Genomic DNA, 112,500 nt, shown 5'->3' on the forward strand with positions numbered 1-112,500 from the left:
CATTAAAAACAAATCGTTGAAGTTCTGAAGTCGGAGCCGGGAAAACTTCCCAACTTCTTAAATTTGACGTTTTCTGAGGTTGGAAGTTGACTGAAGACATTCTCGACTCTCAACATCTGAAGCTTCGTCTGATTTTGTGAACACGAGCTCGTTGGAATCATCGTGTCCTGTAGGACGCTGGTGACCTCCTGACCTCTCAGCTTCGGCCTGACGATCCTCTGCCCGTCCTCTCTCACGCCCAATACAAACACAGACAGGTCCTCATTGGTTCACCTGACCCCCTCAGAATCAGCTGATTTTTTTAGATTAATAACTTTATTATATTTAATAAATCCAAAGTTTTACCTTCATACTATGAATATTTTACAGGACCTTGATTTAGTGCTTTTAAATTATGTTTCCAGCTTTTTTGGCTGCTCTGCTGAACTTCATAATGACGGCAGAAAAACACGTTTAAAGTTACTTATTTTCAAAAGTAATTAGTTACTTAGTTACTCTTTAAAAGCATGATACACAACCTGAGTAATAAAGACAAAGACCTTCCAGCCCAGTTCTATTTTTTCTGCATCATATAAACTGAATCAAATGAAAACGTCTCCTGTTAAAACTTTTATTTAGTTTTAATCTTTTAACTTTATGCACGTTGCATCAAGCAAAAATAAACTATGTGCAAGAAGAAATGTGTTTAACGTTTAAACCTATTGTCTGCATATTCCAGCATATAAAATAAAATAAAATCATGTTTTGTGTTTGCACTCTTTCAAATAGATGCGAGTAAAACAGCAGAAAATAAATAAAATCAAAGACTCAGCAGCTCTTAGATCTGTTGTCACCTGTTTAGGTGGAGTGGGGCGGGTGGAGGTTTGCCCACAGCGGTCGTGTCAGTGGGGGGATCCGGGGGTTTCTCTGTGAATGTCACGTTCCCGTGGCAGCGTGCTCGCTGCTCGCTCAGATTTGAAGTTTAATTTTTTGCTGTTCAATTTTTCGCTGCGATCATTTTGTGACGTGGAGCTCATGGACCTGTGAGGTCCTGAACAGTTTTCAAACCCTGGAAGCATCAGAGGGTCTGAGCACGCCGCTGTGGCGTGTCCTCACTTCATCTTGTTTCTGCTGTCACATCCAACGAGGCCGACGCCACAAAGCGTGCTCAGCCACACGCTTGCATTTTAATGGATGACACACTTTAGCGACTTTGCTGCAACTGGTCATTATTTTGTCCCCTGCAATTACATTACCCTCTCGGCCCTCGGTTCGCCGCCCTCGCATCCTCATCAGCCCAGAAAATATTCAAATGAGTGAGAGACGCTGCAGGCCGGCGAATGAGAATGAAGCGAGGAGACAGCTTCGAGGCCGGCGGAGTCGCAACGTGTTAGGAGGCCAACAGACTCCTGACCCCGTTACTGAGGGACCCGCCTGGTCTCCAAAAACCGCTAATAGGCCCAAGTTTTGCTTTTTTCCAGCTCGGCGCACATTGATCACTGTGTTTGTTCAAATCCAACGATGGGGAGAAGATTGGGCACGGAGGGAAGCTCGCCGTTTTCCCAGGAGTTTACTAAAGAGGTGCGTGTTCAAAACTTTGTCCCAGAATGTGCCAAACGCGACCAAATGTTTACCGACACACCTCGTCCCCTCTCGGGCTCCTCCTGCGGTAAACGCAGTGATGCTCGTCTCTCACAGAAACGCATCGCTGAGCCTCACACAAACTGACAAATGCATTTCCTTCCCCATGAAACATTCACACGTTTTACTCCGAGCTTCATGTTACCTCTGTGATCAGGATCCCTGCAGGGCTCGGCTCAAATCTGAGGAATTTCAAATACATGAGACACAGCTCTCCACCAAATGAAACTTTATCATAAATTTCAGCAGCAGAAGTAAAACACTGAGGATAGATGACATGCTCGAGTCCATCTTTGAGACATAAAACTCACTGAAGAGGCAGCTGATCACCTCCGTATGTCCTCAGCACAACACCTTTCACCTTTCAGAAGAACAAAGGTGCAGGGTTCAAAGCTGCACTTAAACTGGCCTAGTTTGGTTCACGTTTTCAGCTCTGCTACAGACTCAACAATCCGACTTTAGTTCGAATGCAAAGACTGTACATAAAAGATGGGGATCCAGCTTCCACGCTATCATCATGAGGTCACTCACTGGTTTCCTGGCTTCAGATTTTGAAGCCACGGCTTTTGTTTTTTAGCCTCAAACGTTTGCCCACGTGGTGTGGAAGCTATCTGCTAATGCTAGCTAGCATGGGATGCAAAGTGTTAGCCTGTATGGATACATCACACAGATAACGGCAAGTCTACTGACCCATCCATCCACCCTAACCACCTCTCTGTCCCTTTCTACCACTAGCTTAAGCAGGCAGATGACAATGAAAGCTATATGTTAACAAGCTACTGTAGTTAGCTTGTTAATGCGTACAAGCTAACTACAGTAGCTTGTTAATGCGTACAAGCTAACTACAGTAGCTTGTTAATGCGTACAAGCTAACTACAGTAGCTTGTTAATGCGTACAAGCTAACTACAGTAGCTTGTACGCATTAACAAGCTACTGTAGTTAGCTTGTTAATGCGTACACGCTAACTACAGCGAACAGCAAAGAAAAGCTGCTGTCTGCTCAGCTCGACAGATTCAGGCCTTGATGGTAAACCTTAGGCTGTACATAAAAGGCTGAAGTCTCAACAGTAGTGCTCTGAACAATGCCAGAAGGGACTACATTCAGCACCCAAGGGTAGAGTGCTGCGCTATAAGCTAATGCTAGCAAGCTCCATGAAGAAGATGCACTAATAAACTGTAATGGTGCGTCACACAGGCACAGATGTGGTTAAGATACTGATTTGAAACTGGACATAAACATCAGTTTCCTGTCCATCAACCTGACCCCCCCCCCCCCCCTTCAGTCATTGTTACAGCTATCATTAGAGGGTGTGTCTTAAAAATATAAGCTGTAAATAAATGATGGCTGTAGCTACTGTGACATCACTGATTTAAGTATTGTGGTCATCACCGTCCTGGTTTTTGCAAGACAGGTAAAGCACTAAGTTATCAGGTAATGCTAGTGATGTCAGTCAAAGAGGCCACGCCCCTATTAGCGCAAATGTTAAGCTTTAATACAATTTAAGCTTTCTCCACCTGTACAGGTGTTACAAAGGTGGTAATTATCCATAGAGACGAAGCAGTTTGTGTCAGGCTGTAAACATGTTTATTTCTATGGGGACTGACTCACTGCTGGTGCCTCTGCTGGACGTTAGAGGAACTGCAGCTTTTCCTCCCTTATTGGCTTCATCTTTCAGGATTTGATGTTTGGTTTTGCCGAGCTGCGCTTTCTGTTGTTCTAATGAGGGAGCCTCGTTTTTTGGATGACGTGTCAAATTGTTGGAGCTAACAAGTCGTACAGCGCCGCTCGTATTTCCCCCAACACCCACTCGCAGAAGCTGGAACCCGTTTAAGTGCCTCTGAAGAATTTCATTTCCTCTCCAAAGGAGGATAATCCCTCCTCTGGTTTTGTTCTGCGGCTTTCGGAGGAGATTTTGACCGAACAATCAAAGAAGTACTTGGAAAGCTTAGCGGGAGCTTCTGCTCCCTCAGCGCTGGATGTGCTCAACAGCCCTTAAGCCTGTAACGAGGTCCTGCAGCGTTTTTATTAGTGTTGACTTCACATGCTTGTTACTAAACAAATGGTATTGAGCTTTTGTAATCTGTGACCAAAACCCCCCAAATGAACAGGATCAGTGCAGCGCCGCTACTTTCTGGGTCAAATCTGACACCGCCGAGGTCGACGCTGCCCGCCCCACGGTCAGCTCAGGTCACACCGGCCGACTGTGTACGCGCAAACTAACGAGGAAAGTAGAAGTACATTTACTCGAGTACTGCTTTCTGACATTCCACTACTCTTTCAGGAGGGCGGAGTCATGATCTCACCTTAAAAAACCAAACAAGCTGAAAAAAAATAGATCTGGACAAATGTCTTGGCCCTAAATGAGCGACCACGATGATATTTATTGGCAGGGTTGGAGGGTTTATGCACAAGCAAACACCTGCTGATGTAAAGTTAATGTACAGTGAAGATCTCTTTACTTCGAGCACACCTGTTTGGTCTCCTTCACAGTCTCAGTGTCCCTTACAGCAGTGGTCCCCAACCCCCGGGCCTCGTGAGTCGTTTGGTACCGGGCCGCGAGAGTTGAGGCTCAGGTGTGAAATGTATAGTTTTCAGGGTTTTTATCATTTTCAGTGTTATTTTGTTATCGTTTTTATCGTTTACTCGGTTTTCCTGGGTCTTTTCACGTGTGTTATGAATAAATCTTATTTTTTTCGGTACCGGTACTAGTTTTATTTTGTTGTATTTATCCGCGACACCTTAAAGGCCGGTCCGTGAAAATCTTGTCGGGCATAAACCGGTCCGTGGCGCAAAAAAGGTTGGAGACCGCTGCTCTAGTAGTAATAATAGTTCCTGTAACAGCTCCAAAGGCTGCCGTTGGATTTGAGCTGATAGACCTTAACTTCCTGGTTTGAGACCAGATGTGGGGTTGTACATTTCCGGTAGCTTTACTTTGCGGTCAATCGCTACTGCGAAGATATCCTCCGAAATTATGTCCAAAACTCGAAAACGGAAAGATGGCGTTAAGTTACAAAGAGCAGGAGGTGGGAACACTCACCACTGTTGTGTCATAAAAAATCTAACGATCAATTTTGACGTTTAAAGAGTTTCGATCGATCAGTTGTTTACATCACTCAACACAAGCAGAACTGCAGCAGACACATCGTCCACATTCAGAAGCATCTCTGTGTAGTAACAAAGTAACAAGTATAGTTTCTATACATTAGTATTTACGAAGGGTATGTTGTTACTTACCTTCAAAGTTACAGCGGTCCCTCGCTATAACGCGGTTCACCTTTCACCTCGCTGTTTCACAGATTTTTAGTGCAAGTTTGCAGGCTTATTTTTCTCGTGTGATTTCTGAGGATAAAAAACTGACTGGAACACGACGATGATGAGGAGGAGGAGGAGGAGGAGGAGGAGAGCAGCGTATGTAGGGCAGCCTGCTGGAGGTGGAGCGCGGCTGCAGGGAGGTGACTGAGGCTCTGCTGGTCTTTTAGGAATATGTCGGGTTAAGAAGGATTACAGCGCAGAAGGATATCTGCATGAAAAGCAGGGATGTGGTGCACGTGCTCAGTGCCGTCATGGCAGCAGCAGCCGCGGGGGCGAGAATGATGTCAGAGGTCCTATGAGGTCACAAACCCTGACCTCAGCTGCGCCAACTGGAGCAGAAAAACTGGAGGGGAAGGGCGGGGCCTGTGACCTCACTGACGTCTGGTCGCCTGAATCGACTTTCAGAGATGATCGCATCGTTTATACGGGTGACAGATTAAAGGAAAAGCCAACATCGAGCTTTTCATTCTGCAGCTTTTCTTCTCCTCATGGTTTTATGCTTTGATGATGAGGATGAAGATTGAAAATCCACCATCAGTGTTCGGTTGGGCTGAGATACGAGGACTCTGAGTTAGCACGAAGTGGGAATCTCCAGATTTTTAACGTTTTGTCAAACGCAGAGTGTCGGAATAACAAATATTGCGATTTTGTTTCTCACGTCACCTTTGATCCTTTTGAGATGGTGAAGCAAACAAACTCTCACTACAGTCAGTCTGCAACTGACTGCTGCAGAGTTGCCAATCACATGCATTGTGTTTTGTCCCTGGATCGATACGTCATCGGGAAACTATGCTGTGTTGATTTTTCCCCATTATCATCATTTTCATCCTCGGCACAACATTCAGTGACGTCTTGCGTCCTGTGGGAGACAGCGCTGTCATCCTGCACGCGCTCTGTAGGAGATATATAAGCTCAGTGTGATAAATTATATATTAGCCTCACATGGGTCCTTCTGGCTGCTGTACAGTCGAGCTTTAACAATACTTCCTAATTCCCAGGCCTCACATGCTCCTGTTAATGTGCAGGATCATTCTGGTGGCAGAAAAACAGGAAACGAGTAAAAGAAAATCAGGACTGAAATGCAAAATGAATGCATTAGTTCAAAACAGCTGCCAATCTTTACAAAATACCTCTGAACGCAGACGTTTAGACTAAATTCAGTCGTTTCATATCCAGCAGCTTCCAGAAATCTGAGGTCTGCCTGCACATCGTACCACTGTGGTCACAGCACCGTGGAGCTGTTATGTAAGTTTATTGATGCTGGATTCTCTTTAATGAACCACTAGGGGGCAGCACCTGTGTTAGTACTCGACAGGAAGTCGAAGCTGGTTTCTGGTGAGTTTACAGTGGCTGTATCCCAATTCAGGGTCTGCAGCCTTAAAGGCCGCATTTTAAGGCCGATTACGTCACCGCGACGCGACGAAGGCTGTCCCACTTCGAAGGCTGCTCGAAATGCGGCCCTCAAATGCGTCCTTCATTTCCCTGAATTTTAAGGACGTGGCGGTGTAGACTTCGTGGCCCAACATATCCCAGAATGCATAGCGCGGCGGTGGGTGTGGATAATTTTGCCGAAAAAAACAGCGGATGAGGGGCGCCCGAAGAGTAAACTTTAAGTAAGTACTGAATATTATGTCACTTATTTATGTGCAAATGTTTAATAACGAAGAACATTAAAACATTCCTGTTGGCCACATGTCAGCAAAGTCATGTGACATTAGTGACGTTTGTACTAACTTGGTTTTAAAGCCTTTACTTTAAAATAGACGCTGTTCAATAGCTGAGCTTAATCAGAGAATGATCAAAGCTCATGTAGAAACAAACAAATGAACAAAAGATTTTCTCCTTCATTTCTGTCAAACAAAGCTGTATGAAACGTTTCCAGCTGTTAGTATCATGGTTGCTAGGCAACCTGGGCAGCGCGACGGAGGCTAGACCGTCCCATTTCACAAGCCTCGCACTTCCGGCCTTAGCGGTCTTTGAGTACGCGGCCCTTGAGGATCGTTGAGGCTGCGTACTTGAAGGCTGCAGACCCTGGATTGGGATACAGCCAGTGACTCCTTTTTGGTTCGTACTGGGTAAAACATCAAGTCTAAAAAGGCGGACGTGTAATGTGTCAGACAGGAGGGTTTTCCTGCACATGCTCACTGGATGTCGCTGGATTCACACCACAGTCGTCACATCTGGTGAACTCAGACAAAGGAAGCTCATTTCCACCACTTGTGTCTTTGACCTTGTTTTTCTTGGTCACTCCCTGCAGCTCAGGGTCGAGAGCGACGGAGAACCACTCCTGATCAGTCGTAACCAGACTGCATTTTGTTCACATCTGTCTCAGCCTGATCCAGTTGTTGAAAAACGATTAGTTTTAATCACGTGGGAAAAGGTTTTCCTCCCATCCTCGCCTTTCACAATAAAAGCCCCACACAGTGAGTGTACAATCGATTTTGTCCACGTTTTCTTGTTAAAGTTGGTCAAAAATCAGAGCGTGAATCACCTGATCTCTACCTGCGGCTGTGCGTCACAGTAATTCTTCCTGCTGTCATTTTTTGATTCCTCGAAGCCTCGTTTGAAACGTCCACAGGAAGCAGTTGTGTGATCAGAATGAAATCACTGTGTTAATCTCCGCGTGTTGTGTAACGCTGGCAGTGAACACTGTGTTCAGACAGGAGGGATCACTGCATCTGTTTACAGCGACCTGCAGATTAGATGCGACCTCACACTTCAAATAGAGACTAATCCGACGCAACACACACACACAGCGCCGAGCGCCGCGGGAACATTAAAGTCAACGACCTAATCCCCCGAGGTCGAACAGAAACACTTAGAGCCACAATCACTGTCTGTTTAACATCCAGCAACACACACACACTACAGCTGCTTCCCTCTCTTAAAGCAACCAAAATCTTTTTTATCAACACACACACACACACACACACACACACACACACACACACACACACACAGACTTGTTTTTCTTGTAGCTGATTTGTCAACTTGTTTAAATCCTGGATTTTTTTTCTGAGAGCTCCAACCACAGATCAGTGAGATCAAAGTGATAATAGGATCTTAATATTCAGACCTCCTTCTTCACTTTCTACACTTTCTGTTTTAAATGTTCAAAAATTAAAACGGGCGTCCTTCTGCTCCACCTGCAGAATGTTTGCAGCCTGATACGGTGCTCTCTTTTATAACAACCCAGAGGGGTTTTATTTTTAACTCACCTGTGTAGGCTCAAATTTTGCATTATTAGGGGCGTGGCCTCTTTGACTGACAACTGAATGATGTCACAGATGACTGTATAGGTGCTAGCTGTCCACGAGGCTTCGCCTCAGCTAACTGGAGCCCCTGATTTTGACCTCTGTGCTCAGTCTGTTCTTAATAATATTGTTTTAAACAGCACTACATCATCAGTAGGGATGGGTATCGTTTAGGTTTTATCCGATACCGGTGCCAAACCGGTACTTTTGAAACGGTGCCGGTGCTTAAAGAATGGAGAACACAAACATGTCCAAAAACCTCTCATGTTCAGCTGTTTTTTTTTGTAAAAAGATAACAATGTTAGCCTTTTCTGCAGCTATGGGGCATATATGGTATCACTCTTGGCTGGAAGCAGCTTAAACAATGGAAAAAACATGTGTAATTTACGTTGAGTAGGCTAACCACGTTATTACATTAATGCATGTAAGGTGAACTAGCAAACACCATCATAGCTACATGCGGCTGTCTTCTTGTTTGATGGCAGATACTCCCTTCACCCTGGACAAAAAGACTAAAATGACCAAAGAAAAAGTGGAAAACAGTTAAACATGAGAGGTTTTTGGACAAAGTTTATTAAGCTACTCACGCAGAGAAGAACGGCTGCTGCTGCATCATCATCATCATCATTTCTGCTACACTGGCAGGGCTAGGGGCCAGGACTCTCCTCTTCGGGTTTTTGGAGGATGTTGCTAACTCCAGGTCCGATAACAGGCACCACACCCGCAGTAGATGTGCTCGGTGTGAGGTCTCGCAGCAAGCTATCAAATACGGCGCATTTCTCGGCTTTTAAAAAAACGCTATGCGTCGCCAGGTGTTTCATCGGATTTGAGGTGTTACCTCCTTTGACAGTATCACAGTATCAGCTTAAAGCACTTGTTGCAGCTGCTGAGTTTGCATCTTTTGCTGTGAAGTACAGCCAGACTTTGACGCTTCGCCTTGGGCGTTTTTAATCTGTAGCTCTGCTCTAAAAGAACGTACGTACCTGGACCCGCCTACTATCCTCGGAAACGTAAAATGATTGGCTAGAATCTAAAGTGTATCACAGCTCAGGGAAAAAAAGCACAGAAATGTGCGCTGCTTTTCGGTCTGGTTACTACCGTTTATGTCAGAACCGGTGCGATACCGGTACCCATCCCTAATCATCAGCATATAATGATGTCATATGCTCATTTTTAGCCCTCAAGCATCATAGCAGATTGTTGTCCCTCCGGCTAAACGACCGCCTGGGAACGAACTAATCATGTGATTCAGGTGTGCTGACCCAGGGTGAGGTCTAAAACCTGCAGGACATCGGCCCTCGAGGCCTGGAGTTCCCCACCCCTGGTTTAAAGCCAGCAGCGTTCCTGTGCTATGCACTGCAAGCTTAAACCTGCATTACTTTTAATGGCCACTGGGGGCGATAACTGTGGCTGCAAAAAGACTTCCAGTCTGAGATTATGGGCTCAGGCACATATCGGACACAAGCACTCGCAGCATCTTCAGAGTGCGGTTCGCAGGCAGCATCAGTGCAGACGCGGTATTGGAGGACTTTACGACATCCTTCCACCTGAGGCTAGCTTACCTCAGAACAGGTAACGCCTCCAAGCGAGGATGCAAATGTGTGGGGCTCAGACAGGAGATGGGCCAGTTAGAAAGGAGGGCAAGCTGACAAAAACAGGAAGTGTAGCTGACAGCAGAATTCCCAGGAATACACCGAGATCAGCTCCATTACGTTCCAGCTGTGATGTAATCGTTCCCACTGAAGACAAAGATTTCAATTCCAAAGACTCTGCGGATAAAACGTTCCTCTGAAATGCTCCTGCTGTGATCTGAACCCATGATGGCAGGAAATGTGTGGAGATGCACAAACACACAATTCCTGCAGAAACTTTCCTCAAAATACAAACAATGCCTACAATGACCAGTCAAAGCTGTCGGTCACCGTAGGTTAGAGCGACGTCTTCAGCTCACAGCTCCATGTCAGTATATCTTCATAGACTGAGTTACCGTGAGAACAAACTGCTTTCCTCTCATTGTACAGTCTGATAAATGTGAGCTGAGAGCAGATTCAATCGTGTAAAACTGCAGACAGTTAAAGAGAACACAGGCTGAGGTGAGGTGCAGTGCTCCTGCTGCAGCAGCAGGGCGGCGCCGTTGAGCTGAGTTTGAATGCTGCTCGTTTTGACGTTGATGCTGTTTGACGTCCCGCCGCCTCCTCGCTCACCCACAGTCAAACACTGAGTGCTTCACTCCCATTAACAATGGATAGGGAGTGTGTGTGTGTGTGTTTGGCTTTCTGAATGCTGACTCCAGTACTTGATCCTACAGTTACTGTGACACCGCTGCTTCCATCTTTTCTTTATTACTACCAGCAGTATTTCAGTACCACTGCTGGTAGTAATAGTACTGCATGCTGGTTATCCCTGTCCTGCACAGTGGGGGGTATTCCACTGATGAAAAATAACTCAGCAGCCACTTCATTAGGTACACTTTGTTATTTTACCTTCAGACTTGTTTGAATTCTTCATTTCACAGATTCAACAAGCAGCTGCAAATAATTCCTCAGAGATTTAGCTCCATGTCGACATGACATCATCACCATGTATCCATGATGTGAATCCACCACATCCTGTTTCTGGTTAAAGTCTATCGGCCCATCCATCAGCCCCACCTCGTCCATATTCCTTAAAAATAATTGCAGTTGTCACTAGACAATAGTAATCCATAGGCTGTAATATATTAATGATGGACGTAGCCACCGAGACACCACCCAGTGGTGACGTCACTGGTTTGATCTGAGACCCCACTGTGGTCATCGCCATCCTAGTTTTAAAGAGCCAAACCCCTTTAGGACAGGTGAACCACTAAATTATCAGGTAATACTATGGTAGCTAAGAGGCCTTAATAATACAGATGTTGAGCCTTGATACAGTTTAAGTTATAAAAACTCGTGCAGGTGTTTTGAAAGGAAATTATCTATAGAGACCAATCAGTTTGTGTATCAGCCTGTAAACGTGTTTATTTCTGCTGTAAAGCTTTAACATGGGAGTCTATGGGGACTGACTCACTGCTGCCGCCCTGCTGGGCATCAGAGGAACTGCAGGTTTCTTTCTTTAGAATCTATATTTGGAAGTTGCTTTAAACCTTTGTGGGCTTAAATATGCCTGAAATATTTAACATTCATAGAGAGGGAAAAAGGCTTTGATTATATTTATATTCTTGTTTTGTTCATAATAATTTATCTAAACACATATTTTATTTAAATCTTTTTTATCACACACACACACACACACACACAGACTTGTTTTTCTTGTAGCTGATTTGTCAACTTGTTTAAATCCTGGATTTTTTTTCTGAGAGCTCCAACCACAGATCAGTGAGATCAAAGTGATAATAGGATCTTAATATTCAGACCTCCTTCTTCACTTTCTGAACTTTGTGTTTTAAATGTTCAATAATTTAAACAGGCGTCCTTCTGCTCCACCTGCAGAATGTTTGCAGCCTGATACGGTGCTCTCTATCGTTACTTCCCCATTTATAAGACCCAGAGGGGTTTTATTTTTAACTCACCTGTGTAGGCTCAAATTTTGCATTATTAGGGGCGTGGCCTCTTTGACTGACAACTGAATGATGTCACAGATGACTGTATAGGTGCTAGCTGTCCACGAGGCTTTGCCTCAGCTAACTGGAGCCCCTGAATTTGACCTCTGTGCTCAGTCTGTTCTTAATAATATTGTTTTAAACAGCACTACATCATCAGCATATAATGATGTCATATGCTCATTTTTAGCCCTCAAGCATCATAGCAGATTGTTGTCCCTCCGGCTAAACGACCTCAACATGTCTTGAAGTTCTCCAGAGGCCTGTTAATGAACTAACCATGTGATTCAGGTGTGCTGACCCAGGGTGAGGTCTAAAACCTGCAGGACACCGGCCCTCGAGGCCTGGAGTTGCCCAACCCTGGTTTAAAGCCAGCAGCGTTCCTGTGCTATGCACTGCAAGTACACCTTAAATATGTCCTTTCTTTAATTCATAATTAAAATTAAATAGTAGTAATATTAGTAATTCAAATCATATTATTTAATAGGATTAAATAAATGTAAACTGAAAAACAAACTATTCCTTAATTTTAAATATAAATGAAGAATGGAAATGGCACCAAAAAAACCTTTTTCTTAAAGGTGACGAAGAACTATAACTAGTCTTTCACTTACCTAAAATCAACCTGTTAGCATCACATAGTGTCCTGCTTTGTCTCACCTGCAGACAAATGTAATTTACTGAGTTTTACAACAGTGAACACAAACCTCTGGAGCCTGAGACGCTTTCATTAAAGAGTTATCGGCCTTTGGTTTGGCATTAATCATCAGAAGTGCAGATACATAACTCCGTGTTGGCAGATTAATCAATCACAGTCAGACGTTTTCAGCGGCGATGCGGCGGCAGATAAAATGTCAGCGTTTGAGCCCGGGGCAGTAGAAACAGGAGCAGCTGAGTGTGTGGATGCAGTTTGCTGCACTGAGCAAATCTCTCCAAATTTCAAGTCGATACCAGCTTGAGTTTCCACCGTGTTTCAGCTGCAAATGTCAGCGTGTGTGTGTGTCTGTCTGTGTTTGTGTGTGTGTGTGTGTGTGTGTGTGCTTGTGTGTGGTTAACAGTAGGTAACGTATTGACTGTGGATGAATGGATGGATGGACAGCTGGGTTGGTTGGTTGGTTTAGCAGGAACAATCGGAGGGCAGCAGGGTTAGCTGTGTTTCCATACAACAGATAACTGCCAGAGGGTTGAGGGGGGTGTGTGTCTGTGTGTGTGTGTGTGTGAATAAGGGGATAGAGGGAGGGAGGGAGAGAGAGAGAAGGGGTAAACAAGGCCCAGAGATCAGAAATCTGAACATGTGACCTCAATATCTCTGGTTTGAAGGTCGGACTGCATGTTGCAGAAAATTGGAGGCAGGATAATAACACGTACGACGTGTTTGTTTTCTAAATATACTTTTAGTTTCAGGTGAGGAAACAGCTGATATCTGTGGAGCACATGTGCGCTCCGGCGAGCCTCCGAGAACCAGGGTGGAGGGCGTCCATGCTGCGGTCACACAGGGCAGAGTGGAGTCAGACTCCCAGGATCGTTTTACCTAAACTAAATAATCAGGCCCCATCTTATCTTAATGACCTTGTAGTACCATATCACCCTATTAGAGCACTTCGCTCTCGCTCTGCAGGCCTACTTGTTGTTCCTAGAGTATTTAAAAGTAGAATGGGAGGGAGAGCCTTCAGTTTTCAGGCCCCTCTTCTGTGGAACCAGCTTCCAGTTTGGATTCAGGAGACAGACACTATCTCTACTTTTAAGATTAGGCTTCAAACTTTCCTTTTTGCTAAAGCATATAGTTAGGGCTGGACCAGGTGACCCTGAATCCTCCCTTAGTTATGCTGCAATAGATGTAGGCTGCCGGGGGATTCCCATGATGCATTGAGTTTTTCCTTTCTCACTCACTATGTATTAACAGACCTCTCTGTATTGAATCATATCTGTTATTAACCTCTGTCTCTCTTCCACAGCATGTCTTTATCCTGTCTTCCTTCTCTCACTCCAACCAATCACAGCAGATGGCCCCGCCCCTCCCTGAGCCTGGTTCTGCTGGAGGTTTCTTCCTGTTAAAAGGGAGTTTTTCCTTCCCACTGTCGCCAAAGTGCTGCTCATAGGGGGTCATATGATTGTTGGGTTTTTCTCTGTATCTATGAAGCGCCTTGAGGCGACTTTTGTTGTGATTTGGCGCTATATAAATAAAATTGAATTGAATTAAACTGCTGGTTCCAGATGATCAGCTCATCACAGAGCTGGAGGCAACATGAGCTTTGATAATGATGCTTTTCTGGATTTTGTTCCTTTATTCAAAGACTCTCTGACTCTGTCTGGAGGTGATAAACAAATAATTAAATCTGACAGATGCAATAATATTAACTGTGATAACTTTTTTTAAAGTAAATACTCCACAGACCAACCTTCTTCCTTCCACCTGCTCCTCTCATGCTGATGAAGAGGAGGGAGCGGAGGAACCTTTTAAAAACTGAAGGTCACTTCTAACAAAGCAGCGCTTTGACCAGAGAAACAAATCTCACCCTGACTGTGTGCGAAGGTTCAGCTGCTGCGTGTTCCCGGGAGAAAAACGTGCACGTGCCACAACTTCAGGAACACGGTAACTCTGCTCAGCATGTGACGTTCACAGGAGATATGTAAAAGTCAAACTCTGGATCTGTACATCCGACAACAGCTTGATACGATAATTATAACCAAGATTATTGGAATAATAATAAAATACACTTGAAACAAGCATTTTATGAAAAGAAATATCCTTATAAATATAATTAATAAAAATAAAGTTTTAGAAGTCGTTCATCTAACGAGGCTTTGGATTATCTGTGAGAGTCTGTTTACAAAAATCAGTGTTTTTATATTTAACACCTGTGCTGTAGATCTGACACTGAAATCAATAAACAAGCAAACCTGCAGCGGAAACTCAGCCAAACAAACTCAAAAGTCAAAACAAAATAAACATCAACACTAATGATGACAGACGTTGAACTTTATTTATGGGCAGATTAATGAGTTTCCTCAGAGGTGACAGGATTTTGTGTACATGCAGTTTTTGTTTACTGACCACATTCAAAATTGAACTCATCCTTCAAAATAAGAGCACAAAGGTGTTTCGGTGCGGCTGCAGAGGCTTTTGTAGGACGGCTGTGACGCTGTCTGCATGTGTTAGCAAATAAAGTATTTTATGATTTTTATTTGTGTTGATTTTGACAGTTTGAGTCTGTGTGACATCTGCAAACATTATTACTACATTCTGTCCGTACTTTGAATCGTCGGCCCTCACAGCGCGAGTCCTTCCTCTTCATGTATCTGCAGTCGCGTCTCAACTCTTTACTTATTTTTAAGGATTATTTGATCAGAAGTTTATTGTTCTGTGATTTAAGCTCCACCAGCCTGTAGATCTGTGATTGGTCCAAGAGAGGGAGCCAAGAGAGAGAGAGAGGAGTTTACCCCTCCTTTACCTTCAGAGAGCACCCCCCCACACACACACTCTACTGACTGCTCTGTGTGTGTGTGTGTGTGTGTGTGCGTGTGTGCGTTTGATGCTCATGCGGACCGACAGCCGAGTCTTCGGGTCACTCTCTGGGACGTCTCGGGACCCCGATCAGTCCTGGCTGAACGCCAGACTGTCTGTGGGGGGGGGCTCTGTCTCAACAACACACACACACACACACACACACACACACTATACTACATGTCTCCTATTTGCATGAAGGTGCTGTGTATCGTGCACATTAACTTTGCACCCTCTTGTGCAGTAATAATTGCAGACTGCACTGCATTATGGGAAACATGCATGACGTCACTCTAAATGTTTAAATCTGTAGTTTGTATGTCCGTTTTGTAGTTTTACTGTCTTTGGAGCAGATGTGTTTCACACAAAGTCACATCTGGACAATATCAGGTAATATTTTAAAAATCTGTTTCTAAATCAGTGGATTTGATCCTGCGAGTGACCTTTAACCTCATCCTGTGGTCATCAGGTACAGGTAGACTGCTTCACGTTAACGTTGGACAGAAGGTGTAACCTCAACTTCTTGTTCACTTCCTGTGATGGAACCAAGCGTCTGTGTTTGGATCGTGTCAGCGATGAGGAGACGGAGCAGATCTGCTGCTTTGCTGTAGCAACGCCATCCAAGCCACGGCTGCAGACTCTCCTGGGACTGGCGCATGCCTGCTGCTACCATCACATGATCGACATGATCGACAGCCACGCTGCCAAACTGGTCGCGAGAAAAATTCGTTTTGATTTAAAGGCTTTGTTGGATGCACAGGTCGCTGATGGTCGCTGATGGTCGCTGATGGTGAGAGGTCTTGGTGACATATGCTTAACTTCCTGTTTGGGTTTTTTATTCTAGTGTTTGAAGCTTTGAAAGATTTCGTTATTATTCTAACGCTGACTCTGATTTCTTGTCATATCGTTGAGATCCTGTTTTGACTCTGTGGTTTTCTGATTGGCTGTCGTGCGATCCTGTGTTTTGGTTCATGTCTCCATTATTTCTCTGTTTCACTTTGTGGTTTCTACTGTTGTTGTTTTTATTTACTGGACTTGGTGCCTCCTTGAGCGTTCATGTCAGTGTTTGTGATGGTCTGCTCCTCCCTGATTGGTTCACCTGCTGGTCATTACTTCCTCACTTGTCCCACTGCAAATTTTGGGAGCATGTTTCATCTCTGAGATATCTCAATATAGTGAAATACAACTTTTCTTCAGTGTAGAATGACACATAATGTTGTTTAAACCTCGTGTTTCTCTCGTCTTTGTTGCGTTTCCATATCTCAGCTTCGATTATCAAAGCTGTTCTTTGGACTCTGGTTGTCTCAGTTGATTATTGACAGCCAGAAATCCATAAATGAAGATTTTATATCTGGTGCTGTGGATTTATTGTGTTTGGCTTGGTAGTATTACAACAGAAATGTTTCCAGTAACGTTTTTATCTAAATATTTATATAGAATATGTATATTCTGTATTTTTTTAAAGTATATAAAATAATATTTGAAATATGGAAAATTTGACTCACTAAATAGTAAAACAATGATAATATTAATAACAATTGGGAAATACTCACAACTACTTTCAGTTACCTGATAAAACGTCAGAGCATTTTTCGATCATCAGCCCGCTGAGGCTGAAATTAAAAATACTGAAGTCTGATATGTAGCTTCATAATCATCTCTTCAAGCACTCAGCCTATTGATTCATGAATAGTTGACCCCTTTAAGTAACTCCCATTTTTATGACCTTCCGGGGGGTAAAACATGATTCTTGAAACTACCGGCTAAACGTTTTCCGTAACAGGAAGTGAAGGTTAGCGAACATTAACCCTTTAAAGCCGGTCAGAGCAGCACGCTCTGTTTTGCGTAACTATTTTTAAATCCCGGTAGCTCTGCAACCACGTAAGTTAGCGCAATAATTTTTTTTTGCATATGAAACCGGAGGAGTTGTACTTACATCTTATGCCATCAGCTTGTCCTCGGTCACAGTTTCCTTCCACATATAGCTTTGCAAAAACTGCATAAAAAGCACTTGCAGCAGCAAAAACATAATATTCCAGAAACACGCTTTGCCGATCCGATCAGCTGTTCATAACACTTCCTACGTTGGAATAGACGTCAGCGCGAACTATCGCATGTCCGCCATGACCTGCCCGAAACCGGAAGTGACGTCATTTTCGCAGAAATGTAGTTTTTTACCATCAGGGCCTCATGAGCCTATACTGGTGTTTTTAAAAGTTATGTTTGACTTTATGACTTTCTGTGTGGTTTCTGGGATGCTTAGGACTCATATTGCACTGCTGGAAATAGTTTATTTTGATGCATATGCTGCTTTTTTGCAAATTTGCATTATAATATTTATTTTCGTTTTTCCTGCAGTGTATAAAAATTGGTGTATTTCAAAAATAAAACTATGAAGACACTCAAAATAAATTTCCTGTGGTGGGAAACTATTTTGTGCAACTTTTTTGTATTTACAGTTTTGAGGGATAAGCCTCTTAAATTTCTCTAACTAGAAATATATGTTAAAAAAACAAAAACGATTTTCAATTTTTTTGTAGTTTATTGCACTTTTTTGCAATTTATGTAATTACTATGCACTTAATACATACATATTATTAAAATCTGGGCTATAATGGTTGTATTGATGTATAGCAACTTGAAATGCTCCCAAAAATGGCTCCACAGCATGTAAAAATATAATATAAGCTCTGGCGGACTTGGTTCTATGGTAGGTCTTAAAGGGTTAATGGAAAACGCTGCAAAAGCACACAAAACACAACGGAAATAGGAAAAAGAACAAGGGAAGTGTTTCTGGGGAGACAATAACCCGACGGACCAGTTGCAGGAACTCAAAACATGGTGGGTGTGTTTTATCATGATTCATAAAATAATGATGACGGATTTTTATGCTAATAGTTAGGCTAACACACTTACCGCCCATCTTTTCTTTCCTCACAAAATCGACAGATCCTCCACTTGTCTCTCGTGTCTCTCAGCGCAGTTCTGCATATTTTGGTTCCTGCAACTGGTCCGTCCGGTTATTGTCTCCCCAGAAACACTTCCCTTGTGTTTTTTCCGTTGTGTTTTGTGTGCTTTTGCAGCGTTTTTCTTATTGCTGGTGTTTCCTTTAGTTGCAATCCGTTTGGCCTCTCAGGGCACACTATCTCGTATCAGTTCAGTGACATAAATGCTAAAATGCAGATTTGATTTGAGTAAAACAACATTTTCTAATCAGCCTTTTTGCATTACCTCATTTCTTATTTTACCTTGCACATTATTTCTTTCTCTCAACAGGTGAAAAAAAAAATCCTCCCCTGAAGTGTTAATGGATAAATGTGACACTGCAATCAACACATCGGTGCAGGATTTTTACGCCCTCGAGCACGAAATAAACAGCAAAGTAAAACAACACGCCAGTATTCACCTCATCAAGTGAGAACCACATGCACCTGCTTTGCTTTGCTAGCTAATATATTGAAAGTAAAAACTAATAAATAGCTAATTTTATTTGATGTGAGTGCATTTCAATACATTTAAAAAACACATTTTTCACTGTCAGTCTTTGAATATTTCCGTATATTTGTCACATGTACTGTATGTGCGCTGTGTAGCAGCACAGTGTAAAATGACAGCACAACGCAGATGTGATGCTGTAAGTCAGTCGAGTGTATTTAATCGTGCTTCTCTGCGTGCATGAAATTAAATGTCATGTTTTCACGTCTTGCAGGTTTTCTGTTGACTGTGGACGATACTCAGACTCTCTCAGGCGCTGTGTGCCTCATTTATGTCTGTTTAAGCTCTAATTCACACGCACTGAGGTCACACGCTCGGTTTGGAGCATAAAAGAGCAGCGGGACGACGGACACAAGGTTAGATACACAGACAGACAGTCATTAAGACATTCCTCTGCACGCCGAAGCGCTCACTCATCCCTCGGCCTCTTTCTTCTTTTGTATTTCAGCCACACACTCCTGAAGGCTGCTGGGAGAGGCGCGGGAGGGCGTCTCTGTCTGGACCTGCGGCGCTATGGGTCTTCAGTCCAGCACTGCACAACAGCAGCAGCAGATTTGGAGGGCGTTTGGCGCGGTTCATCGGCTCTGAACGAGCGGCACCGCGGTGGCTCTGATTGGCTGCCTGGACATCCACTGAGCGCGCCTTCAGGTGACGGAGAGGTTTAAGGTAAGACTCGTGTTTTCATACTGAGACAGCAGCTGTTGACTCTCAGCTCAGTCTGGCTGGTGGCTTCGGTGCTGTTATGCTGAAACTTCTGAATTCTGATTGGTTGGAAGGTGTGGCTTTAAATAACTGGATACCTGTAATGGAGGCGATATTCTGCCAATATCAATCAGCGTGCTAGTAACAAACTGCAAGCAGAGACAGCCAGTCCTCAGCTAAGGAGAAGCTCGAGAGCTCAGGTTATTTCTGTAAACATGGACTCTATAAACACTTCCCTGATCATGCTTAATGAATATAAGATGAGTTTGTTTTGTAAATTATAATCCCAAACACCACTTTATTGACACTAAGAGCAAAAAAGCAGCGTGTTTTTCAGGTAAGCTACTTTTGATTGATGAAGTTAACATCTAAAAGTCCAGCTGAAGGCTTTTTAACCCTTTAAAGCCGGTCAGAGCAGCACGCTCTGTTTTGCGTAACTATTTTTAAATCCCGGTAGCTCTGCAACCACGTGAGCTAGCACAATCATTTTTTTTGCATATGAAACCGGAGGAGTTGTACTTACATCTTATGCCATCAGCTTGTCCTCAGTCACAGTTTCCTTCCACATATAACTTTGCAAAAACTGCATAAAAAGCACTTGCAGCAACAAAAACATAATATTCCAGAAACACACTTTGTCGATCCGATCAGCTGTTTGTAACACGTCCTACGTTAGAATAGACGTCAGCGCGAACTTCTGCATGTCCGCCATGACCTGCCCGAAACCAAAAGTGACGTCATTTTCGCGGAAATGTAGTTTTTTGTTTGTTTTTTTTTTTACCATCAGGGCCTCATGAGCCTATACTGGTGTTTTTAAAAGTTATGTTTGACTTTATGACTTTCTGTGTCGTTTCTGGGATGCTTAGGACTCATATTGCACTGCTGGAAACAGTTTATTTTGATGCATATGCTGCTTTTTTGCAAATTTGCATTATAATATTTATTTTCGTTTTTCCTGCAGTGTATAAAAATTGGTGTATTTCAAAAATAAAACTATGAAGACACTCAAAATAAATTTCCTGAGGTAGGAAACTATTTTGTGCAACTTTTTTGTATTTACAGTTTTGAGGGATAAGCCTCTTAAATTTCTCTAACTAGAAATATATGTTAAAAAAACAAAAACGATTTTCAATTTTTTTGTAGTTTATTGCACTTTTTTGCAATTTATGTAATTACTATGCACTTAATGCAGACATATTATTAAAATCTGGGCTATAATGGTTGTATTGATGTATAGCAACTTGAAATGCTCCCAAAAATGGCTCCACAGCATGTAAAAATATAATATAAGCTCTGGTGGACTTGGTTCTATGGTAGGTCTTAAAGGGTTAAGGAGGACTTTGTTTAACCAACATTTCTGTCTGTTTCACAATTTGTAATATGGCTCCAAACACCAGCTCATAATTATCACCACTGAAACGTAGGGTTTAGTCACACCAGAGTGAACACCAGAGCACAGTAACCTCCCCGTGATGACCAACAGTCAGTGGTTGCATTCAGTGTTTTTGCTGTCAGAGACTGATTGGTAGAATTTTCCTGACAGGAAGCAACCGGTCTGCAAACAGTCCAACAATCACCGTCCAAATAATTACAGTCTGATTTATAAATGCAGGTTGTAAACAATCTAAGCTGGTCTGCATCGATTAACTCGGATCATCTATGACGTGTCTTTGCAGTAGGGGACTTGACTAAGCTCGATGCCAACTGGTTGTATTCTGGTTAAAGTCCTATGGTTAGTGGTTGGTCTTCGTCACTAAAGCATCCCTGTTTCTCCCTCGTGTGACTGCAGGATTAGCCGGGGCTTACATCTTGTTTTTCTTTCCACCAGTTTTAATAAATTAAACATTAGCGTTCAATGCTCGTTTCAGTGGTGCTCAAGCGGGTTCTGGCAGCACTTCCAGCTACTGCTAACTGGACTGTGATTAAATCTGTTGTATCAATCATTTGTGGTATTTTAAATAGCTGATATATTGGCTCACAAATGGAGTCATATTCTTTACCTGAGCCGACCGTTAGCATCAGGTCACATGATGACGGCCTGTGCTAAGAGAGCAGGAAGCTAGCAGCTGGTTATTTAATGCAGCGGTCTCCAACCCCCGGGCCACGGACCAGCACTGGTGCCCGAGTCGTTTGGTACCGGGCCGCGAGAATTGAAGCTCGGGTGTGAAATTTATGGTTTTCAGGGTTTTTATCGTTATTTTTTTTATTGTTTTTATCGTTAACTCGGTTTCCCTGGTTTTTTTCTTGTGTGTTATTAATAAATATTTTTTGGTACCGGTACTGGTTTTATTTGTAGCATTTATCCACGACACCTTAAAGGTCAGTCCGTGAAAATATTGTCGGACATAAACTGGTCTGTGGCGCAAAAGAGGTTGGGGACGGCAGATTTAATGTATTGTGCAATATGTCGTTGGTGAGTCCTGAGTGAGCGGCCACCAGCTTTCCCGGCTCATCGGCCTGTTTGTTGGCTTTGCCTGTGAATCTAAGCTCACGTCCACGTGTTTGATGAAACTGCCGCCATTACAGCCCCTACAGAGCTGCTGGGTTTGTTGGTTTGCTGGCAAAGTGTTTAAGGGGTTTATTTACTTGTATTACACAGGTCAGCCACCAGATGAGTGTAATTTGTTTTTGAACACCACAATTATATCAAAAACCATGCATAACTAACGTTTCACAGAATAATGCATACAGCTCTTATCATATGATAAATAACTCATACTGCCAACCATACAGCCCCCCCCCCCCCCCCCCAAAATGAAACACCTTTCAACTGCAACAATTTTACAACCCCCGTATTATTTTTTTAAATCTAATTGTTTTATGTTAATTTTGTGCAGTCACATCTTTTAAGGCCAACAATGCGAGGCTGCGATTTTAAAAACGTCGAGTTAAACGAAGGTCAGCAGGATGGCATCGCAAACTCTTTTCATGGTGTCGTAGATTTAAATGTGAGGGACAAGGAAGTGAAAGTAACTTAGAGCAACCCCAATTATGAATGATTAAAAAAATTAAAAAGTGACATAAAGCAAAGAAACCAAACCTGCAGAAACAAATCAGGGTTATCCGAACAGTGGGAGCTCTGAGGTGGCCAACAACAGGCTCAAAACTCAATTATATCACAAAAACTCAGTAACACAAACCTGGCACCGTGTCATCTTGTTTTTCTAGCCCTCGAGTTCATTAGTTCATATTCCCCCCTGCAGCCGCTCGGTCCCATTGGGATGGTCTTCACTGTGAGAGCCACAAATCCAGACCTGGCCCGCCCAAGACTCCAATCCGGCCTTTTAAAAACACCTTTTTTCCATTTTAGGAGTAGTACCAGAGTTAGCATGTAGTCAGGGTTTTTAGTCTTCTTTATTTTGTTCATTTTGTTTATATTGTTTAATTTTCTTTGTCTGTTGAATGTATGAGATTTATCTGGTTTTTACTGGAAAGCACTTTGGTCAATGGTGTTATTTTTGCTCTATAAGTAAAGTTGGATTTTTAGAGTGAACTTTTTACACTAATGCAAAATTATGTTTAAGTCATTTAGTCAAATGAAACTGAATTGAATCCATTTAATTAGATTTTTGTGTTTGCATCCTGCAGTGTGAGGAACTGTCCCACTATTGCATGTTAAAGCATATCTCAGCATTACAAGTATGATCAATTTCACACCACAATGGACTTTTCTCAGGTTATAAACGTGTTATAAACGTATAAACAGTGTTGAAGTTGAAGACTGTTGCTGGGGTTTGATCGCTTAAGCGAGCCAGAGCTTTGGGCTTACTCCAACACAAAACTGTGGTCTTAAAATGTGTTGCATCAAATTAATAAATAACTTGAAAGTATAATGATTTTTTTTAGATGTGGCATTAGATTTTTTTAAACAACACAGGAAAAAGAGGAGCCTGGACCTCGAACTAACGTGGACGGCATCACGAGGGTTTCAGTCCTGCTCTTCTGGCTTTTTCCATGAACGCAGCTTTTCAAACTTACGTGACTTGACGCTGTTGTCATTGGTTAGTAATTCTATATATATTTGCAGCAGTTTATGACATACGGCTCATACAAACACAACCGAGAGCTTAAACTGGAAGTAGAAACGGAGAGCTAGTTTTCTGTGATACTCACAACACATTTCACCTGAATAACTGCGAATTAGCTGTAATATTTATCTTTTGATCACCAATAAAGTCAATGTTACTGGATATTTAAATATGAACAAATATTCTAAAAATCTAAGATCAAATAAAAGCACATTAATACATTTAGAAGCACCAAACATTTAAGAGTCGTAGTTCCTAAATTTTAAGTCTTTTTGTCAATTTTCCACCAATAATTCATTAAGTTGACCTTAAAGAGCTAAATGGATGTAAGGTACATTTTTTTATGGATCGTAGACACGACCCCACTCCACACCCCACTGAGTTTTATCATCATAAAGTCAAAACTTGAAAATGAGCTGTGGTGTTTACAGAGGGACACGAATGCACACGAACGCTCCCAAAAACAGAACCTACTGATGATAACGATTTCAACAAAGGATTTAAAGAACATGCAGAACAAATTTTACCAAGAATGGTAATTTTACTCTTTCACAGTGTAAGCATGCACGTCTTTAAAAGGAGCAAAAAATAATAGAACTTGTATTTTATTTAAGTAGGAGCAATAACTGATGTATTTTTCATTAAAGAGAAAAAATAGCAGCGACTTGAAATGAAAATTTGATTTCTATAACACATTTTCTTACACTTAAACAAAAGAGAAACAAAGACATGACCACACGAGCTGTTAATATAGACAAACTTAATGAATTATTGATTAACAGAACATTAAAGCATACACTACTGAACACGGATATGCACCCACAGGAATTAAAGATAGGATAGGAAAGCCTGAATAATGCATTGGGATGTGGAAACAGTTGTGATGGATCTGAGGTCTACTCTAAGCCAGACTGGATCTAATCCTGGATCTGAGACCCCCCCCCCCTGACTCGTTCACCCTGCCCACAGTTTGGCAGGTGAAAATGTGACTCGTGTGCAGGATACCGGTCTGGTATTCAGCATGTGACAGACAAATATACTGTATTTTACCCCAGCTCTATGTAATCTCTATGTAAAAATGGTAAATGCCCTGCATTTGTATAGTGCTTTTCTAGTCCCTAAGGACCCCAAAGCGCTTTACACTACATTCAGTCATTGTGAATAATATAAACATGCATTACTACACTCATTTATTCCCTTAAATCCATGAAGCTGCTTGGCTCAGTAAACTCTGCATAACTGAATAATATAGCAAAGATAACTTCCCGCTGGCTTCACTTATCTATAATATTTCATTCTTTATCGGTGCTCCATCACTGCTCCAGATCGCCACTGAGGCACATGATCCGTGGTTGAGCGTGTCCGAAGGAGGCCGACTGCTGCTGTGGTGTTGAAGTTAAAGAAGCGTTGACTTGGAAATACTGGACACCATCAGAATTAGGGATGGGTATTGATAAGATTTTCGCAATTCCGATTCCATTTTCGATTCTTTTTTTTTAAAAGGAGAACACTAAGGTCGATTAGCTTAGAGCTTTGTTTTATATCTTCTCTTTGAACAAGATAGAAATTTAGGAGTAACATGGCCTTACAAACCCAACAGTGAGATCTTAAGAGATCCACAGCCTACGGCTCTTCAATGGGGGGTCACAGGAAAAAAAATGTAAATGTAAAATAATAAAATAAATATTCTTCTGTAGCAATAACAAAGTATAACATAAATTATTCTGTAGCAATTACACAAGAATATCCAGTAATGTCCCTGCCTACAATTAAACACATTCACTTACTGAAAATCCTCTGCTGTGGCAAATAGATGCAAGCCTTTGACCACAAACTGAGTCACTGCTCGCTGACATTCGTCTATCCTGGCCTGAAAGGAGACGCTAACGGTAGACTGCAGCGAGAACTGCCAGCATCTGAGCCAGACTCTGTCTCATCATGGTCACCTAAACGCACAGTAATGGCAGGTTTGTAATAAGGCAGATCGCGCTAACATAATCTGCACTGTTAGTTGATTATTTACCTGCCGTATTAACGGGAGAGGACGTGCAAACGTTACCGCTGCTGCTGGGCTGAGATTCACGAGTCCGGAGCGGAATTAAAAACACGACATTCATTTAAGGTCATCGTGTGTTTTGTGAGTAAATGCTTTTGTATATTTGTAGAGTTTCCTCCCTTAAATGAAATATCTGCTTTGCAAGTATTGCAAGTTGCCCTGTTGTCATCCGTTCTTGTAAAGCATAACCAAACTTTTGAGCGTTCGAGCCGCTTAGGCGCCGTGTTTCCTGCCAGGTAAATGACGCTCTGCGGGGCGACTGGAATCGATAAGGGAATCGTTTACAAAAATGGGAAACAATTCCAAGGAATTGAAACAGTAATTTATCTGAACATACTCTTTGTTATCTGCAGCCTATTTGTAGACGCTAAATCTAGAAATCTATTCAGAGACAAGAGCCAGAAGCATGTGGATGATAAAACAAACGAATAACCACGTATCCCGTCAAACTTAAAGAACACAAATTCTTCCAAATATTCAATTTAATTCACTTAAATGTATATAGAGCCAAAACACAACAGCAGTCACATCAAAGTGGTTTATAATGTAAACTAAAGAGCCTACAGTGTCCTTATGGGAACCAACGTATTAATTAATGTCCTCTTTAATGCACGTTTGTTTTTGAGCTGCCCCGTCGTCGAGGACACATCCTGGTCTTTCTGGATATCTGGTGTGTTTGAGTGACCTCTTTTAGCTCCAAAAATAAGGAAATCACAAAAAAAATTCCCTCCATTCTCAGGAGGAGATGTCTGAAGTTAGGCAAACTACTTTTAAGTATCTTCACTGTGTTTTAAGTTTGTTACATTCATATTTTCTGATACTGATCGTCGTTTTCCGGTTACTGAAACACATCTGGATCCCTTTCCAGAGTGTTGCTGACACTGGGATGCAAACATGGATCGGATATGTGGACCAGTATAACTCAGAGTTCTTCTGCAGTCTCCTGTTTGGTTTAGCGTGTGGATAGTTGATGGCATCATCAGCATACATCTGTGAAGTTGTAGCAGGTTGTTCGCTGTAATTCAGGTTGCTAACATACAGAGTAAATAGCACAGGACCAAATATGTCAGCATACTGGTCCATATGTGAACGAGCTGCTGTGGGAAACGTTCAGTTGGGGTCCATGAGGGGGCAGTAGAGTCCCTCCTCGACCACCCCATGGTCTGAGGTTGTTTGTGCCGGTGTGTTTGGGGAGTCTAAAACGTGGAGGTGGAAGGGAAATGAAAGCAGAAGAGCCATGTGCTGGTTGTTATTGTTGTAAGAGGTGTTGGATAAGGAGATCTGACCTTAAATCTGGATCATAAAATGGAAATAACAGGAAGTTTCATGGGATTAAAACCGAGCTGAGGTCGTTCAGCAACAGACAAAACACATGTGAGTGCAGGTTTGCTTTTCAGACTTCACCGTAATGAGATTACAGGAGCTCTGCAGTCTCTAAATATTGTTGCATGTTATTATTTCAGTCCGATTCTGGAGGTGAAAGATTAACAGCAGTTATTGTATTTTTAAAATCAGCGATCCCTTTACTCCCAAACACACAATCGCTCGTGTAGGTTTAAATCTCGTTTTCAGGGGCCGACCTCTGCTGCGTTCAGTGACCCCAAGGAGGAATTGGATGTTGTTTACATCCTTGATTACATCTGTAAGGTCAGGATTAATCTACACGTTTGTTTTTTAGGAGCGGGGATGAAAAATAAAACGTCTCCTTCCTTTATTCAAACACACCAAACTCTGTACGAACAGTTCAGTTATGACTCAAACAAACAGCAGCATTACAAACACACTGCTGCCAGTTTATTAGGCACACTATTCTGGGATACATTACACCTTTATTAGTTTTATGATCAGTGTTCCTGATAGTGTCATAGAAAGGGGTTGTATGACCTTTTGTGACACCAACACACTATGCTAATATTTTAAACTTGATGTACAAGACATAAAAATAATCAACTTTGTGGTCGTGGTAAGAAATAGTTTGAAAGTTGAGAGAAAGTTTAAGAAAGAAGAAGACAGAAACTGTCAAAAATACCTCAGAGTCGGGTTGCAAAGAAATCCAACATTTGGTTAACATTGTTTTTGGTGAAATTTAGCAGTGAAAAGGAGAATGTAGAAAATTATATGAGGTTATTGTTCTTGTATCGAGCTGTTTCTGTTATTTTGTCCGTCCCGTTAATTCCTAAATAATAGAAATGTGGACAAAGAATCCTGAAACTCGCCTTTATTGTCTGTGCATTTATTATCGTATAATTACTTTTTAATTTTACTTCACCCGTAATACCAATAACAGCTGAACTTTATTTTAACAACTTAGTTGAAAAAGTGCAAACGATTGATATAAAAACGTTTTACTCCATACGTGACTGACAGTTTTAAACAGGGTTTTTTCTGCAGCATAATTACGACGTACATACAATGTACAAATACTTTGCTGAAAATACTTTTACACTTTTATACATTAACAAAGTTCCAGACTTGTAATCAACTATTTTTACTTTTGAACGGTTCCTTACTGTAGAGTTCAGAACAATTCAAAGCAAAATGTTTGTACGTTATCAAAATGAATTATTGTAAATGTAAACAAATTAAAATAATTTAAATACTTACAAATATTTTAAACTAAAATTTGATCGCATATATTTATGCTATATTATATGTTACTTTCACCGACCTGTTTTAATCTTAAATGTTGTGAAGTGGCCAAAAACATTAGAATCATTCATGTTAACGTAAGTTTGTGTGTGTGTGTGCGTTTTGTTGCACTACCACATGTTAAAATTACAGAAAGGTTTAACCCTCTGTCCTATTACGTGACAGATTTTGTACAATAATCTCAGATTTTAAGGTAAATTCTTCTTCACGTTCTTCTACATTTGAGTTTACTGTGCTGAGGAAAAATCCTCCCGTACACGTGAACAGCCTCTGCGTCACAGTCAATGGTAGCAATCAGTAATTGATTGTGTTTCCAGTCTTACTGAGCAGCACAGTTTTAAAGTACACTCACAGTGAGTGCATACAGTGTACATGTTGTGTATCAGTACTCGAAAGAACGTCTTAGTGCAGCAGGCGAGTGAGAAAGAACCAAATGTAAAGTACCGTACACGGTACATCCAGACTCAGGCCAGTTCATAAAGTTTGGGGGCCATACTGGTGCCTTTTGGCATCCGTCAGCATTGTCACGAAGACGGTTGTTACATGTAAGAAAGTGTTTGTGGGGATTTATCTATTTATTTTTAGCAGGTTTCAGATTTGCATTTTTTTTACTGCTTGTAATGTAAAATCTCAGGAATATAAACTTTAGACATAAATACACGTAAAAATGTTTTTTCATTTAAATTGTTTGAAACTATTAATTTTTTATGTTTTATTGTAGAAGTACTTTGAATATTTATACAGTATAAAAAATTATAGGTTTTATTTATTCACAAAATGCCTCTTATTAAACTATAATTAGAGATGTCAGCTGTAAGATCAGAATATTCAATTCAGTTTTTTAAATTTTGAAATATATTTTGAAGGTAGACCCTACAGTAATACAATAATATCATGCATGGAAGTGGACAGTAATTATTAAAAGCACAGTGTGTGTTCGTACTGGGCAGCTCCCAGTGTGGATGTGCAGCAGAGTGGAAACCAGCTCTGAGCTCTCTGCAAACACAAAGAACACGAAGTCTGAAATACAACCAGACGCAGCTTCTGTGCTCCAGGTTCCAGCAACGCTTGTTCTCTGCATCCAGAGGGCAGCGTGGGGCAAGTTCACTCACACTGAGGAGACGAGGACGGGGCAGGCTTTGGCCCGTTTTAGGTACAAATACTTAGATTAATTAATAAATCATTAAATAAGAAATAAATGAGATGAGGAAGAACATAATGTTTTGAAAAAAATCAGCATTTGTTAACCTTGAATATTTTGTGATGGAAGTGTGGTGGGTTTAAAAAAAGGTGATAGAGCTGCGTTTGTTGATCCGTCTGTCCAAAATTACCCTTTACAATAAAATAAATTACTTCTTTTAGTATTTTTTAAAATTTAATATCAGAGCATAAACTTTTATGTTTGTGAACAAAGGAATTTCCAATATTTGGGGATAGATTAGCGTTTCCTACCTGAATGATGAGACAATAGATCACGCAAATAAGAAACGGTTACCTCAAACTTGTAACTATACAAAACGGAGAACAGCACTGAAGGACAGGACCGTGTTCGTGCACGTGTTGTTAGTGTCAGGAAAATGTTTGTACGGAGGGCCGACGCGAAGTTCGTGTAAAGCATTCAGAGCATTGTGAGACTTGAAGTAAGCCTGTGAAACCAGAATGATCTCTGGATCCAGTTTCATCTGAGATATTTTCACGGGAAAACTTAATTATTCCAGTTTTTCTCATTTTCTAAAACCAAAGCAGATTAGGACCTGGCTCACAGATAAACCGTGCAGGTCACAGACTGTGACGGTGTTTGTAGTCTGTCATATCCTGTTTCCACTTTTCCACTCAACCAGCACTTTGTTAGCTCTCACTTCTGCTCCGTATTACCTCGGAGTTTCAAGATGGATGTATCCAGAGTTCAGATAAACTTCCCGTTCACACTCACAAGTCTTAACTTTCTGAACTAGAGCCTCGGAAAGTTTCCCACAATGTAGATCAGGAGAGACGGGATAGTTTCCCATAAGGGACACACCTCACTGTACACCTCAGCAAATATATCGTAATAATATAAATATATTAAAGTGTGGGTGTTCAGATATAAAATGTGACAAATGGATTTCTGACATTTGCGTCTGTAATTACCTTTGTGTCATTTTATATCTATAAATTAATTTTATTTGCATTTCTGCTTTTAATTCAGCGTTACACAAATCGTTATTTTCTAATATAAACCAGCTTAAAATTGTTACTGTTAAATATTAGAATTGTTTATATATAATTAATTTATATTAGAGTTCAAAATCTTTGAAGTTTGTGTAATTCTGCCCACATTAACATTATTTTAAAGTTTCTGTATTTGTAGTTTTGGTCATCTGTAGCCTAACAGATGTTATATTTACCTTTGTTTACGATTGATTAAAGCAGTGGATAGATTTAAAATCTGAAATCTTTTTTGTCGACCAGCAAGCGTTTGAGAACCACGTAGACGTCGAGCAGAGCTCCTGACGTAATCTGGATTTCAGCGTGACTGAAACCTGAACATTAAAAGTTACTATTTTATTCATTTCATATCAGAAACAACTAAATAAATAAAGTTGCTGTAATCAGAAGCAAAACACTTCACGGTGGTACAACTGTCACCCGACAGAGGGTCGCAGTGCCTCTCCCAGCTCATACTGGGCGAGGGGCGGGGCACATCCTAGGCTACGTGTGATGATGTCACTGGGCCCGCCCACACCCTGTGATTGGCAGGTGCTCTACAGGAAGTGTGGATGGCTGAACATTACTTTAATGTTGACATAACCTGACACGAGTTTATACAACAACACGGGGTCAAAAACACGATGAGACGTCGCGCTAAACGTGAAGCTCCCAACAGGAAGTTCCTCTTTTTAACGGCGGCTCGTCTGTCGTCTGTGTGGACGCGACACTGTGAACACAACACTGTGAACACGACACTGTGAACACAACACTGTGAACACGACACTGTGAACACAACACTGTGGACACGACCGCACAAATCCTGCTTATTAACACTTATTACCAAAACATCGATTAGCCGCACCACGTTTTGACTAAATCTAGGAAACAATTATAATCCCGCTCCCGGAGTAGCAACAGTCAGTTAATTTCACTATTGCACTTATTTTCCGTCATTTACACTTAAACATAGTAAACATAAAGGAGCACTGATTTATTCACCAATGTCTGATCAACGTTCGGCCACATCTATGCATCATAAACCTGCTGCGGGTTATTTTCCCTTTAATCCTGCACAAACCAAGTGAAGCATTACTGCAGTAATACATGAAAGGCTGTAATAATGCATGTAAGAATCAAAGTGATTGAAAAATCTCATTTTTTCCACACAAAAGTAAGGAAGCATCCAGAAAGAGTTTGATAATGAAACCTCAATAAAACAACGATCGTCTGCTTCTATTACAGGTAACAAATATATGCTGAGTAAAATACATCATATCATTTCTTTATCCAACTTTTTTATCAATATTAAAACACTTTGAGCTGCATAAAAACTCCAAAAGTGCTGATTTTATTTAAATGAGGTGTAACTGTATATTTTTAATAATTTTTGATATTTTTGATTTTTGATATTACCAGAGTTTTTTTTACTCTATAATTATTTCTTAAAAACTCGTCTGGATTGTTTTTAAAACTCACGTCACTGGAAATATTTTACATATTTTGTGTTTTTTCTTTTTTACCTCCAGAGATGAAACGCTTCATTAAAACACAAATAAACATATATATACATATTAAATAATACATTTATTTAATATCCTGTTCTATTCATTTTTTTTTAGCTGTCTTTACCTGCTAAAATAAAATCCACCGCTCTGACATTAAAGTTAATTAACTCAGTAACGGAATAAAAATTCCTAATTTTCAAATTTCTTACACTTTCAGTATTTCTTTTACATCTTTGAAGTCTTCATACACAAACACTCTGATGTCCTGACTTGGTTGGGAAGCAAAGCTGTAGCGGTTTAAAAGCTGCACTGTTGTCGGTAAATTCAAAGTGCGACATTTAAAACGATGGATTCAACCTGGAGCTCTTTTACATTCATGCTGTTCTTTAATTAATGTTGTTGATTGATGTTATTTCAAGACGTTTTGGACACAGACGATCACCAGGACACTGCTCTGCGGTCGAGTAAATTACGTGTAATTGTAGGAAAACGTTGAATAAAGTGAGAACAAGAACGTAATCTCGACTCAAACGGGACGATTTTATCTCCACTTTCAGGATTTTTCAGTGACGTGAAGCTGCGACGGCGACGCTTTCTGTAGCTGTTTATATTTTATTGCATCAAGAAAGCCCAAACAGCCGTGATGTTAATTCCCTTTGAGAGGATCACACAGAGGTACTCCACTGTCAGAGACTAAAACGAAGACTGAGTGGAAACGACTTCTTTTAACAAGACGACGACGACCCTGAACGCACCTCACAAACGCTGGCTCGGCTCGGGCTCGACGGCAGAAGCACCGGAGGAGGAAAAATGTTCTTTTTGCAGCAAAAACCAGGAGAGCGTCGCCTCCTTCCTGCAGCGCTACAGCGCCACCAAAGCACCCACGGCCAGCGCCGCCATTTTGTGTCCGCAAACCGTTTTCGGTTGCAGTTGATCTGTTTGGAAAACTTTTGCAGACTAGAAGGCAGCTCCTTGTTTTCACCGCCGCCTTCGCTTCCCCTCGTGTGCGAGCGGGCGACGCCTGCACACGAAATGAACTTTTACTGAGAACAGTCGAGCGCTCAGCCTGCCCCGTGTCAGCTGGCCCGACCGCTCCTCCAAACATGGCTGATTTCGTTTTCTTTTCTTCCAGCAGAGCTGAAGGTTTTTGTTTCAAAAACAAACCCCGGAGTGTGAGTGTGTGTGAACCCCACACCCTCGCGCCATTAACCCCTGACAGCCTCGCTTTCCCCCCAACACACCCAGTGACCTCTGTGTTGATGCATCGGCCATCTTGTTCCATTACAATGTAGTGTAAATGTGCGTGCAGTGTGGCGGTGCGTGCAGACGCTTCTTTCATTGTCTGGTTCATTACCAGTCCGTTGGTGGTCGGCACTTCACTGATCATTAACGGCTGTGCAGCTGGACCCTGGCAGCGAGCCATAAGTCTGTGTGTGTCTGTGTGTGTGTGTGTGTGTGTGAGCATTAGGGCGTATTATGTGTTTAAAATGTTGAGTTCACACATTTGACTGTTTGTCACTGCACAAATGGTAACAGCGAGCTCTTAAAGTTCAAGACAAGTTTGATCAACGTGGCTGAAACGTGACGCAGCAGCAGCAACGCCTCGTCCCTCTACGGAGACGTCAGCTTCAGGCTTCATGTGCACATCAGTCAGCATCTGGTTTGAGACGCCTACACTTGGAAGCGCTGCAGCAGTCCGGCCAGGCTGATCGGCGAGGCCTCGGCGTGGCTGATGGGAGTCTGCAGCGCCGTGCGTGCTGTGGCTCTGTGCTTGATGTCAAAGGTGACAGTGATCGGTGTGAACGAACGGGCTCGTCGCGTTAACGGGTCGTTTTAACCCAAACCACAAATCTCCCCCATCGTTCACCGAGTCGTTTTTACAACATCAACATGACCATCGAGCGGAAGGCGGAGCAAAAGAGAAAAAATGTGCAAACTCAGCAGAAGTCTGGAAACAAAGTGCCTACGACTCCTCCGACCTCCACGATGTCTCCCCACAGCAGAGAGGAGGGCCTCCATCACTGTGACGGAGGTGCAGAAGCATCAAAAGCACAGCTGGCACATCAGGAAGCTTCACAACACCCAGAATAACTCAGGCGCAAAGATCTTCTCTGTTTGACGTTGCCTGATTTTATTATTCGTTTTTCTACCGTGCATACTTAGTCACCGGGGTCTGTCGTGAACGTGACGTAGCCACCGTGACTTCACCGTGCTGACAAATCATGAGCGAAGAATAGAAACCCTCCTTTCTGATGCTTATAACGGACCGTCATCAGCATGGAGCCACGCTGCTGCTTGCTCAGCTTCATCACCAGCACGCTTCTCTTCATCATCCCCTCGCCCTCCAGTGTTGTGTTAAAAAACTCTGTGCACGCTCTCCTCCACAGCTGCCTTTAACACGACTGCTGCAAAATTGAAATGCAACTGTATCCATAGTAAATAAGTGTTGATATCTGAGCGTCTCCTACACCGGACGAGGTTCTCGTGCTTTTAACTCTTTAAATCAGAGACCTTAAACACTCGTTGGGCCTTTCCGGCTCTGTTCAGTCACTCGTCTTCAAGCTCACGGCCTCGCCGAACGCTGATCGTCTCGTTGGTCACATTCTCTCAGCTGAAGTTTGGTCTGTTGGCGTCTGATACTTGTCTTTCCTCCACCTGTCCCGTGTCTGTCAGCTGGCCCGACCTCTCCTCCAAACATGGCTGAGATTTCGTTTTCTTTTCTTCCAGCAGGGCTGAAGGTTTTTGTTTTAGTCTGTAGTCGTCTGTAGTTAACTTCCTCCTAACTTGGCAGTTGTTGTAAATTTCAGTTTACATGTGTGTCGCTTTATTCTAACACCCGGGAGAACTAAGTGTTTCAAACTGGTTCCCAGTTAGTTTTGAGGACATGAAAAAAGAAGCTGGCCCCGTAAACAGTTAATCAGTTGGATTTAACGAGCGGAGGACTGTCAACGCCGCGACCGTGAGCGCCGCGCTCACTTTAGCTGTATTATGTGTATTTGTGTTTATTTTTAGCCGTGTGGTTCACTGTTTCTGCCCCCGGGACTCATCTGCTGTCCCGGCCTGCAGTTTGGATCAGACGTGCTGTGTGTCATCACGTCTGTGTGTGTTTGTGGAGTCTGAGACGCTGTAGTGAAAAAATGTGACTTCATACGTTTGTCTGCTTGACTGCATGCATGTGTGTGTGTGTGTGTGTGTCTGCATGTTGCACATAAATGAGCAATTTTGTGTGTTTTCTTGAGGGCTGGGTAGAGAACATCTGCAAGTTTCTGTGTGTTTTACAGCACACACACACACTTGTGTGTCCGTTATTGCAGCACGCTCATATCTCCTGTTTAATTGATTAGGAAATCGCTTAATTTCCTAATCAATTAATTAATCGCTTAATTTCATGTCTGATGAACTGAGCAAAGTGGCTAAACAACAAGGTATGCTACATGACCTAATGGATGAAATAAAACAACTAAAAAACCTCATAAAGGACAAGGACAAGAAAATAGACGACTTGGAACGGCGAATCGAGGACCTTGAACAATACACAAGAATGGATGATTTAGTCATAAGTGGACTGGAGACGCAACACCGAACCTACGCCGGAGTAACAGCTGGGGGAGGTAAAGATGGTGAAGATGCCCCGGTAGAGGAGCTGCAAACGCTTGAACAGCAAGTGATAAAATTCCTTCAAACGAAGAATGTAAGTATTCAGAGCCATCATATTGCAGCATGCCACACGCTCCCCAGGAAAGACAGTAAAACAAAGCCATCAATTATTCTTCGGTTTGTGAGTCGCAGAACAAAGATTGAGTTACTGAAACAGGGTAAGAAGCTTAAAGGGACTGGTGTGTATTTAAATGAACATTTAACGAAAAAGACTGCTGAAATTGCAAGACAGGCCCAGCCTGAGAAAACAAAATAAGATACAAGCGACATGGACGAGGAACTGCAAAGTAATGATAAGACTAAATGGCAATCCTGAAGAAGCGAAAGTTGTGATGATAAGAGAACTCAAAGACTTAGAGCAATATAAATAATCAGGAATCTGCTCTGGAATCTATTGGAAAAGTGACGATTGGATAATGAACAATGGGTATGGAAAGTGTTTCTGGCCTTACGGCTCAAAAAACAACAACAAAAACACATAAATGACAAGTTTGGACACAGATTATAGGTTTCCATTCAGAGATATTGAAGAGGAAGAATTTGATTATGAAAAGGACTGTCAAGGTGGTTATTTTGCCACATGCTGAGAAAACGAACTTCAAAACGTTTAACTATGCAGAGCACAACATGCATGACCCTGAAAGTAACATTGACCCAGATACCCACTTCTACAATAACACCAATAATACTTGTGAGTACTATACGGATGACCAATTCAATATGAATATTAAAATGGCAAATGCATTGTCGGTCATACATTTCAATAGTAGAAGCCTGTATAAAAATTTTTCTAAAATTACAGAATGTTTAAGTAAGTTAAAAAAGTTTAATATAATTGCAATATCAGAAACATGGCTCGATAATGAGAAAGTTAGTGAAATGGGACTGGAAGGATACGAATTATTTACAATGAACAGGGTGAATAAAAAAGGAGGCGGTGTTGCCTTATATGTAGATAAAGTTTTGAAATGTAGTCTGATTGAATGTATGTCAAGCACCATAGATAACGTATTGGAATGTGTCACTATTGAAATCCATGTTGAAAAAGCTAACAATATAATTATAAGTTGCATCTATAGGACACCAGGTTCATGCCTTGAGACATTCAATGAAAAACTTGCTGCTATGTTTAGCAACCTAAATGATAAAAAAGTGCAAATAATTTGTGGTGATTTTAATATAGATTTGCTAAACCCAAATGGACATCAGAAAACAACAGATTTCATCAGTACAATGTAGAGTAACTCCCTTTTCCCTGTAATTATAAAACCAAGTAGAATAACAATTGATACAGCTACATTGATAGATAATATATTCACAAATAAAATTGACCATGAAATAGTAGGTGGACTTCTTATAACTGATATAAGCGATCATCTTCCTGTTTTTGCAATTTTTCAAAATTATTTTGGGATTAAAACTAAACAAAAGAATCAAATATTTGATATGATACGACTTAGAACAACAAGAGCCATTGCTGCCCTCCAGGTGGACTTAAAGGAACACAATTGGAATGAGGTTTTTGCAAATGAAGATTCAAATAGTGCATATGATGCATTCTTATCAACTGTAATTTCACTATATGAAAAACATTGTCCTTTAATGAAAATCACTAGAAAGCATCACAGATCAAATAAGCCATGGATCACAAAGGGGATAGAAGATGCATGTAAAAAGAAAAATAATCTATATAAGAGATTCATAAAACAGAGGACAAAAGATGCTGAAATAAAGTACAAGTTATATAAAAATAGATTAGTAAATATTATAAGAACAAGTAAGAAAGAATATTACCACAAATTATTGGAGCAAAGTAGAAGTAACACACAAGAAACATGGAGGATATTAAATAGTATAATCAAAAAGGGCTCAAAAAATAAGAATTATCCAGATTATTTTAAAAAAGATAAAGATATTGTGCTTGATAAAACTAAAGACATTGCAAATTAATTTAATGATTTCTTTGTAAATGTTGGCTTTAATTTAGCAAAAGAAATTCCAGAGTCAAGAAATAATAACGACCTAAATAAACATATTACTCAGAATGTGTCCTCCATGTTTATTGGTGTTGTAACTCATAGAGAAATAATTAACATTGTGAAGACATTTAAAAATAAAAAGTCCACTGACTGTTTTGGTATTGACATGATATTAGTTAAAAGTATTATAGAATATATAGTGCAACCTTTCGCATACATTTGTAATCTGTCCTTTCAAACTGGTGTATTTCCCTCACAAATGAAAATAGCAAAAGTTATTCCAATCCATAAAAACGGAGAGAGAAGTCAGTTTACCAATTATAGGCCAATATCACTGCTCCCACAGTTCTCAAAAATTTTAGAAAAGTTATTTGTTAATAGACTTGATAAATATATTGAGAAGCATAATCTCCTAAGTGATAACCAATATGGCTTTAGAGTGAAAAGGTCCACTTCGATGGCAGTGATGGAACTTGTAGAAGGGATTTCTAATGCTATAGATAATAAGGAATATACTGTTGGTGTTTTTATAGACTTAAAAAAGGCGTTTGATACGATTGATCATTCTATATTAATGAATAAACTAGAGAGATATGGCATAAGAGGGTTAGCATACAAGTGGATGAAAAGTTACCTGGATGACAGATATCAATATGTCGAATTCAATAATGTAAAATCTAAGCAGTTGAAGGTAACTTGTGGTGTTCCTCAGGGCTCTGTGCTGGGCCCTAAATCATTTATATTATACATAAATGACATATGTAGCATTTCCAAACTGTTAAAATGTGTATTGTTTGCTGATGATACCACTCTGTATTGCTCAGGTAAAAACCTAGAACAGCTTCTGACTACAGCGGAAAAGGAGTTAAATATATTAAAAAACTGGTTTGATGTAAATAAGTTATCATTAAATATAAAGAAAACAAAATTGATTATTTTTGGCACTAGACAAATGAAAAATGTATCTAAAATCAGGGTTAATGGAATTGAAATTGAAAGAGTGTACGAAAATAAATTTCTTGGAGTGATAATTGATGATAAGCTGAGTTGGAAGTCTCATATAAACCATGTGAAAACAAAAATGTCAAAAACCATTGCTATTCTCTATAAAACAAAGCATGTCCTGAACAAAAAATCATTATACACACTCTATTGTACTCTGTTGCTTCCATATATGACTTACTGTCTGGAGATATGGGGTAATGCATATAAAACGAACACTCTTCCTATTTTCAAGTTGCAAAAAAGAGCTATAAGAATTATAAACCAATCAAACTATATAGAACCAACTAACATTTTGTTTATTAATCTGAATACCCTGAAATTTTATGATTTAGTTGAATATAAAATGGCACAGATAATGTATAAAGCACAAAATAACTTGCTTTGCCCCAGTACTCAGAAGCTGTTCAAAGTCAGAGAGAGTCAATATGACTTAAGGGGAACAGATTTCTTTAAAAAAAACAAGATAAGGACAAATATAAAGCAGAGATGTGTTTCTGTTAGAGGAGTTAACCTGTGGAATAGTTATGACAGTGATTTAAAAAGGTGTAGTTCATTTTCCTTGTTTAAAAATATGTTTAAAAATAGAGTATTAGAAAAATATATATATCAAGAATGAAAAGAGCAGAAAAAAAAAACAAAAAACAAAAAAACCTCTTGATTCTTTTGCTTTGATGTAGTTACTTACTAAGGTGGTGGTGTTTTTTCTTGTTTGTTTGTTTGTTTGTTTTGTTTTTGCTTTGTTTGCCTTCTCTCACCATGGGATGAATCACCATACATCCCACGATACGATATTATTGCAATTTTTAAAAATATTTTGCGATATTCAGATTCTGAGTCTCACACTCAGTCTTTCTCTCATTTCAGTTTGATTGTTGACAAACTGAACGGTTTGTATTACAGTCTAGTCCAACTTAACTGAATCAACCATCTGGTACAATTATAGCTATTCTGAACTATGCAGTTTATGAAAACTATGCAGCCCCTTCAGCAACTGAAGAATTTGAAAGTAAATTAAAACAAAATATAATTTTACATTAAATAAAAAAGTTTTAAACTTAATTAAAATAAAACATGTCTTAAATTAAAATAAGTAAACTGTCATGTTTATTGCTGCCAAAAACAAGTTAAACACATTTGGACAGTGAAGGAATGTCAGGATTCTTGCTCAGAAAAAGGATCAACATGCTCTGAAGTCAGAGCACAAAAACCTTTTTGTAACAAAATATCGATTTCTGCTGTCCCTGTATCCATACATTATTAGCAAACAAAATATCACCATACTACACAGTATCGAATTTTTCCCCCACCCCTAGTGTGCAGCAGGTCAAAACGATGAAAATTAGGGGTGGGTTTTTATAATCGATTAAAATCGATTCTGGCTTGGATAACGTGAAATCGATTCATTAAAATCCTGAATCGATTTTTTTAATATCAATTAATTTTTGCCTGAAATGCCAGAATCTCTGGTGAAATCTCACAAAATTTCAACAACCACCAAACAGCTAAGACAGTAACTGAGAGCAGGAACACGGATTCTGCACAGAGACGTAAACACACAGCTCGGACCCGCCGACGGATCAGGATCAGTGAGATGTCGTCTTTCTCAGCGGACTGCACGGACACGGTCGGGGCTGAAAGCCGACAGCTCGCTGATTCTGATCCGTCGGCGGGTCCAAGCTTTGTGTTCACGCCCTTTTTGTGCCGATTCTAAAGCTGTTCGTTTGATCTCTCTCCAAACAATATTGACCGAACCAGCAGCAAAAGAAGATCCAAACTACGCTTCAAATAAACATCGTCATGAATTTCCTCTGACTTTTACTGTTTTGCTTCCACCATGATAAAATTACACTTCATGCACAGCTCTCTCTCTCTCTCTCTGTACTTCAAGAACAGTTTCCCGTCTAAAAATCTGTTTTCTGCATTATTTGCTTGCTTGTTACGCACAAATCTACCGTTGTTTACAGGCTGTCGGCCGATGTTTTATTTTCCTTCTACTTACTTCCGAAAAGAAAACCTCATTTCTGCCGTTCAATACTGAACAAATTTAAACTTTATAAAAATTTTGCAAAATGCAGAATGCTCAGCTGTGTCTCTAATAAAACCGCTGTAACTTCAGAGGTCACGTTCATATGTTTATTAATGGTTTTCTTTCGTTTTTGATCTACTGCAGAATATTTTTATAAAATCCAAGGCCAGGAAAATCACCTTAATGTGTTTTATCTTCAGCTACTTTGACACAAATGCATCTGCTGTGATGCTCACACCTTTGATAAAGTCTGGAAAGTGTCAGCTTCCTTTTTATAGATACAAAAATATGTAAATGTACTGATCTGAATTATAATATTTCTGACTGTCTGAGGCAAAATGTCCCAGATTTAAATCGAATTGAATTGAATCGTGGATCGAATTGATTCTAGAAATCAGTGACGATACCCAGCCCTAATGAATATCTTATTTACGTGCTGTTGTTTATGTCTAATATTCCTCGGATGCTGAGCCCCGATAGGGGGCAACTTAGGCGTGGTGGGTCGCCGGGCTTACAGTATGCTGGCGGGAAACCCTCTGAGCTTAAAGATCACGTCAGGCCATCTGTCCCAAAGTTTAAGTTGTACTGTAAACGCAGAGGCCTCGTCTAAGCCACGGCTCACTATCGTGGAAAACAGACGGCAAACGTGAGCTGCAGACGGCCGTGCTGGCTGCTGAGCCGCGGCTGAAGCTGCTTTAAACGAACACATTTTATTAGTTTAGCATCAGGTCAGAGTCAGCGTCAGGGTTCACATAATGAATCATTCAGGTGTACGCTGAACGTGTGCCAGTCAATTACACTTAATGTGACCAGATTGGACATTTAAATTGTGCTTAAAGAACTAAACACACAGAAAACTGAAGTAATCACATCAGTCAACGTTTTGGTTTTGAGTTTTTTGAGTGATTGGGAAATTATCCCGACGGATTTAAACTTCAGTAAAAACTTTTCTTGTTATTTTGTGCTGTCATGTTTTTTATTATAAAATGTGAATAAATTTAAGTTTAGGTTATGAACCTGAACCTTAAGTTCAGTAATCGAGCTCTACATTTAACTTTTCACTCAGTAGGTGGATCGCTCGCCCCGTAATCGGAAGGTCAGGGGTTCAAATCCACTGAACAGCTACCCTGAGCAAGGCACCGTCCCTAAGCATTGCTCCCTGCCTCACTGAGTGAGTGGGTTACATGCAGAGAGTAATTTCCCTACAGGGGATCAATGAAGTGAAAAAAGTATTTCAACATTATTGATGACATATTAATTCTGTGAGTGCAGAATAAAAATAAACAACCAAAAATATTATTGCTGTAAAAGCAGCAACAATAAAAGCTCTGAGATACTCAGTGGCGTGTCTAGAAAATTTTTGTTGGGGGGGCAGGTAGGGGCACAGATTTGGAGAAGGGTGGCAGATAATGTTAAAAAAAATCTACCAATCGTTAACCATAAATCAATAACCGCATAAACCTAATAACCGAATGTGCTTTTAACTGTTATTAGAATGAGATTTTAACCACTAATGTGCAAAGTTTTTAGATACTGCGTTGATAAAGTACAAGAGATACAATCAGTCAGTGTTTATTCAGCAGTCAAGGACATCAATATTTGCATAGTATTTTTACTGACATGTAGTCCACATATGTTTTGGGCAAAAACATTTTTGAATATTAAAATATGAACATTTTTAACACACAACTGGTAAATTAGCCAATGCAAAACTTTATCTGCCTGTTAATTAAAAAAAGAAGATAATCTTCTCACAAACTGGTGTTTGATTTTGAAACAGGAAACAAATGAAAAGACTAACATTTGAATAAAACCTGAAAGCAAGTAAATACTTTCTATGCTGCCTTATGGTAAACTTTGGTAATATTGATAAAGAACAACACTGGCTGATGATGAAATACAGTCAGCTGGCACGGTGACACTGCCAGTATGAACCTGCAGGGCTGGACTGGGACAAAAAAATCGGGCATTTTCACTACAGACCGGCCCCCCAGGTATTAAAGCCATAAACCCTTTGAATGAAAACAAACGCTGCTGTGACAGTGATGTACAGTCTTGTTGGTATATGTATGATTTCTATACATTTTACGTATAATTCACAAGATTCAGATAATTATTTAATAAAAGCTAGATTTTTAAAACAACAATAAGAAAGAAAAGTATTTCTTTGTGCCCCCCTTTCCCTGTTAATGCCCTACCTGGCCCCCTGGCAACACTTTGCTAGACCCGCCCCTGCACAGTTACCAGCTGTCAGCTGCTCAGAAAAGGATCCTGGTGTTATCTGTCTCTCAGAAACAGTTCATAACTTCAACTCATCCATGTCACCTAAAAGGTAAACCTGTTTCTCCATCAGCTGTTCAGCTCTGATGATTCAGTAAGGACATCTCCTGGTTTCATCTTCATGTTTCCCTCTCACCACATATCCAAACCATCATGACCAGCAGCTTTACAGCTGTGGCTCCAGCAAACATCAGCTGATACTAGAAATTAACATTAAATAAATTCTAACAACAGCTGATCAAGCTTAAACGTGCTGCTGTTGTTTAGCTCGACATCTGCTGGTTTCCTGTTTCTGGTGCAAAAAGTGGGCGATAAACAAACAAGAGAGCCGATCAGCTGATCATTGATCAGTTTCATGATTGAAGTAGCAACAGGAGAGGGAGGAGGGGGGGTGAGAGAAGAAGAACAGCTGTGCAGCAAACACACAGAATAAATCAGCTTTGTGTCTTTTTCATTGTAGCTAAACTCCAGGACAAACTGTTCCTTTTCAGCTCAACAAGGAATGCGTAATATTTTGTCTGAATACGGGACGATTTCGTTTTTTACAGGACGGCAACTCTACTAACTAACCTTATAAATAAAATAAAGTTTAACATCAGTAACATCATAGCACCACCCAGCTGTATAGAAACTCCGTCATGCTAGCTAGTACACAGTACGAGTTATTGTAACTGACTGTAAAAAGTCAGCACAACGAAAATAAACTCCACCTAAACTTGGTTTATATCTGACCCAGATAGACTGCAGGTCATAACTTCTTACCTGAAGTTCAGTTCACCTGATACTCGGACCGGCGGCCGCCTCAGGTCTCTGCTCCTCCTGCCTCCCCTTTCCCTCATCCACCTGCTGGCTCTGTGGGAGCTCCACCATAGCCACCACCAGAGTTATTTTTACACATCCGCCAGCATCTGGTGCATCCACCACCTCTCATTGTTCGTGCCGTTACAATAAATAAATAAATAAGTCATCAGCCCAGTCCAGCGATCTTAACCTGCAACCAAATCTGCAGCTCCATGCAGCAACTTTACGACTTGGATCTTATAACTCTTATGCTAGCTCCCCCAGCAGCCTAATGTCAACGGTTGCAATAATTCTTTAAGTGTTATTTTTTCCTTGGTATTCTAATTTAAAGTTTACTAAACTCATCAAACTTAATATTACTTACCGGGACATTTATTCTCTCCTCATTTTCTTTCGCCGAAATATTGTTTTCTGCGGTGCCTCTTTCTCCTTCCTTTGCTAACGCGATGCTCAGAAGCGGATGCTGCATTCACTTACACTCGGATATCTGAGCTTCACTGTGAAAACATAATCGTACATTTGCTATTTGATTGAATTTTATTGTTTTAGCTTCGGGGTGGCCAGTCTGGTTGGGGGGGGCACGGACACGCCACTGGAGATACTAATGGCAAAAAATAATAGAGAAATTAAAATCTTGTCATAAAATGTTCAAAACTGAAATGTTGATTTGTTTAATAAATATTAAATCTTCAAACTGAATAAACAAACATAAAAAAGTAAAAAGATTCCAGATTTTTTTTTTCTCAGAATCCAAACAATAAAAGAAATAAAGGAAACAAATACAGTTTCTATTCTCACAGAAACATAATAAAATCACGCCTCTCTGATCTGGGCACTCACAGACTTTCAGGGTCACGTTTATTCTTCTGCATTTTAATCTCCTCCATATTATTTTAATATCTCAGTGTATTTCTGTGCATTTGCTTTGATAAATGACTCAAACTAACCGTGTTTCCTCTCATCTCTGTGCAGGGGAAAAAAAGACTTTGTTCCTGTTTAAACCTCAGACCTTATTTCCCCTGAAATCAATACAAACATTTAATTTTAGCTGCCCATTGGTGGGGGTGGGGGGTCAGGGTAAAAATCATTTGCGGGGATGTGATATGATTAGCGCTGACGTAATGAAGTGGGTGTCTGAGGTTGGGTGAATAATCAGACTAGCTGCTCTGGTTTCTGGAGGATTTATTGCAGGTTGTCTGTGATCATGTGACAGCGATCCGCTCCTCCTTATGAATATAAGCAGCTGTGATTGGACGATGCTGTCCGTGTGTTTGTGTGAAACAGCAGGTGTGACTGTTGTGGTCTCTGTGAGCATCAGTGTGTGTCCATGCTCTCTCTGTATGTGTGCTATAATCGTACGTGTGCCGTCCCATTGATTGAGCACTTCCTGTTCTCTGATTGTCATTGTTTCCAGATGCCTGATTATCAGTGAATGCCCCCCCGCCCACCGACCCCACCAGGCCAAACACAGCAGCTGTACAGTGATACATGTGTAGCATGGATGGCTTCCTGTGTGACTATATCAGCGTCGTTGCTTCGGCTTCACATTTGCAGCATCCATTCATGCACAGCTCTCTGAGCTCTGCACTCTGGACCATCGCTGCAGCTTCATTCTGTCCTCTTTCAGCTGTTCTGCTGTAGATTTGCTGCAGTGATTGGATCTTTGTCCTGTGGGACACATGTGACTCTACTTCGGTATACTGAGGAGTTCACGGTCCACTCCTCCACGTGCTCACAGCTGGTCTGAGGAGTTGGTTTTGTGCATTAAGGACAAACGTTTGTTCCAGCAGTCTTGTTCTTTGTTTAGATGCAGCTTTGCAAACCTAAGCTGTGCTGCTAGCCTTTCCAAACCTGCCATGACCTTTAACCTTCAACCTGCTAACTGAGGCCTGTAGAGTCTGCGGTGGAGCTCTTGGGTTTTTGCTCGGTGTGGCCTGGGGTCACTCCACTACTGGGAGGACTGGGAGCCGTCTCGATGATTCGACTGAATGTTTGTCACCGTTTGATGACGGGCTGCAGAACACTCTCCACACTGATGTCCTTTTGACATTGTGTGAACACAACTGCAACACCTCTGCTTTCACAGAGGTGCTCAGCTGTGGACATCTGGACATTGTGTGGGGTTTTTCAGTGATGGTGTAGATGACAGACTCAACAAGAACTCAAACCAGCAACCTGCGTGTTACCAGTCAGGCCGCCAAACCTCTGGTCTTTATCACATGGCCTCACAGAACCAGCACTCCCACAAAGACAAATCTGTCTATCATGATGCCAGTTTGGACCAGATACTCTTCCTCTAATCCTGCTTCATCATCCAGGACAAATATTTTCCAAATATCTGCTGTACTTTTTAATCTTTCCCAGAGTTTAGAGTTCAAAGAGCAGATCTGAAGATCCCTGGATTCTCCTCACATCCTGTCAAAGCACACAGAGGTTTGGAGGCTGATTTTCAGCATTTTTATCACTTTCTGCTGCGGCAACATAACGTCCTCGTTCTCCAGCCTGCTGTTGCTCTAACAAACGTTAGCAGTGAACGAAAAGAACAGAAATATCACCTTTCACAGTACATGGTAATAATCCGATGACTTCTCAAAGCATCTTCGTGTTTCCGTTGCCATCGAGGTTTTCCCTGGCGGCGATGACATGTGTAAGCACATGTAGAAATGTCGGCCATATTGATCGTGAGCAGCCTTTAATCTGCGGCAGCGCTTTCCTCCATTACAGCTGATTAGTCGCCGCTTTTGCTTCCTGCTGCGTTTTGAAACCTGAGACGGCGGTTGTGGAAACAGGAGTGTAATTACAGCCGGGAAAGACACGACAGGCCGGAGAGATGGCTGCGTGCTGTTTGAAAATGTTTGAATATGTTTATTGAACGCAGCCTGTAAAATCCTGACCAGTAAACCACAGTAAATCCCTGCAGGGCAGATGGTGGAGTAATTGCTCTCTACTGCACCCTGCCTGGTGGAGCGCCGGCTGGAAAACAAGGTCTCAGTCCGGCCTGGGAGAAACATCTCAAAGAGCGAATCAACAGCACTGATACAATCAAACACATTTCACGTCCTCACAGTTTCCTCTTTTGATCATTGGGACTGAATTTGTGTTTTCATCACAGAAATACAGAAACATGTTTTCCAGGTTCATGAAAACTGTTGAAGCTTCGCTGCATGAAGTTAACTGAGAGGCAAAAGTGAAAAGAAGAAATGAAACTTTTAAGAACGACAGCGAAACAAAAAACAAACAGTTGAGTGACGCCGTCGACCGAGGAAGAGCGCGGGGGGACTAAAGTAAACGTGCTGTCACTAAATGGTAACAGAAATGTACTCGCCGGCAGAGATGGGCAGTAATCCGATTACTTTTTTCAAGTAACGAGTAAAGTAAGGGATTACTATTGCAAAAACGGTAATTAGATTACCGTTACTTTCCCGTAGGAACGCTGCGTTACTGCGTTACTAAAACGTGATTTTTTGCGAGAATGTCTCATGACAGTGACGTAAGCGAGTGCGACGTTCGTGACAACAGCTGTGTGCAGATCAACAATGGATCATATATCGAGTGCAGAGAGAGTATGAGCGTGCAGCGTTTAAAGCGTGGAAGTACTGACCTTACTTTGAGTTTGATTCCATAAAAAGTGACAAAAACATTAGTGTCCGTTGTGCGTGGGAAGAAAACTTCTTTTTACAGCGAAAAAACCCCTAAACTTCCAAACAAGCAGCGAGTAGCTACGACGTAATGGGAAACTCACAGAGAAACTCGCGGATTCTTCCACTGACCGCTGCACACCTGCACCAGGGTAACCCTCCGCCTACCCCACTCCTGCTTTACAGGTGAAAATAGAGCAACAGGACCGCTAGTCTTTGACTTTATTTATTTTCTGCTGTGTTTTACTTGCATCTATTTGAAAGACTGAGTGTAAACACACAAAATATTTTATTTTATGTGCTGGAATGTGAAAAAAATAGGTTTAAATGTTAAACTAATTTCTTCCAGTCAGAGAATGTTGCAGATAATTAAATTTTTGCTTGATGCATAAAGTTAAAAGATTAAAACTAATAAAACAAGTTTTAAAAAGAGACTTTTCCATTTGATTACATTTTGTATGATGATTATGCAGAAAAAGTAGAATTGGGCTGAAAGATCTATCACTTTATCACCTATTCAGGTTGTAAATCGTGTTTTTAAAAAGTAACTAAGTAACTAAGTAATTAATTACTTTTGAAAATAAGTAATCAGTAAAGTAACGGGATTTCTTTTTTGGGGAAGTAATCAGTAATTAGTTACTGATTACTTTTTTCAAGTAACTTGACCAACACTGCTCGCCGGTTAACCTGAAATCATCGATAACGATCACAGTGACTGTTCGCCAACTCCTCACTCTGTTACTGGCCGTGGGACCAGGATCATCTACGTATCTGTATATATGTTATCTGTACTAATATCTATAGACTTGGTTTCCTTGGTTTGTTCTCTGGTAGGTTTTGTCCGTCACCTTGCAGGCTTTGGATTGTGAATTTTCTCAGCAACCTGAATAAAAGCTTTGTTTTGAGTTTATTTCTGTTACCTGCACATCGTGACATGAAAAGTAGATCTGAGTATATTTGTCTTAATATGTGTTATTGGGAGTCAGAATAAAGGGTAATAATCAGCTTACGGTAAAAACCTTCAGCTCTGTCAGTGAGAACGTAACGTGTAAATATCCTAAGACTTTTTGCTCTTTTTTGGAGTTTAAACATCTTGTTATAAATGTTCATGATCTTTTCTGAAAACAGAAAAATCACAAAAGCCCTGTTTCTCCTTTGTGTTCCTAATGTTCTGGCCCATAATGTAATTAAAGTCATAGCTGAGGAAATGTAGAAATATTTATAAACATTAGAGCTAGCTTATCGTGAGGCTCACTCAGCACGTCACCATCCTCTGGACGTCAAATCTTTTTTTTTTATATAAATGTTATTTTCAGTCACAGCAGCATGTTAATAACAAAACATTGAACATACAGTAGTTTGCTGTTCAGTATTTACAATACCCCAAAAGATAACAGAAATAGAGAAATAAAACAAACAAACAAACCAAAGAAACCCCTACAAAACAACAAAAACCAAACAAACAACAACAAACAAATATAAAAATAAAATGTATAAGGGACATTCAGTGTACAGTTAACTATGATAGTGATATAGAGATATGGCATGCGGTCATGATAAGGTGGTCATTTTAAATGTTTCCATGTACATCAGGAATGGCTGCCATGCCTTAAGAAATTTGGTGGTTGAACCTGCCAGTGTATATCTCATCTTTTCTAAATGTAAAAACCTTATGAGCTCTGCAAGCCACTGTTCATGTGTGGGAGGAGCTTCCTGCTTCCATCTTAAAAGTATAAGGCATGGACGTCAAATCTGATGCAGAATTTAATCTGTCTGAGAAACATCCGTCTTCACGGGCTCTAAAACAAAGGAGGAGAAATCTGAGACAATCAAATGATCTGCTGATGAACTCGTGGTAATTACCTCTCCAGCTGCTCTGTTTACCTTACAGTCGTATGATGTGACCACGAGAAATCCCAAACAGACCTGCGAGTCTAAAGAGAAAGACTTAAATTGACTCAGATGACACGAAGCCGTCCATTAGTGTCTAAATCTGAAATCTAAGGAAAACATCTGCGCCATCAGCGTGATGCAGACTTCACATCAGGCCTGTCTGATTCTGCCTGGACAGTTTGTTCCTCAGTTTTTCCTGGAAGTGGAGCGTCGTGCGCCTGTTGTCAGCCAGCGTTTGGAAACAAAGCGTGCAGAGAGTCATCTTTTCTTAACAGACCATCAACGCACAGCCAGAGGTGAAGTCACTTTTATGGAAATGAGGAAGATGAGAGGAAGCGGGTGGAGCCCAGACTGGCTGAAGTGGCTCACAGTCCTGTGCATGAGTTCAGGCATCAAACCAAACCAGCTTCAGCAGCCTGTTTGCCACGAGCGAATCCACCACGATGGTCTGAAGGTGGGCTGATGGTGAACCAAGAAGGTGTTGCTTTTGTGTGATTTTAAAAAAAGAAACAGAAACTGTGATTGTTTAGTTTTGATGCTCCTCCCTCCAGCCCCAGCTACCCCCAAACACCTGACCTGAAGACCTAAAACGTTTTTCAGTTAATCTAATTTAATTTATTCCCTAAAAGTTTTGGCCCTGTTTGAATTTAACTGTCACCAGTTTGAAGTCACTGTGTCTAAAATCTAATATAATACTAATATTAATATTATCATATTAATATTAGTATTATATTTTTATACTAATATACAGTGTTGGTCAAGTTACTTGAAAAAAGTAATCAGTAACTAATTACTGATTACTTCCCCCAAAAAGAAATCCCGTTACTTTACTGATTACTTATTTTCAAAGGTAATTAATTAATTAGTTACTTAGTTACTTTTTAAAAACACGATTTACAACCTGAATAGGTGATAAAGTGATAGATCTTTCAGCCCAATTCTACTTTTTCTGCATAATCATCATACAAAATGTAATCAAATGGAAAAGTCTCTTTTTAAAACTTGTTTTATTAGTTTTAATCTTTTAACTTTATGCATCAAGCAAACATTTAATTATCTGCAACATTCTCTGACTGGAAGAAATTAGTTTAACATTTAAACCTATTTTCTGCACATTCCAGCACATAAAATAAAATATTTTGTGTGTTTACACTCAGTCTTTCAAATAGATGCAAGTAAAACACAGCAGAAAATAAATAAAGTCAAAGACTAGCGGTCCTGTTGCTCTATTTTCACCTGTAAAGCAGGAGTGGGGTAGGCGGAGGGTTACCCTGGTGCAGGTGTGCAGCGGTCAGTGGAAGAATCCGCGAGTTTCTCTGTGAGTTTCCCATTACGTCGTAGCTACTCGGTGCTTGTTTGGAAGTTTAGGGTTTTTTTTCGCTGTAAAAAGAAGTTTTCTTCCCACGCACAACGGACACTAATGTTTTTGTCACTTTTTATGGAATCAAACTCAAAGTAAGGTCAGTACTTCCACACTTTAAACGCTGCACGCTCATACTCTCTCTGCACTCGATATATGATCCATTGTTGATCTGCACACAGCTGTTGTCACGAACGTCGCACTCGCTTACGTCACTGTCATGAGACATTCTCGCAAAACATCACGGTTTTAGTAACGCAGTAACGCAGCGTTCCTACGGGAAAGTAACGGTAATCTAATTACCGTTTTTGCAATAGTAATCCCTTACTTTACTCGTTACTTGAAAAAAGTAATCGGATTACAGTAACGCGTTACTGCCCATCTCTGCTAATATATGATTAATATTTTATTATTATGACTCCCTATTTCTGTGTATCACTAGTCCAGCCATAGACTGTATATTAAAGACTGACATCCATGATGTCATCCATGAGGGCGGAGTCCTTCAGTGATGGAGTCGAGTGATCCAGTATCTCCAGTATCTGATCTGCCTGAACTGTCACTAAGTAGTAAAGTAAACTCTGAGTGATGGACTGTAAAAATAAGACTGTATATAACAGATGGAAGTAGCCCACTGGTTTGTGGAGTTCTGTTTGAAAACCATGATTTTGTGTGCACAGAGCCCATACATCACTTATACTTAACTATGCTGTTAGTTCATCAGTAACTGTTTGGATGTTTCGACCTGTGCGGTGACAACAGCATGACTCTAAATGAGCCCCTCCTCTAACCCAAGAAGCGTCACACAGGTCCAGTTCAGGAGCGCCTTGCAAATTAAACAGGCGAGTTTAAAACAACAAACCTTCGTGCTTGTGCAGGCTGTAAATGTGTATGTTTGCTGTAAATGTGTATGTTTGCTGTAAATGTGTATGTTTGCTGTAAATGTGTATGTTTGCTGTAAATGTGTATGTTTGCTGTAAATGTGTGTTTGCTGTAAATGTGTATGTTTGCTGTAAATGTGTATGTTTGCTGTAAATGTGTATGTTTGCTGTAAATGTGTATGTTTGCTGTAAAGTTGTGCATTTTACCAAAGAGTCTGTGGGAGCTGAGTCACTGCTGGAGCCAGTCTCACGTGGACATCAGAGGACCTGCAGGTTTTTGGCCAAACTGCACATTCAGTATCTCTAAACTAGTTCTGGATTCAAATGAGCGTCTTACTGTTTGGCTTTATTCAGACTTATATTTGCTACCACGACTTTATCGAGCGATAAGAGTTGCTTGTTGTGTCTCTTCCTGAGAGAGTCCGGCAGCCGAGTCTGCTGAGACTGGAAACTTTGTGCAGGTGATGTTTGCAGAGATGATGTTCGGGTCTTTTACCAAATCGTCCTGATAGAAGCACACATGTTCAAGCCAGAGGCCTTCTTTGTACTTCAGTGGGCCCCAGCCCTGCAGTATGATCTCTGCATGAGTGAGTGTCAAACTAAATTTTATTTGATCTGCATTTAATGAAAAAGCTAAGCTTATTAGCATCATATCTGCAGTTTGACCTCCTGACAACTGATGCTGGAGGAGTAAATCTTAATTCGGGCTGATTTTCTGCCTTTAACAGCTCGCGTTGGTGAGACGGCTCAGTGAGCCCGGTGACAGGAAGGAGAAAGACCAGCAAAGAGGTTTGACCAGGCGTGACCGCCGCCCCGCCCGGGACAAATTCCTGACAGTTATCATGACGGCTGGACGAGGACAGCGAGGCCTTCATCTCAGAGGTCAGATTTACTACTGAAACCACTGAGCTGAACCCTCAGCACTAAGTGGAACAAAGGAAAACAATGAACGCTGTGATCTAACTCAGAACATTTTACTCCATCTTTCAAGTTGAAGTCTGAATCCGGGCTTTGGGTTGTTCCCATCTCTCCGGGTTGGTTCTTGACATTTTAAGAAATGATTTTGTGACTTTTAGTAAATCTTCTGAGGCTTCAGATGAGCCAAAGGACAAACCCAGGAATGTCAGCATCAGCGTGTCCTCTCCTCTGTCTTTCATGCCTTCACAGGGGTCCCTAATCCAGGAGGAGTTGAACCTCTCCTCCATTCAGGCAGCATAGAGACGAACAGACCCAATTACACAAAGGAAGACATGGACAGAGAAAGAACACAGAGAGGAACCTGATGGACATGAGAAAAGAGACAAAAGGTCAAACTTAATGCAGTGCTCAGAAAACGACCAAAAAAAGGCGGGTAGATGAAGTTGACAGAAAGACGGGAAAAGGAGGAATGAAAGGAGAGGTGGCAGAGGTCAGGCTGAACGCCTCGCACTGGAGAGTAACGAAACGAAAGAGCAAAGTGGGAAAAGTAGGAGACGACTGGGGGGAACAGCATTGGCCAGAAGCCAGAGAGACCATTAGCAAAGTTGGTCCGGTCAGTGTAGCGTAGCGCCGACGTGCATTTAAAAACTCTGCTTCCAGCTCACATTTCACACGCTCTGCAATCCTGCTTTCAACCTCTGCTGCGGCGATGTTGGCGCACCTCGTTTTCAGGTCATAGAAGAAGAAAAACCTGAACTGGGAGGTGAAATAATCCATGTGGGTAGCACCGGAAAAGTCAGACCTGCAATGCTTCGATTCACTTACACAATATTATATTATTAAAGAGCCGATGTGTTGGTTAACTGCTGTCACACAGGCTTTGCCTGAGTCACGAGCATAGAAAGTCTCTTTTTATGGTGGTGCGCTGACTTCAGAGGGGACACGAGTGTTTGTGATCTGTGGGCTTTATCACAAAAACCACAAAATCAAAAAACAGAATCAATCATGCTGCCAGGAGTTCAGACCCTGAATGTCTTTACTCTTACAGGACAACAGAGCTTTTCCCGGTTTCTGTCTGATAGTATCAAAACAACTCTTTGACTGGTCAAATCACAGGACAGTTTTCCGCTCAGGCCCAGAGAAGCAGCAGCATTTCGCTGTCACATTGAGATGTGTGGGAGCACCTTACAGACCCAACCGCACAAACAATCAAACGATCGTTAACGCTAATCAGGAGGAAAAAGTCCAAGGAGCGAGACATGGAGTTAAATCTGAGAACTGTAGGAATACTAGGAAACTGGGAAATCAGAGTGAGGGAACACAGCTTAGAGAGACAACACGGCAAAGGACAAAGGAGGACTGAGACAATATATACAAAAGCTATACGGAGACAACTTTTCCAAACAGTGGGAAGTTAAACAAGATCAAAATACAACAGGAAGTAAAACTGAGCAAGGAAACAGGAGAAACGTGACACAGGAGACACCAAAGGACACAAAACACAACAGGAAACTAATAGAAAGTAACTGTAACTAACACGAAGTAATACAAAGTGTCAAAACAGAATCACAAACCCACCCAGGGACCGTGACACTGTGTGGAGCTCGATGTGTGGAACGGTCCAGCTGATTATCGATAAATCAAAATAAGCCGCTATAAAAACAGCACATCGGAGCAGACGCCGACACTGTAGGGATAACAGGATGAAGTTTGGGTGACATCATCATGTCATTAGAGAATGTCGTGTGAAATCTTCGATATGTAAAATTCATCATTAATGTAGCAAAAGTTCATCAAAGTGCTTCAATTAAAATAACAAAGTAACTATAAATAAATACATTTATTGATTGTTGCATATCTAAAGTTCTTCCTTCATTAAAATATTAAAACATGTGCTTTGTTTAAAATGTCAAACAATATTTAAAGTGAGTTATTGATTCTTCAGCCTTTAACTTTATCAATAAAATGTTTATGGGTTTGTAATTACCAGAGATGACACTGTAATCCGATTACTTTTTTCAAGTAACGAGTAAATTAAGGGATTACTATTGCAAAAACAGTAATTAGATTACCGTTACTTTCCCGTAGGAACGCTGCGTTACTGCGTTACTAAAACCGTGATTTTTTAGCGAGAATGTCTCATGACAGTGACGTAAGCGAGTGCGACGTTCGTGACAACAGCTGTGTGCAGATCAACAATGGATCATATATCGAGTGCAGAGAGAGTATGAGCGTGCAGCGTTTAAAGCGTGGAAGTACTGACCTTACTTTGAGTTTGATTCCATAAAAAGTGACAAAAACATTAGTGTCCGTTGTGCGTGGGAAGAAAACTTCTTTTTACAGCGAAAAAAACCCCTAAACTTCCGAGCAAGCACCGAGTAGCTACGACGTAATGGGAAACTCACAGAGAAACTCGCGGATTCTTCCACTGACCGCTGCACACCTGCACCAGGGTAACCCTCCGCCTACCCCACTCCTGCTTTACAGGTGAAAATAGAGCAACAGGACCGCTAGTCTTTGACTTTATTTATTTTCTGCTGTGTTTTACTTGCATCTATTTGAAAGACTGAGTGTAAACACACAAAATATTTTATTTTATGTGCTGGAATGTGCAGAAAATAGGTTTAAATGTTAAACTAATTTCTTCCAGTCAGAGAATGTTGCAGATAATTAAATTTTTGCTTGATGCATAAAGTTAAAAGATTAAAACTAATAAAACAAGTTTTAAAAAGAGACTTTTCCATTTGATTACATTTTGTATGATGATTATGTAGAAAAAGTAGAATTGGGCTGAAAGATCTATCACTTTATCACCTATTCAGGTTGTAAATCGTGTTTTTAAAAAGTAACTAAGTAACTAAGTAATTAATTACTTTTGAAAATAAGTAATCAGTAAAGTAACGGGATTACTTTTTGGGGAAGTAATCAGTAACTAGTTACTGATTACTTTTTTCAAGTAACTTGACCAACACTGCTCGCCGGTTAACCTGAAATCATCGATAACGATCACAGTGACTGTTCCCCAACTCCTCCTGGAGGTGCTGATCAGTCTGGATGAAGCTCACTCTGTTACTTTTTGGGGAAAGTAATCAGTAATTAGTTACTGATTACTTTTTTCAAGTAACTTGACCAACACTGGTAATTAAAATAAAAACAGATACAAACAAATAACAACACAACAGAGTTTAGCTGCTCACAAAGCAGCAGGACGAAGGTTTTGGTGACGTGTTTGTTTGTATATCCGCTGCTTTATAAATCATTTATTATGCTTCGATTTACGGCGCAGACGCTCAAACGTCTGTGACCTGCTGCTTACAAACACTACAACTGTTAGTACTGCTGCTGTGCTGGGTGAGACGCTCCTCTGAGGTCATCGATACTGATTTAATTGGTCATTTTTAAAAACATCTTGTGTTTCAAGTTTCCTGGAAATGTTCCGACTAAAAGAACAACAGTAACCATCTGAGGTGGCAGAACGGGCCCCGCCCACCGCGCTGAAACGTTTGCTCCATGCTCATGTGGTGCTGATGGAGGGAGGAACGGGGCAAAGGAGGTCACGTCACTCCCTCCCCGGCTCCTACAACAACAGGCCGCCGAGTGGCAGTTGGGATGCCCGCTGACGCCTGCGGACGAGGACCGATGACCTGTTTGTTTAACCTCTTCACCCCACCCCCGAGGAGAGGTCGAGGTAGCCTGCCAGCAGGACCCCCTTTTCTCCTCCTCCTCCTCTTCTCCTTGTTCTTCTCGTCCATGTCCCCTCCCGCTCTCATACAGACCCACAAAGACCTCCTCACGCTTCCCACGCCGTGTCGTTACCTCAATTACATCACATGTCATCAAGCACACCAGGGATTTGGCCTGCTCGGGTTTTCCCTTATGCCAAGTATAAGGTTGGCTGTGGAGGAAATGCCTGTGAGATCCTAATCACCACTTTCTTCTCTGCCAAGGTTTAAACTGGAGGTTTGTGTGGTGAAAGCGTTTCAGCAGAGTCGATGGTGCAGTTTCCTTTGTGTTGTCTAAACGGCGCTGTCACAGTCACTGACATGTAAACTCTGCTGCCTGCGTCACGCTGCAGAGTCGACGATGTCTGAAGTCAGTGCTCGGTCGTCATTCTTTTCTCCCTGTTTTCAGAAACATGAAGCAGATTCCTTTGCTGTACTTTGGATTTTGAAGAAGGCAGCTGCTCATTTCCACATCCAGAGCAGCTTTGCATGAGTCACAGTTTAAAATGAGCCATATTTATCTGATACTTTGGAGAATCCCCTCAGTGTCACGCACGATTGTTTGACCCAGAGTTTTTGGACTTTCCATTTTTGTTTATTTAGATATTTTGATTCTTGGTTTGATCATTGCTAATATTCATCATGTAGTCTCCTTTTATCGTGTATTAGACTTTAGTCCGTTCTTAGTTCCTGGTTGAGTTTAGTTCTTCCCTCGGTGTTTCATCCTCATGTCAATCCTCCCAGTGTTGCCAACTCCTCAGTAAGGAAAATCACTATTGGCTGTCCTGCAAGTCGCTAGAAGTCGCTAAATGATGTCATCGCCTAATTTGCATAATTGGTTATGCTAATGTAATTGTAACCTACGTTGTTGGAGAGAGAAATAACATCGTGGAAGACACATAAAGCGAGTAAAAAACTTCCTAAATGCATTTAGAGTTTATTTAGAACTACAAATTAAAGCGATTATTGTTTTTGGCTTTTTTGTTTTATTTTGTTTTTGTTTTTTGTTCCAACCCTGCTCCTTTACCCGGGCTTGGACCCGCAAAAGTGACCCGAAATGGTGGAGTTACTTTGTGTGTGTGTTTATAAGTAGTTTTAAACCTTGTGATCCACAAAACAGCATAACAGTAAAAGAAGAACTGACTGCGTTACAGTCAGTGCAGGAGCAGCAGCTTCGCTCATGCGCGATTCATTTGCAGTTTGGACGCACAGGTGTGAACATCTTCTGCCCTGATAGCAGCTGGGGGAGGACTATCCTCCGCCCGTGAGCGCTTTGGCACGGGTGAGGTGCCCACGGCAGCACCACTGCTTGTTGAGAGTAAGAGCGATACGCGCTTTCACGTCAAAAAGTCGTCATAAATAAGTCTCCAAGAACACCAGAAAAAGTCGCCAGATTTGTCGCTGGTCGCTTTTCAGAAAAAAAATTGCTAAGGGGCTCTGAAAACTCACTAAATATAGGGACAAAGTCGCTAAGTTGGCAACACTGAATCCTCCTGTATCCGGTCGTTAAGTCTGACGTCACTAGTCGTGTCTGGGCCTAAACTCCGCTGCAGGTCCATATATCAAACAATCACTATGGCATTACTGAGAGTTGAAAAACTGTCTAAAGTCTTTCATCTTTAATAAAATGATCAGCGTTCTGCTCTACCAGGTGTAACAACTGAGTTTAACATCCAGTCATAACGGAAGTTATGACATTTAACGGAGTTAGAAGTTAGCAGGAAGTTAGCTCGCTAGCTTCTATCTAAATACAATATAGCATGTCCTGACTGCGGGGTTTTGGAAACAAATTCAAACGTACAGCTCTGTTATCACTTCCAACATCAATGAAGACAGAAAACTAAACAGCAGTGACGTTTGTAGGGTTACTGAAGTTTGGCTAGCTGGTATATAATGATGTGCTATGTGACCGCTAGCGACACAGCTATGTTAGCATAATATAAACAAGCTAACTGTTTTTCCACTCGATAAAAGTTAACCTGAGTGTTCTCGGTGGTCAGGAACAAATGTAATCGCATGGCAGGATGCTGTAAAAGGACCAAACTTCAGCCAGGAGAACAACTGAGATAATCCATCCACAATACGAGGTTAGTCATTCATATACTGCTGCATGGGCTGGGCTGCAGTTACATCCTAAGGGTTTAAAAACTGAGAATAAATAGAAGAAAATACAAAACATTAAACATGTTAACAACACAAAAGCATATTAAACGCAGACTACTTTAGGAAGTAGGATTCGTCACGTCATCACTTAACAACCAGATTAAGTTCATTTGTGTGTCTGTGACTTCTCACTTCCTGCTTTATTTTGATAGTTACTTTTACTAGTTACTTTTAGTTTCCTTCCCGTTGTCTTCAGCTGCCTCCACTTCCCTGATTACCCTCAGCCTCATTAAACTCCTGCCTTTTTAAAATCCCACCTGTTTTCTGTGTCTACATTTTGGATCCACATCATGAGCTAATGCTAGGTATGTTAGCTAACAAGCTGCATCTATAAACTGTGTAAGAGCGTTAAAGCAACAGAATTAGTGCCGAGTAACATTCAAATAAAATCCTCATATTTCACTCAGGAAACTGGGCTCAGAGTCTTGGATGTTCTGTTAGTGCAGTGACGTCACTGCAGCCATATTATTGGTCAGATGATGTCATTAAAATGCTCCAGAAGGCCCCGACATGTTTATTTCTGCTAATATGGGGCTTTGTGGGGCTGACTCACTGCTGGAGCCTCCAGTGGACGTCAGAGGAACTGCATGTTTTGTCACCAGTAGTGGTTTAACATAATTACCAGATAAACTTCAGAGTATGAAGGTATTTGAATAGTTTGTTATATCAGGACATTATTAGTGTGACGTTCACTCAGATATCAGACTTAATCAATCGCTGCGTTTCCCTGCGCTGCTGGGGTTTATGCTAAGCTAGGCTAAACAAATGTTTCCAATCCTGTTTCCACTGGAGGATTTAGTTGGTGGGGAAAAAAAATTATTTGTGACCAAATCTGCCCCAGAGCTCATCTTAAGAAAAAAAAGATTCTAGGTGTTTACACGGGCCGACTTCCTGTTTCTGCCGCACGCCACCAGCACAAAACATCACGCCATCCTCCATAAACGAACAAAAATACGACTCATCCCCTCGAGTCATGCAGTGTTAATGCAGCTGTTGGCTGTGGACTCTGTGGCCAAACACAGCTCTTAATGTTGGTACACAGGATTAAGTTGGGCAGTAAAGCCTCCTGTTATCAGGCAGCTTCCCTCAAGAGGCTCTAACCTGGCTGACCTCTGAGCCTGTGTGCTGGAGTGCGGCCAGTCTGCAGGTTAATGAGTAAACAGAAAATACGACGTTCCCTCAGAGCTGTGCTAATGCGGCGAGCTTCTGAGCGATAGGTCCGGTTACACCGACTCACCGTAAACAAAAGGATATTTTTACTGTTGGTGTTTCCAGGCGTGCGACCCCTGAAGGCCCGCTGACGCTCGTGCACACGTAAAAGTCTGAGAGTTTTTTATAAGAAGTTTGATCTGAGCTTCATCTGTGTGGGTTTTATAATCAGACACACTTTACTGAGCACACAGAGCCTGGGTGCTAGCATACATGGGCGATCGTGGCTCAAGAGTTGGGCGTTCGTCTTGTAATCGGAAGGTTGCTGGTTCGAGCCCCGGCTCGGACAGAAGTAACAGAACATCTATTAGTCCCATTTTTACCTTAGTTTAAAAGCAACTTGCAGGTTGGTGACACTGAGGCTGTGATCCAGTGTTTTCTGTGTGTTTATTCCTTGATTATTGTTATTCATAGTTTTAGTTGTCGTGATGGTTTTCTGTTCATGTTATATTTGTTGTTTTTAGCTCCTAGTTTTCAGTCCCTGTGTTTCATATGCAGTCAGTCATGTCTCAGCGTCTGTGTCTCTGTGCATGCGTCATGTTTTACTTTGACAGTCTCGCGTCCTGCTGTGTTCAGTTTTGCTTCCTTTTGTCTCAATATGTCTGATTACTCCCAGCTGTGTTTCCTGTTCCTCTCGTTATCCTGCGGCGTATTTAAGTCCTCAGTCTTCCCCTGTTTGTTGCTGCTTCCTCCACGTTGCTGTGTGTAGGTCCATGTTCTCCAGTCCGGTCAAGTCCAGTCACTACTGACCCGATTTTTTAGTTCTCGTTCATGTTTCATTTGTTTCTTTAGTATTCATGTATTTAGAGCTGCCGCCTTTAGTCAATCTATCTATCCATCCATCCAACCAACCAACCAACCAACCAACAATTAAATCGACCAACCAGCAATTTCATATTTTTCTTGGAAAAACTCGTGTTTTTAGAGTTTTCAGTAACTGCTTTTCCTCGTTTACCTTACCTGCGTGTCTGTTTTCCCTCTTTATCGTGCATCCACCATATTTTCAGTTTTCCCTCTGTAGTCCATGTCTTTGCACAGATATTCTTCGAGCTTTGAGTTTCAGGCCTGGACGTGCTCTCGCTCGTGTCAGCAAACAGGACGGCGTCCTTCACGCAAACGATCACAGGAAGTCACCTGTGTGACTGACGCTGTAACTACGCTTCTACAGTTATTGTTTGGAAATGAGCGCCATCGAGGGAGCACGGCCTCAATCCTAAACCAGCCAATCAGCACACTTTAGCACAATGCTGATGTTTTAATTTGCTTCCTTTTAAGGGAAACTGGAGGACAAGTGCTGTTTCATTTAAAATCAGACGTCACGAAAACAAAGTGAGCTTCCTCCAGTTCACTGAGGAACAGCTTCCCGGCACTCCGAGCTGATCTCACGGACAGCTTCGGTATCGGGAAGTCGGACGGCTCAGCTCTGTCGACAGTAACCGCTGTGAAAGCCCAGCTGAGGTGCTGTTCATGACCCAAAGACAGCTGTTCAAGCAACAAATCCCAGACACATAAAAACAGCGCGACTCTGGAGTTATTTCCTTCTTATCATCGTGCAAATCTCAAAATGCTACAGGAAGTGTCCGATTTGGGTTTTTGCTGCTAAAGGACTTTTCCATCATCTTCATCCATCTCTGATTTACAAAGGAGAAAACCTGAACTCTTATTGTGAAATTCAGGATGTGTTCCATCATGACTAAAATGTGCCTTAAACAGGTGGATGGGAGCACATGTAATGTCACACCTGCTTCCCTTTTTGGACCGATGCCGCAGGTATTTGTGTATTTCCACTCTTCCCTCATCCATTAAGCCTGAAATATCTACTGTGAGGCTTAATAAAGACCTTTATCCCTCAGCAGTGCCTAACATTAGTGACCTGTAAGCCTTTGTCTTGGCACAGGTCAGGAGCAAATGTATAGCAAGTTACTGGCACTCAGTAAAGATGGTGGTTGGGGTGGGGTGGAGGGGATTTGCTGTTTCCATGACAGCAAACGGCTTAGGGTTAGCTTTGATCCTTCAAAGACTTTTAATCATCGCTTACACCTGGAAACGTTCGACATGATTGTTTTATGCATCTTATTGTTGGTGGGTTTGTAAACAGCCAGCAGCCTTTGCTGTATTCTGAGTCCTCCTCTCTCTGATTAAGGACCACATTTCCCATCAGCCCTGTTGCTTAGTGTTCCTCCACCATCTGCCCCGTGATGCTGTGTGCCAGCTGCATCCTGTTTCCTCCATCTGCACCACACAACTGAAGGGAACCACTGCAGTCAAACCATGCACATCTGAGGTATTTACAAATCTACTTTTATCTTTTTCATCTTCGTTTTCATCACCACGTTTTTCGAAGATGAAGACTTTCATGGCTAAGAGACAGGAACCTGAAGTAGATGTAAGCTGATGCTCAACTGTGAATATTGTTGGACAACACATTTATCACCAGATCAGTTATGAAACCGCCCACAGTCACATTTCCCAATCTGTGGTGCTACTAACAAAAATCATAAAGTCCAACTTTGCCTGGTACAAAGCTGGAAGTCCCTGACCCTGCAGTTCCTCTGATGTCCAGCAGAGGCAGCAGTGAGTCCATCCGCCTAGAAATGGCTCTGGGTTGTTATTCAGGGAGTTATTTTGGAGAATTAACTTCATTTTGATTTGATCTCAGTGTTTTTATAAAACATGCATGTACAGAAGGAGCAGTCGAGCTGGATAAAAATCTCTCAAACATTCACAGAATTTGCCCATAATAAACTTTTAACTCGTACTTCACATAATTCCTCCACAGAGGGACAAATGACATTTGTGACACTGAGTCAGCAGATTAGAGATCCGACATGAGGTCTATACAAACTAAGCTAAACGTTGACCTCTCGTTTGACCTTTGATGCTGTTGCAGTTTCAGGGCGTTTCAGTCAGGAGGTAGCCCCGCCCTAAATCAGCCCCAGTTTTACTGTCCGCGTTGACTCTAACGTGATCATATTTTACAAAGTGAACTTCACGTTGTGTTTCGTACGACCTGAAACTAGAGAGCGAGACGATAAACTCGTCAGGAAACTGTTTTAATAAGATGAGAAGTAGGCTCGTTTTCTCCTCCGCTTCTATGCACTCGGATATCCTCTGGAGTCGCCCCCTGCTGGGCATTAAAAGAACGCAGTCTTCAGACCTGGAAGCTCGGCCTGTTTGTTAGTTTAAGGGATAACTCCTTCATCCGTGGGGGCAAATCCTCGCTGCAGGGTCAACATCTGGTGGGAAGAATGAAGCCAGAAGAGTGGGAGCTGTCAGAGCCGCAGATTAAAGCTGGAATATCGGAGTGACATCTATCATATGGATGTCCACACACTTTTAGGGAAGATTACGTTGGCGTGAAGCTGGATGGGACCGATCAGTCCTCTGGTGTGGGCTGATTACAGTCACAGATTGGTGTCATGGCTGCAGGCAGCAAACGGCCTCATGTTTGCACACACTGCTTCCACTGAGCCGAGTCCTGCTGGATAACAGGTCGCTGTATTTGGGTTTTTTCCTCCCCTCTTTAAACTCGTCTCAAACTGTAAAGTGCAGCCCGGGGCGTCCTCTCAGATTACGCTGAGCTGAGGAGAAGAAATGGGATGTGAGCAAACGGCCGCCGGTCAGCTCGTTTTTTTCTGCCTAATTATCCTCTAATTCCCAGCAACGTCTTCGCAGTTCGGGCACGCGGCGGATGTTGTTTTCATCCACAGTGTCACTAAAATGAGCCTCGGCGACACGATGCCCGACACCACTGGGAGCCAAGAGCCACACGCCTCCTACAAAATAAAAGTCCCATCATGTGTCCGTGCTGCTTCAGAGCGTTTTGGTGAACTGACTTTTACTTTCAGTCTGTCAGCTTTCCCAGAGCGAATGTTACAATTAAAACACGTCTGGACTGCTTTTAATAAAATCCCATCTATGTTGTGTAATTTAATTATGTTTTCATTTATTTATTTTTGTGCATTTTGCTCCTTTACTGTCATTGTTACTTCTTCTTACAAACAAAATAGATTTTTTGCATTTTTAAAGATCAAAAATCGAGAAACTTTGTCTGTCTGAACAAATACACCAATAAATGTAAAGCAACAGTAATAAACATGTGGTAGAGTGTTTGATTTTATTTATTTCATGTTAAAATTACTTTTAAAAGAAGATTATTAGCATACCACAGCATGCTTTTGTTTCTTTTAAGTGAATAATATAAATGCTGCTTCCATCACTTGTTTATGTTTATCACACTTTCTGATGGTTGATCTAAAGTTTAATAAACTTTCAGAAATGTTTTTTAGCAGCAAAGTTCAGATTCATCATTGTCCATGTTCTGTTTTAGCATCATAACTACAGCCTGATTACAGCTACACACACACACACACCTAATAATGGTTGTCATTGTAATCTGATTACTGATCAGTGTGGTCAGTTTGGGTGCTTGTGGGTGTGATCATAGCTAAGCTCACCTCGCCTGCTTAAAGCTTCATAAACTCTCTGAAAACTGTTTTCATAAAGTTCACATCAAACTTTATTAGTTCTGATTTATTTTGCTGGTTAACAGAAAAAACACATTAAAGTTTAACTGTGTTTATTACAGACAAAGTCTCGTGGAAGCTACAATATCTTAATGTATTATTCCATCAGCTAATAAATAATTGCATCTGCATAATTGTCCTTCTGACAGTTTATGGTGGATTTTTATTATTATTATTTTAAAGTGAAAATCATGAATATTTGGCTGATTTCAGCGCTGCTCACTGCAGGAAAACCATCAAAGTTTCCGCTTTGGTGACCTGACGGTGACGCTTTTCTGCTTCTTTTTTATTTTACGGAACAAATCAAATCAAAATCTTTTTTTTTTTTTAGATTAAAAACACGTTTTTTTCCGATAATAACTAAATAATACTAAATAATTAAAAAATATATATCTATCTGTGCCGTTTGCGGACTTTTTACCGTCACTGTTTTTGCGTTTCTGTCTCCTCTGACGGATAAAGTTCCGGTTTACTTTTTTAAAAAGTCTCAGACTTGAACTTTTATTTGTCTTCCAGACGTTTAACAAACAGCCTGATCTCCGTGTCGCGGCTGCAGCTTCCAAACTGAGACTTCAGCCTCGGCAGCTGCTTCTCACACTCTTAAAGGAAACAGATTCATTTATTTCCTTGTTGGTACGAGGAGAGAAAAAAAAGTTGAAACACGTTTAATTTTAATTCCGAAGACAAAGAAGCCGCTCGAGACTCAAACGGAAAAAATAAAAGCTCAGAAAATTCTGCATTAGAGGGGAAAACGGTAATAATCTGCAAAAAAAAACCAGGAAATAAAGGAAAAGAAAGTGAAGAGTCAAAGACTCAAAAAAGATTCTCAAACCGAGAACAACGCAAAACACTCAAACGCTCTGCGCGTTTTCCGCAGACCTGTGCGGCTTTTATTCTTAATGTTACTGCTTATTTGTTTCTTTTTTTTAAATAAAAGACCAAACTGCAGATTCGTGCTGTTCACAGAAAAGCTCTCCTGTCATCACGCTGAGACGCCGCTGCTGACGCAGGAACGCCCGTTTACAAAGCATCATTATTACATTATTATATGTTGTGTCAGGATAACATTAAAACTAAAAACAAAACAAAAAAGCTCTATAAGCTAAATTAAAATCTGACCAGTCTGTAACTTGCATTAATATTCATATTGTAAAAGAAAAGGACTTCCTGTTTCACCAAAATAAACACAAGAAATCTTATTTTTGTTTTTAAGATAACTTTAAAGATTTTTCATTTTATTATTTCATGTTTTTTTTACATAAATGACTAAAAATATGTGAATATAAAGTCCAATAATTGTTTTCACTTTAATTTAATTAAAAGTCAATTATATTTCTAAGCACATTTTAGAATTATTTTAAAAAATCAGCCAAAAACCACAAAAAATCAGAACCAAACTCGCAGAATGATACATTAAACTAAATTAAATAAAAATAAATCTGCACCACTTTTATAGGTTTTAGTTGCTAATTTAAAAATGATGATAATTTTATATGAATTTAAAGCGAATGCAGGCTGGATGGAGGCTTTCCATTCATTTCACGAGCTCATTAATAATCAATGATACGTTAGTGTTATGTTATGAATGCACAGTGACCCAGTTAGACCACTGGTTTAAAACCAGTATTTAGTAAATGTATGGAAGTGGTTTTTAATGCAGCTGTGCTTGTTTAAGGTTTGCAAACCCAGAAGTGCCGATAAATGTGTTTATGTGTAAAACACAGTGTTAGACACAGGATGTGTGTTCAGTCGTGGCTGATGAATATTTCAGGTAAAAAACTGCGTTAACGTTTGTTGTGCGTCCTCGGATGTAAAATCAGGAGTGTGTGTGTGTGTGTGTTTCCATGTATGGAAGCCTGCACGTGCCAACATCCCAGCACACAGTTTAAAGTGAATCTGAGGATATAAAATGAAATTTTTCACGAGCTTCTCCTCAAACATTCACAGGAAGTCGTGTTTACTGCCGCAGCACCTGTGACCTTTGACCTCTCAGACGGCGCCGCCCCTCAGCGGCAGCGGGAAGCCTCCTTACGGAGCAAAACATCTCGCCGTTGCCCCAACATTATTAACCACAAGCCGAGCTGAGCTGATCAGCTGCGGCGGCGGCGGATGGCGCCCAGCTGCTCGAGCCGCTTCGACCTCTGAGGTGATTAGTGGTCACGCAACGGGCCTGAACGCAAATACTCAGAAGAAGAACAAAAAGGGGACGAAGAAGAGGAGGAAGACGAGTGAAGGAAGGCACGGTGGCTACCGGAGGATCTCATTGGTCTACACGCTGGTTTCCGGGGGCGGAGGCAGAGGAGGGTGCAGAGGAATGTCAAGCTGGCCACGCCCTCTTCCAGCACAGAGGCCTTAGTTGACCCTGGCTTACCCACCTGCCTCACCTCCTCCTCCTCGTCTCCTCCGTTCACTCCTCGTGTTCTCGCCTCCTTCTTTCCTACAGCTCTGCTTCGCTGTCCCATCACTTCCTGTTCCTTTCCCTTTTCTCCTCAAATCAACAACAGCAGCAAATAATAACTTTATTTATACAAGTTTTCTTTGACAGACATGGAAATACTGAACTGAATGTTCATAAAAGCCACAAAGTTACAAAAACAGAACAAATAACACGTGAAAAACAACAGAAATGATAAAAACATGATTATAAAGGACAAGAAAGGCCGATGAAGACGAAGCAGGATGAAGGAGTGAGGAAGCCCTCGGCTCAGGGTCACGTGATCTGTAGCTCGAGTCAGCCATGTTTGTTTGTGCAGAGATAAAAATGTAGGAAGTGAATCATGTCACCAGTGAAAACACGTCCAAAGATGATCCGTCAGGTAAACACGCCGCTGATCTCAAACACACCAGTGAAACGCTTGGTTGTGGGAATAAATACGGTTAAAATAAAGACGTCACGTTTGAGCTGTGTGGACGAGTGAGTGGGAGGTGCTCGGGGTGGATGGTGGCCCTGCAAAGCCCCACAGGTCGAGGTTCAGGTCTGGACACCTGCCGCTCCGTCAGGGTGTTTAGGTGGAGGAAGGCGGTGCTTTTACTTCAATCACTTAAACGAATAAAACCTCAAAGCTTCCTCTGGCGTTTCCGCTGTGAAGCTTCCTCGTTGTGGCCTTTTTTATTTCCTCGTACTCGTTTCTTCCTCACAGGAACTTTTTATGGTTCTTGTGACCATTGGACGTCGGCACCGTCTGTCGCCTCGCTGTCATTTGGATGACAATCGCAGCTGTCTCTGATTTTTTACTACTGTTTTTGATGCTTTCCTGCACTCATTCAATTCAATTCAATTCAATTCAATGTTATTTATATAGCGCCAAATCACAACAAAAGTCGCCTCAAGGCGCTTCATAGATACAGAGAAAAACCCAACAATCATATGACCCCCTATGAGCAGCACTTTGGCGACAGTGGGAAGGAAAAACTCCCTTTTAACAGGAAGAAACCTCCAGCAGAACCAGGCTCAGGGAGGGGCGGGGCCATCTGCTGTGACCGGTTGGGGTGAGAGAAGGAAGACAGGATAAAGACATGCTGTGGAAGAGAGACAGAGATTAATAACAGATATGATTCAATACAGAGAGGTCTGTTAATACATAGTGAGTGAGAAAGGTGACTGGAAAGGAAAAACTCAATGCATCATGGGAATCCCCCGGCAGCCTACATCTATTGCAGCATAACTAAGGGAGGATTCAGGGTCACCTGGTCCAGCCCTAACTATATGCTTTAGCAAAAAGGAAAGTTTGAAGCCTAATCTTGAAAGTAGAGATAGTGTCTGTCTCCTGAATCCAAACTGGAAGCTGGTTCCACAGAAGAGGGGCTCAATCATGTGTTCAAAACAGCTGACGGACTTGCAGGTGGACCAATCACAGTGCACCCACATTCCCTAAGAACACATTTCTATAAAGGCATCCGTTCACTGAGCAGAGGTTTGTACTCACTGGTATTCCCGCCTCAGGTGGAGCATCTGTCCTCTGATATATTTACCACGGCTTCATTAATCCTTTAGTCTTTATCAGAACCTTTATTTTGAAAGAACACAATGAAGTCATACACAGTCCCGTTCGGTGCAAAGGAACTATCGATCTTATTAAAGTACAAATACACACAATGTTTACAGTGTTAGCCGTTACGAGCCCGAGGAGGCCGAAGGGCACTGAGGGCGAGCTCGTGATTCCCCCCCCCCCCCCCCCCCCCACATTAGTCTCGGTTTCACCGTTCCTTCGTTAGCGTGCTCTTATCCTCCACATGCTCCATGAACCTTCTACTCCCCCCACGAGTCTTTACAGTCTTCATCTCATTTGCTGTTTCCTCCCTCCTGCTGTTATCGTGTCTCTTCATCCTCCCCCACCATCCTCCACCTCCTCTCTTTGCACACTCCATCAGCCGCGTCCTGCTTTCGTCCCCTCTGCTCCGTCTCTACACCGTGTTCATCCACCTTCTCATGTCGGTTTCTGTGTGTGAAAGTGAAACAAAACCTTTTTATTATTACAGAATAGGCCGATGTTTATGGCCATGATTCAATTATTCAACATTTAATCGTTATAATAAAACCTCAGAGGAAAAGGAAGAGCTCAGGTGATGGAGGCAGATGACCTGCGAGTGAAAAATCCACGATTTCGATCACATTTGTGAATAAACGGCAGAAATGTTCAATTTGAGAAGCTAGAAGCAGAGAATCTAACGTCCCTTCACGGCTTTACGCTCAGCCAAAGACCCAAATCTGTTGGTCAAACGTCCCGCAGCCTCCTCTGCGGGGAGCTTCTCCTTCATCACCCTCAGAAAGTTCCCAATAATCTGGAACAAACGGGATGAAATCGTTTGTTTGGACGTTCAGCGCTGGTAGGGTCCTGGTGTTCCAGCGTGATCTCACTGTAGCTGACAGCACGAGGGAGCGCTCCTGATGTGACGACAGGAAACTGTTCATATTGTGACTCAGTGAAACCGTCGCATGTCCTCTGTGGGAGCCGCTCGGCTGTGGAAACGTCCGTGGACGTCGCAGCGCGTGGGCCTGTCTGTCCCGGCAGTCTGATTGGTTACATGATGAAGAAAGGTGAATTATTACTAAAGGATGAGGAGACACAAACGCGTCATGATGCACACGAGTGCTAAACCTGTCCGACAGCAGGAAATACAAATCAGCTGTTTTAGTGATCCAGGAGTTTCTCCTGCTTCAGTTCCTGGTTTTACCGTCTTGTTCATGTTTCGTGTTTTTCGTGTTTCCTCAGCATCCTGCAGCTGCGTCCTCCACACGACCTCTGACCTCCATGTAACACGTCAGGTTCTCCTGATGCTTTCAGCAGCAGCTGATTCCACTTTGCTTCCACATGGAGATGAAAGAGTCAAAGAAAGAAGGAGAAGAGCTTTGAAAGGAAAAGATGGAAACCTGTTTGAAGCTGATGGTTCAGAAACACTTTGGCGACCGAGCGAGCCGAGGTGACGTGAGGTGAGACGTTAACAGTGGCGAGGCGGTGCAGAGGGATGAGAGGATCGATCAGTGTAGCGAACATTTACTGTGGGTCTGCTGCTGTCATGGATTTACTGAGAGGGAGACAAATACACAATATCAGCCTTTAAAACTCAACATGTTTAATCCGATTTCACAGATTTGCAGACGGGAAACAAAAACGCCCCCCCCCCCCCCCGGCGCTCGCTGGTACCTGAAACCTCGGACAGTTTCAGACCCAAACGTGAAGAAAGCCTCTCCGATCCGCGGCGTGTTTCTGAGGAAGCGTTACCTGCGCCTGTCTCTCGGCCTGTCCGTCTAACTCTCGGGCAGGTTGTCCGTCTGACCGCCTGCCTGTTTAAATCTCGCCGTCCGATCGCTGCACACACCTGTCCGTCTCTCTGTCTCTTTGACTGACCGGCCGTCTGCCCGGCTTGACGCTTTCTTCTCGTTTCTGTCTCTTCGCTCTTCCCTCCCTGCCTGTCCGAGCCCCGCCGGCCCGTCCGTCTGTCCGTCGGCGGACAGTTAAAATCCGGCCTCGCCTTCCCTCCTGAACTCTTCGGCTTTTGGGGCGTAAAAATCAGAGAAAGTCGTCTGAACTTTTGCTCTCGACTCGTCTGAAACTGTCCAGTGTTCTCGCAGTTTTCCCTCGTTCTGAGCGGAGCTGTGAAGATTTCTATTTGTCTGTTTGAGGTGTTTTCTGAGTGAAACTCTGACCTTTGACCTGCTGCTCGTAAAGCTGGAGCCCTGCAGGTTTTTGTGCTTCCCTTTCAGAGGAGGGTGTCGGGGAAGGAAACGGAGATTAAACCCGGACAAACGAAGGTGGTTTTAAAGAAACAACAGAGTTAATCGGCGAGGATGAATCCTTTCCTCCCGCTTTTAGCTACTCTGTGAGGTACCAGCTATAATCCGAGCTGGTTGAGGCGACATCATCACTTTTCACCTCCTCTCTGATTTCGACTCCCCACCACCTTCCTCTGTTGGACGGAGGAAGTGGGTTAAAAATGGCTGACGTCTCAGGAGAGGGTCAGCTGGAGGGAAGGCGGCTGACTTTAACTGTACGTCTGGAAAACCTGCAGACGTTTGCGTGAATGCAGACGGTCACAAGACGGGAAGGAAGGAACGATGGGCGAGGAACATGCAGCAAACACGGTCGAGATGAAGCACGCATAGGTAATAGAGCGTGAAGCCACGAGGTGAGGATGAAGAGCGGGTCAGGATCACCCCCTTCCTCCCCCTCCTGTGTTTTCTTGTTTCATAGTAGGAAAGGAAAGCTAGGGGGAGGGAAGGGAGGCCGGGCTGCAGAAAGCGAGTGGCGGTTCGGAGGGAGGGAGCAGGGGGCGGAGTCAGAGGGGAAACTGACACTTGGGTGGACCACTCAGGCGGCGGCGCTCCACGAAAAAAGAGAAAAACTGTCTGAAATCCTGCAGAAGATTGAGATAATTCTAATTAGAAGTGACTCTGCGTGCCAGTGATCCATGCAGACGATTAGTGTTGTCACGAAACGCCGCGGACGCTACTGGGCATGCTCGGTAAGTCGGGCAGCCCCCACATCGACTGGCTGTTTGGCGAAGGGAACAGAAGGTCACGGCGCAGCAGCGAGCGCTCCCTCAGCACGCTCAGGGTTGCCTAGATTCTGCACGCGATCTTCACCGGGGGGCGGGGTGAGAGCGGCGCCGCGGCTGCCCGGGTCAGAGCTTCTTTTTTTTCCCTGCGTTGTTTGTTTGAAAATACTGCAGAACAGTTTTGCTGCGTGCGAGTCGATGCCCTTAAAAAAAGCCACTGAGAGTTCAAGGCCATCGGTCGCTGCCAAAACCCGACGACCGCTGCGCGAGCGAATCAACTCCAACGAATGAAAGCGCGAAAGAAAACACGGCTGGCAGAAAAAACCAAGCTGACGCGTCAAAGCCGCTCAAACGCGCGGTTAACCTTTTAGCTTTAGGAAACTTTTCATCGTGACACGAAGATTAGAAGTGACGCAGAATGAGCAACTTTAAGTGTCAAAACAACCAAACGCGATCTCGAAAGAACCAAAGCGAAGCCTAAAAGCTCCCAGATTAGGAGTTTAATGACCGAATTTAAGGTTCACGGGAGCCTAATCGTGCCATTAGAGCAGCCTGAGGTGTTAAATTTAGAGATTCGTAGACTCCAGGATGTTTGCTACAATCGCAGCTCGTTAAAGCAATTTATGGCCTTTTGTTAATCCTTTAAAAGAAATCAGTCAGCTTATTTTCTCTTTACTGTTCCAACGTCTGATCATAACAAACTATCTTAACTACGAAAATGTGCAGATGATTAAAACCAGAAGAAACATCATGTTACAACATGTTTGATGAGCAAAAACCTGCTTCTTCTTTTGCAACAGTAACAGAAATGAGTATAAATGAGACAATATGTGAATACTGAGTATCAAAAAACGACTGAGTGGGTATTTTTTCATCATGTTGTGAGCAAGTGAGTCATTTGTCAAAACACAGGAGCAGGAAGTTATTTAAAGCTGCGTCTTAATGGGGTTAAAGTGTGTTGGTGCTGTTTTACATTCGTATGTGTGCGATGGAGGGGGGCTGGCTGCTCTACACTCCTGTTGTGTGCTGTAAAGTCTAAAATCAGCTCTGAACGTTTCTCTGCAGAAGACCGAGAACAGTCACACAGGACGTCTTTGTCTTCAAAATCACATTTAATGGCAAAATTGTATTCGATGTATAAAAAAATGAGATTCCTTAGTATTATTTCCATTTATGCAAAGACTCACAGGCTTCTCTCCAGTTTAGTTCCCGTTTCCTTTCTGGTTAAAAAAAGTTAAACTTCAAAATTTTTTAAACGTAATTAAAAAACAAAACAAAACAGAAAATTGTATTTTTATTTATTTATTTTTATTATTATTATTTTGTTACTTTTGTAATAAAAATTACAAAATGTTTTGCAACAATCACAATTTCTGCCATAAAATACATTTTTAAATTGTTCCTTTAATAAATGTACACATTTGTAAATTTTGTGTGCATCACATTTAAACTGTTAAAGTTTTATGTTGCAGATTAATATTTTTTAACTTCATTAACATTTACATGTTTTTAAATACCAGCACCGTCCTGTTTCACCAACAGCTATGAAAAAATCAAACAAATGTGAAACATTAAAAATATTCTGTGTTTATACAGTAACCTCCTGATATCTGTGGAAATAGCTGAGTACAGGCGAAACAGTTGTTTTTCCACAATGACTGAACATCTGCAGGTGGAGATGTGCCAGGCTCCGCCCACAAAAACAATAAATAAATAAATGAGGTAAAAACAATATTTTACATGAATTCTGCAAAGTGAAAAGGTTAAAATGAGCATTTTACTGTTTTTGTCTGTTTGTTTAAAAATCAGCATTTTCTTAAAGTTGGTTTATTTTTTTATATTCTATTTTTTATATTTTATATTCTTTTATATATTTTATTTTATTATTTTGTTTCACCAAAAACAACTTTTTAAATATTCAAATTTCAAAATGAAAATCAGAATAAAACAAAATAATTTTCGAACCATTTCATTTCTTTCAGACCTGCGATTGTTACAGACGTGATTTTTTCTTTTTCTTGATTTTACCTGCTGCATTCACACAGTGCTGCCTTCACTTGCTGCTTGGAAATCCCCACATCCTGACAGCCAGAATCGTTGGTGTCTAATCAAACAAACCGATACTTCCAGTTCTTTTTAAACCCTGAAACGCGTTTATGATTCAGAATAACTTGTGTTGAAGTTTATTTCCTCCAGCTCTGACTTTTCTTTCCTGATTCTGAAGATATTTTGAGATAAAAGACTAAAACCATCTGAAGCTGTTACGTTTTTAAGTTTATGGATTTCTTTACACATATGAAAAGTATTAAATACAAAATTCAGTTTAAAGAAGTTTCTTTTTGCAACAAAATTTCATCACTTCAGAAATAACTTCTATATGCAAATTAGACTAAAAACTGTCTCCTCAATACGTCAGCATGTGTTCACCTGAAACAAATCAAAGTATCATAGTGGTGCTTTCTTACAGCACGCATCCTCCTCGTGTCCTGCACACCCATCCTGGTGTTTGCAGCTCTGCACACATCAGTCATAAACAACAACAACGATGTGACACAACCTGTTAGCGTTAGCTGTTAGCTGTCCGTCTCAGTGCTCGTGTTAATGACGACGAGCTCGGCCTGAGGTGGGTCTGTGCTCACTTGACCCGCTGATGCTGTAAAGGTCGTTTGAGGGTTTTAATCATTCGCTTTAATTTTAAATAAATCTGAGATCATAAACTCTGCTTCTAATTCTGCAAAACCCACTCATGAAAACTGTGGATTATTTTCTTCTTTGGGTGGAAAACCTCACCTGAACAACTACATTATAAAAAAAATTTAAACCTTTTTGCATAATTTCACAAAAACATGAACATCAGTGTCTGGCTTTCACACAGAAACTCAAAAAACACAACGCTGACATTAATAACTGCAACATCCTGACACACCTTTAACTCACCGTTTAAAGTGTTGTATTTTTATCAAAAAGGGAAGTGAAGCAATAAAATTCAGCCACAAAAATTAAAAACTTTGAACCTTTAAAATAGTAAAAATAGTCAATAAAAAGTGTTGTTTTCTTTACATTATCAGTTCAGACTTGAAATGAGAGTGAGTGCCATCTTTCGGTTTCAGAGGAGAGTTTATGGGATAAATTCAGGATTTTAAAAACTCTTAATAGTTCAAATTCATCAGCCTAATAAACACCAGCCAGTTCAATGAAAAACCAAAGCAGCTGCAGGTTTTAGGGGAGATGGTGGATGGTCTTTCACCGTCTCTGGGTTTGCTCCATCAACTATATGAAAATTGTCAATTTTATTTTGTGTAAAGCAGCTGAACGGTAAACAGTAAAAAAAACCCAATAGAAACGAGCCAAACGAGCAGCGTGCAGAGCTCACAGTGACACAGACAGACGCTCACTTCACATCTTTAAGTTAACGTTCGCCGTGTAGCTAAAAAACAGTGCAGTCAGTGTTTTAATCGTTTTATACAGTCTGAGCCGTTTTACTTCAAAAATATTCGCTACAAAGAAACAAAAGTCCATTTCACAGGTGATTGTAGTGTAAGAGCAACAAAGTAACAGTCTGATGTAACAGATTCTATTTAAGAGAGTAACAGTAATCTGGAAAAAGTAACAATAGTGTAAAAAAGTAACAACCCTCTGAAAAAGTAACAAAGTCAAACAAATAATGGTCAGTTTGAACTTTAATACTTTAATATTTGAACTTTAACTTTAATACTCTGAAAGTAATACACAACATTATCTGAAGTCAAAGTTAAAATCTTAACAAAGACTAAATATTAGAAACCAAACACAGATGTTGGTCTTAAACAACAGCCGTGAATCGTTAATGATGGTTTGGTTTCTGAAGTTCAAAGTAAAACGATTATTAATCTAAAACGACTCGATTGGCTTTGTTCTCTAATCTGAAACATCGAACTCGCTCAGTGTGGGACCAAAGTTTGTTTTCTTGTAGTTTTCATCATGTAAATGATTTGATGAAAGACAGTAAAATAACCTGATACGTTAACGAGGCTCAAACCAAAACCCCCCGAAGCTGGAGATGAGAAAACTTTGGTTGTTGAATCCCGGCTCCACAGTTCATCCTGTACAATAAGCTTTCTCTCGCTCTTTGTTAACAGAATCCTTTTTCTTTTTCTTTCCTCGTTTTTGTTTGAACTCACAGACTTGACGGCGTCTCGTCCTCCACCCTGAAGCTCGCCGCCACTCCGAGCTGAAGCGCCGAATGAGTGAAATTCAGTGTTAACAACCTGTGATGAACTTTGTTTAGCAGCGACCCGATCGGTGACCCTTTACACTCCAGCTCTGCGGCTTGTTAGATGCCACTTAGAAGGCCGCTGACCAGAATGACCCTGAGTGCGAACGCACACCTCCAGAACACACCATCTGACGCCCGCGCAGAGGGGGACTCGGGATGAAGCCCAAAGCATTTTTCTACTGATTTTGAAGCCCTGACACTTCAAGTCAGTGAAGTTCTAATCTAAGAGTTTAAATCTTCAATTAGGATTTAAAACGATGGTTAATTATCCAATAAAATGTCACCAAAGTAATAATAATGATAAAGATCACAAAAAGTTCTGAACTGTTTGGCTTCTTGTGTCATGGTCCTGCGTCGAGTCACCCAGTGTTTGACTTTCATGTGTCTTTTGTATTCATTTGTGCCCTCGTTTAGCTCATCTAGTTTATTTTGAGATTGCTGTTTAGTCCTTGGTCTCCATGTTTCCTGTTTTACTTTGAAAGTCTGCATCTTCACTTCCCCTGTCCTGTCTTTAGGTTCATGTGCGTCAGCTGTGCTCCCATGTGTGGCCACTTCCCCTGATCATCCCTTACGTGTATTTAGTCTCTGTGTCGCGTCGTCTGTGTTCCCACCGCCATGTTTTCACAGCCAGTCTTTGTATTCGTAGTCGTGGTTTTCTGTGTCTTCATAGTTTATCACAGTATCAGTTTCCCAGTTTAGTTATAGTTTAGTTTTGTCACTGCGCTTCTGCCTTGTTTGAACTCCTTGTCATTCAGCCACAATAAAGGCTTTTTGTTCGAACTCAGTTTGGTGTCCTCGCCTGTGTCTGTACCCGAGTCCTCCACACACTCTCCACACGGTCTGCCACTGTGACATTTTGTCTGGTAATAAAATTAAAGATCAATCTGTAAGTTTGGATGATTTCCATCAAAATAATCAAAGTTAGATTCTAATAATAGCAGGAAAAAGAAAGAAATCATTATCCAGTGAATCAGTGTAACAACAATAATAATAATCATACTGTAGTAACAGTTTTGGGTTTTTCATATTTCTTGTTCGGTTTATGAGATCATGGCTTCTCGTTTGTTGGTCTCATTTGTGCGGCTCTTTGATGTTTTTAATTAGGCCGATCAATCGATCTGAGGTCCAGATTGTTGTAATACTCAAACTTTGAGTCACTTCCTATAAAATTCCTCGTGTTTTCTCCCTTTGCTCCACGTCGGAGGTGGCTGCCACGCTGGCTCGTGTTTGACCTCAGGCACAAATTGATTTTGGACTTTTGTCTTTGTAAATCAATACGGAGCAAATTATATGTCTTCTGCGTCCATCTGAAACAAAGTGACTGAGATAAGACCCTTTGCTTTGTTTTGCTTTGCTTTGTTTGTGCTTAGCAGAGTTTTCTGACTTTGCCGCGATGACGCTGACGCACAGAGTCGACTTTACAATGAGGAAAACGAACACTGACGTTACTTAGTCATCGAGACGTTCGCTGCACATGAAGTGAATATTTACAGACGGCTAAATGATTTAGACAAACTGTAAACGTCATATCTCTGGGTTTTGTTAAGCGCGTCACCGTCAGGATTTAAGAAATGCGTCGTAACACTCGAGCAAATAAAGCACCAAAATTTACTGTGAGAGATGTTAAATGTGGAGACAGAACAGCGACGTCATCGCTCGGGTCAAAACTGCTCACAGGCTAAAAACTGAAACTAGATGTTGATGCTGTTTCCATGTACAACAAAGCAGAAACATCAATCGTGTTCTAGCAACAAAGAAACGAAACACGTGCATCTTTTTTTAAATAAACGTTGTGAACGTCTACTCCTCGAGTTCAGCACGCCGTCAGTTAGCGTGAGCTGTGAGTTCAGGTGTTTGAGCAGCGCTACACTTGGTAGCTTTTCCTTCTTACAGCTTTTACACACCGAAAGTTTAACATCTGTGTTCCAGTTTTCAAACTCACGCACTCTTGATGCAGCCGTTCACGCTGACGGCGTCATTTTGCCGGATGAATTTTTCGAGTTTGTCGATTTCTCGAATCCGAAAAAACAGGTCTGACCAGTCGCACCACTGACAACATGTGGGCTTGTAACACAAAACGCACACAGTTACTGAACACACAGTGACATGGAAACAGTCTAATGATCTGTTTTACCTCAGACACACAGCTGAACGCTGCGCCGGGTCAGTCGCCTCTGAAATGACCATCAGAGGCCCAAACTGAGCACAAAAGCCTCAAATCCTGGATCAAACGGTGAAATTCTGCCTGCTGCTGCTGAGGAATCTGTTTCTTCTTCCTCTCGTTCAGTCTCATCAGGACCAGCTCAGCGTGGCTTCATGTCAACTTCCTGTTTTGCATTTGAAGAATTTTCCTCAGAAACACAACGCGTTCGATGTGTGTTCGTGTCGCACGGCAAGGTTGGATCTCTAAAATGTGAAAATCCCTTCCTCACAGAGAACACCTGATTGTGCTGTAGTGGATAAAAACGTGACGTAAATGAGTTCAGCACAAACTTTCTCTCGCTACAAAGCCGGACACGGACTCGTCAAGTATATTCAGCTGATGGCAAACTCTCATCTCTGACGTCGGTGTGGCTTCAGCCTCTCAGCTGGTTTTCAATCATCGGTCAGCGGGCTGTTTGCCGATGTCGTGCCAAGTATCCATGTTTCCTCTGCGTCGGCAGCTGGGCTCTCCAAATCACAGACAAACAGAATCCCACTTCTTGATTCTTGACTTTCAGTCCACAAACCTCCAAAGTCTCAGGACGTATTACTCCTGACACTTTGGAGGTTTTAGCTCTTTATAGAGTAAAGTTACAGGAGGATACAAAACGACGTCCTCGGTTTGTTGGAATAATCCCGTCGTGAGAACGTGGTGCAGTAATACAGGTGGTGCTCATGCCACAGCTCCTTGATGGACTCTACAACTACAACTCTCACCAGTGGCTGCTCCCTACAGCAGCGGTCCCCAACCCCCGGGCCTCGTGAGTCGTTTGGTACCGGGCCGCGAGAGTTGAGGCTCAGGTGTGAAATGTATAGTTTTCAAGGTTTTTATCAGTTTTCAGCGTTATTTTGTTATCGTTTTTATCGTTAACTCGGTTTTCCTGGGTCTTTTCACGTGTTATGAATAAATTTTCTTTTTTTCGGTACCGGTACTAGTTTTATTTTGTTGTATTTATCCGCGACACCTTAAAGGTCGGTCCGTGAAAATATTGTCGGGCATAAACCGGTCCGTGGTGCAAAAAAGGTTGGAGACCGCTGCTCTACAGCATTCACACATCGTCAACACTTTTTCATTGTAGTTTTCATTGTCCATCCATCAGTTTTCTGAAGCGGTCGTTCAGTCCATGTTTGTGGGAGGTGCCCAGCTGTCACAGGAGGGCGGCGGGCCCATCAGAGAGCCGCCATCCAGCGTTTTACGCTTTATTTATAATTTTTATTTTCTTTAGAATTAATCAAAGAAGCTCAAGAAAAGTTTTTATTTTGTAAATCTGAATTTCTTTTAATCAAAAATAATTTAAACCCGTGAAGTAGATCAAGTTTAAATTCTGTCGTGGAGGTGGTTTCCACTTCCAGGCGCGTCACGCTCACGTGTTTTTAACGTGCTGCTGTTTTTTATTAACAGACACGAGACCCCAGAAACTTTTCAGTCCTCGTCCTCTCCACCTGTTTTCTTCTATCAGCTCTGTTCGTGTGCTGCACGTCTCTAAGCTCAGGTTTTAAGGACTCCTGCTTCTGACAGTGTAATGAAAACCTCACGTGGACGTATGAAAGACCAGCGCGGTGTTGTTGATGAACCTTCCCAGATGTTCTCTTTGCTGAAGTTTGCACGATCTTTTTCTAAAACTGAGTCGTTTTAAATCACCGAAAGGTTTCTTAGGAGTTGATGATGTCACTGTCAGCTCCTCCCTCCAGCCGCCATATTTGAAAAATCTTCACTTCACGAACACGGATCAGATCAGTAGGTGAACAAACATGTTGTCAGGACAGATTAACCAATGAAATGTTTTAACTGTTTCTAAGCTGCTGTGAAATAATAAAAGAAGTTTTAGACCGAGCCTCAGACAGCTGCAGGCCTTTACTCTACAAAGTTCGTCATTGTTACTAGTGTTGGTCAAGTTACTTGAAAAAAGTAATCAGTTACTAATTACTGATTACTTCCCCAAAAAAGTAATCCCGTTACTTTACTGATTACTTATTTTCAAAAGTAATTAATTACTTAGTTACTTAGTTACTTTTTAAAAACACGATTTACAACCTGAATAGGCGATAAAGTGATAGATCTTTCAGCCCAATTCTACTTTTTCTACATAATCATCATACAAAATGTAATCAAATGGAAAGTCTCTTTTTAAAACTTGTTTTATTAGTTTTAATCTTTTAACTTTATGCATCAAGCAAACATTTAATTATCTGCAACATTCTCTGACTGGAAGAAATTAGTTTAACATTTAAACCTATTTTCTGCACATTCCAGCACATAAAATAAAATATTTTGTGTTTACACTCAGTCTTTCAAATAGATGCAAGTAAAACACAGCAGAAAATAAATAAAGTCAAAGACTAGCGGTCCTGTTGCTCTATTTTCACCTGTAAAGCAGGAGTGGGGTAGGCGGAGGGTTACCCTGGTGCAGGTGTGCAGTGGTCAGTGGAAGAATCCGCGAGTTTCTCTGTGAGTTTCCCATTACGTCGTAGCTACTCGGTGCTTGTTTGGAAGTTTAGGGGTTTTTTCTCTGTAAAAAGAAGTTTTCTTCCCACGCACAACGGACACTAATGTTTTTGTCACTTTTTATGGAATCAAACTCAAAGTAAGGTCAGTACTTCCACGCTTTAAACGCTGCACGCTCATACTCTCTCTGCACTCGATATATGATCCATTGTTGATCTGCACACAGCTGTTGTCACGAACGTCGCACTCGCTTACGTCACTGTCATGAGACATTCTCGCAAAAAACTCACGGTTTTAGTAACGCAGTAACGCAGCGTTCCTACGGGAAAGTAACGGTAATCTAATTACTGTTTTTGCAATAGTAATCCCTTACTTTACTCGTTACTTGAAAAAAGTAATCGGATTACAGTAACGCATTACTGCCCGTCTCTGATTGTTACTGATGACCTCTGAATTTTAGGCCTAAGGAAAGAGGAGGAGCCTCGAGCTTTAAGGAGACGGTTTCTGTTTCAGTCCAAGCAGCTCGACTTTATGTTTCAAACATGCATGTTACCCAGAGGACGTCAGCTCTCGGTCTTTACAGCCGCGCAGCTGCACGTCAGCACTTTCAGAGTCTGCAGCGGGGAAAGTCTGAGTAATACGTCAGCCTACATGTTGTGCTGTTCACACTGTGCCCTGAGCAGTTTTCATTATGCCGGCCTGTGCACAGCTCTGACTGTCGAGGACTAAAGACGCTGTGGAGGTTCGGTCTTCGTAGATTTACTCAAACATAGTTCCTGCGTGGACCGCGTCCTCATCCTCGTCCGCCTGCTTCACGCTCAGTGTTTCTGTTTTCGCAGACGCTGTATGGTAAATAAAGGGCAGCAGAGCGCGGCAGAAACTAGACACCGAAGTAGACGCTGTTTGAAACCTTGTCTCACTTTTTAAATTTTCATCACACACTTTGTAGTCAGCTGCCAGCATCACGTCCCCCGGTGACGCCTGCAGCGCTGATATTTACTAACAGACGGCACAACGTGTCGGGTAATTAAAGATGCAGGATGGATGACGTGGTCTACTCAGCAACGAGCAGATGTTTCACCTCAAAGCAGTTTTGTCTCATATTTCATAAACTTTATGTTCTGACCACTTCATGAACTTCCCAAAATCCCAAAAACCTTCCACCAAATCAGAAAAATAATCTTCATCTTTTTCACAGAGCGCTCTCCCAATGTGATGCCGCTCACTTGAGTTTAATTCAACCCGAGGACAGTGAGGAAGAATGCTGGGAAACAGCACATGAACAGCACGCCGGTATCAGCAGGATCCAGAGTAATGAGCATCAAATGTCACTTACTGAAAATCAGTCACGGTGCAGCAGCGATCTTCGCTCTGAGCTCAACGAATGAGAACTTTAGTTTTGTTTCCGGTCACATCGATCCTCTGTTTGTGGATCAAACCAGCAGCTTATCAGATCGTTTCCTCGCCTTTGCCTCTGCGAATTTCACACAAAATCACCGACACTCGCTAAAATTTGTCGCTCCCGACTCGTCACATGCTGATTCTTGGTCAGGACCTCTTGGCATCACAGTTTAACCTCTTTAGTGTCATTTTTACGACTTGCAGTCCAGCATCGCTGACTCTACAGAGGAAACTGAGGAGCAGAGATGGGCAGTAACGCATTACTGTAATCCGATTACTTTTTTCAAGTAACGAGTAAAGTAAGGGATTACTATTGCAAAAACGGTAATTAGATTACTGTTACTTTCCCGTAGGAACGCTGCGTTACTGCGTTACTAAAACCGTGATTTTTTGCGAGAATGTCTCATGACAGTGACGTAAGCGAGTGTGACGTTCGTGACAACAGCTGTGTGCAGATCAACAATGGATCATATATCGAGTGCAGAGAGAGTATGAGCGTGCAGCGTTTAAAGCGTGGAAGTACTGACCTTACTTTGAGTTTGATTCCATAAAAAGTGACAAAAACATTAGTGTCCGTTGTGCGTGGGAAGAAAACTTCTTTTTACAGAGAAAAAACCCCTAAACTTCCAAACAAGCACCGAGTAGCTACGACGTAATGGGAAACTCACAGAGAAACTCGCGGATTCTTCCACTGACCGCTGCACACCTGCACCAGGGTAACCCTCCGCCTACCCCACTCCTGCTTTACAGGTGAAAATAGAGCAACAGGACCGCTAGTCTTTGACTTTATTTATTTTCTGCTGTGTTTTACTTGCATCTATTTGAAAGACTGAGTGTAAACACACAAAATATTTTATTTTATGTGCTGGAATGTGCAGAAAATAGGTTTAAATGTTAAACTAATTTCTTCCAGTCAGAGAATGTTGCAGATAATTAAATTTTTGCTTGATGCATAAAGTTAAAAGATTAAAACTAATAAAACAAGTTTTAAAAAGAGACTTTTCCATTTGATTACATTTTGTATGATGATTATGTAGAAAAAGTAGAATTGGGCTGAAAGATCTATCACTTTATCACCTATTCAGGTTGTAAATCGTGTTTTTAAAAAGTAACTAAGTAACTAAGTAATTAATTACTTTTGAAAATAAGTAATCAGTAAAGTAACGGGATTACTTTTTGGGGGAGTAATCAGTAATTAGTTACTGATTACTTTTTTCAAGTAACTTGACCAACACTGCTGAGGAGAAGCTTGTTGCAGACTTTAGATGTTTGCAGTTTAACTTGCGGCGTGAATTATATCCAGATTTATTTATACAGTGTCAAATCACAAAAACAGTTTGCCTCAAGGCACTTTATTTTGTAAGGTAAAGACCTGCAGAAATACAAAGAAAACAGAGAAAACCCCAACAATCATATGAGCAAGTGCTTTGGTGACAGTGGGAAAGAAAAACTCCCTTTTAACAGGAAGAAACCTCCAGCAGATCCAGGCTCAGGGAGGGGCGGGGCCAAGTGCTGAAGCAGGAAGTTAGCAGCCGTCCAGGTCTTTATGTCTTTAAGACATTCCTGCAGTTTAACTCATTGGTGTGTCTATCTGGCTTCATGCACAGATAGAGCTGGGTGTCATCTGCATAGCAGTGTAAATGTATGCTATGTCTTCTAATGATGCTGCCTAAGGAAAGCATGTATGATGTAAACAGGTTCTTCAGCTTCTTAACATCTCAGGATCTCAAACTTTCCACTTCAGGTGAAACATGTAAACGTGTTAATGATGTCCAACGTTGTTACTGTAACGTCTGCATGTCTGCACGTTTCATGTTTTGCAGAGACAAAGCGTGGACTGGCGTGTTGATTTCACACGTAGTTGTGATCCCGGGTTGTGCAGTTATATTTTATTAACATGCAACAAAATATTTTAATACATGTTTTTATCAAATATATTTACTTTATTTTCTTACATCTACTGTTTTAGGAGCAACAATATAATTTACAATGTACAATACAGGAATTGTATTAAACAGTTTGCATCAAGTCTAATGTCCTGCAGGACTTCGTGGCGTCTGTCCTGAAGGGTTTTCTGGATCCGTCAGGCGTGAACGGGTTTTGATATCTGAAACCGTCGCTATCAAACAGATTACGGGCAGAAATACCTGATGTGACGGCAGACAAAAGAGAATCAGGTATTAACACGTGTGACATCAAAGCTGAAGACGATTACAGGCTTCAGCATTCAACACAAAACTGATGTTTGCTACTTGTTGTCCTCGGACGGGACTGGCCATCATTAGAGACCCACGCTGTTTATTTCAGTCACACATGTTCCACTGTGACAGAAGCAACGTCCGAGTTTTATTAACAGAAATCAGAAGCGGAGTGCTATACGTGGGACAGTCACAGGTTACAGGTGCGCACTGAGGCGGCGAAGCATTGGATGGGGCGAGCTACAAGCTTGGAGAGTCTACTGCAGTGGAGAGCGATCGGACAGGTGAGTTCATTTTTTAGGGTTGAAGGAAACAACAACAGCAGATGAACACAGGAGGAGGAAGAACTCAGGTAAATACCAAGAACATGTAGTTAAGGATGAAAGCAGGTAGAGCCTAAACTCATTACTACTGTGTTAGTACTAACAATCTGTACGGCAGAGACTTAAATACTCAGCAGGTGAGCTGATGGGCGTGGCGGGACTTTTCAGACGTGGCAGGAACAGAGCAGAGGCTCACCGAGCTTCTCCAGATACGACGGCACCTCGCTGCCTGCTCTGCTTTAAAGAAAGTTTGAAGGTTCCTCAAAAGAAAAGTTCTGCATGAAATTGACATTTTTACCAGATGTGGTGAAACAGATGTTTGACCACAGTTCACAGCTGGATCCAGGAATCTGTGGACGGGTTTGTGTATTCTGAGATTAGGCAACATGTCCTCAGAAATACTGAAATAATCAAAAATCTTTACAGAAACCGTCCCAGACTGGTTTCTCTGACACTAACCACAGCTGTCTGTGTTGAACTGCCCGGCTGACTGACGGAGGGACGCCTCGCGCTGATGTCAGAGATGCTGCGAAGTCTGTCCCTCCCTGGCAGGGACCTCACATCTGGATCTATAATGCAGACACATTATTAACAGCTCAAAAACAGGATGAAGGCTGTTTGAGAAGGAGTCACCTCCCCGCCGCCGCAGAGCGAGGCGCTGACACTTCCTGTCTGGGACCTCATTGATCCCATCGATGAAGAGGAGCGGCTGATTAGCGCTCGCAGCTTTGATCAGACTGCAGTTATCATTGTTCAGACAAACTGGAGGATTCGAGGGATTTAAGTTTGTTTTAACTGATTCAACTCTGGTTGAACTTTAAACTTTAAACTCCTTTTAAGCTTCCTGTTAAATTGGATTGAAGCTCTGAGAGGTGTGACCTCTGACCTCTGGCTTCCTTATTATTGGTTGCTTGAGATGTCTTCGTCTTCCTCACACAAAGAAACCTGAAGACTTTAAACAGCATCTGAACTTTATCGACGCATTTACAGTTTGTTTTTTAATCATTTGTCTCCCTTTAATGACTCATCATGTGTAATCTGGCTATAAATAACCGAACCCACCTTCATGTTTCTGCTGTCACTAATAAATATCGCTTCTCTGCACCTGAATGTGTCTTTTCAGACTTTTATTTTAAACCAAAACCAGGCAGGCTGCGATCAGCTCGCTCAGGTTGACACGCCGCCACTGGCTCGTGTGAACATCGGATCTCCTGCTTTGCACCAGTATAACAAACGACCACAGCGGCCGTGCAGAGAGGCTGAAGGAGCATCGAGTTGGGAAGAGGAAGCGTTACATCAGACCCAAAGCATTCAGCTGTGTCCAGGAACATGAGTGAAACTCAGTTTCGTGTAACTGCACATTCGCCATCGCAGCCTGCGGTGACTGCGATTGGCTCGTTTGGTACCGACGGTTTCTCCTACACGTGTCACGCTCGTGTAAATTAACCGTAACATCGCAGAGACTGGACCCTGTGGTGGAGGAGAAGGTTAAGCTGATGGTTCATGAAGATTTCAGATGAGATTCGCTGAGAGGGAAGACAGTGAAGCTGATTGGCTCAGAGAACTCAGGCAGAGAGTTTATTGGTTAAGAAAAGTGTCGTAATAAAGCAGAACAGAGCTAACGAAGCAAAGCTGGACTCATGGCAGAAGCTCCTCGTTGAGCTTAATTAAAATCTTCATTTCTATGTGAGGCTCGTGGCGCCTCGCCAGGTGGACGCTTCAGTCTGTAAACCTGGAAAAAAAATCCCATTGTTTTTTGGAAATGTTTCACAAAGCAGCGTGAAACTCTGCTGCTCATCATTTTTTTCCATAATCATCTTTATTTGAGCTGAAAGATCAGATCAGAGCAAGGATAAGCAAAGGTTTAACTCTGAAACTTCAAAATAAAAGCCTGTCATTTAGCTTTGATTCTTTGAGGGAGTAAAAGATTTGAAATGGAGCTCATAGGTTTCATCTGATGCTGTTTTAGATTTTCTTTGTGTGTTTGAGGGCTGTGAATACCTTTGAGTCGCAGTAATCCACCTGCATGAGGGCCGTCTGTCCGTCTGTCAGCTTAAATCCTGCTCAGCTCCAGTTTCAGCAACATGTTCGCTCAATCGCACTCTTCAGCACTTCAGCAGTGCGACCAGATTCAGATCAGAAATAACTGAAAGGAAGGTCTGATGTGTTCTTTTTGCACACAGGACACGGTTACCTCAGCCCACAGCAGCAGACTGAAATACCATCTGAGATCATGTGAGTGTGAAATCCTGGATATCAAACATTTGTTCATGTTTGAACCGTTGAATCATGTAGGTGCACATCTGCAACCCAACGGCTCCTCGACAACATCGGTGATGCAAACTCTGCGTCTCTCACGTCCTGGATCGAAGACGTGACAGCCAACACTGAGGAGGTCAAAGGTCAGTCTGCATGCTTTAGTCATCTCATCAACCCAGTTGCAGCTCCTGACAGCTCAGTATTGTCAGTGTTGGAAGGAGGTGACTGTGCGTGACTCACTGGAACAAAAAGTCGGAGTGAGGAGCTCCAAAATCAAAATCAGCTGAGAGGAATCTGCAGCTTCTGATCTACACGATGGAAAAATCTTACACATTGATAATTAATTTTCTGGCATCATATCTTTGTAAAGTCACAATTACACATTTGTACCAGTAAGCCCACCTCTGTCCTTTAAGTCACTTCCTGTCTTATTTTGAAGGGGTGTTTCCCCTCCTTTGTGGTTCCATGCCCAGTCCTCGTTACTTTGAGGCCTTGGACACTGAGAGTTTTCCATGCTTTGGGATAAGGACCCTGGATGTTGCACAGCTGTAGGCGGACTGGGACAGGGAAGCGTCTCACTCTCTGTGAGGGACCTTCAGGAGTGATGACGCTGTTTGTCCAGATATCTGATTGGTCAGTAGGGGGTTCGTACCTGAGTTCTGCAGCAGGCATAAGAAGTGAGCCCAACAGCATCACTGAAACCAGAGTTAAACCCGACGTTAGCCGGATAAGCTTTCGTGTTACTGATGCACTGATACGACCCAACAGGAAGTGCGTCCTACACCAGCTCTGGTTCTGGGGAGTCTTTTACTGATTCGGGTGTCAGTGTGTGTTGGGTGTGACATCACTCGCTCAGGCACAATTACATCATTAGGCACCCTCCTCCTCCTAGCCCCGCCCCCCCCGGGGCCGTCCCAGCTGCCAGAACAAGTGAGCAGACCAAAGTGCTGCGCTGACCTAAATTCTCCCAGAGAGACTCCTCTTAAAGCTGCAGGGACACAGACGCACTCCGAGACAGGAAGTCAGAGACCGAGACTTCCTCCGTCCCAGATGTGTTTAAGGATGAAATACTTCTGAGGACAGGAAACACCTAAACACCTGCCCGAAGAGCCCATAAATCAAAGAAGAGAAGCCTTTTCTCTGATAGCAGTGAAACATGAAAGACACAAAAACCCACATTTGTGTGTCAGTCGGCCTTTTTGACTTCATCTCACAAAATATAATCCACTGATTCAGGTTGCCAAAGAAAAACAACCGTGTCACTTTTATTTCCTCACAGCTGTTCAGGTGTCCACACAGACACGATGTCCACTCTGAGTGGAAGCGATCATTTCGATCATCACATTACTTTTGTTTCAGTTCATTGCTGGGTTAAGTTTGCACATCAGATTTGTTTGGTTTTATGGCCCCAAACTACTTTCTAAGATTTTACTGCTGAAGGAGGTCGAGGAGAACTAAGCATGTGACACAACGAGCAGGAGAGCGCAGGGGGGGCAGGTGAGGAGGCCATGCTGCGAGTCGGCTACGAGCTAAGCTAAGCTAAGCTAAGCGCTAAGCTAAGCTAAGCTAGCAAAACAGTAAAGACACAGTGACACTTTAGCTTTAAATTAGGGAGTGAGTACACAGAGAGTGAAGCACAGGAAGATTATACTATGAAATAAGAGGTTATCTATAAGCTTTTAATTAGATATCTATGCAGATAAGCTACACAAAACACCACTGTGTGTTGGAACAGGAACAGGAAGTGATACTCTAGCGCAGACAGAGCGAACACCACCAATTTAATTTACACATTGAGGTTTGGGCACCAAATGTTTGAGTCTGCTTGTTTACTCTAAAATCTAATATTTCATAATTAATTAATCCTTTATTTATCCAGGTAAAAAATCTCATTGAGATGAAAAATCTCATTTCCAAGAGATCATGGACAGCACAGTTCAAAAATAAACGTGGATTTTTGGTCTGTGCTGGGTTGAAAGTGTCACTTTCACTCAGACACGAAGTCCCGTCTCCTGAACTGCAGCACGGACATTTTGGTTTCAACATATTTGCTTCCACATCACATGTGACATGTTTGTACAAATATCTTTCATATTAACGTTTGTGATTTTCTTCTGTTGCTTCTTCTTTTATATCATTGTAAAAGGAAATTAACACAAACTGTTTCCTCAACTTAACCAATGATGTTTAAATCAGACTAAATAAAACAGAAAATAATGGATCCATGTGAGAGTTAAACTCCAGTTTTCTGTTAAACTGTTAGTGCGTGACGGTAAACAGGGTCACATTAACACTAAAAACAACCCACAGACGGATCTACAGTCCACGCTAATACTACCTGATGCTGTCAGACATCTGACAATCCTAGTTCCTGATTGGTCTAACCTCTCGGTGGTCAACAGTAATAACACCCCCCCCAAATCCTGACGGACGTGGTTCCCTCACCCGACTCTGCAGCTTACAGATTGCAGGAGAGAATAAAACGGAGCAGTTTGGGTCATTATTTATATTTTTGTTACTGTTACCATCACGACTGGTGCTCATAACTTGGTTTCTCAGTGCTTATAGTAACTTGAGATTCATTTAATGAGTTTATTTCATTGTCCTGACTGTAGTCTGGGCCCCTGGCTAATTAACATGCAGGTGGCCGCATGTCTGTTTTTGCTGTTTGTCTTGATTTTGTCGTCTTTACTGAAAAAAATCAGTTACTTTAAAGGAACAGAGTATCTACAGGTCCTCAAAAAGTAACAGAAGGTCATAAACATCGTCTTAAATTCAGTTTGCATGGCTCTGAAATGCTTTCAGTCACATTATTTAAATCAAAAGCCCCTCTATAGAGTTACAGCTCGATCGGCTGTGATTTAAAAGAAGTGATGGTAACAGTTGGCTAATAAGATCCGTTAGCTAACCATCGTTGCTCACATCAAATAAAAACATTAATATCTAAAAATCCGTGAAGATGATGAAGGAGGCCACGTTAGCCACCCTGCTCATTAGCCACGTTAGCTTTTACGTCTATAAAACGTTTCTACTCTAACTCAGGACTCAAAGTGTGTTTTTTAATCACAGGCCTACGTTCACTCTCACACTCCAGTGGAGGCATCAGGGGTCACTCGAGGTTCAGCGTTTTGCCCGAGGACACTTTGCACACAACCCACTCGACCCTCTGACCCCCCCCTGCTCCCAAAAGCACAACAACAAATGACAGCAAGCATAACTCGGAATAAAGGTGGAAAAATGCTAACAAGGCAAACTTTGCTGTGTGTGGACGCTATTTCAAATTTACTGATTTCATTTAAACTCAAACCACTGAAAAAGTGTAACATTGATCTCATTCACTGAGTTTGTTCTTAAATTTCACTTTTAACAGTGTAAAAAAAAAACAAGCGTTAAACTCCACAGGTATGAGATGTGTGGATATAAAAGGAAAAATAACAAAACTGTAAATCTACTGAGATCCGGAGATGGCTCAGGCTAAATGCTGGACTATCATAATATCACTATTACGATATCACTTTTTCACCAAACGATTATCGTGGCAAAAATAATTCATGATAAACGTATTTTTACAATATCACAATAATTAAAACATATAAACTGCTTTGTTGTGTTGTTTGTAACAAAAAAGAAAAAATTACATGTTATTACTGTGTATTAATAATGTTTAATTTATAATAATAAAAGTTTAGCAAAGTGAGGATTAACTTTACAAAAGTGTACAAAAAGAAGAACGACTATTATTGTTTAAAACATCACAATACGAGAAGAATTTACAAAAACATTATTGTGATTTTTCTTTAGTGCAAAAGTCAAATTCATCTTTAACGTCATTGTTTGTGTCGAATTTGGAACAAAAACCCTCCGAAAAGGAAAACTCACACAAATAAAAAGAATTCACAATAACAACATTATTGTTTGTGTTATAAAAAAATTATCTTCAAAATTTGATTTTTATCTTAAACGTCTTAATAACAATAACACGACACTATAATTATTGCAAAATAACCTCTAATGATATTATTGTGACACAAAATATCATCGTAATGTTAATCTTTACCTTTATTATGTGTTTTTTTTCTCCGTTTGTTTTGGAAAAGTGTAACACTACAAAAAAAGTCACAATAATTGTATAAGGTCGTCTCAGTAAAGCCGACATTTAATCCCTTTAAACAAACGTTATTCTGAGGTGTTAACCTGCTGAGTTCTTTTCTCCATTATAATCATTTTGATATTGTTCAGTGAATTTCAGGCTCTGAGAAAATAAAATGTTTCACAGCTGCAAAAATAAACACAAAGATTAGAATCTATTTACACTCACGTCTGAATTCTGTTACATTTTTATTTTAAACATCCATAAAACACTAAATCTGCTTTAATCAAACTCCCACTTACATTTGAATTTCCTCTCATTTTAGTCTTTTTGTTCTGAGTACAGCTGAATGAGCAGGTGAACACACACACACACACACACACACACACAGGGATCACGTGACTTTCGACTCAGCAAAGCCCAGGCTGTGTGTAAACTGACTGGATGCCTTTTTCAGACTGAACTCAAACAACAGAGAAGAAAACAAATCATAAAGCAGCTGAAATAAACCTGGAATCATCAAATCATGAAAACTGGCCTGTTCAAAATAAAAGTTATGGAGACAAAGAGTCAGTTTGAAAAGCCTCCTGTTGACACAGAGCTGTGAAGGAGCCTCCCGAGAAAACAGAAGAAAGAAATGTATAAATATGTGAGTGTGAAGGCCAAACGTTCAAAATGAAAGAGGTAGAAAGACATAATAATATTATTAATGACCATATATCTATATATATATATATATATATATATTTATCTATATATAAAATTATCTATATTACTGTAAGTAAACCTGTTTTTTTCAGACTTTATGCACAAAACGTTAAACATTTATGGAGAAACCGTGGGGACAAAAAAATCATAGAAACATAAATTAGGCCAATAAACAGGCCTCATAATAACCCTAAAGGAACCAAAACGGTCAAATAAGTCACAATAAAACTAAAAACTGCAGTTAGCATGACTGAATCATTTATCAAATAATCAATTTAATACTAATATCAAATAAAAATCTCCTCCAAAAGTGATAAATGCACAGCTGACTTATGATTTAGTAAATAAAAATATAAAAAATAAATAAAATTCACTATGGAACAAATCAAAGTCTCATAAAAGTTTAAAGAAATGAAAAACATTAAAAACAGCACGTCGACTGAAACAGAAATTCATTCACAGCCTCAGTGACGGCGTCTGCGCGCGCACTTTGAATAAAACGTATTGCTTTGTGATGTTTGCGCATCATCAGGCAGAAACTCTGCTTCAGGTTATTTCATCCTTTTTAATCAAGTTTAGTTTCTCTGGAAAAATAAAACACAGACAGCAAAGAAACAGACATTACAGACTTTGTACAACTGAGTGATGTCTAACTACAAAAGTGCAAAAAAAGAATAAAAACCAAACAAACCCCCAAAAATCAAAAACAGTTTTTACAAACCCGGAATGAAAAAAGTGACAGAAAAACCGAGCCGACAGTTTCCCCCAAAGTTTCCCCACAGACAGACCTGCGTGTGTGTGTGTGTGTGTGTGCGTGTGCGTGTGTGTGTGTGTGTGTGTGTGTGTGTGTGTGAAGGTCAGCGTCTTCTGAGCTGCAGGAGGCTTTTATTTCACCGAGGTTACGTAAGTTTGTATGTTTGTAAAAAGTAACAATAAAAAACAAAGTTGGCGATGTGGGGGGGGGGGGGGGGGGGCTTCCTGTTTCCTGTGCGCGCGCTCAGCTGTTTGAAGGATCCGACCTGCAGCTCAGTCACAGTAAATTCTGTTTATTTTACAATAAAAGATGTGAAACATTATGATCCATATGTTTGATTCGTGTTTCCTGTTCTCACCTGATTTATTTCCTTTTTCTCTCTTTTCTGAAATTAACTTCACGTTTATATTCGACTTTTAAAATGATCACAAGCATTTTGTTGCATTTTATTTTTGAAAAGCTGCTTTTACTTGGATCCACCTGAGATCTGAGGATCAATACCGCAGTGATCGGGACTGATTGTCAAACGCTAACGAATCGGCGGTTAGATTAAAAATAATTTCTGCTGATTAAAAATGTTTAAAAGTGTCAAACTCGCTCCTTTTTTCCTTTTGTTGGTTTACATTGTTTTATTTTTTGAGCTAAAATATTTTAGAAACATTTTTACTGAGGAAACTGAATCAAATCATATCTGTATATAATAATACGTCCACGTGGCTCCGGTGGAAACACATTAGCTTTTTAAAAAAATAAAAATAAAGTCATAAAGAGTAAAATTTTGGGCCACGTGTTCGACTAAAGTCACAAAAAATACTTTAAAATATTTTTCCAAATAACAAAAATGTGCAAAACCCTGGATTTTAATATATAAAGTTTTTTACATTTATTTTCCACATCAGCTTTTATTTTCACGAAAGCCTCCCTGTAGTGTGTGTGTGTGTGTGTGTGTGTGCGTGTGTGTGTGTGCGTGTGTGTGTGTGTGTGCGTGTGTGTGTGTGCGTGTCATCTTAAACGTTAAATATCTGCCCCTCCCTTCCTGCTGAGGTCAGCTGACCAACATTTTCCACATGACAAACTTTCTGTGGACTTTATTTCTCCGCAGAATATTTTTTTAAAAATAAGTTGCATATATATGATTTCAGTTGGCCTGAAGCATCTCCAGGTTCATTGATTGTCATGCACGTTTTTAACTCTTCCCACGCCTCCGACTCCTCTGACTATTAAATTATTCGTTTTTTTAAATGGCTGTCTCCTAAAGGTAACATAAAGTGACTCCATGGCTGTGAGGACGCTCTGATTTTCGCTCATTTCATTATTTTAAACTCTTCTCGAATCAAAAAGAGAAAAAAAAACATTAGAAAAGAAAAACATCTGGTGATAAAAGTTTTTCATATGACCAAAGCTACATGTAAATAGGCCTTTATGTGTGTGTGTGTGTGTGTGTGTGTGTGTGTGAGGGCCTGGTGCTTGTTGGAGCCCCTTAAAAGGAAAGAAAATAGTCCCAGCAGCAGCACAGAGGCCTCGAGCCTCCGCGGGTCACTTAAAAATGTTCTCCAGGAACCAGAGCGGGTCAGCGGGCCAGGAAAAAAAGCGAGAAGACGGCAGAGAAAGTTAAAAGACGAAGAAGAGGGGCTGTGCGGCGGCTCTGAGCGCACATGCGCAGGAGCTTTTACGCTCATTCAGGCCTTTACGCACAAACACACACACACAGCAAAATAAACGGAGTGAACAGTCTGCGTGTTGATGCTGAACAAAACAACGTGTTTGCATAATTTCAGCGGAAGAGTTTGTTCCAAAAACATTTACACACATTTCTGGATTTAGTGATCACGGAGGCCGAAAAATACATCGAATTATTTTTGGAAGGAAACTCTTCACACAGCGCGGCTTTAACACCATTATTTAATCGTATTGTTCTGATTCAGAGGTCGAACCTGAGATATGATTTGTAGGCTTCTGCTTCCTCTCAAAAAACCCTGATCGTTTCCAATTTTAAGGCTTTGTTCGCGTGTTTTTCCTCCCAGTAAAACACAAAATAAAAGTTTTGATTGTCTCGTTTTTTTCCTCCTCGATTGTCTCAAAATTCATAAATAATTATTCACCCTGTCGCGTTTCCAGCCCCACCCTCGTTTTCCTTAATACTGAAGCGCAAACACTGACGAATAGAATTTAAATACAATAAATACAAAACATAAATAAACGACAAACAAAGTACTGAAAATCTTTGTACAAGATATAAATAGTTTGAAATATACTTATAGCGTTACCTTTGGCAAGTCTAGTTTACAGTTGGACGACCGGCGGTAACAAAAGTTTCTCCCTTTTACAGTAAAGATGAAGCCGAGCTGTGATCGCATCCGTGTGGCCCGAAGTCTCGCTTCGTTTGTGGATTCATACACACATTTCTGATGTTTACCACTTTCTATTTGCCCTTAACGTGACGTCTGTGCGTCCTCGTCCCGGTACAGTCCACGAAGCCAGGGTGTGTGGGGGTGTGTGCGTGGGGGGGTCAGTTTAGGAACGCGTTAGGGGTCACCCTCTTTTGGTGGGACAGCACCCCGGGGAACCCCGCGGACACACCAGGGGAGAAGGCCGGTAGCGAGCTGTTTCTGAGCGAGTCCGAGAGCAGCGCCTGCGGGGAGCCGCCGAAGCCCGGAGCGCCCTGCGGGAGGTGAGGAGGCGGCGGAGGAGCCGTGGGCGGCGGGCCGCCTCCACCCCCCGGCGGGGCCGCCGAGTGCTGGCTCCCTGACACGAAGTATCCGGGCTGACCGGACAGCAGCCCGACCGGCGACGAGCTCATCCCGTAACTGTTCGTCAGGCCCAGCGGCAGCGAGCGGCCCAGCTCCCCGTTACTCAGCTGCTCCACGGCGGGCAGCAGCGAGCCGTAGCCGGCCGCCTGGTTCAGGAAGCCGGCGGACGAGCCGTTGTAGTGTGGGTGGTGGTGGTGGTGGTGCAGTGACAGGAACGGGGACAGCTGCCAGTACAGCGGGTTGCTGCTCCGCTCGTTGATGCCCAGCCCGAGAGGAGCGAAGCGCAACCCGCGCTTCATCGCCAGCTTGCCCCGAGAGGTGGCGGAGCGCCGGCGGAGCTTCCCGGTGGTCCCGCCGATGAACACGTCGTCGCTGCTCGGGTCCAGCATCCAGTAGTTGCCCTTGCCCGGGTCGTCGTAGTGCCGAGGCACCTTGACGAAGCACTTATTGAGGCTGAGGTTGTGCCGGATGGAGTTCTGCCAGCCCTGCTTGTGCTCTCGGTAGTACGGGAAGTTCTTCATGATGAACTCGTAGATGCCGTTGAGCGTGAGCCGCTTCTCGGGGCTCTGTCGGATGGCCATCATGATCAGCGCGTTGTAGCTGAACGGAGGCTTGTCATACTTCCCGTTTTTGCCGCCGCCGGTGTTCTGCTCCGGTGTCGCCTTGCCACCGTCCCCTCCTCCGCCTCCTCCTCCGCCTCCCCCTCCGTCCTCCTCCTCTTCCTCCGGCTCCTCCTTGCCAGGTTTCTCCGGCTCTAGAAGCGTGGAGGCCGCGGAGTCCACCTCCGGGGGGTCCAGAGACTTCTCGCAGTCGGAGCCCGGGGAGAGACACGGGGCTCCGTGGATCGCGACCGTCGCGGAGTCCGCACGCTCGCACTTGGAGGGCAGCAGGAGGCTCTTGATGCTGAAGGAGGAGGACCGGTGCACGGTCGGCGGGTCTTTTACATCCTCCATGCCCGGTGGCGGCTCTCCCGACAAAACCAGGAATAAATAATAAAAAAAAATGAACAACCACAACAACAACTCCGAGGTCCTCCACCTCCGTGATCCGAGAGAGAGACAGAGAGGAGAGAGAAAGGAGGCTCAGGATGAGAGACGCATGGATGGAGAGAGAGAGAGAGAGAGGGAGGGAGGGAGAGAGCGTGGCGTGGATGTGGAGAAATTAGTAATTAAGGAGGTTCCGACGACATCACGGAGAGGAGGAGCTTCTCCAACTTGGTGATTTTGTCAACAAATCCTCTTTTCTCCTCCTCTCGCTCTCCGCGCGCCTCCGTCTCCAAACCTCCGACCTTTCCTGTCTCGAGCCTCACAAACCTGTCACTTCATCTGCTCCCCTTTAATCTCTCTCTCCCCATCGTTCCATATTTACGCGCGCGCGCACAGTTCCCTCCACCGCGTGTGTGTGCGCCAAGCCCGTGCGTAAAAGCGCACGTCCGCTTTTGGGTGTGCGCGTGCGTAAAAGCGCACGGGCAGTCGGGGCTTTGTTTTCTCGGCGACAATAATAGTTTGAATTCATGTCGGCAAACATGGCACGTGCACGCACAGTGTGTGTTTGCGCGCGTGCGTGCGTGTGTGTGTTTGGGGATGGAGAGGAGGAGGAGGGCACCGAGAGAAGCGCCATTGTCTACTAATAAAAATCATCGTGTCGGCAGTAACGCGCACACACAGCAGAGGCGGCGGGTCTCACGCTGGAGCCAGAGCGCCTCCTGTCGGCAGCAGGCGGGACTGATCCGTGTGAACAGTTGCTTCCGGTGTCAGTTTGTGTGCCGCAGACAGAGCGACCATCAGAGGGTCATTACATGCAAAACACTTTATTCAAACAAGCTGTCAACATGTAAAAAGAATTTAACATTTCAGACATTTTCACTCTTGTGAAGCATTTTTAACAACTAAGATCGGTAATGTGTGGCTGTGGAGGAGATATTTGTCAGCAGGAAAACTCAGTTAAAAGTCCAAAAGCTTTCCTAAACATTTTCCAAAGCGCTCTGATTGGAGTCTTTGCCCGGCTCATTCTGGGCCCCGTGCCTTATATTTTGCACCCTAGTGTCCACTGGGTCAGACTGGAACCTTTGGCATGTTTGTTGAAGCCTGCCTGCATCGGTGGTGTCTAACATGTGCAGTGTTGGGACTAACGCGTTATTAAGTAACGCGTTACAGTAACTACGTTATTATTGTGGTAACGAGCACGGTAACTAGTTATTATGCCAAAATCAGGAACGCGTTAGTCGTTACTGGGATTTAGATAGGGTCGTTACTCGTTACTTCGTGTGGTGGCTATCGCGGAGCTTCCACCACAGATTCTGTAACATTAGCAAGTGGTGGAGGCAGCAGGTGGATGAGGGAAAGTGGAGGCAGGAGGAGGAGCAGAGACCCGAGGCGGCCGCCGGTCCAAGTGTGAACTGAACTTCAGGTAAGAAGTTATGACCTGCAGTCTATCTGGGTCAGATATAAACCAAGTTTAGGTGGAGTTTATTTTCGTTATTCTGACTTTTTCCGTACTGCGTACTAGCTAGCATGACGGAGTTTCTATACAGCTGGGTGGGTGCTATGAAGTTAATGTTGAACTTTATTTTGTTCATAAGTTATTAGAGTTGCCAACCGTCCCGTCTGGTATTCAGAGAAAATATTACGCGTTTCTTATTGAGGTGAAAAGGAACAGTTTGTCCCGTAATTCAGCTACAATGAAAAAGGCACAAAGCTGGAGTTATTCTGTGTCTTTGCTGCACAGCTGCCTCTTCTTCTCTTCTTCTCCCCCCTCCCTCTCCTGTTTCTACTTCAATCATGAAAACTGATCAATGATCAGCTGATCGGCTCTCTTGTTTGTTTATCGCCCACTTTGCGCCAGAACAGGGAAAACCAGCCGATGTCGCGCTAAACAACAGCAGCACGTTTAAGCTTGATCAGCTGTTGTTAGAATTTATTTAATATTAATTTCTAGTATCAGTTGATGTTTGCTGGAGCCACAGCTGCAAAAAAGCTGCTGGTCATGATATCGGTTTGGTTATCTGGTGAGAGGGAAACATGAAGATGAAACCAGGAGATGTCCTTACTGAATCATCAGAGCTGAGCAGGTGATGGAGAAACAGGTTTACCTTTTAGGTGACATGAATGAGTTGAAGTTATGAACTGTTTCTGAGAGACAGATAACCCCAGGATCCTTTTCTAAGTAGCTGACAGCTGGTAACTGTGCAGGGGCGGGTCTAGCAAAGTGTTGCCAGGGGGGCAGGTAGGGCATTAACAGGGAGAGGGGGGCACAAAGAAATACTTTTCTTTCTTATTCTCATTTAAAAAATCGAGCTTTGAATAAATAATTATCTGAATCTTACAACAAACGATTGATAGATTGATACATATATACCATCAGAACAGTGAACATCACTGTCACAACAGCGTTTGTTTTCATTCAAAGGCTTTATGATTTTTCCTATAATGGTGGGCCGGTCTCTAGTCAAAATGCCCGGGACGATTTTTTGTCCCCGTCCAGCCCTGTATGCAGCTCATCTGCAGTCTGGTGTTACCTACATCTTCCTATTCAGAAGGCAGAATTTCCGAGTTCTGAGTACAATCGAAAGCACCACGACTGCAGTTTTTGTGTTGGATGTAAAAGGCGCACATGACGCTGTGACGTAGGCTAGAATCATGGCAGCAGTCAATGACGGTCCAGGCGTGGGATTTCTCTCGTGGAAATATGCACATTATCTTTTCCTTTCTATTGGTAGGTGGCACAGTGCACTTGTGGCAAGTGAGCAAGCTAGAAGACTGGCAAAGTTGTGGAAGCAACACATTAACAAGAGAATTCTGAGTAAAACCAAAGTTACTTTCCCTAGTAACTAGTTACTCTGAAAGTAACGAGTAACTTGAAGTAACTGAGTTACTTTTGATAGAAGTGACTAGTAATGTAACTAAGTTACTATTTTAAAGTAACTTACCCAACACTGAACATGTGGCTCTGGAGCCAGAATCCGGCCCAGCTGATCGTTTTTAAGTGTTTTTGTTGTTTGAGTCCAGCTTTTGTTTTGTTTTTTTGTCCTTGAGGTTTTTGCTCCCTGTGTTTTTATTGGCTGCCAGTTCCTGCTGTTATTTTTATGACTTCTTCTTGTGTTTCTTGTTCCTTGCAGCCATCAGGCTGTTTTAATGGTATGACTGCAGACCAGCAGAGCGTACGGTGACAGTAAAGCTCATCTTATCTCTTCCTCGTCCTCTTGCTTTATTTTGATCATGCTTTCGCGTGTGTGTCTCTCGTGCTTCTACTTCCTGTCTTTCGCTTCACCTTTTGTTTTTCTGGTCCACATTCCAGCTTCTCTCAGCAGACTTAATCCATCAGTCCAGCTTGAAAGAACTTGTAGTGAATTTGTTCCCCTCAGTTGAAGGAGCTGATCCCAATTTGAAAGAGCCCCCCCCCCGACTGCTGCAGTGACTGAACCTGATCTTTATATGCTCATTATCTCATATCTACATTTGTGGACTTATTCTGCGTGTTTGTGTGTTATTAGTCTTTGTAACCGCTCCTGATTGAACTGTTATAAGAGATTTTTAGTCTGTGTCGGCTCTCAGTCACCAGGATCGTGAGAAAAGGCAGCTGGAGGACGTCTTTTGTTCCCGAGGATGTTTGCTGAAGTTTTCTTCAGTTCTAAAGTGTCCCGAGTCTTTGAGGTGGTCCGAGGGTGTTTGAATTAACATTAATCATGTGAGTGGTCACATGAGCCAAAGTGTGAAACAAGGCTTTTAATCTGAGGGGTTGTATAGTTGTGTTAGCGTCTGTGCCAGCTTCACTACACAGGAGACATTTGAAGATCAAAAACAGTTATTTGAATCATAAAGATGTAAAATATTAATCAGTTACAGAAACTCGACATGTGAAGGTTTTTGTGTCTTTCTCTGTGAGGAACTAAAACGAGTTGGACGATCCAGCTTCAAACTCTAAACACTAAACCTTTGCACAGCACAAGGCCCCGTGGCTTGTGTGTGTGCCTGCAGGAAACCTGAATATGTGATCAGGAATAAATCTGTTCGAGAGCTCTGAGCTCAGAACAGATGGAAGACATAAAAAGTGACGGCACAAGAATTTTGTTTTAAATAAATGTAAATATAAACACACACACAGATTCACTGCTGACAGATCACAACACCTGCAGCCAAAAAAAGCAAAATTGTTAATTTAAGAAAAATAAGTAACATCAGGTTAAAAGACGAAAGTTGCACCACATTTAAAAAACACTTTTGCTTTAAGTGCTCAGTGCTTATAAAAGATGTGTTGAAGTCACGCGCATCCACAGGACCAAACGTCTAAGCTTTTAATGTTTAATGATGCACATCAAAGTAAAGAAGCTCCGCTCATGTTTAAGTTAATTTTCAAGTTCTATCGTAAAATCGACGCGTTTTGTAGACGGACTCGGGCGCAGACCAGGAGACCTTTGCAAAAACTGACAGTGCGTTTATTTACAGTGACGTCACCAGGTCTATGCAAAGTGTTCGGGAGAGCGGCCCGGGGTCCGAAAACACACTCCACTCTCTCAGCAACGATCCCACTCCCTTTCGCTCACTCAAAGATACAGCAACGGGTCCCGGGAAGATCCCCCCCCCCACCCCACACACACACACACACACACACACACACACACACACACACACAGAAAAATCCGATTAGCACGAGGTCGCACGAAGATCAACAGCCTCAGACTTGCTGATCACAGAATAACTGATGCTGGTGGCTCAATGTTCCAGTGACGAGCAGTTTCTATTGAACCATCACGTCCAATAGAAAAAAACAGCACAAAAACACTCATAACTATGACCCTCATTCGGAAATACACACCTGCACCGGGAGCAAAAAAGGCGCACAAAAGTGGCGCCGCAGACGGAGAAAAAGCGCGGCATAATACTGTTACGTTTTAAAATCGACAAAGGTTTGCACTTTGAGAATCAACTTGTGAGAACTGTGACTACTGTTCATGTGCTGCAATAAATGAGAGACCACTGTATATAATAATAAGTATATAAGTATATAATAATATAATATTCTCTATGACTATTGTCTTCAACCTATATTAACATTAATAATAATATTAACATTTAATATTGTCTTCATAGAGTCAAGTAATCATGCAGCAGAGTCCTCCCCTGTCTCTTCTCCTGGCTCTCCAGTCCCTGGTCCCTCAGCTCCTGCTGCTGCACCCACAGGTATGAACATCAAGCACTGACAGCTTTTTACTTGCTTGGATTCCCTTGTGATCACCTTTACTAAATATCTACAACCAATCTGTTTATATCATGTTTTTTTTTCAATTTTGAAAATGAAAATCTAGTAGCAGCCTTCTCATTACTTTGTGTTGTTTTGTGCTGTGTTTTACAGGCCCACAGAGGAGGACAGCTCGAAGGCGGGCGAGGGACGGGTCCCAGGACGGTCCATCGGCGGTGGAGCTGGCCATCCTGGAGTCCCTAAAGAGGCCACGCCCGTCTCCAACTGAACATTTCCTCCTCGGCCTTGTTCCTGCTCTGGAGAGCATGCCGCCTCAGACACGAGAATTCGTGAAATTTCAAATTTATAAATTAGTTTTTGAAAACAGCACAGCTGTGTTAAATTTGGAAACATTGGACCCTAATGATCAGTAGTTTTCTGATAAGGCAGCAGCTCTCCAGGGCAGAAACAATGTTCTTATTTTTCTCCTCCTTCTCCCTGAGGCTCTTCCACTCCAAGCTGGGTCCTTTTTATTCCTGTCTCTCTGTAAATAGTTACATTTCATATATTTATGATAAATGTTTTTGTTAATGAATTTATATTTTTTCAAATAAACATTTATAATGACAAAATGTCTCTGTTCTACTACACAGCAAATATTGGCACCCGACTTGACACAAGTAGAATTTATTTCATATTATACTAATGACAAAACATACTAATACAGAGGGATGCAAAAGTTTGGGCAACATTGTGAAAAGTAATTATTTTCTTGTACAAATCACTGGTTGTCACAATAAAAATAGTCAGTTAAATATCATATAGGAGACACACACAGTGATATTTGAGAAGTGAAATGCAGTTTACAGAAAGTGTGCAATAAGTGTTTAAATCAAGCAGGTGCATAAATTGGCAACACAAAAAAAGAGAAATGAAATAAATATTTAGTGTATATGAATGTGTGTGTCTCCTATATGATATATGTAAGTGACATTTTTCATTGTAACAGTGATTCATACAGGAAAATAATGACTATTAATAAGGTTTCCCAAACTTGTGCACCACACTGTATATAGGAACATAGTGAAGACAAGTTACTTAAGAGAGTAAAAATAGGTTAGTTTATTTTGGAGTAGAGCTCCATTTATTAAGAAAAAATTAAAAGGACAGGAACACTCTTTAGAGGTTTGTGGGTGGCTCTTAAAAGAGCCGTTGTGGGGAAGTCACTCGGACTTCAAACAGGTTACTCCTTTGGTTGCCAAGACACAGCTCCCTCCGCCGAGAAGTGAGCCATGAATTTCTCCCTCACCAGGACAGCCTCTCTGGAGGAGTTGTTTGCTGCCATACGACCCAGGCCTTGCAACGGCTCCACCACAGCAGGTGCCCCTCTCTCGTCCACACAGCGCAGAAAATTGTGGAGAACACAAGTTGCCTTCACACACTTCTCCGCTCCGTCTAAATAAAAAGGAGTGAGTATCACTACAAAGGTTAACTCAGTGGTCCTAATGCTACAGTTTGATATCAGCAAACACCGAGCGCATACATTGATATGACACCACAGCTATGCTATCATTCAAACACTGATAACAGCATAAATCGAATTAAATCAGGACTTGATGAGACCTTCTGAGTATCACTAGAAATATTATAAACAGTCGTCTCCGTACCACAGTTTGCTTTCAGTAAAAACCGAGCATTCACTGTTAGCATAGCACATCCACGTTAGCAGTGTATAAATGGATAGTTTAGCATATATTAGCACAGGTATCAATAAAGGACTACCATATTAAATACTTTTACTAACCTCAGGCAGATGGACAGGCGCTCTGCAGGTGGGATTGAGCGCCTGTAGTTGGTGTCTAGGCGGGCGATTCTGGGACCGACGCGGGAAAGCAGGTCCTCAAACTGGCCGAGTGAAAGACGGTGATATCGCTGAAATCGGCCGTCATCCAGGCGCAGCTCCTGGAGCAAATGGTGAAACTCACCAAACTGCTCACGCCTCTGGAGGACCTGATGGACCCAGGTACGGCGAGGGCGTCTTTTACGCCGCTGCTCTGCTCTCCACAGTACATAGAGAAGGGAGACTCTCTCTTCAAGCGCTAACTCGACAGCTGCCATCTTGCAAAGATACCGGTCTGGCACAACTTCCTCCCACATCCCTCCCACATTTCCGGTTCACGCGCGTCAAAATATCATATTTTGAAGCGCGATGGATTTTTCTTGGACACGCGTTGAGACGCGAATGTGCACGCGTCAAATTAGGGGCGTTTGGGGCGTTTTTGTTCGCGTCCATCGCGTTCGGTGTGAACACACCGTAAGAAGCTCTTCTGATTGTAGCAATTAGCGACAGGTGTGATGATGAGCACAGGTGCGTGGGCCGGGGGCGGGAGCCCACAGTGAGCACCGCTGCGGCAGGGGGGGGGGGGAGAACAAAAACGTGTTTCTAACACGGACTCAGCCGGTGAGGCACCGTGACAAAACTAGAGGAAAACAATTTATTTAAGTGATGTAAACCTCACGTTACAGATCTGTCTAAATAAACAGGACAGGCTGTGTCTTAGGTTCCTGTTTTAGGCTTCTTGTCTCTGTTGTGTTTTAATTGCAGTGACTTTCATAAAACTTGGGCCCGTGTGAGATAAGCCAACAACACGGAAACATAAACTACAAACATACCTGTCATGACTGAAACTGAAACATGACTGAAATGGGGAAAAAGAACTCAAAATAACATTTTAATTATGTATATTTATTAAATATATATGAAATATAATACCCTGCTGTTTGCTTTTAAAAGTTACAAACACCTGTTCACAGTATTTGTCCCACAGTCCGCACGGTTTACAGGAACACTTTTGAATATCTGGATAACAAATAACTGGGATTCACTGCTCACTGCATGGTTCATGTGGGCTTTAATTCACCCTGTAAAGCCAAGTTTTTGAGACTTCAACATCATCAGTGTGATTTTTTTTTTCCTAAATTAAGTGGACAATATGTTTTATGCAATAAGTTGCCAAATAAAAAAATAAATAAACAATCTTAATGTTTAATAAACATTCAGTTTCCTCAAAATTCAGATTTTCTGGTAATTATTTTATGGTTCAGACTTTAAAAGGTTAAGGAGGACATGTTACATAAACTTCATAGTGTGCATCCAGGTGCTGTTTCTCTGAAGCAGCAGACTAAGCAGGCCGAGGCCTCCCTCCTCACCTCCTCACCTCCTCCCTCCTCACCTCCTCACCTCCTCCTGGTGGGAGCCAGTCGAGAAATGTAATCTATGCGTTCTCTTTTCATCAGAAGCTCATTTTCAACACTTACATAGAAACGTAGATCAAAAAGTAAATCAGCAGATTGTGTTTTCATGCTCAGCGCTCGCTCCATCACAACAGAGCTGTGCAGCATCTTAATCGCTCCACCAATCATCGCTGACCCGGAGTCATCGCTTCACGCTCAGCTGCGGTGCGAGCTGGAGGAGATCTTTCAAATAAGTCAGAAGAACCACATCATCAGCAAACAGAGACACGAGGCCATGGAAGTGGAGGCACTCCACCCTTCAACTGCGCCTGGAAATAAAGCTTCTGAACAGAGGTGAGTTTGACACCTGCAGGAAACCAGTCGGGCTTACTGCTGGAAATGGACCCGAGCTCCCAGTACAGCTGCACAGGGACGGGACAGCCTGACAATGGGCCCTGATACCCAAAGGAAATCAGATCGATCTCTTTGGGAATGCGATCAGAGCCAAGTACAGGAAACATGTTTGTTGGATAAACTCTGACACTCAAATATCCTGCAGAGCTGCCGAAGTTTAATAGATGGACCAGAAAATAAAACCATAGGATACAAACTCGGCCTTGAAGTCATAAAATATCTTTAATAGTAAATACTTGCAGTAAATTTCCTGGATTTATTGTTCGACGTGTTTCTTGCAAACACAACAAACGACGTCCTTTGTGGCACCGTTAGAGGAACGCAGGTTTTACATTCACACAACAATCCCGGCACGGACACTGGTGCATTAATCACCGCAGGAGTCTCGGTCACGGCGGCCTGTTGACAGCTAAACCTTTAAGCTGTTCTTAGTCACACGGACACTGGGAACCATCGCACACATCCACAAGACCGTCAACATGTAAACACAACACACTGATTAATGATCACAACAGGAAGTTACAGGTTTCAGGTGTTTTCGTGGAGCACCTGAGGTTGTTAGAGTTCACTCATCACATATTACAGACTCGAAACAAAACAAACCGCTGAAGCCGCTGAAAGCTGGATTTCTTTCATATCTCTAAGAAAAGTAAAAAGATCATTAAAATCAAGGCAGATTCGTGTGTGTGGCTCCTGCAAAGCCTGATGTGAGAAAAGAATCATTTAGCGAGATCCTAATGAGCAGACAGGAAACTGAACTTGTGTTGGGGCTGTTTGGTTGGGTTTTCCTGTTTTTTTAAGCTCAATCTTCCCAAATTTTCCCTAATCTATCAAACAAAACCTGTTGACACACAGTAAGCCTGCAGCCTTCTGAGCCTTTGGAGCGCTGCCGGGATGCTAATCCGCACTACAGCACTTTTAGGCAGTTATTATAAAAGGCTGCTGAGTCACCCAAACATGTTTTCCAAACCAAATCCAAAATTACAGCTAAAAAAACCCAAAATCTGAAATTAAACGTTGTTTTCTCCTTTTTCAGCATGAAAATCAGTCTTGTTTATACATGAAGAGCTCAAACCAGTTAAAATCCCAGTAAGATGACTGTGATGGTGATTTTCCAGTTTAATTTTCAGGGTCAGAGACACAGAAACACCGTAAACGTCACCATGTGAACCTTTTTAATTACAATAAACAACTGAACAAGTTACAAGCCGTGTTCAGTGACACGCATGAGCTCTACAATCACCTTTGTTTACACTCACAGCTGATTGTGTTGGACAACAAAGCTGAAATCCAGATTAGACGCACACACGCACACACACACACACACACACACGCACACACACGTCTCCCTCCTCCAATCTGCTTTATTAAATCTCTGCTGTGTTTTGGTGCCAGATGGTGTTTCAGTTTAACTGGATCTGAACCTCCAACAAAGGTGGTGCAAACGCAGCCGCCTCACCTTTCATTTTGCCAGCAGGTGAAACTCAAACGTCTGTATATCAGAAGCATGGAAAACAACACGTTTAAGATTTTTGAGAAGAACATTGTGATCAGCCGGGTTATAACAGGTCGTGCTCGCTGGCTCGGCCAAACCTGAAACCTCAGTCATCCGTAACAGCTGTGGTGACGGCGGCTATCGGCTTCCTCTGTTAACCCTTTCTGTGCTCACATGAACCAGTGACATCTGTCAACAATAGGCTGCAAAATATGGCTGCAGTTCTGCTGATTATTCCACATTAGAGCTCTGAAACGTCAAAACGTTTGTGGTGTCTGGATGATTTAAATGTAGAAATATCTCCATGTGGCTGCAGATTCAGACTAAACATTAACCTTTCCTGCTAAATCAGCTCGATCCGTGCAAAGTCCTGCGATTGTTCTGATGTTTGTGCACAAAATGTTTTCTTTAAGTGGAGAGTCTTAAACCAGGGGTGTCAAACATAAGGTCCGGGGGCCAGAATCAGCCTGCCAAGGTCTCCAATCTGACAACTGGACAGCTTTGTAAAAAGTGAAGGTGTTCAGTTTCAGTTTTATTTGTCATATGCAAGTTAGCACAGGGTCAACATTGCAATGAAATGTGTTTGACGAGCAGCAGTCACTCAGCAGCATGATACAGTAGAGAAAATATAATAAAATATAATAAAATAAAGTATAAAAATATAAAAATAGTAAGGAGCTAAATATTAGAGAGACATGGTAAAAGAGAAAAGATGACTAAATATATATGTATCTATAAATATAAATATATGTACACTAGTGATTAAATAAAAAAATCTTGAAAAGAAATATGACGGGAGGGCAGATGGGATATTGCACAGGAATGAGCAGCAGAAAATTACAGTATTGCACTTTTTAAATATAAATATCAATAACAATAAAGTGAAGTGACCAGTGCAGATTAAACAGAGTACTTGTGAAGTACTTGAGCTGATGGGTGGCTGTGGTCCTTGATGATGCTGTGAGCTTTACGGAGGCACAGCTGGAGGTAAATGTCCTGAATGGCAGGAAGCCTCCAGTGATGTGCTCTGCTGCCTTCACCCTCTGTAGTGCTTTACGGCTGCTGGCAGAGCAGCTTCGTACCAAACTGTGATGCAGCTCGTCAGCAAGCTCTCAATTGCACACCTGTAAAAATTTGAGGTGATGTTGGCGTTCATGCTAAACTTCCTCAGCCTCCTCAGGAAGTAAAGCCGCTGGCGAGCTTTGCTGATAGCATGCTGAACATGCTTTTCAGACTTTTAACTGTATTTTTATACGTTTCCCGCTGATAGAGAATCCGTGATTTTTACAGTAGATTCTGTCAATGAACAAAAACTTTATAAATTTCAGGATCATTTGTGCAACTTCCATAATTTCCCCGTCGAGCCCAGAGCAGCATTTCTTCACCATGTGGAAAAACTCAGACTGCACTTGTTTCTCTTACGTGAAAATATCTCAAGAATTAAATTTGTTTTTAAACTTCTTTACATAAAGACAGGCTGTGAACGAGTTCGACTCTGGGTTTTCCTGGAGTGCGTGACGGCGTGGCTCTCCCAGCAGCTCTGTGATGGGCTCAGCATCGTTACTGCACTGATCCAACAGCTACGTGCAGGTAAACCCAACAAAGCTCGACTGTCCGTGAATCTCACTGCTCAGTAGTTTGACGGCAGTTTGTCTCTTACAGAAAAACGACTGATTCTTTATTTTTACTTTACTTTACAGTGTGACCTGAGCCCCGCACGACAAAGTCGAACTTTGTGATACACGTGATGCACTTTTGACATCGCCACGGTAACTGATGCTGCTGACCTGACTGGTTTGAGATCAACAGGTGTAAAGATGGGAGGGTATGCGGTTTATTTAAAACAGAAATATCACATTTTCCTGTTGACAGTTTTAGTTTAGTAAGTCTGAGTTTGGCGCTTCGATCAAGAAACAGGAACCTAAACCTTCAGCTTTTGATTTGTAAATTGCAAATTCACCTTTGGCCAGAAAACCTTTGTACACAACAACAGTTTCATTGTGTTATCATGCAACGCGTGTCATGTGCTGTCCTTGATTGAATAAACTTAACTAACTACATCTGCTGTAAATTTACATGACACTCGTTTCTTTTTTGTTTAAAGCTCTTTGTAACACCGAGTTTTTTAACTTAAGTCTGATTATCTGTGAAGCACTTTGAAGTACATCAATCTGCATGAAAGGACCTGAGGTTACTACAGTGGATTGAGGAATTAGGTTCAATCATTATTCGTGTGCTGAAGCCCCTAAAATGTGAAAAAGGCTCCTCGTCTCTCATTAGGAATGATTTCTGACAGGTTGTAGTTAAAGTCCTCAAACAGAGTGTGGACAGACTTCACATCAGCCTCAACAAATCTTGTTTTCAAAGCCAGTTTCATCGTGGGTAATAAATCAGATTTCTCTGACAGAAGAAGCTCGTCTGATCCCTGCTTCCCTCCTCTCCTCTCTCCGAGGCGGTCGGTCGGCGGTGTCAGTTTTTCCGCTGGTCGGGTTCGCCACCAGCTGCACAGATTACCGCCCTGTTGCCAAAACAGCACGGGTATTTATGAGCAGCTTTCAGGAGTTAGATTATCGTGTGTCTGGTCTCACAAAACATGAACTTGGCTGACTCCCCGTTCGCTCGGCAGCTACCATAAGCCCTCCGTTCCCGAGGGGCGCAGACGCCTGATGTAACCTCCCAGCTGTCCTTTCTGCTTACCTCTGGTGTAAAACCAAGCGCTCCAAACTTTGGAACCAACTGGAAGGCTTGAATCATGTTGAAGGTCTGATCTCTTGTTTGATTTCACCTGCAAAATCCGATTTAGTCGTCAAGGAGAGGAGCCAAAGGAGGGAGGAGGTTTAAAGGAGATTCAGCCAACAGAAGTAACGAGGATAAGGCTTTCACTCTGAGGACAAAGCAGGTCGCATGCCATAATGTGGATGGTACACAGCATGCAAGCATTAAGCAGCACTTTCATTTGAAGAGTGCATTGAAAAGCATGATATGCATTATTATTGTATTGTAGTGATCTGGGCCCCATTCGAGAAAGTTTTTAAATGTAAACCCCGAGGGATTTAACACAGACAGGAGCGAAACTCAGACACTAACCTGCTCAGATTTCTCTCTGGCTCCTCCCCTCAGTTCAAATCACAACAACAGTCGCCTCAAGGTGCTTTATATTGTAAGGTAGACCCTACAATAATACATACAGAGACAAACCCAACAATCATATGACCCCTATGAGCAGCACTTTGGCGACAGTGGGAAGGAAAAACTCCCTTTTAACAGGAAGAAACCTCCAGCAGAACCAGGCTCAGGGAGGGATAGTAGTACTTTCCGAGGATAGTAGGCGGGTCCAGGTACGTACGTTCTTTTAGAGCAGAGCTACAGATTAAAATGTCCAAGGCGAAGCGGTCAAAGTCTGTCTGTACTTCACAGCAAAAGATGCAAACTCAGCAGCTGCAACAAGTGCTTTAAGCTGATACTGTGATACTGTCAAAGGAGGTAACACCTCAAATCTGATGAAACACCTGGCGACGCATAGCGTTTTTTTTAAAGCCGAGAAATGCGCCGTATTTGATAGCTTGCTGCGAGACCTCACACCGAGCACATCTACTGCGGGTGTGGTGCCTGTTATCGGACCCGGAGTTAGCAACATCCCCCAAAAACCCGAAGAGGAGAGTCCTGGCCCCTAGCCCTGCCAGTGTAGCAGAAATGATGAGGATGATGATGCAGCAGCAGCCGTTCTTCTCTGCGTGAGTAGCTTCATGTTGTTCGTGTGTAATTTACGTTGAGTAGGCTAACCACGTTATTACATTAATGTATGTAAGGTGAACTAGCAAACACCATCATAGCTACATGCAGCTGTCTTCTTGTTTGATGGCAGATACTCCCTTCACCCTGGACAAAAAGGCTAAAATGACCAAAGAAAAAGTGGGAAACAGCTAAACATGAGAGGTTTTTGGACAAAGTTTGTGTTCTTCATTCTTTAAGCACCGGTTTGAGCACCGTTTAAGCACCGGCACCGTTTCAAAAGTACCGGTTTGGCACCGGTATCGGATAAAACCTAAACAATACCCATCCCTAGAGCTACACATAAACTGTTAAACAGTCTCCAGTATATAAACGTGTGTCATCTGCGTATAGTCGCACTTCTCTTCTTGTTTATCATCCAGTCGCTTCCCTCTGCTGTTCTGTTTATTTCTGCTGTAAAGTTGACATTTTAACATAACGGACTGTCTCACTTCTGGAGTCAGGCTCACTTGGACATTTGAAGAACTGCAGTTTTCACAGTTGGCCACTTGATTTTGAATGAGCTTAATTGGTGATTATCATCTCTATCTTTTGCCTCATATTTCGTCTTCGTTCTGAATGCCTGGAAGATGTTTTTGACTTTGTTTCATTGAACCTGAAAACCAAAGAGTTCATCGATAGTTTGTGCGTGACTATGATGAGCTATGACAGTCTGTCTGTCACTGTAAAAGCTCGCCAACGCAATTTATCAAGCATGATCTGTCCATGTAGGTGCAGACACTGTGTCTTTGACCTCTGTGGCGGTCTTTGATTGACCTCTGTCATCGCAGCTTTGGATGTTGCGTGGTCGTAGCCGCAGCTGTCGTCACGGGCCAGATTTCCAGGATCACCTCTCAACCCGACTGTTTCCTTTTCAGGTATTTACACCGGTCACCCGCCCCTTGTCAAACAAACTGTGACAGATATGGTGGCGTCATCGGCGAACAATATCATATTTACTCTGCAAGCCTGACATGATCCAGATCAGACTGGTTTAAACAGTTTGAGGAAGAGGAGGAGGGAGTCCGGGCAAAGAAACAAGGACAGTAGACGGGGAGTTACTCGCTGTCAGACCCTGTTAGGAGTGAGGCGGCCGTACTGTACCGCGGTAACTCCCAGTGGAGAGTACAGTGCAGAGAGGCGATATTATGACGGTCTGAGCCTCTAAACCGACACATGACAAATGAAATCAAGCTATTAATAGCACCTGGCATTGGAGTGGAAACCCCCTCTGAACACACACATCATCCTGTGTTTACTTTCATACATGCAGTCCCTGCAAGGCTTTTCACAAACACACAACAGTGCAGGGAAACTGCACACTCTTCATTGAGAGAGGAGGAGGAGGAGGAAGAGGAGGAAGGCCTGGCTGGTGCAGCGGCCGAGCGTCCACTTGACCACGAGGCAACAAAACGTCCATTACAAATCAAAACATTTGGTTCATTCATTTCAGGATGTTTTCTTCGCTCCCTCCTCCTCCTCTGTTTACACGGCTCACACACTGACCTACATTGGCTGTGATGAAATCACGGTGTGTGTGTGTGTGTGTGTGTGTGGTTGGCGATGCCACGTTGAGGACGTGAGTGTTTGTTTATACTCCTGCCTTTAACATTTGCACGCCTGCATGCACACGTGTGCTATTTATGACACGTGAAGCACAAGAAGAGTTTCATATTTTTGGAGCTTTTTGTTACTGAGAAGATTTTTAGACCCAAACAAAACCGTAATGAGAAAAACTCTTCCTAAACTCAATTCATACATACGTTTATTTCCTGGACAGGTACCAGGAAATAAAAATTGAGGAAAAAATGAAAGTGAAATCCCGTCTTTGCCTCCTTCAGCTTTAATATGCACAGTGAACCCACGTTTTCTTGTATTTGGATGTTTTTAAAACGTCTAACTGGACTGAAGCATCACTCCACACCGTCACAGCCGGTGGGCCGATGTCTGTGTGCAGTAAGAAGGTTGTGGGTTTGAATCCACTGTCAGCTGGCTCTTTCTATGTGGAGTCTGCATGTTGTCCTCATGCCTGTGTGGGTTATGTCAGGTTACCTGGTGATTCTAAAAGGGTTAGGAGAAGTGTTGGTCAAGTTACTTGAAAAAAGTAATCAGTAACTAATTACTGATTACTTACCCAAAAAAGTAATCCCGTTACTTTACTGATTACTTAGTAATTAGTTACTTAGTTACTTTTTAAAAACAGGATTTACAACCTGAATAGGTGATAAAGTGATAGATCTTTCAGCCCAATTCTACTTTTTCTACATAATCCATCATACAAAATGTAATCAAATGGAAAAGTCTCTTTTTAAAACTTGTTTTATTAGTTTTAATCTTTTAACTTTATGCATCAAGCAAAAATTAAATTATCTGCAACATTCTCTGACTAAAAGAAATTAGTTTAACATTTAAACCTATTTTCTGCACATTCCAGCTCATAAAATAAAATATTTTGTGTGTTTACACTCAGTCTTTCAAATAGATGCAAGTAAAACACAGCAGAAAATAAATAAAGTCAAAGACTAGCGGTCCTGTTGCTCTATTTTCACCTGTAAAGCAGGAGTGGGGTAGGCGGAGGGTTACCCTGGTGCAGGTGTGCAGCGGTCAGTGGAAGAATCCGCGAGTTTCTCTGTGAGTTTCCCATTACGTCGTAGCTACTCGGTGCTTGCTCGGAAGTTTAGGGTTTTTTCGCTGTAAAAAGAAGTTTTCTTCCCACGCACAACGGACACTAATGTTTTTGTCACTTTTTATGGAATCAAACTCAAAGTAAGGTCAGTACTTCCACGCTTTAAACGCTGCACGCTCATACTCTCTCTGCACTCGATATATGATCCATTGTTGATCTGCACACAGCTGTTGTCACGAACGTCGCACTCGCTTACGTCACTGTCATGAGACATTCTCACAAAAAAATCACGGTTTTAGTAACGCAGTAACGCAGCGTTCCTACGGGAAAGTAACGGTAATCTAATTACTGTTTTTGCAATAGTAATCCCTTACTTTACTCGTTACTTGAAAAAAGTAATCAGTAACACGTCACAAGTAACGCGTTACTGCCCATCTCTGGTTAAG

General features: G+C 42.0%; 1 protein-coding gene and 3 long non-coding RNA genes across 10 annotated transcripts; 3 read left to right on the plus strand and 1 right to left on the minus strand.

Annotated features, from left to right (window-relative positions):
• The first annotated feature begins 8,120 nt into the window (after positions 1 to 8,120).
• LOC146505869 (uncharacterized) lies at positions 8,121 to 16,054 on the plus strand. The gene is made up of 2 exons (XR_014877524.1): positions 8,121 to 15,662; positions 15,742 to 16,054. It is a non-coding gene; the product is annotated as an uncharacterized LOC146505869 (long non-coding RNA).
• Positions 16,055 to 16,834: 780 nt separating this feature from the next.
• On the plus strand, positions 16,835 to 80,959 carry LOC146505870 (uncharacterized). Of its 7 annotated transcripts, XR_014877533.1 has the most exons (5): positions 16,835 to 18,686; positions 18,982 to 19,123; positions 19,216 to 19,433; positions 52,146 to 61,713; positions 69,169 to 80,959. It is a non-coding gene; the product is annotated as an uncharacterized LOC146505870 (long non-coding RNA). The 7 variants fall into 7 exon arrangements; XR_014877534.1 differs by lacking the exons at positions 16,835 to 18,686; positions 18,982 to 19,123; positions 19,216 to 19,433 and adding an exon at positions 49,979 to 51,442 and having other exon boundaries at positions 51,612 to 61,713; positions 69,169 to 71,076; positions 75,114 to 80,959; XR_014877535.1 differs by lacking the exons at positions 16,835 to 18,686; positions 18,982 to 19,123; positions 19,216 to 19,433 and adding an exon at positions 49,979 to 51,442 and having other exon boundaries at positions 51,612 to 61,713; positions 69,169 to 70,918; positions 75,114 to 80,959.
• A 9,271-nt stretch (positions 80,960 to 90,230) lies between these two features.
• On the minus strand, positions 90,231 to 95,774 carry LOC146505871 (forkhead box protein G1-like). The gene has a single exon (XM_085182453.1). It carries the CDS (start codon positions 95,288 to 95,290, stop codon positions 94,097 to 94,099), a length of 1,194 nt encoding a protein of 397 aa, XP_085038579.1. The 5' UTR covers positions 95,291 to 95,774; the 3' UTR covers positions 90,231 to 94,096.
• A 4,311-nt stretch (positions 95,775 to 100,085) lies between these two features.
• Positions 100,086 to 102,679, plus strand: LOC146505872 (uncharacterized). The gene is made up of 2 exons (XR_014877540.1): positions 100,086 to 100,516; positions 100,689 to 102,679. It is a non-coding gene; the product is annotated as an uncharacterized LOC146505872 (long non-coding RNA).
• The last annotated feature ends 9,821 nt before the right edge of the window (positions 102,680 to 112,500 follow it).

The sequence above is a fragment of the Neolamprologus multifasciatus genome, chromosome 13, assembly GCF_963576455.1.
Source record: "Neolamprologus multifasciatus chromosome 13, fNeoMul1.2, whole genome shotgun sequence".
NCBI classification, from domain to species: domain Eukaryota; kingdom Metazoa; phylum Chordata; class Actinopteri; order Cichliformes; family Cichlidae; genus Neolamprologus; species Neolamprologus multifasciatus.

Bases quoted from the DNA above. Each gene is read 5' to 3' on its own strand.
- LOC146505871 (XM_085182453.1), bottom strand. From the start codon at position 95,290: ATGGAGGATGTAAAAGACCCGCCGACCGTGCACCGGTCCTCCTCCTTC.